A 114,851-nucleotide genomic window follows, 5' to 3' on the forward strand; every position below is an offset into this window, starting at 1 on the left:
GCCACGGGAGAGGAAGTGCCCGGCCGGTATTTTTCCCGGACATGTTCGGCTTTTTGGCAATTCCCTCCGGACGGGGGTTTGATTGCCGAAAAGCCGGACATGTCTGGGAAAAAACCGGATGTATGGTAACCCTACCAATGCACAGCTGTGTCCTGAAGCACTGAAAGAGAGGATGTCATACAGAAACAGCTTGCCTACATGAGCAGATAGTTCTGTCCAAATTATCTATCTGTTCCTGCATCCACACATCAGAGAATATTCTGCAGCACAATGGCCATAGGTTATTTTAAAAAATCAATCATCTTATAACCTTACCATTTTAACTTTTAGCATTACTAAGAGTTCATTCTATCATAGACCTCAGAGATGGAAAAGAACTATTTGGGTCTCTCGTCGATCTCTTTCTGAGTGCATGATTGTATTCTACAGTCTATAAGACTTGCATGTCATCGTGTGGAAAAAAATAGGGCTAAATCCTGAGATCCTTGTTCAGTGTTTATTCATTCCTCAAGCCAATTGGAATTTAACTGAGTAAGGACTTCAAGATATGCTGCCTAGTTTGACCTTGTTTGAGAGCCAACGTTCTAAATAAAGAAAATGATAGTAAAAAGCCAATATGGAATAACTGTGTGGCAATTTGGGCTGGGATGTTGTGAGGGAATGGTCTAGATGGGCTAAGGCAGAGATTCTCACCTTTTTCATACAGTGACCACATATCCTAACAGAAGAAATTGTCAAGACTCCTATTCCATAGTTTAGGGATTTTCCTTTCAACTAGCCATAAAGAAAGAGGAAGTGATCATGACCTCCCTGAAACTGTTCATGATACCATAATAAATGAGCCTTTCACCTCTCATTCTACAGTTCAAAATGAGTTCACTTCAGGAGTGACTAGAAGTTGTTACTGTCTGAAGTCAGTTCAGTGTTCTGTGTAAAATGAGTTTGTGGTTTCAGTCCTGATCCTTCTGCAGAGCTGTCTGTATCTCAAAAACCACCACCACTGAACCTAAGGTTGGTACCTTTGTTGCCAGTCCCAGTATAAGGTAAATGATCATGGGAACTAAATTACTTTATCCCTGGAAGACTTTGCTTGTGAGGATCCTTGTATTAATGCTTCCCATCCTGCACCTGGTCTGTGAATGAAAATAGAGGACTGCAATTGCAGGGCTCTTAATCTGGTTTTCACAAGCATTAAATTCACATATAAAGCCTCATATTGTCATGTATTTTACTGGAGCAAAGCAAGAATGAGTAGAGAGAAATTGGCTTCATCCATTCAAATTTGCAGTCTCCTATAGTTGGAGTCAGCCATATAGGTTTAGGTAGGATATGTGTGTTTATTGCTGGAGGATTGGCTAGGTACATCATCCCAATGGGTATATTCCATCCTATTTGTCCCAATGGAATATGATGTTTGCACATAAAATGAAAAGGATTCATAAGGCATTAAGATAAGGAGTGAGGGGAAGCAGGAGAAGCTGCAAAGACTGCTTCTGTGATAGACCTGTGTGTTCTGGGAAATTTTCTTCTGAATATTTTTCGTGAAAATAACTTCTGGAAACCCAGGAAACTCTTTATTTTGATGTGACACTAGCTACATTTTCAATTGTATTCAGATTTGTGTTGCCTGGGGGAAAAATGGCATAACTGCCCTTTTCAGTGACTAGATAAATGAAACATTTCCTAAGTGGCAGAGAGACTATCTGAATTCCTGTAGTATGGAAAGGATTTGTTTTAGAACAGTTGGATTAGTTTGATATTTACAAAAACAGAATAAGAAGAACAAAGGCTTTCCCCAAAACATCTCAGTCCCAAAATATTTCCCCAAAGCTTCCTCAGTCTGTTGTACTTGAATCCATTTCTTTTTGGCAGAAATCTTGATGGTTTGAGCAAGTTTCCATTTGTCAGGGAAAAAAACAGAGGGAAAATAAAAAAGAACAACTAGGATAACTCTTAACTATTGACATCAAATAGTCACCAGCTCTTTTTAGTTATTTCCGTAATGGAAACAGTGTGTGTGTGTGTGTGGTTGGTTGCATGCTGAGCTCTTTGCATATATAGATGAAAGTTTCTGACAGTGCTAGCATTGCATGTGCTGGAGCAGAGCTCTGTGTGTGTGAGAATGTGAGAAGACAGGACGTGTAAAAGTATATTGGAGTTGAGCAGCATGTAGGCTGGGGATGCAAGGACCTTAGTTGGACTTGGTAGGACCTCTGAGTCCCTGACACACATACATGCTTAAAACCCAAGGTGATAGACCTTGCCTCAAAATGTACAATACACTAATATATTCTGTGGGGCGTGGAACTCCCCTTGGAAAATGTTCAACTTCCAATTTTAATGTCTGATCTATAAATGGGAGCATTTGAAGGGGTGGGTCTGTTTAAATTTTTATATGATCTGCAAAACCACAGCTAGACTGCCTGTAGGAATCCTAGGTCTGTTGCAAGGTTCTTTTTGAAGGGTATTGGACACCCTAATTGTCTTCATTCAGTTGATTTCTAATTTTTTCTGATGTTGTAGGTGGTCTTTGAAATGAAACAATTGCTCTGTTTTTATCTGTTATGCAAGCTGACTAAGACACAGTCCTAGGAAGTGAGAACTACCCCCATTCATCATCAATGGGGTGTTAACTTTATAACATTGTCTGCATAATCAACATCTTAATTACCTTTCAAAAACATTGTAGGTAAATAAACTTCATAATGCAAAGGCTGGAACATATCCAATGATTTCTAAGAGCAGACCGGTGTCTTCCCATCAAACAAACACCTATTTATTTGAGAACTTTACAGTTTGACACAGGATAACTTTAATCTCTGTGATTAGTGATCAAAAATCAGAATTTAAAATTTAGGATCCCTCATCTGTACATATACATATGCTCATGCCTAACTAAGACCCTGATCCTGAATACACAAATGGGACTATTCCCCATGTGTAAAGTTAATCATATGCATAAATCTTTGTAGGACTAGGGCCTTATTTTTTAAAATATTCAGTGAAAACCTGCTAATCAGGTATATGCAAATATACATCTCTGGTAAAAAAAAAGACTATCAAGCTATTTGCCTATAGCTAGTTTAGTGGGACAATGAGTTAACTATTAAGTCTGTGCTTTACTAGAGGTTCCTTTATTTACAGGTATCGTGAGCATGCTGCATGTGAAGGTAAGTTTGTTAACATTTGCAAGAAGAGAACATACATGCTATATCAGCATCAGCATATCAGGCGAGAGCCAGAGCTGCGGCTGGTCCTGTTGGCGTACGCTGACGACATGCTCCTTGTGGTCCCGGGGCGACTTGGTATGGGTGGAGGCTTGCCAAGCCATCTACTCGGCAGCCTCCTCCGCCTGGGTCAACTGGGTCAAGAGCTCTGGCCTGGTGGTCGGGGACGGGTGGCAGGCGAGCTCCCTCCCACCCGCACTTCAAGCCATTTGGTGGAGCGCGGGTCCGCTGCTCTATCTCAGTGTTTACCTTTCTGCCACACATCCATCTCCGCCAGAGAACTGGCAAGGGTTAGAGGGCAGGGTGGTAGAGCGGCTCTGGAAATGGACGGGACTACTCTGGTGCCTCTCCCTCCGAGGGAGGGCACTGGTGCTCAATCAGTTAGTCCTGTCCATGCTCTGGCACCGGCTCAACACCCTGGTCCCAGCCCCCAGGCTTCCTGGCCAACCTCCGGACTTCAATTCTGGAGTTCTTCTGGCCAGGACTGCACTGGGTATCTGCAGGGGTCCTCCACCTGCCTCTGGAGGAGGGAGGACAGGGCCTGAGGTGCCTGTACACTCAGGTCCACGTCTTCCACCTCCAGACCCTGCAGAGGCTCCTTTATGGTGCAGGTAGTCCGGCATGGAGCATACTGCCACACGCCTTACTGCGCCGCTTCCGAGGGCTCTGATACGACCTTTATCTCCATCTGAGAGATCTTCTAGGAGACCTCTCTGGGCTGCCAGCCTTCTACCAGGGCCTTCTCCGGACCTGGAAACTGCTCTTGGTGACCAGGTCCGTGGCAGCCACCGAGGGGGTGGCTCTCCTCGCAAAGCCCCTGCTACACAACCCCCAGCTCCGTGTGCAGGTGGCGGAGTCCCCCTCGATGCACCAGAGGTTGGGCCTGGTGGAAGTCACCAGTCGGAGACCTCCTGGACTACGACCGGGGAGACTGGCTGAATCCCCTGATGCTCACTTGGCGCATGGGGCTCTCCCGGCCTCGTACTCCCCGGCGCATATTTCAGGAGGTGAGGGCCACTTTACCGCCCACTGCTCAGGTTTTCCTCTACCTGGTCCTGCGAGAGGGCACGCCCCGCCCACCCTCCACCCCAGGCCCTTCGGACCTTTTCATCAGGCCCCTACCCTGTAGATCTTCCCAGTCATCCCGCCCCATTACCGTGAGCCGGCTGCACGAGTTGCAGCCAGTTCGATTCCGGACCATGCCACGAAAACATCTGTACACGCTCGTGCTCCACACCCTTCATGTCCTCACCCTCGTGTCCCACCCCAGCACGAAGTGGTGGGACCTCCTGCCACCTCTGGAGGGTGAGGAGCCCCAATGGACCAGTCTATATTCCACCCTGGTCCTGAGGCCCACCGGGGATGTCAGCTGGCGGCTCCTTCACGGAGCCGTGAGCACAGGCGTGTACTTGGCACGGTTCACTCTCCTCCCAGACACCTGCCCCTTTTGCAGCGTGAGGGAGACCCTGGTGCACGTATACCTGGAGTGTGTGAGGTTGCAGCCCCTATTCCGGCTCCTCTTGGATATACTATTGCATTTTTGGTTGCACTTTTCCCATCACCTGTCATCTACACACTCCCCATCCATGGCCCCACAAAGTCGCGGGACCTCTTTGTCAACCTCCTCCTAGCCCTGGCCAAAATGGCCATCTACAAAACCAGGGAGAGGAGGTTGGCCGACGGGGTTTCCTGCAACTGTGGGACCTATTTCCATTCCTTAGTCCGTTCACGTATCCTCTGGACGGCATCCGCTGGCTCCCTTGACACCTTCGAGGAGCAGTGGGCGCTGTCCAGGGTTCTCTGCTCGGTGTCCCCGTCAGGTTGTCTCCCACAATTATTTGGAATCCCGGACATGTGGATCCTCCCCTTAGGCTGGGGGGAGGTCCTTAAGCCTACCAACAAGATCAGCATGGGAAATCCAGCCTGAGTAAACTACACTGTCCCAGGAGCAGGGCAAGAACCAGAGCCGCATTGAGCCTCATGTGGATTATAAAAACGAAGGTATATGTTTTCTTTACCAAGTTGTCATGAATCATTTATGGTTGTTTCTTTATTTGTTGGGAAGTGGAAGAGATTTTTCAGCACTGACACTCCATGTCACCTTCTCACATCATTTATTTGAATGTCCTTTTCAAATGCACAGGGATGTGTATGTATGTGTACACACGCCCCTGCCCCTCTCTTCTATAGACATGATCATGCATATATCGATTTAATATTTTTAACATCTCACCAATTTTTTCCTCAACAGATTTTGAAAACTATGACAGTGAAGATTTTGCAAGTGTCTATATTCTCATGTTTCACTTACTTTTCTCTTCTTATGTGACAATCTACTCCTTATCCCATATACTGGTAGACACTATCAGTAAATCCAGCTGGTTTAATCTCCAAAATGTCTCTGAAATCTTTCCTTTTCCTTTTCATTCTCACCACAGAAATCCTTCCATCATCCTTGATTATTGCAATCTTATTCTCTTCAGAATCCAATTGACACATCATGCAATTTTTCCAGTTCTCTGTTGCAAAAATAGTCCACATCTCCCAGTATTAAGATCACATTCAGACATTCCTAAATCCCTGACTCCCTATTGCCTACTCAATCTGATCTGAGTTCCTCATATCATTTTCAGTTCCCTCGCAATCTCTACCTTCTGTTCTGCTTTTAGCATCTATCTCCCTTATGCTCTCTGCACATCCAATGCCATTCATCAGAAGTTACCATTCCAACCTATGGTCCAACCTTCTTTGATTCTAATCTCTATGCCTGGGTCCAAGGTAGGGTGATCAGATAGAAAGTGTGCAAAATCGGGACGGGAGTGAGGGGTATTAGGCGCCTATGCAAGAAAAAGCCCCGAATATCAGAACTGTCCCTATAAAATCGGGACATCTGGTCACCCTAGTCCAAGGTAGCTCAGCAATACTGTCTGAGCTGGGATGATGACAGTATCCAGGGCTGGCTTTAGGAAGTGCGGGGCCCGATTCGAAGAGTTTCGACGGGGCCCCGACAGGGATGACTAAAAAAAAACCATGTAAAAAAAACACGTGGGGCTTGTACTCACCGGGCCGCGCTCCTAGTCTTTGGTGGCGGGTCCTTCACTCGCTCCGGGTCTGAAGGACCTGCCACCAAAGTGTTGCCAAAACCCACAGCGCCGCCGGGTGAGTAAAAATTAAAAAGGTGTCTCTAGCCAGGGAAGGGATTCTCTGCCACTTGCCCCCCACTCTGGGCAGCCCTGCCACTGGGTGCGGGGCCCTCTTAGGCGCGGGGCCCGATTCGGGGGAATTGGTGGAATTGGCCTAAAGCCGGCCCTGACAGTATCCTAGCCTGCCTGGTGTATTTCCTGTGTTGGCCTGCCTTTTTTAACTAGAAGCTGGAGACAAGAGACCAGTGACCATTTCAGTACAAGATATCATGAATTTCCAGGGAGAAAAAGGATGCCTGCTGTATAATGATCTTCCTAGTTGGAATAATCCATCCTTCCTTGCATGCTTAGGCCTTGATTCAGCAAAGGATTTAAGCACATGTTTAATTTTAAGCACAGGCTTAAATCCTGTTGATTCACTCCCTTTGCTGACTAGGGATGGGATTATGACAATCAGCAGTAAACATGTGTCTAAGTGCTTTGCTGAATCAACCTTCCTGAATATGCCTTGCTGCATAACTTTCTGCTTCAGTCACATAAATCCTTAGAAATGCTGGCTCCTTCTACTCCTGACATTCCCAGCCATGTATTTGCCTTCCTGCCTCCTTCCTCCCTGTCTCCATGTCTTTGTTTTCCTCACAAAGCAGAGTTCAGTGGATTTCCTGTACTTTTTCTCAGGCTGTTACCCTTAAAGTGACAGAGCCTGGCAGCAATTAGGACCTCCCTCAAAATGAGGACAGCAATAGGGACAAGAACAACTACAGGCAGTGGGGGTCTTCTCTCAGAGATAGGTGTTAGGGCTCTGACAGGGAACAGCCAGGGGAGACATGCAGCAGCTTCTGAGCTGCTTATCAACCCCGTGCACCCCTCTGTCTGTCTGTTCCTCCCATCCTCTATGATTTGTCCAGTATTCCCCTGCTCCAATCTGCGCCACTGCCCGTCCCTCTCTACACTCTGCGACTGCTACCCTCCCAGTCCCTGGTCTGCTCCACCCCGCCCCCCTCCACTACCTAAACTGCCTCCACCCTCCCTGCCACTGATCTGTTCTGCATCTGGCCTGCCACCCTCCACCCTCACCATCTGTTGCACCACCGCCTCACAGTGACAATCTGCTTCTCCATCGCTCCACTGCCCTCTGAGCCCCTCAAACTACTCCTCTAGCCTACTCACCCGCTGATCTACTCCAACATCCCCTCCATACCTACCCCTGCTGCCTGCTTATTCCCCTGTGCTCTCTCATCTGCTCCTTATCTTCCCCTGCAGATCGGTTCCTCTCCTTCTCTACCCTCCCTCTCCAGCTCCTGAGTCACTACAAAGTTTTTTTTGGGGGGGGGGGGGGGGGAGAATGAGGCTGGGGTAAAGGGCAGGGTAAGGCCAGCAGCTTCACTGGGGTTTCACATTCCTAATGGGCGTGTGCAGACACCTCGCACATGCTCATACATTCTAAGGCAGGGCAGGTTCTTCTATTACACAGGGACTCAACACCAAGCACTGCATAGCAGCACCACCAATGAAACTACTCCCTCTCCTAGGTAGGTGATTTTGCTTCGCAAATAAGTGAGGGGCAGGTGGAAGAAGTGGTGGGGGTTGGAAAGATGAAACTGGGGGACAACTTTGCAGGGGCTAGGCATGGGATGGAGTCAGTGGCAGATGAGGGGAAAACTCATGGGTAACAGTGATTAAAAGTTTCCCAGAACTCTGGTTAGTGCTGCTGCTGCATTTGACTATCCCATCTCATCAGGGTAACCCCAACATCTTAAAGGCCATAAGTATTAACTCTCTGAATCCCTCAAGTGCTTGCATTTATTTCATTCTGTAATCTCCTCTGTAAAACCAATGCTATTGATTGTCTTGGTTAGGGATGTTCTTGGACTTCACTTCTCCTCTAGCTTTTTTGCTTCTAATATCTGAAAGATGCTCTGAACAGTAAAAATAAATGAGCAAGAAGATGAAACTTGGTAGGAAATGAATTGATTTGGTTTGTATATAGTTTTTAAACAAATGTAATTTTTAATTTTTTGAGTTTTTTCATGAAATTTTTATTTGTCCAGCAAAGCAAATTTTCACTGAACTCTTCAGGGGCAGCGAAAGCTGTAATTGTAACAGTAGGCTAGCAAGTATTCAGCATGATATTTTGGTAGAGAGAAGCAGAACTGCAGGGGAAGGGAGTACCAAGAAGGGACTTTATGTTTTGTAACTTTCCTTATGTCTTTCTAATGGTTTGCAAAGTACAAAGTCGGAAATGTTTTTTCCCTCCAGTGTTAGCTGCCTGGTTTTCTTAATTATATATATTTATGTGGGCATGTATAATTTTTTGTGAACTGTTAGTTTCCTCAAAGTCAGCCGTTCTTCTGTCTTTCTTTGTGTTGAAAACTATACAATGGGAAAGCAGCTTCTTAATTCAGGAATCATTTAGTGGGAGAAAATAGAAGGTAGCAGTTTTGGAACACAGACATGATATTAAAAAGACTTCCTTTAAAATAATTTTAAAATGATAATGCTACAAATGTTGTTCCAGGGGAGTTTAATCTTCTTTCAGATTGTGACTATGTTCTGTGTTAACTAGATATGGGTAGACATGGTTTAAAAATTTATCTGGGGAACTCTCACTGGTATTTTTCACCTGGTTATTGTTGGGTAGTTTGGATTACACTCCATGCATAATCCTGGATACAAAGGCAAGTATCTGCATCTTCAATAGGAAGGAGTAGAAAGTTTTGAAAATCTTTCAAAGATTTTTCCCACTCCACTATGTACCTTTTATGTTGATCATCATTTTAAGCTTGTTGAACACAGGTTCCAATCCTCCAAAGGTTTAAATGCATACTGAATTTTGAGCATGTAAGTAGTCTCCAGGCCTGCAAAACTTACTCCATAAGCTTCAATCCTTTGTACCACTTCAGTGATACCATACTCTTTAATGTTTACATAAAAACATAAGAATGGCCATATTGGGTTGGACCAATGCTCTATCTAGTCCCATGTCCTGTCTTCTGACAGTGGCTCGTGCAAAGTGCTTCAGAGGGAATGAACAGAACAGGGCAATTTATTGAGTGATACACACACTGTTTTCCATTTCCAGCTTCTGGTAGTCAGAAGTTTAGGAACATCCAGAGCATGGGATTGTGTCCCTGACCATCTTGAATAATAGCCATTGATGGACCTATCCTCCTTGGAATTACTTAATTCTTTTTTGAACCCAGTTATACTTTTGGCCTTCACAATATCCCCTGGCAATGAGTTCCACGGGTTGACTGTTCATTGAGAGAAGAAGTACTTCCTTATGTTTGTTTTAAACCTGCTGTCTATTAATTTCATTGGGTGATCCCTGGTTTTTGTGTTATATGAAGGGGTAAATAACACTTCCTTATTCACTTTCTCCATGCCACTCATGATTTTATAGAACTCTACCATACCTAAATCATCTCTTTTCTATGCTGAACAGGTCCTAGTCCTTTTAATCTCTCCTCTTATGGGAGCTGTTCAATACCCTAATCATTTTTTCCCTTCTCTGTACCTTTTCCATTTCTAATATATCTTTTTTGAGATGGGGCAACCAGAACTGCACATAGTATTCCAGGTGTGGGCATACCATGGATTTATATAGTGGCATTATGATTTTTTCTGTTTTTATTATCTATCCCTTTCCTAATGGTTCCTATCATTGTTAGCTTTTTTGACTGCTTCTTCACATTGAGCAGATGTTTTCAGAGAACGATCCACGATGACTCCAAGACCACTTTCTTGAATGGGAGCTGCAAATTTAGACCCCATCATTTTATATGTATAGTTGGGATTATGTTTTCCAATGTGCATTACTTTGCATTTATCAATACTGAATGTCAGCTGCTATTTTGTTACCCAGTCACCCAGTTTTGTACCATCCCTTTGTAACTCCTCACAGTCAGCTTTGAACTTAAATATCTTCAGTAATTTTGTATCATCTTCAAACTTAGCCACCTCACTGTTTACCCTGTTTTCCAGATTGTTTATGAATTTGTTGAACAGCAGTAGTCCCGGTATAGATTCTTTGGGGACCCTGCTATTTACCTCTCTTCAATGTGAAAGCTGACCATTTATTCCTACCCTTTGTTTCCTATCTTTTAACCAGTTACTGATCCATGAGAGGACCTTCCCTCTTATCCCATTACTGCCCATTTTGCTAAAGAGCCTTTGGTGAGGGACCTTGTCAAAGGCTTTCTGAAAGTCCAGAGTATGCTATATCCACTGGATTACCCTTGTCCACATGTTTGGGTTTAGAATTCTCAAATTCTAGTAGATTGGTGAGACATGATTTCCCTTTATAAAAGCTGTGCTGACTCTTCCCTAACATATTGTGTTCATCTATGTGTCTGATTGCTGGAACGCCCCCAGTTGGCTGGGTATGTCCTGCCCATATCTGATTTTAGAATTCAGTATGCATTTTAGAAACAAACAAACAAACATGGTTTACATTTGTTTCAGTGTTTGTGTCCAGTCTGCTGGACTATGGCTACACTTCTCCGAACTGCAACATGACGTGCCATAAAGATGCGGCGTGTGAAGTTAAGGGTGGAGTACAAGGTTGCTATTGCTTCCCAGGATTCACAGGAAATGGCATACTTTCCTGTCACGGTAAACCTATTTTACCTATGTACATTGCTACAGGGCATGAAAAATATACCCAGTACCTATTAGCTTGAGGACTAAATTTATAACCAGAATAATACCTATGTTGACATGCCACCAAGGCTAAAAAACTGAAGTACTATCCCTGGTAATTTAAAGTAATAGTGGGTACTGTATTTCATTGTAACTTGTCAATCAATTTTCTATCTAATATTTTAATGTAATTTACCATATTACCAAGTTGGACTTCATTCCACTTTGTCTGTCTTTTCTTTCCTATGATAATTACATATTTTCCCCCAAGTTACTTTCAGCTATTTTTTCCTTCTGTCCTCCTCTCCCCCCCACCCCCACCCCCGCTTTGGAAAGATTACAAGAATAGAAGTACACAATTTATGGAAAGAATGGTTATATAGATCACCTACATTGATTTTCTGCCTTTCCACTGCTGCCCACCTCAGTGCTACCAACTCTCATGATATCTGATGTTCTTTTCCTAAAGCCCCAGATCCTGGAGCCCCGTGATTATGTGAGAATCTCAAATTTAATTTAAAAAAATAACTTTCTATGGAGAAAAGCTTGAAAAAGTGAACTCTAAAGACTAATAAAACAGAAGACAAATATAAAGAGTCCCAAATACAATATTTTAAACCAATCTCATGGATTTTAAGCCCATGACATGACTTTGGAGGGGTCTGACTCAGTATTTTTGAAGCTTGGATAGGCAATACTGCCACTTCCACACTCCTTCACACCGATCCACTTGCACATAAGGCTTTTCAACTTTTCTAGACACTTAATATTAATAACTGATAAGCCAATGTTCCCCCTTTCGCCCCAGCTGCTGGAAAGGGAAGTATGCTGGGATTCCTAACAGGAATCTGTCCCTTGTGGACTCCATCTTTCATAGGTATCTGATTACTTTGAAGCTTCCCTCACCTCCGGCCATATCCCTCTGGCTGCTGGAAGGGCTAAGGAATTTCTCTTTCTCTCTCTGTTCCCCTCTCCCATCCCAATCTCTACTCAGCATTCTGGGCTGCTGCAACATATGTGGAGAGAAAGGGAGGTCCTGCTACTCTATCCCTCTCTCTGCTTTCAGGCTGCTGCAAGTGAGGTCTCTATACTCTTCCTCTCCCCCAGCCAGGGCCGGCTTTGGCTTTTTTGCCGCCCCAAGCAAAAAAAAACCAAAAAAACCTGCAGGGTGGCCGGAGCGGCAAAGCAAAAAACAAACAAACTGTGCAGGGCGGCTGGAGCGCGGGTGCAGGGAGACTCCCAGTGCTGCAGATGTGCCCCGGGCAGTGGAGTGCACACCCCGGCTAGCGGGGGGGGGCGGAGGATGGGGAGAGAGAAGGGGGGTGGCCAGGGCTTCCTTCAGCGGGGCGCTCGCCGCGCAGCCCCTCCTACCACACCACCTGCCAGGAGGGCTCAGTGCCGCTCCGGTCGGCGGGCAGGGAAGGACATGGGCTTCCCTGCGGGGCTTGCTACAGACCTGGCACCGTCTGGGGCAGACGGAGTGCGCAGCCTGCTCCCAGCAGGGCGCTCCCCTCCTCCATGCCGGCGCCCCCTACAAGGCGGACGGAACAGCAAACCAAGAAAAAAAAAATTGGAGGGAAGCCGCCCCTTAGAATCTGCCGCCCCAAGCATGAGCTTGCTCGGCTGGTGCCTGGAGCCGGCCCTGCCCCCAGCCTTCATTTGTGAGTTGCCCTTTGCAATGAAGAGCTGTAGTGCCTGCCTCTGCTGCTCGTCAAGCTATGCCCAGCTGCAGCACTGTGACCTGATTCTTCTCAGTTTTCACTGCTGCTCACTACGTCTTTAATAGCAGTCATGAACAGTAACCAGACTCTGGTCAGAGCTTCCCCTAGTGCACCTTGGCAAAGCTCTGAGCAGAAACAAAGGCACTGGCACTAGCTGTGAGCAGAGTAAAGAACACATCTCTGCACTTGGGAGCCCTTGATTCAGGTTCATAAGCCTAAAGGTTAGAAATTTACTTTCTTTTTATGAAAGCACAGAACTTGAAGGTGCTTGCCTGGGAAAGCTGCCTTCCCTGCATGTGTCTAGGGAACATTTGGGTGTAAATATAACTGATCAATTAATGAAAAATTGTAGTGACAAAAAACCCAGGTCACCTGAATCCCAGTCCAATGATCTATCCACTAGATCAGTTAATCTAATTGATTGCAATGCTCAATACATGTTTGCAGAATCAAGACCTCTATTTGTGAATCATTATTCAATGAAAAAAATCCAAGAATTTCAATTAATATTATTTGCAGCTCACATTTCCTTCTGCCCCCTTATCGTGTCACTTCGGTATTTTTTCAGTGAGGAGCAATTATGAGTCAGCAATTAAATTCACAGCAAAGATCCCTATTTCCTCTTTCACTATCCTTCCTCCCCAAGGTCTGAGGTATTTTGAATGTTTATATTTTGTTTATTTTAAAAAAAATCCCTCCTCCAAAGACATAGAGATACTTTTGTCTTAAACTGCAGCTGGTGTAAATGGTAACCAATAAGTATCAGTCATTCTCAAAGCCTTGGGGTTGATTAGCTGTATAGAGTTATGCTAAAGGCTTGTCTACGCTACTGCGCGGGGTCGATCTAAGATACGCAACTTCAGCTACGTGAATAGCATAGCTGAAGTCGACATACTTAGATCTACTTACCGCTGTGTCTTCACTGCGGTAAGTCGACAGCGGATGCTCTCCTGTTGACTCCGCTGGCGCTCCTTGTTCTGGTGGAGCACCGGAGTTGATGGGAGAGTGCTCAGCATAGGCGCGATAAAGCAAACCCCACTGGATCGATCGCTGCCCGCCAATCCGGCGGGTAGTGTAGATAAGCCCTAAGTGTCAGGAGGCTGAATCCTTCAAAACAAATTCCTACAAGCATTCAATTAAGGCAGCTTCCAGGCAGATTCATGGTGCATCACAGTGAAATCAAGACTGTTTGGGTATGTCTACACAGCAAAGAAAAGCCCGCGACTGGCCTGTGCCAGCCAACTCAGGCTTGTGGGCCTCAAGTGGCAGGGCTGCTTCATTCCTATGGAGACTTTCAGTCTCTTGCTGGAGCCTGAGCTCTGGGATCCTCCCATTTCATGGACCTACAGCCCAGGACACGGCTATGAAACAGCCCCACAGACTGAGCCTGAGTAGGCTGTCATGGGCCAGCCATGGGTTTTTCTTTGCTGTGTAGACATCCCTTAGAAGCCTCAGTTAGGTGAGACCAACAGTTTCTATAACAAACTACCTCTAAAACCACCAAAGTCACTTACCCTCCAGCTTAATAGGGCAGTTCATATATGGGGTGCTCTTCCTGAAAGAGAGGCTGTGTTATGCATAACATTGTTAACAATGTATGTATTCTTATAATAGCATAAACAAGTTCACTCCATTTTAATTGGATAGGCTCTAAAAAGGATTAAAAATATAGTCAAGCTACACCTCATCATAATTAGGTTAAAGCTAAAAAATGTAGAGCAAAGCTGCAGTTGGTTAATGATGTATTAGATCTTATTGTTCTAGATAAAGCATGCAGCACAAGTTTCTACTATTCCAGAGAAAGCTACACATTTCTCTTCAATTAATAAGTTTAGGCTTTTATGATGATAATTCAGTCACCTTCAAAGCAGACCATCAATCATGCATTAACATAAGCATTTTTTCTAAATAGTGCATATAATGCCATTTTGTAAGAATTTTAGCCCTTTTTGTTATTTAGAAAGGTTGTAACAGTCATAATTACTGTCATTAACATGAATAATGTTGCACTGCGTAAGCCTATCTTCTCTTCTGTATTGCATCTTTCCGTTGATAACCAACCAAACCACAGTAGCTGTTTCTTTTGAAAAAGAAGTTCAAGCTCCATTTTTGTCTTCATGATATGATTTTTCTCTCTGTAAAATGCTTTTAACATCAAAACACACCCGTTGTCAGTTTAATTCCAAGTCAGTTTATATAAAACTGTCCCTCTTTATTTAAAGGGACATGCTCAATTATTTCTAAGTGGTTTTAATTTGTCTCTTTACACTCAGTTGCTTGTAACACCTTTTAAGTACTTGTAAAAATTATTTTCCTGCCAAGTCTGTCTTTTCAATGTGATACACTTAGACATTTCCCTCTGAGTTTATTGTGGAGCACAAGGCAATATAGTCCTGTTACTTATTTCCTAGCACTATCATTGATCAATCATGAATCACTGATGTCAGCATACCTTAGGGAATGGGGTTTGTTAGTTAATTTGTCCTCTCTTTGCCAGCTGGCTAAGTGACTGCAGAGCACACAAAATTATTGGACTCACTGTGTCTAGATAAAGATACACATATATATGAATTTAATTTCCTGGTGTCAAAATCATGGATTTTAAAGTAATTATCCATTTAGAACCGTGTGGATTTTTTCCCACCAGATATCAGGCGTTTTCAATTAGGTCATGTTTTGGATCTTCAGGAAGCACGGTTTCATCCAATCCTGCAAACAGTTACTTCCATGGCTAGTCCCATTGTCTTCAGTGGGAATATGTGTAGGAGTGAGCATAGCTATGGGAATGACTGTTTGCTGAATCTGGCATCTTCTATATATTAGCATTATAATTTACACAGTGATAAATTCTGTCTGAATATAATCCTCCAGAAAGCTACAGATGAGTCACTTTTTCAAACTTTACACTACATTGCTGCAAATGCACCTTATATTTCTCTTATTTCTTGTAAAAGATCTGTGTCTCTAACTCCCAATTTATAATATGATGCAGAGAGAATGACTTTACAAAATGTAATAGTTTTCCTTCTAGGGCTCGCTTTAGGAGCATATATAGTAGTATATTTTGAATATAATGCATGTGGCTTTAGCTACATATTTCCTTCCATCTGTAATTGAACTTGCACAGCTAACATTAAGGTAAAGCATGAAGCTAGCATTACAGTAAAAATATAACCAAATAGGACTGATTTAGCAGAGAATTAACTTCCTTTCATGCAAGATTTCTGTGGATTTTGTACAAATAAATAGAATATATCTGCCACTTTCATAAATCCTTTTCTTTATATAAAAAGGGTGACCTTTTTCTTTTGTACACAAAACATCCTTACAAGCTAAAGAGAACAGAATTGGCCATGTAAATTACATGTTGCTTGTAATCCTGACTTCCTCCATTCCAAAAAACTTTCAGACCTTTAGAGAAAAGCAGGGTGCAGAAGTGAAGCTTAATGGAAGTCAATCTTTTATTTTTAAAACAGAGAGAAAAATGGGCTGGCACCGTTTAAGCTTTCTCAAGCAGCTCTATCATTTCAACACTGGCTGCCTCTTGCATGCTGACTGCCAATTTGCGGCTTTGTTGGCACACTGCAGAAAATTTAAGTAAACAGTGTGATCACCGTGTTTACTTTAACTTTCTAAAATATGGCAGGAAAATGAAGCAGTGCTGTTTGTTCCAAGCAGGCAGGCAGGAAAAATAGGAACACAGTATCCCCCCCAGATTTCCTTTTAAATGTCCATTGAAAATTAGCCTTCTAAAAGATGAATCAATCTTATTTGTAAAGTAGATGCAATTTTTTCAGACATAGCGAGAAGGGAATGATGCCATCAAGACAACTTTAAACTTTAGTAGGACACAGGGCTCTGAAAAGCAATCATGTCTCTGTCCAATATGCAATAGAGTAATATTTATCAGTTTTCTAGAATCACAGCCTGTGTAAAGTAATATTTTATACCAAAATACAGAAACCCTGTTAGATTGTTGGTAATTTACCTAAATTCAGCTAAATCAAATCAAAAGCCTACTGGAAATCCAAATTTAGATATATTATTAATGTGTCTTGTTTTATTGAGAAGCACGGTGCTGGCTTTATGGCTTTAGCCAACTCTGAAGATGATCTCTCCTGCAAGACACCAGGTTATCACCCTAATGTGATGTTGTCATATTCCGCCATCCAGCCTTCATGACAGTCACTGAATTCGTTTTGATTCATCAGTGTCCCTATGGTCAATAAATGGTATACTATAGGTGTGTGGTTTCCAGAGAGATTATTTCCTTATAAAGTAACATGGCCCTATAAAACCATTGTCTCTAGTCATTTTATTCTACAAAAAGATGGTCTTTAGCAGCAAACAGTCTAGTCTAAATGCTGCCCCAGCAAAGGATAATTTTTGTTGTTAGCAGCAGATACGCATCATTAAATGTCACAAAGCTTTTACTTCTATGTTTACCAAAAAGTCTGAAACCACTAACATAAAGGATCCAGTCCACCCACTTCTAAATCCATGTCACTGGTATCAGTAACCAGAAACCATAAAAGCCAAATTACAGCAGTTTTAGCATAGTGCAGAGTTGTTGGGAGATGATATGCGTTAGTCAGACACATGTTATTAGGCTCAATATAGGGGTAATGGGGCAAAATTATTTTGCCTGTGTTATGCATAAGATCAGACTAGATCATCTAATGGTCTCTCCTGGCCTTGAAATCTATTAAACCCTTTTGCTCCATCATCCCGCAATGCACCTGCTCAGGATACAGCCATGTGATTGATCATGTCCTAGTAGTGCAAAGGTAGGAGGCACCATTGCTGACATCCATGCACGCAACTCAGAGTATTCTACACTTCCTGTGCACTGGCCAGAGGCTGTGGGTCTGTGAAGAAGGAAATTGTACAAATGTAATAGGGGCTGTCACTGAGTGTACTCACCCTGGGTCCCCAGCAGTATTGTGTGTACTCCTGCCCTCTGTAAGCCCATGTGCTGCCCGCTGTAGGCCACCATTTGGGTACTGCACCTCCTCATCATTGTTACAGCAGCTCAGGCTTTCTGTAAATAAGATGAAAGTGAATGAAGTTCCAAGCCTGCAAACTGTTCCTCACATGAATAGTTATGCTGAGGTCAATGGGCAAGGACTGCTCACTTGACTAGGAGTTTGCAGTATCAAGTCCTCAGTCCGTTGTTCATGAAGATCTGAAGCCATGAAAAGCTTGGTACCGACACATTGTACTCCAACCCTAGCGTCTATTGAAAGCAATTTTATTTTTTTCTTTGCATTAATATTGGCTGACTTTGACATTCATATTATTAGGTAGGGTCCTCCTGGGAGACTGACCATCATTCTGGGAGAAGGGGCTCGCTGAGTGAAGTGTGTGCATAGTCTTGTGAATAAGATGCCTGGCTTTGGTATACAGCACACGGATGTGGTTCAAGTTTTCTTTGTGCTTCTATTAAAATTCTGTACTTTATGTAGTAAAGAATGTAAGGGATCTTCTGGAATTTGCTGACCTAGGAAGGTCAATCCTTCTTGCAGATCAGGAGGCTAGAAAGGCTGACCTGAAGCACAGCTCTGCAACATGGAGTTGTGAAGGAGTCCCAAGGGGTGATGTGTCCAGTCCTCTCCTCCACATGGGCTAACATTAGTTTAATTAGCAAACTTGAGGCATACTGAGCATGTGTAATGCTGACTGTCCCTAGTTGTCAGCGGCCAGGTTTGAACGGGGGCTCTCTGGAGCTTAGTGCATGAGCCTTTACCGCATGAGCTAAAAGCCAGATGGCTCTTAGCTAAGGCTGTAGAGCAGACTCATTAATCTCTCTCTCTAAACATGGTCTTGGTGCCACTAGATGGGACAAAACACCACACCCAGGAGGTGTGTGGGTTACATACTTCCCTTAGCTGAGGAAGCGCGTCCTGAGTTTCAGACACTTCCCAGTTGAAATCCCAGATGAGCCCCCACTTGTAATGCTGACAGACCCCGGTCGTCAGCGGGCGGGATCAAACCGGGGATCTCTGGAGTTTAGTGCATGAGCCTCCACCGCATGAGCTAAAAGCCAACTGGCTCTTAGCTAAGGCTGTAGAGCAGACTCATTAATCTCTCTCTCTAAATGGTCTCGGTGCCACTAGATGGGACAGAACAACACACCCAGCAGGTGCGTGGGTTACACATGCTCAGAGCATTTTCAAAGCATGCCAGGATGCCTGGGCCGAGTCTATTTCTGCCCCCCAGAAAAAGTGCAGACGTAGACATGGTGCTGATTTAGGTAGCCACAACTTCTCCTGAAGAGTTCTGTACATGAGCCGTCACAGAGGCTTCCGTTTTGCTCAGGAGCGGGTCCTATATTATTGGCTCCTCTCTAAAGAAAATATGTGATTCCGGATGAACAATATAAAATCTGAAGAAGAAAATCCAGGATAGAAAAGAATATATTTGTTGAAATGTTTCGTGCCTCTGATCTTGGGCGTGTTATCCAACATTGTTTCATTTTCCCAGCTGTGACATGTGAATAATCATATTTCCTTTCCCAAGGTGCTATGTGAGGCTTTGTTTATTAATAATTGTAACATGAGATCCTTTGATGGAGGATGCTATATTTACCTATCTAAAAGGCCAACACTTTAAAAGACAAATTATCTAGTTGTGTCTTATTTAAAGTGATGCTGTCAGGGCTGAGATGTCCAAAGTATGACCTTCTGCATAAACCTGATTTTTCAAATGTATTTATTTATTTGCATTTCTGCCTACACAAAAAACAAAAACAACAAACACTGCACTCACGTTATCAACTCTCCCAAGCAGCCAACCCAATCTGAACATCTTCGGTGGCTGACTGGAGACATCAGAAGAAAACCCAGGATATGCTATGTTCATTGTGGATATGGATGTGCATGTGGTGTGAGCGAGCCCACTACATCGTACCTCCACATCTTTGCTGGCCCTGTTCTTGGGCGCCAACAGGATGAGGTAACTAAGAATTCATGTTAGCACAGATAGCACAGATTAAAACTATCACGAACAGAGCTGGCAGTGAAGCAAAGGGACGTTGGAATGCAAGACCCTCGTGTGGGATTCCAACAAAGATGCCGGCCTGGATCTTAAAATTTTGTTCAGTGTATGTCATCCAACTCATTGGATGAGGTTTTTTTAAAATATGATTATGGTTCATTCTTTCAGGATAAGCCACATATCTGCAAGGATCCCGATGATAGATTATCTGAAAAAGAACCAAGTGCATATATCTGTCCTCATACCAAAAGGCAGAGTGGTATAGTGGATAGGGCATGGAGTCAGTCACTGGACCTGGTTCTATTCTTGGTTCTGCCACTGACTTGCAGGTTAACCTTTGACAAATCACTTCACCTCTCTGTGACGTTCTGCTGAGGACACCCAGAACTGTCAGCCACTGTGTTATCCCCCTGTGTCAGCAAAAGTGAGCTTTGCTGGAGATTAGACTGTGTCAGCTCCCTGCCACACTGGCCTGTCTGCTTTACCAGCATACTCCTCAAGACTCTGCCAGTCAAACCTTGCCTTCGTGGCAACGATCAATGAACCCCAGGCCCCAGAGACATCTCTGTGCAGTGCCCAGTCCCCTCTCACTAGATACTCCGAAATTATTAAGTTCACTGACTCCAAAGAGCAGAGTGCACACCAGCCTGTTAGCTTAGCTGAGAACTCATACGGTAATTCAATATAACAGCACTGAGATAGTTTATGGTCAAAGTAAGAATACATTTATTAACAAAGAACAGAGATATAAATGATATGAAGCAAGAGAAAAAAGAGATAGTCATGGTTACAAACAAAACAAAACACATTTTCTAGAGACTAAAACTTAAGTTTAGCAAGTTACAATCTTTGTCTAAGCAATCTTCTTACCTAAATCAATTTACCAGCAGCCCTAGCCCTGCTGGCCAGGAGATCCAGCTTTCACAGGTTCAGAGGATGCTGTTCCCCATGTTCGCTAAGTGATGGATTCCTAAAACGTCTTTTTGCTAATATTACCCAAAGTCCATTGTCTCTGACTCAAGGGCTAGCAGGGCTTCCTGGGATGCAGATTCTGTCCCCTGGCATGATCGTTAAACTGTTCTCCCTGCTTGTTAGCTTGATGGGGTTGTTTACCTTGTATGTAAATGTACTTTGTCCTCTGCCTGTTATCAGGCCAGTCAGAAAGGGGAAACCATATTCCTTGTCTAGGATAGGCTTAATGAATGCACTGCCTCTCAACCACATTTGGAGGACATATTTCTAGCACACATATATAACTCCCTGTATAAATAAATGGAGATATCCTATCTCCTAGAACTGGAAGGGACCTTGAAAGGTCATCAAGTCCAGCCCCCTGCCTTCACTAGCAGGACCAAGTACTGATTTTGCCCTAAATCCCTAAGTGACCTCCTCAAGGATTGAACTCACAACGTTGGGTTTAGCAGGCCAATGCTCAAACCACTGATCTATCCTTTCCCCCCCAGTGTATGCAACCCCTACATACATTGCACAGTGATTTTCGGGACTAGCATGTCACCAGTTTAGGTATGATTGCTAACAAGACATCTTTCTGATACATATTATGACAACAGTGTGCTGGGGACAGTGTCAGGCCTGATATGAGTTACAGTATGTTGGGTACTCTGCCAGTTGGCATTAAGGAGCTCCCAAGGTCACAATTACTTACCCACTTTTGAAAAAGCACTTTGAGATCTATGGATGAAAAGCACTATACACGCACTAAGTATTTATTATCACATACATAATTATTGGGGCCTAAACAGTTGTATTTGTCATTATTTCATCTTCACATAAAACAACAGTAGACAGATGGATTTGAACAAATTGAAAATAATTTGGCATGTTGTTTCTTGGCTAGGGTGCATATTTAAAATGTGAATGGGTCCTATGAAACAGGCTACTGTGAAGAAATGGTGAGATTTTACATGTTCTACAAGTTATGTATCTCTCAGATGACAGAAAAAAAATCCTTTTTTGTTTGTTTTGTTTGTATTTTATTTCATTTGAAATCATGCTTTGAACATGAGTAAAGTTCAGTAAATAAATTTTCTGAATGGGCCAGAAGGAGCAAAACTTCCTCTGTTCACATCTTTAATCATATCCCTACACTCTTCTAAATTGCTTCTGATAGCCTCTGAATAGAGCTAAAAAAAAGGTGGGTAGCTGATGTGATAGAAAAGCGTTAGTTTCCCCTTCTCAGAAATGTTCGTAAACCTTCAAGTTGATTATCCAAATATGGATGAATACTTGTTTATTTAATTAAAAATGTGCTTTAACATTCGCCAAGTGTTGCTGACTTCCTTTCTCTAAGAAAGATCCTTTTCATCCTGCTTTGTGGCTCTAAAATCAATCAGCGTATTACATGCGTAGAGGATGTGGGAAAATTCATTTAAGAAGCTGTAAATGTATTATCTTAGAGTCTGCTCTACTTTGTGTCTACCAAAGATATGATTTTATATCGGTATCTCTAGTATCAAAAGTAAAGCGGTCCCAAGGTCCAGAAGTAACAAATACATATAACTAGCTTGTTTGTCTGTAATAAAGTGAAGGTATGTATTTCCAGCATGTGTGTATGTATTAATGTGTGTATATTTGAGTATACACCTATGTGTGTGTGTACAGCTATGTATGAAATTGAATTTACATGCAATATATTCCCTAGAAAAATATTTGGAACAAAAATATGAAGTTATCTTTCTAACAAGAAAATGTAAAGAAATATAAAATTGCTATTGTTTTACTTGTGTTGTAAGACTTAACACTTTCTTAAAAGATCAAATGTATACTGGGGTTTAATGGGAAGGAATTGCTTGCATAATTTCCATTACCTTTAGATGTTTAGATCCAGTACCTAGACTTAGACAGTAGTAAAGTTTGCCAACTGTTAGTCACCGCAGTTGTATTTGTGGCTAAGCAGAGAGCTTAGAAAAAATGTGTTAGCTAAAGTAGGATCCCAAAGAATTATACATGTGAAAGAGAATATCATTTCTGTGCAGGTACCTTACTGTTTTCTATAAAGTACCGGTATGTAAATTATTTCTCTATGTGTGGCTGGTCTGGTCTGTTCAATTTATTGTGTCCCCATTGCATAACTTATCTAGCTTAACATTAGAGGACTTGCTCTTAGTTTTCCCCTGGTATGAACTGGGCAGAGGTGGTGGTGGTGTGCATACAACCTCATTTGAAATGTGTAATTTATCCAGGATGATATGCCGGTGCACAATTTTTCTGTGTATGACTGTGAAAAATTGCCAACTGAGCTACTGGCAGACAGGACGTCTAACCCTGTATAAATCTTGTATGGATAAAAGACTTTAAGAAGGAAATTGACACTTCGGGCCTCTATTTGCCGTCGAAAGAGATAATGACATTCTCCAAGAAGATCAGAATCTAACCAAACATTGTATTCTAAATACAGAGCACAAAGCCAGGTGCCATTTGTGAAAATGCTATTGAGTGGGTGAGGGAACCCAAGAACCAGTTTTTTGCCCTGTATATTTTTTTAGGTACACAGATTTAATTTGGAGATTATGCTTTGAAAATAAAATTTATAGTATGTGTGTTTTTGGCTGATAAGAAATTGATTTTGTGACCTTGGTAGACTCTAATTGAAATATCTGGCACTGGGTTTTGTGGCGGTTAGAGGAAGCCATATATGCTTGGAACCATATTATTTTTTCACCTTGAACTCTGCAGTTAATCACAACTGTAATCACTGGGTGGAAGGAAGCTGCTATTTTGATGTGGTACAAGGAAACTGAATAATCTCTGTTCATTGTCTAATGGGTAGAGTCTTATGTGATTACTTTGGGATTTAGAGCTAAGGTTAAGAGATTCATGATCATTTTAAAAATGGAGATTTGTGGGTGAATTAACATTGAATAAACATGGAGGGACAGAACCACAGCTACAGTTGTGCTGGACACAGTGCAAAGGAAGGAAAAGGAAGTTTAAGGCTCAGTTGAGCAACATCATGATCCTGCTGCCTTTGTATACAGAACTGGACACCTTTGGCTGAGGCTCTTCTAATTTACACTCTCTGCTAGCCTCCCGCCCTCCCAACACCAGAAAACTGATGTAGTGAAAGGGCATCCTGACCACTCACATTCTTCTATACCGTGCCAGCAATAGGGAGGTGGATTGGCACTGGCATAAGAACTTCTGTGTCAGTGGATTGCCTTGTGAAGAGAAGATCTCTGCAGCCCAGCATAGGGGCAAAGTGCACCACTTGTATGGCATGTAGCAGCAACCTTACATGGCAGAAACCTGCCCAAAGTATTTTTCTGGTGGCTTTTCAATGTTATGTTTGTTTGATGTTGGGAGTGAATTTTTGGCCCAGTTTAGGTTCAGGCAAGTGTGACAGTCTGAAGTTGTTGGTAAACCAATGTTGTTTACACAGTTGTAGTGGCCATGTTAGTCCCAGGATATTAGAGAGAGAAGGTGAGTGAGGTAATATCTTTTATTGGACCAATTTCTGATGGTGAGAGAGACAAGCTTTCGAGCTTACACAGAGCTCTTCGTAAGCTCAAGAACTTGTCTGTTTCACCAATAGAAGTTGGTCCAATAAAAGATATTACCTCACCCACCTTGTCCCTGTAAACCAATGTGGCAGATAGTCTCATTATTTTAGTTATGATTTAATGTAACTCATTTGTTACCTTGGCACAAGGATCTTGTTTCTTCAAACTAGAAAATTAAACTGGCTGAAAATCCTCCATAATAAATGGTTATTTGTTCAAAAACAGTCAAATCCAATCTTTATTTATGTTAGAGGTGTTCAATATAGAAAAATAGATCTTGCGGATATGCATTGCCTTTTATGCTTTATTCATAATGAAAGCTATTCACATACACAGCTATCTAAATAAGTTACCTTGAGGGAGGGCATAAGTATAGATGGTGACTAGCATGTTTATATAGTTAATATTTATTTGTTGCAAACAGTGTCTGGAAAGGATTTGGGGCTAGTTTGTAGTATTTTGAAAGTGTAACAGATTGTTTCTCATCCCTAAGAAGCTGCTCTGCAAAGGCCAATGAATAGCCAAATTGCAAGAGGCCAAAAAAGGATGAATTCTGAAAATTCATTCCTGTCCCATCTGAACAGAGAAACACCATTCCGCTGCCTCCATTCCACTCCTTTACACCACAGCATAAAGGGGGCAGAAACCACCAGCATCTCCCCAGTTGAGGAGTCCATAGCATGGGAGAGAGTCCCCAAACAGTTGCAGAGCTAGCATAGCTGGTGGCTGTGCCCTTCTTCCCACAGCCCACCTTTGTATGGAGAGGTCACATTACAACAGAAGCTTCCCTTCACTTAAATAAATCATCATGGAGAGGAATACGGGAAGGAGTGCAGAGCCTGTGGAGGGGTGACTGGATCTGTACTTATGCAGCTCCACTGGCCCCAAATTAGCATGTAGTGTAGAGGGGAAGTGAGTGGAAGTTGAGACTGCTCAATAACCAACAGGATCAGGCCCCTTGTGTCCAGCCAAAAAGCACAGTAAAGTATTTAATCATTTATATCCATGGTGGTGCAAGCATCTGTCTCGAAATGGTGAGTGATGCAAAAATGTCAGTTTCACTGTCCTATTGTATAAAGGATACATCATGCATACAGAGAGAATTTTATCTCCATAACAACCACAGAGAAAATAGGAAAGGCAAATAGCTTCAAATGAATATTGACTTAAAAGCAGATTTGGAGAAAGTTTCTATAACTTAACACAGCTTCTCATGTAGGTTAATCTGAATAGAAATGAACTTTGGGTTGCAGCTGTAAATGGTGTGCGGCCCTGGCTCAGCCCCTTTTCATCTACCACAGTATAATAAGTGGGTGTCATGCAAATCTTGGTGCAGTAATTGTAAATATGATTAAGATTTTATTAGACCTAGTTCCATGATTAGGATCCTGGAACATTTTAGTAAAGCCGTCTTTAGACAAATGAGATCATAGTCTGCTTTTAAAGATGCATCACGTGGCATCGTTGTTTTCACAGGCAGGGCTAAGAGCTCAAACGTGTTATCGCCTAGGTGTGTCAGGATACGACGGTGGGCTACAAAAATGCTAAGTTCACTTGTATCACTATACACACAATGTCTAAGAGTGAGAGGGATGTGGCAGGAGATATTGAGGTAATATTTACACAGCTGTGTGCTGCAAAGAAAACATTCATTAGCTGAACTTTTTGTACATCCTCTTGGTTTGCATGCACTGCCAAATGCTGCTTGCTGTGGGGGTGCTCCAACTGGCCTCTGGGCTGGATTCTTTGTTCTCACACACTGGGCTCTCGAGTGTTGTCCCTAGCCTGCCTTTCATCCTTCCACAAAAACCTCTAGCTCGAGTGTGGTGGTGTTTTATACCCAAGCTAGCTGGCCTGTCAGCAGGTACAGGCTGAAACTCGAGTGCTGTTGACAGCTAGTAACAGAGCCACTCTGCTGTGTGGATACATGCTATGGCTTGTCCGGACAGGATTTTAGGGTTCCCCCTTCATTTTGTTTAGAAACAACTAAGTCCCCCTTTTGCATTTTCTGGCTAGCAGAGCAGACACCTGACCTCAGTGAGGGAACTCAGATAGTAGCTCTTGGGTCAGCTTTTAGCTGTATTCTGTGGCACTATGATAAGAAAAATCCCCTTTGATTTACTTGGTTTCCACGTAAATTATACTCTCCCTTTAGTGATAGGAACTACTGAATCAATAACAGTGATGATCACTATGATGACACTGTATGCCAAACTTCCATCATTAGTCCATTGAGGGGGTGCTGATGCTGACTATAATGTAATGGGGCAGTGACTTGTAGATGACTTTTACAAGCCACAACAGCCATAGAACATGTACCTATAGGTTGGGGCAGAGTTTCCAAAAAGTTGAGAGTGGAGCACTGTTGAAATCTAGCTCTTATTTAGGTGCCCAAATGGGAGTTGAGCTGTTTTGAAAATATGGTCCTGGTTGTGGGTGCTGAGCAATTGAAAATAAGAACATAAGAATGGCCATACTGGGTCAGACTAAAGGTCCATCCAGCCCAGTATCCTGTCTACCGACAGTGACCAATGTCAGGTGTCCCAGAGGGAGTGAACCTAACAGGTAATGATCAAGTGATCTCTCTCCTGCCATCCATCTCCACCCTCTTACAAACAGAGGCTAGGGACACCATTCCTTACCCATCCTGGCTAATAGCCATTAATGGACTTAACCTCCAGGAATTTATCTAGTTCTCTTTTAAACCCTGTTATAGTCCTAGCCTTCACAACCTCCTCAGGCAAGGAGTTCCACAGGTTGACTGTGCGCTGTGTGAAGAAGAACTTCCTTTTATTTGTTTTAAACCTGCTGCCCATTAATTTCATTTGGTGGCCCCTAGTTCTCATATTATGGGAACAAGTAAATAACTTTTCCTTATTCACTTTCTCCACACCACTCATGATTTTATATACCTCTATCATATCCCCCCTTAGTCCCCCCCTTTTCTAAGCTGAAAAGTCCTAGCCTCTTTAATCTTTCCTCATATGGGACCCGTTCCAAACCCCTAATCCTTTTAGTTGCCCTTCTCTGAACCTTTTCTAATTCCAGTATATCTTTTCTGAGATGAGAAGACCATATCTGTACACGGTATTCAAGATGTGGACGTACCATGGATTTATATAAGGGCAATAAGATATTCTCCATTGTATTCTCTATCCCTTTTTTAATGATTCCTAACATCCTGTTTGCTTTTTTGACTGCCGCTGCACACTGCATGGACGTCTTCAGAGAACTATCCACGATGACTCCAAGATCTCTTTCCTGATTAGTTGTAGCTAAATTAGCCCCCATCATATTGTATGTATAGTTGGGGTTATTTTTTCCAATGTGCATTACTTTACATTTATCCACATTACATTTCATTTGCCATTTTGTTGCCCAGTCACTTAGTTTTGTGAGATCTTTTTGAAGTTCTTCACAGTCTGCTCTGGTCTTAACTATCTTGAGCAGTTTAGTATCATCTGCAAACTTTGCCACCTCACTGTTGACCCCTTTCTCCAGATCATTTATGAATAAGTTGAATAGGATTGGTCCTAGGACTGACCCTTAGGGAACACCACTATTTACCCCTCTCCATTCTGAAAATTTACCATTTATTCCTACCCTTTGTTCCCTGTCTTTTAACCAGTTCTCAATCCATGAAAGGATCTTCCCTCTTATCCCGTGACAAATCTGGCCCTTCATTTTATGCCCTTGTGTGCTAGCAGTTTTTACTTTTGATTTACTTATTTTGAAATTGCAAAGACCCTTTAATTAGGGAGGGAACTATATGGATGAGTTAGATCTGCTAGTGGTAATGGCTCCTCTGCCACAAGAGATTCAATAATTAGATAAGCAGATAATCTCCTCCTTATTGATGAGATTTAGAAAATCATAAGGACATTATACTATTACAGTACAATGTTTAACATCAGTAAATGGAGAAAAAGCATTCTGGCAATTTTTATCAGCTGCAATGCACGTAGAGGGACATTTTTCTTCCTTTTGAACAGCACAACACCGAACATTTCCTACATCCCTCCTTGTTACATATGTTTACTTTTTTGGTGGTTAAACCCCCCATAAACCTGAAATTGAAGGCTTGCTATTAGAATACTTGCTGACAGCTCCATCAATAACATCCTTTCCATTAGTACCATCACATCGTGATTCATCTGTTCTGCTCGATATAGTCAATTTAACCAGATGTATCTTCCTCACTTAATTTGGATCCACTTCCCCTCATTGGTGATTTTTTTCTTTAGACACTTTATCAGCTCCCCACTGTAAACCTGTGTTTATCTTTGGTACCCTTTTAGTTGTGGAATTCAGGTAGCCTGCAGAAAAACAGAGTAATTGGCTTGCTGCGGGCGAAGAGTGGGAGTGGCTGAAAGGAACGGCAAACTCCAATGCACAAGATAACAGTACTGCTCTTTTGCCTCCAATGGCTGCTATCCCAGGCTGTGGACTGGAATTCCAGCTTCAATCCCTCGGCACCACTTGCATGGAATGTTAGGGCACTGGATCTGCGTAATCACCTCAGCCAGTCTGCTTCCAGCAAGAGCCTTCCATTCCAGGCTGTTCATAGCCAGCACAGAGACCCATCCTCAGTGTGCAAGATAATGTGGGGCCACTCTGTGCAGAACTCCACTGGAAGCTCTCCTCACACAGGATCCTCAGCACCATGTACAATAACATCACTTTATTGAGTTCAATGGCGCTATGGCTATTTACACCAGCTGAGGATCTGGTCCAATGATCTTCCCACGCTTCAGTGTAAGAAACAAAAACAAAAAAAAAACAAAAAGTGAGAAAGAATTAATTGAAATTTAACATTTGTTTTCAGCATTAAACATTCAAGCAACAGCTTTATCTGGTGAAACCGATAATATTGCTTGAAAACAAAACCTATGTTTCCTCAGATGCTGATACAGTTAAACGTCTTCTGCAAATATTTTTGGCCCCTAAGTAATCTCTGCAAGTAATACTGGACACTAGCAATGATGCAGATCTGAAAGACTGAAAAATTAAATCTCTTTTAAAGTCATTGATTTAGTCCTACACCCTGGTAGGTGTTCTGATCAAGATCCTCAGGTATGCAGGAGCAGTGCTCAAGGCACCTAAAAGAGGGGGGCAATGGTGGCTTTTCACCCTCTTTCTGTCCCCGATCCATGGTGTAACTTAGAGACTCCTTAAAGCTACTCTAAATTTGCACTGGCTTGCAGGGCCCCACTAGGGATACTATTTGTCTTATACATTTTTTTTCATAATTAATCTGTATTTTGTTAATGGCCAGGTTAGACACTGTTTCTGAGAAGGCAATTGCAATCCTTAAAAGGTTGCTTTATTTTTCTTTCCATGCTATACTAATACTGAATAATGAACATATGTAGGAGTGTTTATACATGCAGTATACATCACTGTTTTGCTTTGCTACAATTTGATAAATGTGATAAACATGATGATTATCCTAACATGCAGAGTTTCATACAAACCCAGGGGGTCTAATTCAGCCCATAATCTGTTTTGGTTTTGCATGCTGTGTGGGCTACAAAGTAGAGGTGAGAGAGATTCCTATATTTTCTCTTGGTAAATACATCTTATCTCTTTCTATATGCATGTGCAAATAGAATACAAATTATAAATGATAGCTACATTTCTTGAAATCTGCTGAAAAGCATCAGAGATCAAAACCTTCTGGTAGAAAATTTGGATCAGTATTTGATTTATGAGGTACTTGACTTCCATAAATATATTAAAAAAATCAGATTCCCTGTGGCTGAAATATCCTCTGCCCTGCACAAAGCTGACTAAAATGGCTTTGGACAGGGATATAAGCAAGAGATGCTGGAGAAGAAATTCACACATCCCAACCTACAGACAGGCTACTGGGACACAACAGAACCCCTCTGTAGGCACAACCCCTATACTGCAATTCCTGGCCATTGCAATAATCTAATCCAGACCCCATGAAAATCAAAGGATAATCTCTCAGATGCTATGTTCTGCTCCATTGGCCCCTCTCCTGGCCAGCTATATCAACCCATTTGGAACTTCCCCTCTCTGACACACTTCCCCTCCCCTCCCTGGTGCATATGGGATGTGGTGGCTGGTCTTCCATATAGCTGAAATGGCACCAAGTTTTTTGTATAAACTCTCCTCAATTGAGTGTATTTCACCCTATAACAAGATGTTCCATTCACGTTCTTATTCTGGAAATTGATCAGCAAGGATCAGGAATCCGTATAAATGGACAAATTGCAAAGCATAGCGACTTGCCTTTTACGGAAACCTCATTCATTCAAGATGAAAGCCGCAGTACAGAAAACACAGAAAATGATAGTGAAATCTCAAAAATAACAATTAAATGTGAAGTACCCAACTCCAGTACTACCTATTTCCAACTAAAATTTGACAAACTTCAAATGAGAACCCACTAATGAGCTAAACTTACTATTATAGATGGAGTCACCAGACGGCACTATTACATACAGTCTAACAAGTTTTTTTTCTTCTCATATAAGCAGTCTTTGAAGAATGGTACATTGTTACTTTTGTGAGTCAGATTGTGTTTGGAGAAGCTCTTGCAAATAGCAAGGGAGGTTGCTCTCTGCCGTAATCTGTGTAACCAATCAATTGTTGGGGTAGAGTTGCTTGCAGGGAACTGGGCATTGTGTTGGTGCTGAGATTCCTGAAAGAGCAGATTGCTTTTGTGCCTGTTGGACCACTTCTTTTCAAGGACTGGTGCATATAGTGCAAATAAAACGAGCAGATGCATAGATTCCAAGGCTGGAAGGCACCATTGTGATCACATTGTCTGACCTCCTGTAGCACAAGGCCATAGAACCTCCCCAAAATAATTTCTAGAGCAGATCTTTTAGAAAAAATCCAATCTTGATTTAAAAATGGTCAGGGATCCATCATGACCCTAGGTAAATTGTTCCAAGAGTTAATTACTCTTGCTGTTAAAAACTTACCACCTATTTCCAGTCTAACTATGTCTAGCTTCAACTTCCAACCATTGGATCATATTATACCCTTCTGTGCTAGACTGATGAGCCCATTATTAATATTTGTTCCCCGTGTAGATATTTATAGACTGTAGTCAAGTCACCCTTAATCTTCTCATGAGTAACACTAAGGAAACATCAACACTCTGTGTCACTGATTTCTTTTTCAACAGGAAATCAACATGCAAGGCTCTGACATCTGCTCCCAAGAGGCTTCATTGCAATAGCTTTCTAAACTGATTCTAGACAGTACTACCAAAAAAAATCCAGGCACCTCCAAGTATAAAAACTGTTGGGACTATAGAAATGAAATCCCTAGATTGAGATTTTGTACAGAGGACTTTGTGTCTCGGTATGGCTGTCACAGCTGCCCCAGTTGTTGATTAAGCATGGACAAATTGTCAATGGGCCTCCTTAATTGTGCCCAAATATTCCCATAGGACATACAGATGCTCATATTTAGTACATATAAATATTGTCATTGACTCTTGCAGATCCTAATCTTTTTGCCTGCCTTTGTATTATTTCTCTGGCCTGACTGGTCTTAACAACACCTCCTGAGTTAGTATCATCTGTGAATTTAATTCACAGGCTGTTCATCTCTTCTTCCAGAATATTAATAAATATGTAAAATAAAACTGGATTTACCACCGATCCCTGTGGCAACCCAACTGGCCACCTCTTCACAACTCAGTACAGTGCCATTTGTCACGACTCATCCTTATCTTTTGTTTACCTTCGACCACTTTTCAATCCACATAACAGCACTCCTACCCAAGAATATGAATCTAGTAAGATTTTGAGAGCCTCCTTATCAAATGCTGTACTAAAATCCAGATACGTTCCAGCAACTGTGTTCCCTCCATCCACTAACTGGTAATGGTCAAAAAAGCAATTACATTTTCCTAGCATGATCCAAGCTGCTTATTGGTCATAATTCTATTACCCTCTTCCCAATGCTTTCACCCTTTAATAATTATTCCGTTATTTTACATGGGACTGAATGTAGCCTTGCTAGAGATAACTGCCAGACTTGTTCTTCCTTTCCTTCTCCTTTCACTTTGGAGATTGCTAACACATTTTGAGGCTCAAAGATTCATAAATTTTAAAGCCAAAGGGGTCCATTAGATCATCTAGTCTGATCTCTTGTATGTCATAGGCCATTAATTTTTACCATTACCTTTGTGTTGAGTCCAATAATGTGTGCTTAACTAAAACACATCTTCCAGGAAGGCATCCAGTCTTGAAAACATCAAGAGATGGAGATGGATGTCTCTACTTTGTAGCCCACGCAGCATGCAAAACCAAAATAGATTATGGGCTGGATCAGGCTCTCTGTGTTGGTATGAAACTCTGTCCAGATATATGGACAATCCACCACTTCCCTTGACAGTTTCCTCCAATGGTTAATTACCCTCGCTGTTAAAAATCTGTGCCTTATTGCTAACTTGAATATATCTGGCTTCAGCTTACAGCTATTGGTTCACATTGTGCCTTTCTCTGCTAGATGAAAGAGCCCTTTAGTACCCCAGTATTTTTTTCCCTGTGAAGATACTTATACACTGTAATCAAGTCACCGCTCAGTCTTCTTTTTCATAAACTAAACAGACTTAGCTCTTTAAGTCTCTCACTGTAAGGTATTTTCTACAGCCATCAAATCATTTTGTGGCTGTTTTCTGTATCCACTCCATTTTTTCAACATCCTTTTAAATTGTGCACACCAGAATTGTATTCAGTATTCTCGGATAACTGGTGGAGATGAGAACTACAGTGGAGGGCCCATAATTTTTCATTCATTTCAGTAGTTCCTAAAGTTGCTATTTTTTATGAAGGGGTCTTGGCTTTTCATTTTTCTGGTAATGGTCATGTTACTGCTTTATTCAGGGCATTGCACTGGTGATTTTAGAAGCTGATCATAAGGCTAATGTCCAGTTTCTGTTTGTGAAATGTGATGCATTTGTTTCTAGTATATACCTTTAATCTGTGATTCTTTTCTTGTGCCATCTGTGCCTTTTGCTGTGTTGAGGAGGATAACCTTTGTACCTGTGATCCCACTTTGGGGGCCAATCCTGTGGTTTAAGCCTGCAGTACACAGGCATAACTCTCACTGCCTTCAGTGGGAGTTGTACTTGCCTGAGGACTGCTGGGTCATACCCTCGGTGGAATTATTTTTGTATGGGAATTATACATTCTACCACTGTCTGGCAGCAAATCAGTGACATGGTTCAGTTGTAAGAACCTATGGGGGGGGGGGAGCGAGAAGCGGGAAGAAAATCAAATAGAGAAAATTGGCTATGACAGGATAGAAACTCTAATAGTGGCTCAGCATCAACAGGGATCATGGGAAAGCGCTCTCTCAGGCTCTGATCTAGCAAACAACTCTGTGTGGACTTAGTGGGACTCTGCATGAGTGTAGGACTCTACCCACCCCAGATTAACTTTCAAATTGGTGCCTAATTGAGCTGTAGTGCAAACTAATGTATCCCACTGTGCCAAATTAGGAAAATGCTAACTTATTGCTGCTGATGCTAATTTGCCACCAACTCTGGTGGGTTCCCTAATCTTTTGTATCAAGGGGTCCCAACATGCTTGTTTATTTTCAAACATTATTTTCCTTTGCTGGCATCTCTTGTCATCTTTCTCCAACTCTCTTCTCTTTTTTCTCTGTATCTCATTCCCCAGTCTTTATTCTCTCTCTCGCCAAACCACGTTCCTCAAAAGGATAATGAGTTTCATTTTGAACAGCATCAAGGATTTCCTTGTGAAAACAATGGTGTTGAAAACATGTAAGGTCTGACTTGAAAGGACAGCGTGGACACTTTGTCCACGCTACAAAAATCTTGATCTAGCTCCTGGAAGAAAACAACATTAGCTCACACAGCAGATTTTTGTTTCTTGCAGACCTGCAAGCCATATGGTTGATAGAGCAGCAGAAAGGCATACTTCCTCTGTTGACAAGCAGAAAGGCAGATGTTGTCACTTCCACCCACTGGAATTTGGCTGCCAATTTAGTTAATATCCTCTGCCTAGTCAAACAACTCAGTAGGAAGCTGGTGGTAATAGTGTAACTTTGAGGGTTTCGCTCTGTTATCTGGTTAGAGTTGTCAGGCGCCCAGTTTTCGACCCGAACACCTGGTCAAAAAGGGACCTTGGCTGCTCCAGTCAGCTGTTGGGTTTCAATGAGAGTGGCAGGTGCTCAGCAGCTCGGAATTTCATCTCCAAAGTATTTAAGTGCCTAGATACATTCCAATCCATTCACTACTATTGCAAAACCCATGGGAGAGAGTTGGGAGGATCCCCTCATGAGGACCCACCCCCCATGGAGAAAGATGCAGGGCCAGCACACAAACAGTTTGTGTGGCAGATCTTGGTTCGTGTGGGCAGAGCTTTCACACTTGCTACCTACCCTGATAGGACCCACCGCAGCACCTCTCCAATAGAGCTGTGGAACCAAGGACTCCACTTGGTTGTAGGAAGCAACAGAGAGTCTTCACCCACATATTCACCCACGAAAGCTTATGCTCCAGTACATCTGTTAGTCTTAAAGGTGCCACAAGACTCTCTGTTGCTTTTTACAGATCCAGACTAACACGGCTACCCCTCTGATACTTGACACTTGGTTGTAGTCACCCCCAGTATCCTTGGTGGGGAGGGATGCTCTGTGAAAAAGATAATGTAGCACTGAGCAGTCCCCTGCCCCCAACCCACACAGTTGCTACCTACTACCTCAGCGAGGACCCCACAGTTGCAGAGAATTGGGGACCATGCCAGTGAGCCAGCTAAAGCGCCTTTCCAAACAGTAGATGAAAATCTGGTGATGATCTGGTGGCAGATCAAAGGCCTATGAATTTAGATACCTGCATTTGTACACCCAAGTAGGACATTTTGCCCCCAAACTATAGTTTTATTCTGATATGAGGAAGGTTGTGTATTTTATTCCTATTCCAAATTTTGCTGATTAGTTCTAAGAGAAAACAATAAATACGATAAGGAGACAGACTGTGGGGCTGGTTCTGTCATCATTTTCATCAGTAGCCTTACACTAGTGACTGTGAGTGGAGAATCAGGCCCTCCTTTTTATGTAAATAATCTATTGTAGGTACTCATATGGACCACATTATATGAGCAGCTCACAGTCTTTAATCATTTACCCTCACAACACCTTTGGAGATAGGAAAGTACAATTATCCCCATTTCTCTGATGATGAACTGAAACAAGAGAGACCAAATGCCTTGCCCAAGGTCACACAGGAAGCCCCAGCCTACTGAGTCCTAGGCTAGCACTCCAATCCTGCCCCTTTATAGCTGTGACAGTTTGGGGGAATCAGTCTCTGTACAGGTTAGGAATTCCAGTTTGATTTTATGAACTGTGTGTATGCTTATATCTTATGCCTGTCATTTACTGTGTTGCTAAATTATACTCCTTGTGTCCAGGATGAGGGAAGCACATCAGGTGTGTATTGCCTTGAATAGGCTAATCATAAAAGATTACCACCACCTGAATTGATCTAGCCCATAATAGAATAATGGGGTTGTTGAAACCTGACTGAAACCAGTTCTGCCCAGAGTGTTTGGAGAGAGCCTGGGATTGGAGTAGTGGAATTTCTCCAGGACAGGACAGAGAACCAAGGTTTTGGTTCTTGTTTTTAAAGCCTCAGAGACTGGGTTGGACTGAGAGTGAGACAAAGGAAGCATGAACAAGAGAGAGGGGAAAGCTTTCATAGCAAAGGGGACCTATTTAATTGCAGGACTAGGTGAAGAAGCAGGAAACTGGCCCCAGAGGAGACAAAGAGACTCTGAGATTCAGAGGAGAAGCTGTGTGCAGTAGTGGGGATCATGGACTACTACAGAACTCTGACCTGAGCACAAAGAATGCTCAAAAGTGGTGAGGAAACTGAGGCAGGGAAATGCACATAGGTATTTATTATTTTGTCTAGATCTTCATATTTCTTGGGCCAGCTAAAGTGAAGAGTGATTGGTGTTTTGGGAGGCTTACAAAGCCTGTCAGTTGTGTCAGTTTGCTTTCACCATCAGGTGTCCCTGAAGAACTGAACTGTAAACCCAAAGCGGCCACAAGACTGGTGCTCTGGGAAAGGGTATGCTTAAGCTTATGGGGAATCAGCACTGGTCCTGGGGTCTAGGGCAGCTGGGCTGCAGACCCTCATTTCCATGAAGGGGTAACAAACAGACAGCTAGTGCCTAGGAATTATCCTAGAGCAGCCAAGGAAACAGTGTTATTGCCTACTCTGGCCTAAGGACGCACATGGTTTTTGTATGGTAGGACCCAAACACAGCTGCCTAGTGAGTGTCCAGCTGGAGGAGCTCAACCAGGGCTGTGTGACAATATACAAAGACTCTTTCTATGATGTATTTCGATAAATGGTGTATAACTATTGTCACTTGTAAAATGAGATATTGGACCTGCCTGGTATTTTGGCCTACATTTTAAGGAGTAGCTAACTTACTGGTTTCATCATTTTAATATTCATTGGTGCAAGTTTTTATGGTAGTAGATGCTGCTATCATTTTTCGTTTCTCCTCTGATTTCGTGGGCATGGTGTCTGTGCTGTCTTTAGTCTGGCTATTGAAGGCTACTCTAAGGAACATTTCTTTGGGTAATCCATATACAGTATGTTAAAAGAAAACACTGGTATGTATTTTCAAGGGTGCCCAAAGCATATGGCTATGCACCCATTTGTAAGGTGTCAAGATCTAACTACATGAATAACACTTTCTATGTTAATATGCAGAAAACCAATGGGCCAGTTCCCAGATGGTGTAAATTGGCAAAGCTCCAATTAGTTCAATATCTTCCTGCTGCAATTTTTGGGTGGGAGTGGGTAGGAATTTTCTTACTAAGAACATTGAAATATATATTTTGCATTTCAAAGATGAAATACAGAAACCAATATGTCATTAAACCATTTAATTTTCTTCCAAGTTTGAGACTGAATTGACAAGAGATCAGCAATTGGCAGGAGAACAAATGGAACATACTAAAGCAACCAATTTGCCAGTATGGAGGGAGGCAGATGTGTCTGTTTTGCATCTGTTGTTGTAAAATCCTGGTGGTTGATTTTCTTTTCACGTACAGTACATTGTCTAAAGGGTTGATTATTAGATAATTGAATAATCCTTTACTATACCATGTGTACAAATGCTAGGCCTCCTCTCCATCTAAGGATCCTTTCCACCCCTGCATTGTGGTGCTGTGTTACAATTCATTATGGAGGTTTATGATTTACACAGAACCCTTCGTACCTGCCACACATCTGTTCCCAATGCCAATTAAATTTGCTTGTTGTACCCTTATGCTCCAGATACCAACTCGCGTCCTTTTTCTAGTAAGTGCAGAGATAGGAAGAGGAGTGGGATTGTCACTGCTACCCTGCTTGAAGCCAGGTGCCGAGCAGCAGACAGAAACAAGACAAAGAAAATCTTTTCCATATTTTAAATAAAGCCAGGCAAGTGGTAACCATAGATACTTAATTTATTTGTAAAACAAGTAGACAAGTGTGAGCTAGGGTTGCCAACTTTCTAATTCCAGAAAACCAAACTCCCTTGCCCTGCCCACTGTCCTGCCCCTGCCCTGAGGCCCTGCCCCACCCCTTCTTGAGGCCCTGCCCCCCACTCATTCCATCCCTCCTCCTCTGTCACTTGCTCTCCCCCACCCTCTCTCCCATGCTCATTTTCACTGAAAGGCCCAAACAGGCATATTTATTGTTTTGACAGATGTATTATGCTAAGTTCAGGTTTTACTTATTACAGGACCCTAGAGCTGGCAGCAAAGTTGTCAAAAAGGGTAATTTAAAAAAAAAATGAAATTTCACAAAGATTTTAATGATTCTTTCCCTCCCGTCTTCCCATTTTTCATAATCAGCTCCATGTTTTTTGTTCACTAAAGTTATTGTAACTTTATGTGTGGAATTAGGACCACACATTATCACAGCTGCAATGGGTCTATTAAAGGCCCACCCCTGAAGCCCAAATAAAAAACCATACAGCACAACCACAGAAATGCACACCTGTCCAGATACCTATATAAATAAATCTGTAGAAACTGACTCCCACACCGACATGCAGATACACACATGTATTCATGTGTATAGCACACATAATATTGCAATTGTTGTTTAGTGCCTAGAGACCCCAACTAAGATCAGGGCTCCAGGGTGGTAGGTGCTGGACGTACACACAAAAAGAGAGCGTCTGCAACAAAGAGTTTATAATGTAGCTAGACAAAGGGGAGGAGAAATGTATGATCCATTGGCTCTTTTGCAATTACTAGTCAACAACATTCACTTTTTAAGAAATAATAAAAGGAATAAAAGTCAAAGAGTTAGGCTGCACATTTTATTCACACAGGTATACACACATGCGGCAATACCCACACTTCCCTACACAAAGACACAGTCTCTTTTACACACACACACACACACACACACACAATGAATGCATGCACACATTTGTCTACACAGAGATACTTTTTCATACTCTTTTCCAGGGGCTGCCTAAATCACCCAGCTGAGAAGGGAGGAGGCTGGGCTAGAGGAGAAAAGATTGGGGGGACGGGCGGTGGAGAAGAGAGGACGGGGAGGGAAAGAGGCCAAGGATGAGATCAGGGTGGGGGTGAGAGGGGGCAGTGAAGAAGAGAGGAGGGGGAGTGGGGGGCATGTGGGGTGGATCAGGATGCAGGGGGAGGCAGAAGGCTACAGGTGCATGAGGATGTGGGGGGCACAGGGATGTATAAGGACATAATGGAAGTGCAGCAGTGTATGGAGGTGAATGGGGTGCAAGGGTGTGGGGGGTGAGGGACATGGGGGTGGCAGCTCTGGGAGGTGGAGAGGATGGGTGGGAGAGCGCTGTAAGGGATACAGGGTAGGTGTGAGGAGCAGGACACGATGGGATGGGGCGGGATGCAGAGAGGAGGATGGGGGGGTGGGACGGGGGATGGGGGTGCAGCCCCATTCCCAGCACTCGGAGATGGGGATACAGATACCTCGAACTCCTGGGTGCCAGCGATGGGGTGACAGACAGACACCATGGATTGCCGCAGGGCACACGCTGCAGCTCAAGCCCTGCCCCACAAGGAGCGTGAGAAGAAGAGGGCTGGGCAGCAGTGGGAGAGGCGCACGCCAAGTGACCCCTCACCAGCTGAGTACTCGTGAGTCACACTAGTTCCTTCCCTGCCCTGACCCAGCCAATGGGAGCTGTGCCAGGGGGCGGGGCGCAGCACGCGCACTCCCCTGGCCTCCCCTAAGGCTAGGAGCCAGACATGCTGGCTGCTTGCTGACCTGGGAGCTGTGTGGCACGGCGGCTAGCAGGGAGCCTGCCAGCCCCGCTGCACAGCGTGGTGGTGCGCCAACCGGACAGTTAACGGCCCAGTCAGTGGTGTGGACCAGAGCCGCCATGATCCCTTTTTTGACCAGGTATTCCAGTCCAAAACTTGGTCATCCTAGCTAGGTGGTCAGTCAATAGGCATTAGTTAGTCTGGCCTGATCAAGAATGCTGCAGTGGTTATTGTTTGAAGGGCTGGTTAGAGATGATAAAGTAAATAATTCTCTGCCCATAACTTTGCCAGACGTTAGTTCTTGAGGCCTTAATAGAATGAGAGAGAGAGAATAATGGCATACTTCTCTTTTATTAATTTTAAAGAATTACAGGATATCCTGGATGGTATTGAGAATTTCACACTGGAAGTAGCAACAACTCTTGATCAAGCATTCAAAAAATCATGAGTCAGGTACCAAAAAGTCATGAGGTTGGCATAATTTGTTTTTTTTTAATTTGGGTTTTGAGCCTTTTCGCTGCAGCCAAGGGGGTTAGAATGTATTTGGAGGGCGGGGGGGGAGATGTTTTTCACTCCTCATGTAAACTAAAATTGTCACATGATTCCAGGAGCTAAGGTTTTAGAAAAATACTAAATATCATGAGACTATTAATCTTGTGCAATCTAAACATTTCTAAAGCAACTGATCCTCATAGCATCTTGGTGTTGTTCACAGTAAAATAGCACCGGGAATTCTGCCCAAAATTATGTTCAGCATCTGCTTTTTTTTCTTGCTACAAATTTATCTCTCAAATCCACCACTGCCTGAAGTTCTGTGTTTCATTATGGAGGGAATGTCTTAGTGGAGACATCCTGATCAGTGTTCTATAGGTTAAGGTCATGCCTCAGGATTGTGCATCATCCACTCATAAATAAATCCTTCTAACAAATTAATAAAACCCAAAGGAGCAGGCACTGGCTGTGGAAACCTTGTTTCAGCTCCAGTGGAACTGCACCACTGGGAGCTGGGACAGCAACAAGGAGCTCCGAAGCCAATGCAGAGGCAGAGGGCTATAAATTCTCTTGGGCCTCAAAGGATGTTCCAAGTTCTGCACAGATTTCAGGGGTTCCAGAGGTTTGGGAGTTCCACCATTAGTTTTTAATGTGAGTGGACTCCAAGCTAGCCTGTTTTAAAGTCACACCCTACTCTTTTACTATCCTTCACCCAACAACATAGGAATTTGAAGGGAGACTTTGCAATATTTTGTTACTATAGTTATTACTAATTACTTGTTTTACAATAGCAGCAAGAAGTCCCAAATGAGATCAAGGCCCCATTGTGCTAGATGCTATATATACACATAGTAAGAGACAGTACTTGCCTGAAAGGGATTATAAATAAATAGACAAGGTCGAAGACAGAATTTTGCTGATGGGGGATTGAGGCACAGACCGATTAAGTGATTTGCCCAACATCACACTAAAAGTCTGTGGCAAAGACAGGAACAGAGCACGGATCTCCTGAGTCTCAGTCTGGTGCTTAACCACAAGATCATTTTTCCTTTCTTCCACCCTGGACAACCTCCTTTGTCTGACTGTTGCCAGTGGAGAAGATGATGAGGCCCAGTGTATTGTGTTGAACATCATTCCAAACTATCCAATTGGTATCCACAAGAATATCACACCTTCCACATTACCGTAGTCACCCTTCAAAAGTCAGCATTTCCCAGCAGTTATCACACAGTGCTATTGGAGGTGCTGCAGTTCTCACTCTATACTTAGAGTAGAAGGTATCAGGGTGACTGTTGGTAGAGTTGGCAAATGCTGAATTTTAAAATTGTGTCTACAGCACTTCATATAATTATTGCCAAGGTTATAGTGTAGTGAGATAAGCATAGCTTTGACAAGCAGACTTATCCACCTTCAGAGTTTAGTTAACAGGCTGGCTGTTTTGGAATTCAAGAGAAGTCCACTCTGTCAGGAAGGATTTCAATAGAAAATTAAATGGCTTTGCATATTGCTCTGCATGACAGATTTTTCTGTTAGCCTTCAAGTCTGCATGATCTAATCAAGCATGTAGAAGTAAGATACATGTTTCTGAGTGCTGTAATGTTTGTATTTTATTGTGGAGAACTATGAAATATAAGCAATGGTTCCCTTTATCCTGTTTTCCAAAATTGTTGTTTTAATCTATTAAATATTTTATGGGTTTATAATATTGAGTGGCTTACTTTTTTGGGGTGTATTGCCCAATTAGCTTTCCTCTCAGAATGAATTTTCTCTCAGGCTATCTTCTTCCCTCAGGGGAATGATTGTAGACAAGAAAGATGGCTCTGCAATTATGTCTTGACTGGAAGTAACTGCAGCAGAAATTGTTTAGTTTTTCTTTTCTCTTATGAAGTACAATTAGTACATTGCTTACCTCTTTTCACGAGATGTTTCCGTACAACATTATTGTTAAGCAACATATGCTGCCACTGAACCCATCCTTTAAATATGCAGTTGAAACAGTCAGCTCTGTTCCGCTGACAGAAAACATCAGAGCGGAAAAGCACCGCATTTTATCTAGTGAGGGTAACAGTATCTCAGCTAATAAAATGGCTGTCATTCTGCCCACTGTATAGATAAGGAAACCAAGGACCTGTGGATGCCCTTTGTTGGCATGCCAGTTTGCAATTATCCTACGATGGAGCACTTCTATGCTTTGATTGATTAAGCATTTTGGAAGAAAGGACTTAAATAAGGGAATTTCACTGGATTTCACAATGACATAGTTAACGCCACAGTAGTCAGAAACAAAAACATTTAAAGTACAATTGGAAAAAAATGGCCTCATTTAATCTCCCTTGGATGTCCTTGCCACATTCCCTTATTCACTTCATATGTAGGATGTAAACAACTTAAATTCTAAGGTTCTTGTATTGACCTTTTTTACCACTTGGATCAAAGTAGTGTCTGAAATAAAGATGAGACACTTTCGAGACTTCGGTGGCTTGTCACAACAGGCTGTGTTTAAACATAAAACAACACAATGATACAGCCTTTGGCTAAAACAGGCACGAAAGAAATGTGCAGCTCCTCAAGAGAATCATGATTATCTTGCACCTTGAAGATGACCTAAAACTGGGCTAATTTTGAACTGTTTTTCTTTGTTCTTTCCTGTGTCTTAACATAGGAAATAACAATAAGATTCTGTGCCTTGTCTCTTAGGCACAGCATAGAACTCGCAGGCTGGGAGGAGGGGTGACTTTAAGCTACCCGTGCAACTGCTTGATCCTGAGCTGCTTTGGGGACTGGAGAGGCCCCCTGTATAACGTACACAGCCCTTGGGGCCTTTCTAAATTACAGCAACTTCCCTGAGTCATAGTGCTGCCTGGAATTTCAACAGTGTGATATGCTGTGGTCTCATCCCTAATGTTCCCCTCCTGACCCCAGCTCTGGCTCAGTCTCTACGCCAGGGCTTGCAGCAGGGTCTTTGGAAGGCAGTTTCCCTGACCTTCCAGAGCCCCTTTATGCCATTCTGGATCTTTTATGAGGCACAAAGGAGTTGGAACGTAGCTAAGAATCTTGCTCTAGAATTTTAGCATGACATACCAGGCCACTGGTTCATTTAATTTGGTGTTCTAACTCTGGCAATGACCAATACATCAGAGAGGAAACTGACCAACACACCCAGGTGTTCGTGCAGTGCTGGGAATGGTGCTGTGGAAATCCCACAAAAGATCACAAAGCATGAGATTTGGTTATTCTTTTTATTTTAGCTGGTAGAGATAAAATGGTATGATTATGATAGTTTACTGTAATAACCATGTCCTGTAATAACAGAATGAGGCCTGGTTCTACTAGGCACTGAGGTAGACAGTCCCTGCCCTGAAGTGCTTACGTTCTAAAGGGTAGTGGAAAGGGTAGGGCTGCCAACCCTCCAGGATTGCCCTGGAGTCTCCAGGAATTAAAGATTAATCTTTAATTAAAGATTATGTCATGTGATAAAACCCCCAGGAATACGTCCAGCCAAACTTGGCAACCTTAGGAAAGGGACATAACATCTGAGCAGAGAAATCAATGTGATGACAACAAACATGCAGTTCCAAGACACTTTGAGTGGTTGGCAGGAGGGCTAGGGGTTGAATTAGGCAGAGATGAGCTAAATAAAAAGACAAGGGGAGGGAGAGTGGAAAGAAGGACAGAGCAGGTGAGGAGGGGGAGGGGAGGAGGAGCAGGTGTGGAGTGAGGCTGAGGTGAGGAGACTGAGGGAAGGAATAGGAGAGGGTTGGAGCAAGTAGCCAATCAACATGGGAGAGAATGCTGTACAACTACTTGATGGCCTCTTGTGGAAGTGAGTTCCCTATATTAACTATATTCTGTGTATTTTTCTTTTATTTCTTCTGAATGTATAGCCACTTAAATTCGTTGTTCCCCCTTTGCTTTCAGATTATGGGAGAGATGTTGTTATTCGTTTTGGCTATAATCTTCATAATTTTGAATCCCTTCATTCACTACTTTCCAATCTACATGATAGTAATTTTTGCAACATTTTTTCATACGTGTCTTCCTGTACTGCTTACCCATTTTATTGTTTCGCACCTTTTTAATCTCTGTCTTTCCTAAGGTGAAGTCACCCAAACTGGATGAAACGTAATCAAATTCCATTTTTAATTTTGGTGAAGTTAAGTCCTAAATTAAGATTGAACTATATTTTCAGGAGCTATAAACCTATTCAGTGCTGTGACTGAAATAACAGTGTTTGTCAAACCCCAGTTAAGTTAATGACCTGCAGTGTCTTGGCTTTTTAAAGGAGCAACAAACTAAATAACTTCTGTAAGTATTCAGTAAGAATGGGGCTGGATGCTTCAGGGAGACATCTCTGGGAACTCAGTAGTTGCAGTGTGCTGTTTGTTACCTGCCAGGCAACACTGGCAGAGTCCTGAAGAGTTTGCAGGCAAGCTAGTATGGCAGGGAGCTGCCACTCATCTTAGCACTAGCAAAACTCTTACTTGCTGAGGCTGAGAAGGGTAACCCAGTAACTCACAGTTCTCTGAACCTCAGCAGATTGTTACACTGGCAAACAGTTTGGGGACAATTCAGGCCTGGGAGGGTATTGCGGTCACTCTGCAAAAAGTAACTGGGTGGTGGAAGCCAGGGTGAGTCCTGCATGCTTGTAGACTGGCTGTTGGCATCAGGGCTGTGAGCCACAGCAGCGTAGCACTGAAGGCACTCAGTGTTGCAGGGCAGGCAGTGACACACCCCTGAAGTGTCACTACGAGTTTCAGCAGTATTAACTTGTATACATATAACAGGGATCTCTCAAGCCAGTAGAATCTGTCAAAATCATTTGAATGTAGGACTGGAAGGGACCTCGATACATCATCTAGTCCAGTCCCCTGAACTGAGGCAGGATGGTAAGTATTATCTCAACCAGGGATACTCAGACTGAGTTTCGGGAGCTGCAACTGGCTCTTCAGTGTGTCTCCTGCGGCTCTTGGCAGCACATGACATTAAAACACTGTGTGATTTAATTATTAACCAGTCTACGTTATTAACCAATCAGGATACTTTTACTATGTTAATAACAAATTTTAGAATACTTGGTTAGTCATTTTGCTGTGAGAATTATATATAGAGAGAGTAAATGAAACAATGAATTCACACTACTGCGGCTCTTGTGGGTAATGTTGATCACTAATTTGACTCCTGAACCACTGAGGTCTAATCTAGGCCATCCCTAACAGGTGTTTGTCTATCCTAGTCTCAAAAATTTCCAACAATGGAGATTCCACAAGCCCATTACTTTTTGTCCTGTCCTTAGTGGTTAAAGAGAACAATGTATGACCTTCCTCAAACAAACCAGTCTTTCCTCGTAGGTCATTTTTTTTCTAAATCTATAATCGTTTTTTTGAAAATGGAAACATTTCAAGTTTGCCCACTGTATAAACTGGGAGTGTCACATCTCAGTGCCAAGCATTTGTGTGTGTGTGCGCGCGCATGCACAAACATTCTCAGTAATAACTAAGAAGGTTATTTACATAAGTTGTTCAGGTACATTAGTGGTATTTGAAATCACTGTGCAATAACTATTGACAAATACCTTAATGGTTTGCCATTAGGGGACACTGATATAACCATCAAAGGCAAAGCTCCCCATGGAAAGAGTTAAGATGCCATAAACTATGTTTGCAGTCACCCACCTTGTCTCTCTCATACGCTAACTACACACACAGGAGTCGATGAGTGGGTTAACTCACTCTCTCCTTGGAGTTCAAGCTTTAAGAATCCTCTGTATTGTAAACAGGCACAAAAGGAGAGCTGAAACCCAGCTCACCAAACCATGTGGTCTGAAGGCAGCTTGGGGCTGCCAGCGTTACACAACTGTAAAGCTCATAAGGTGAGTTTGTAAGAGGAAAACTGTTCTGTGAAGTCATCAGTTTTGGCAAAGACTGTGGATATGTCCACACGGGGGGAAAAGTGTGTTCTTAACTTGGGTTAAAATAGCAGTGAAGTCACAGCTTTTAACTCACTTTAGCAGCTCATGTTGAACTCCAAGCTGCTAACCCAAGTTAATAGCTGAGTTGCCATGTCTTGGCTGTTATTTTAACTTGGCTCAGCTAACCTGCTTAACAGTGTAGATATACTGTGAGTCCTGAGACAGAGGCAAGAGAGCTGTTTCTTGGGCAGGGCAGAGGTGTCCGGCCTGAGGTTTCTGCCAGAGAGGGTTGTCTATGTACTATTTGTTTCTTCTTCTGCTCCAGAAAACCAAGCAGGTGTTTATTTTGTAAATAAACAAATTGCACTAAGCAAATACCTGGCTCCAAATCACCAATTTCGGCTCCAAAGAGGAAACTGACTTATGAAAACCCAAAAATCTGCTACTCCTTGGCAGGGGGGCCTGATTCTCCCCGTCTTATTCTATGTGACTCCATTGATATCAGTGGATTTAGTTCTAATTCACAGCAAAGTAAGGGATAGGCAGGAGCGGCGCCAGGGTTTTTGGCGCCCTAGGCGGGGGTCCTTCCGCGCTCCCGGTCGTCGTCGGCAATTCTGCGGCGGGGGGTCCTTCCGCGCTCCCGGTCTTTGGGGCACTTCGGCGGCGGGTCCCGGAGCAAGTGAAGGACCCGCCGCCGAATTGCCGCCAAGGGCGGCAAAATGCCGTCCCCCCCAAATCCTGGCACCCTACGCAACTGCCTAGGTCGCCTAAATGGAAGAGCAGGCCCTGGGGATAGGACAATCTGGCCCTATCTTTTTGATGGTGACCCTTGTTACCAGAAATGTAATTTTAGGGTTCAGGTCTAAGAACATGACTGTCAGTAATTTACACACTCCTTATCTGAAGAGGATTTTCACCAAGGGATTGAATACTTATAGCATTTACAGTAGCTAGAAATACTTACAGTAGTTATTATAGTTGAAGTAATTAGTCTAGCTGCAGTATGGCTGGGATGTTTTCCCTCTGGGCGGAATACCTCAGTCTGGGTGTCTCCTCCTAGGTCTCAGCTTGCCAGACCGTACATGATATCTTCCGTTTTGGAGACTGGAACTTTTCCAAAAAGTAATGGCTTTTCTCAATTATAGATTGAAATGGTTTCCTTTTGTGAGTTAGTCTGTTGTTGAATAGTGAAGCTACTGAATTCCAGAGCATTTAACTGAATGACTTACAAATAATATAGAAGGCATTTTGTTTATGATCAAGTCACATTAATACTAGGGGAGTCATCGTGTAGCTATTTGGTGACATGGTAGCTTTATGGTTCACGTGTAGTCGTAAAAGAAGAATGAAGCAGAGGCAATTAAAGAAAAAAAATGTCCACTCCATGCTAACATCAAGTGGTTTATTTACTGGGCTTGTTTTTCCTTTAATAACTCAGCCTTAATAACAAAGGAGACACAGCGACATAGCTCAGTGTCTCTCATCAAGTCACAGATTAAGACCAGAATGGACCATTAGATCATCTACTCTGACCTCCATAGAATTTCATCCAGTTACCTCTGCAGTGAGCCCCATAAATTGTGTTTGACTAAAGCATATCATAGTCTCAATCTCTGATACCCGGACAGATCTCTGAAAAGGACTTTCTCCATGTAGAGGATAATTAGCTCCTGGTTTTAGAAATCAGTGAATGCTGCTCCACACAGTGCAAATATCTTCTTCAGAAGGCCCTTCTTTAAGGGTCTGTTGTATTTGAACCATTACTTCTGTCAAAGCAATTTTTACCACATCTTTTGGTCTATTTTATTATGACAGGGTGCGACAGATATGCAATTTCCTGCAATATCCAGGACAAACCTTATTGAATTAAGTTGAAGTATTTTAGGAGTTAATTATATTAAACTGCAAATGTTTGTGTTATTGTGGGTAACATCTCAAGGGGGGAGCCGTGACTAATGTAAACCCTGGGAAGTGCTGTTAGCTTCAAAGGACCATTTGAAACAACAGGCAAGACAAGAATGAACTTTTTAAGTTAAGTGTTTTCCCAGGAAATCTTTAAGGGGAGATGTACACAAAGGTATCCCCGCGGGTAATGCAAAAACTCAGCCTTTTGAAACTTCACCCTGAGGAGGGGACCTCTGTCTGCTGGTCACTGTTGCATGAGGACAAGATCAGAGGCACAACAAGTACACAGGAGTGACTCTGAGATTCATGGTGTGCTTGTTTTGAGCCAAGGCATTTATGAACTTGTATCCGAAAACCCCTTAGTGGGGTTTGAAGGATTGACTTCCGACCAGAGCCCTTGTGGGAGTTGGAGTGATCTCTGGTAAGCTTATTAGTATGTGTGTCGGTTCTTCCATTGTTTTGATATGTTTTCTCTGTAATGATTTCATCATAAGAATTAACGTGCTTGCATAGGGAAAGCTGGGTGATAACTTATAATTGAGGGGAATTGCGCTGTTTATAGCCTTTGAGGAGAAAAGAAAAGTAGGCCTGACTTGCTGGGGGCTTCACAATGTAGGCAGGCAATGTGCTATCTTAAATACACCTGGTCAGGGGGGAGTGAGATGTGAGTCTCCACCCAAGACAGAAACAGCTGGGAGGAGGAAGCCTGAAGGTGGGTACCCTCGGTAGACTATAGAGGGTGGAATATAGGTGCAGTTACCCTCTGTCACAGTTCAGGGCATTATTATAACAGACCTCAATCTAAGAGCAAGCAAGAAAATTAATAAATACTTTATTTTAGATACTTTAAAGCAAATTCTTTTTTAAAAAGCTTGGCATTTCTGAAGGGAAAGGTAACACACTATTACATATATATCATACATAGTGCCATAATGTGGCACCAGTTTTTACGTGGAAGACCCAGTGAAGTGAAACAGGAGTTCTGTTTCCACACTGATGGTACTAAATGGCTCATATTATATATGCCATTGTTTCTCGGAGCTGAGATTTCCTATAATGACTTTTAAATTAATCTGATATCATGACTTGGCAAATAAGTTTTCAGCAGAGATGGAATTTTTTTTCCTCCTCAAAATATTGTTAATTAGTTAAGCTGTGTAGCATTGGCATAGGCAATCTTGGAGTATCACCTTGGGTTACAGATGACACCCTGAAGCCTGCATAGGACTGTTTTACCCCTCCCCATTCATGCTGCCGGTAGATGGGGCATTGCTCGAGGAAAGGGGCTGTGGTCAATACTTATGTGTGCCTTTCTGGCCTCTGACTGCATTTGCAGGCCCTTTGTAGCTGCTAGCAATTGACATGAGTTAGAACAGCCTGAGAGATCCACTAACTTATGCTGAGGGTACACGTACACACAAACACACAGAGACAACGATATTACCTTTGCAGATGCACACAACTTGTGCTATACAGAAAATGGCACTTAGTAGTTAGATGTGAAACCATTTTCCTGAGGGTAGGTGGTTTAAAGATTCTGCTTTAAACATGCAAAAGAAAGTAAATTCAGATGTAGGCTGATGTTCCATCCTGAATTTGTGCTACTGGGCTTATGTATTTCAGAAGATCATATAAATCGTACTGGTTCTGCATCTGGAAGATTCAGAAGTGGGTGATCTATCTTGTGCAATAGCTACAGCAGAGTGAATTAAGGGCTGAATGGTAGCCTTAGCTCTGACTTGCCTGAATGCTTTTGTAGAGTGGATTCTGGTATTCATTTCTTAGGAGAAACTATTGTATTCCCAAATGCCAAAAAAGAGTTAATTTGAGATTGTGCACTTAGAATTGAGCATTACAAGTTCTGGTCCTTCTAATTCTGTAATGCTGGCGTAATATCTGCACCATGGCAAATTGAAAATACAATGGGACATCCACAAGAAATTACAGTGGAGATGTTGTCTGTTTTTAGTTTTAAAACAAATACTGTTCTAGTTACCCTGCTGAAATGAAGCATTCATTTGGACTGCATATTTAATGCTGCAGTGGGCATTGTTATCAACCAAAGAATCTTTCTCAATTCGAGACACTGCTTCACTTCTCACTTTCCTTTTAAAAGAAAACATTTTCTTAATGTACATATGCTTCTTTACTTCTTGGTTAGAAGATGTTATTTAATGAAAATAAGTCGGTTAGCAACAAAAAAACATAACACAAATTGAGAATGACTTAATGTAATAAGCGTGAAAATTTCCAAAACCCTTATTGGTAGTGTTCAGAAAAACATTCACACCTGTATATGGCTGGCAAGCTACATCTGATATACTCCAATTCAAGAATACATCACCTGGTTTTAATTCAGTTTTTTCAATGGAGGAAATCTAGGCATCCAATGGTGGTTTCTCTTGCCATAATGTCTCAAGCATGTTGTGTCCGATACCCAAGTGGGATGTTTGACACAGGGTGCATGCCAGATTGTATTTCCCTGAGGAAGGAACTTGGAAACTTGATCCATTTATGGTGAGAAGAGTATGGGCCATATGTTTTTCATTCTTCCTTCTGTTTCTGTGCCATTTTTGTCTCCACCAGCCTGACAAAAAATAACTGAAGTCAATGAGAGCCTTTCCATTAATTTCAGTGAGTTATAGATCTGGCCCCACTTCGGTACCAGACTCTTCCCACACTTAAAATATAATTATATATGAATAAATTGTGGATCCACTTGCTCCAGGTCAATGTGAAGGCTGTACTGCCATTTCACATCCTATCACTAGGGGGGAATGATAGTGCAGTTCATGCAAGAAAATGCTCTTTTTTCAGAGTTCAGTGGAGATGAGCCTGAGCCAAACCCTAAATCGAAACACCCATCTGCCATCCCCATCCTTTGAGGGAGTTCAGAATCCCCACCTGAATCTGGATCCAAATTTCATGTCTGGCCCCTAACTCTATAATGGACCAAACCAGAACAGAATGTGGTTTTCCCTTGCATCCAGTAGACCCCAGTTCAGCAGTGTATGTAAGCATGTGCCTAACTTTGTGCATGTGAGTAGTCCCATATAGATCATTATAGCCAGTGAGCACAGTCCATTTCATACTGTATGGTCAGAGTATAGTTAGGTCTCAGCCTAACTCCAGCCCCGCTCAAAACTCCCCTCCGTGCTCCTGAGGAGGGCTTCCTAGCAGGCAAGGAGTTGTGAAATTCTCCTCAGTGCTTCTCACCCCAGCACCCACCTGCAAATTGGAAATGGGCAGTTTCTGCTGTCATTTGGGCCTAAAGTCGACAGGCTGAGGACTCCAGGATTTGACCCTATATAAACAAAATGTGGGCATATACCTTAGTTTAATGTAGTGTTGTTTATCTCAAGCCCTTCGTTGTCTGTTTTATGTTATGAGTAGCTCGTTAGATAAAGCCCTAGGTGTGTCTGCCTAATTCAAGCTGTAGTCTTGTTTATCCACACTGCAATGACAGGGTTTGTAAGCCAGACTGTTGTGATGCATTTCCTGGCTGGTGGTGATCAGGGTCTGTTGTCTGGAAATTTGGGAGAGTGTTGCCCAGAACATAAACTTTTCTTCTTCTTTTTTTAATCAAACTGCTTGCTGATGTGTTCTTTTCTGTAATCTTTGGTGTGGGACCAAAATGTTTAATCACGCATGACGGTTTCTCGCCCACATCCTCTCCAAATAAGTTCGCTGTATTTGTAATTACTCAGGAATAGATGCTGCATGTGACTTCTCAATAGAAATTGGATAATTGTTTATGTCCTCTTGTCAAGTCTCCATCAGCCCATTTTCCAGAGAACTAATCCATTCCTCACAGTCACAGACTGAGAAGTCAGACAACTCACTCCTAACCTGGACTGCCAGCATTTCAATTTTGTTTGTGACTCATCATTTTCTGTTATAACTAGGCTATTACAAACAGGTCACTCACTTTTCTTCTTTCAGTCTGTGCCTTAACAATCTCACCAGACCAGATGCTCTGCTGGTGTAAATTGACATAATGCCATTTGAAGTCAAATTTCTACTTGCTTTGTGATGAATTCATAGAACAGCCAGTGCTATTCCTGATGGGTGTGGGGAGTGCCGCCTCCTATGGGAAAACTCACAGCGGAGGGAGGAAGTCTCTGTGACGTCAGCTTGTGAAGTTTTCCTCAAATTGTTCTAAACAGGGAGGGGGGTAGGAGTTAGCTAAGTGAAACAAGCAATTGACTGTTTCTTCACATGAATTCTGGAACCACCCATAAGCTTCCAAGCAGCACAGCTGTAAAGGAGATGGGCTACCGAGTCTTCTCCTGTCCACTGCTGCTCCTGAGATACCCCCGCCCTCAACAGTGCAGTGCTGCAGACCTACACACATTTTTGGTGAATCATACCAAGGTGGGGAGGGTGTGACACGTCTCCTCCCCCCACACACACATTCACGGGACTTTCTGAGGGAAGAGGAGTGACAGTGCCAAGGACGTTACTAAATAAACACATCCCTCTCCGTATGGGAACAGTGAGATTGTACGCAGTTGTTCCAGACTTCACACGGATCCTAAATGATTGAATTCCCTGCCCCCCACACCCATGCTCACTTTCCCTTCTCTAACCTGACTAATCTGAGTGCCTGCTTCTTCTTCTTGAGTCCCAGCTGATGCTTTGCAGGGTAAATGTTTTCTTTCCAGTCAAGGAGTAGCATTTTAATGATGTTTTTTCTTTTATTCTGTTCTCCACATACGAATGATCACAAATTATAGATTTTCTTTTCATGATACTCCACAAGCATTGGAGAAGTGCATTGTTCTGTGCAGCTAAGCAAATGACACTTCTCATCACTAGCATTTATCCCAACAATAAATGCATTTCACATTTAATTTGTAATGTCTGATTTTACAAACAATAATGAGGAAAGCTTTTTGGGTAACATAAGAACCTCTCCAAAGTTTGCCCAAGCTCTGAATAAACCCAATGCTGAATGCTTTTTTGGTTTCAAAAAAGTGTAACCCTTTTCCTCCCCACTGTCTTTCATTTTGGGGGGCTGCTTTGCACTTCAAGTTTCAAACCAGGACCTCAGAGTCTGTTTACATGGAATATGCAGCCCCATTGTTCAGCTAGAAGCACAAGAAATACTGGCCTCAATTTGCCCATGCATCAATGCAGAGCCTGGTGCAGGGATTGAGAGGGCAGACTTGCGCCTCACTGATTCCAGGGGTTCCCAGGGTTAGTTTGGAACTGGTGTGGAACCATTATACCCACATGCCTTAAAGACCTCAGCATGCTATTAGAATGCCCGGGGCATCTCCAGTGCCACAAACTCTTGCAAGGAGGTGCACAGCCATGAAAGCACAGCGGGAAAGAGGCATGGGTATTTCCCATGCAGCTGTGTGGCTGCTGTGTATTCCCTTCGTGCCAGCATAGCTGGCACAAAGGCACCGGAAGTCAAGGATGAATCAGGCCCATTATGAAAAAAATCAATCCTAATGAGATTTCCAGCCCAGTTTTGCAGTCTCAAATGGTTCATCTAAGCATCTGCTCTTTCCTGCTGATTTGGACCAAACCTAAATGCTGAATATTTTAAGAATCATAAATAAATTGTGCTAAATTAACATTAATGGTAACATATTGCAGAAAGGAAAGCCGGATTGTTAATGGCATTGCTATTCTCAGGTCAGTCTCTTATAACTGTAGAGATACTGTACTGCAGCATATGAGTAATGTATGTAAGATCACCCACTGTTCTGAGACCTCTAGACAGGCTAAGCACAGCAGGGTGAGTAGCACTGGAATTTGTTTTACAGGAAGCCTTCATTTCCTTGCTTTTGAGGGGTTAAGTGAGGCACTTCAACCACTGCTCTCTCTTGGGGGTTATGTTGGGGAAGGTCAGCTTTAAGTTTCCCCCAGAGGCTTTTCAGGAGCTCTAGCAGTAGAGGCTGCTGTCAAAGGAGAACAGCAGAATGCAATGAATCAGTGTATTCCCCAGCCACCTTGGCTACATTCCCTTCCCAGCCAGTGCTGTCCATTTTTCAGACTGTGATGGTTTTCACGCTAGTCCCCAGGCTTGTGCTGTCACAACCACCCTGACAGATTTTTGACCACCAGGGACCTGGTTTATGCTGGCCTGAATCAGGGCTCAATCTGATTCTTTGTTTTAATTGCTTCTTTTAGGGTAATATGGGGAGGGAGGAAAATCTGACAATAAAGCTGTGAACATACATTAGCATCAGTATGAGCTGAGGATCTTATTAACCATAATAATATCAAATGTGTAACTACCTTTATGGAAAGTAGCTACTGTGCTTGTTCAGTTGTTGCTTTTTAAAACTCAGTGCATCATTTTAGCAAGCCGCTTGCTATGTGTGGGTCCAAGAGGGCTGAATTTGTTGTAGAAATATTTTGTAGTTGAGGGAGAACAAAAGTGTTAAACTCTCTCTCTCTCTCTTTTTAAATGAAAGTGGTTGATTTCAAAATTTCTAATAAGAAAAATAATGCTATTGCTACCTGGCTAAGATCTAGTATGGCGGGTCTGAACCTGAGACTACTTGGCTAACAAACTGTTCTCACTGAAACAAAGTTTATCATGGAGATTCACTAATTTGTAATGGAAATCCTTTAAGGCAGTTGTTTTGCTCAGCTAACTGCCAGGAAAGTTTGTGCTTTCTCTCAAGAAAAAAATGAAAAGCGTATTTCAAATCAAACCATACGTTTAAACTACTGTTGGCACTTCAGGGACTTCTATTTAGCTACTGCCATAATACTGACCAGTGATATCGTTTTGTAACTGTAATAGTTCCAACACATCCATATTGGAGATTGTAATTTAGTTTCCATCTAGGGTGACCAGACAGCAAATGTGAAAAATCGGGACGGGGTAGGCAGTAATATAAGCCTATATAAGAAAAAGACCCCAAAATCGGGACTGTCCCTATAAAATCGGGACATCTGGTCACCCTATTTCCATCATGCATTAAAATTGGGTAATTGCCAGAGAAACTGAAATGTTGAGTGGGATGGGGATGGAGATTGTTAAAGTCGTGCTGAATAGCACAATGATGCATTTTTCAGTAACATGGTGGCATCAAGACACAAATGAATATTTTAAGCCAAAAGTTGTATTTCACCCACAATTTAGAGTTCATGCATAAGAAATGTTCCATATGTAAAACTTTCTTATAACTGCATTGAAAGAAATAGTTATAGATTTTCTTTACCAGTAGCTGTACAAGCTACAAGGTTGGGGGTGGGGAGGTCCAATACACAGCCTGCTGAAGTCAATGGAAAGACACATTTGGCATCAGTGGTTTTTGGATTAGCCCCTATAATTAATTCATGAACTAATGTCATGCACTGTTTATACAGAAATAACATCACCCCAATTCAGAATGCAGTGGGCAAGTAAAAGCACATCAGTCTCTCAGACCTATTCTTTTAGAACAACTTTATATGTAGCCTGGAAACTAGCAGAGAAATTGAGTTTGGCCAGTAACTGACTTGATTTTTGTTTGACTATAAATATGCCCGTGCATCAAAAAATTTAATGTGTTCTCTGAAAACAGATGTCCATTATCCTTATATTTTTGAGACCAGCATGAATAATCACTTTTATTTTACACTTATAACAAAAAAACACCCTACTCGTACACGCCCCCACGTACAGTCCTTTTTGATCTTTGGGCTACTTAAAACTAATTTCCTGTAACTAAGTCACAAATTATTCATGGTTTCCTCCCATTGTGATATTTAATTTATAACAATTTGAGTGCATTCCAAATATTATAGAACTCTGTGCTTAAAAAAAAATGAATTCAAGACTGATCAGCCATTCTGTGAACCTCTTGTATATCAAATAGATTGGAATGCCACATTTCCATTTAGGCACAAGAATTACCCTTGTCATTTGACCACTCTTGTTTCTAAAAGTCATTCATATTTTTCATCAGTTATTTTAAAAAAAAAATCTTTAAAAAATACCTGTTTCACTTGTGTCATTTCTTTCCCTTGATTTTCAGTTCGCATTCCTGAAATATTGCCTGCAATGCTTAATGGGTTTCTTTTGCCAGCAGTTGCTTTACTGTGCATGCACGTCATAATTAGATTATACAGCAACAAAGCAAATGGCTCATATGCCTGTTCGTCATTTAGGGTATCCTCCTTTCTGTCCATATTGCTAAACAAGTTTGTTTAAGAAGGGGTTAGAGATTTTCTAATCTATAAATCCTGATTTTGTCTGATTCCCTGTAAACCACAAATCTGATAGCATTATAAATTATGTAAAAATTGGAAAAACATCTTTAAACTCATAGGCTTCACACTGGAATTTTTTATACAGTAGCTCAATATCTTGACTATAAAAAGAATTGAAAAATATGTTTTGTTAATGGTTTTTAAATATTTTTTGTGAAGTCAAGCAGAATACTTAAATACGACAACGGCCACCCTTGCCACTGTTCATTGATATATGGGATGCAACCTTCCATCAACTGCATAGCAGAAATTCCATCTGGACAGTACTGCAAACTTTCCATTTATGTGAAATTTCTTTTTTCATGAAAACACATCCCCTTTCTGTCCCTTGCGGGAACTCAGTAATTTTTTTCCATAGTGAGCATCCCCTTTGTTCCACAGATGTCAATGATACTTTTGCCATTAATTTCAATGGGAGTAGGACCTGGTCCACTAAATTAGATCCCTGGCACGGTCTACTCAAAATGTCATATATATGAAATCTGAGCGTGTAGGGAAAGCTAAATGAAAGTTTACTGTCAAGTCTTCATTGATATCATATTAGCACTTCAGATGCTCACTTTGCTTGTGTTTGACATGTAAATTGCTAGGTTTCATCTCAGATGACTTTGAGGTTTCTTGCATTCCAATCTAGATTATGACAAGCCTTGTTGTTTCTGAAAGCAGAGTTGGTGGTCAAGTTAGAGATGGCAAGGTCATGTTTGGCCTAATTCTCTACTGCACTCCCTGTGTCACTGTTGACAGCTATGCAAAATGGTGTAAAATGCTGCCATTCTGAGTTTGGTAGCATTTTGCACCCACTCTGCACAAGTCTAAATGACCACCCCAGCTGCAGGGCATCTCTCCACCTCTCTGCTGATGCAGGCTCCTTCTCTAATGTGCATTTTCTAGTGCATTGTCCAATTATTTTAATTGTCTCAGGTGATGGAATATCCACCATTTCTCTTCAAAGGCTATTCCTCAGTCAAAACAGATCTCATAGTTTCTCCTATTACTCCTATTTCTAATGCCTTGTCCCACATCAGAAAAGTTTATCTTGCACAGTGCAAGCATGAGGGAAAGGTAATGACCATGACCGGGAACAATTGGTGAATTTTATCAGGCATTAATGAAAACAATGCAGTGTGACCACCAAGTTCCTCTGGTCTAGGAGCTCTATCCTGCAAGGAGCTCAGAACTCTGGCTCCAGTCCAGTAAACCACTTAACAGCATGTGCATAGTCCATTGTCTTCAAGGATGCTACGGCTCACACTTACTCCTATATGTCATTAGACACACACATTTTCTGTCTTGCTATGTCCTACCCTTTATTTTACCTGCACTGTTACTGCAGAGTAAAAGAGGAACCATACAAGAGACCTGAAACTTACTTCTCTGCACACTTGTACATAGTTATAGCCTGCATTTACAGATAGTGCTAGAAAGCAATAGCGATTTGCTTCCTGCTGTGCATCATGTCAGCACTTGTAGGTTCAATACTAAATAGTTTCTCTCTTTCCTTGGTACTGAGATACCTAAAATGTTTGTACACAGTTATTAGGACCCTCCTAAACATTGTGGAACCAAATTATACATAGATCAGGCCTGATTCTGCTGTCTGTGACACGGGAGCAAATCAGGATTAGAACCATTGATGTATATGGAGTTGCATCCATGTAAACCTGACGTTAAGTGATCTGGGAAGTTAGCTTTCATAATCTTCCTTGTAAGGAGTTCCTGCGATGCCTTTGTGTAAGCAGCCTAAAATTCTGTGCTCATTAGCTAATCAGGCCAGATGAATGAAAACAAGCCAGGCTTGTAGGGTAATTAAAAAAGAGACTTGTTTCCTCTGAGGAAAGTGGGGGGCAGCAGGAGCACTTATCTGAAAAGGTTCCCAGAACAGGAGATCCTTCTAATATACAATGCTTACCATTAAAATATTTATGAGCTCCCTAAATATATGGAATGCCGCCAATACCACAGGAAAGTTAATTAGGCAAAACTGTAAAGATTTTAATGGTGTCCACTGTATGAGTCAGTTTATACTGCTTGAGAGTGTTCTTTGGGCCACTTGAGAGCTATAATACAGCCAGGCTTTCAGGACTGGAGCTCTTATGTCCGAGACACTAGAAAATACAGGCAGGAGTTTTTGTTTTTTCCACTCACAAAATTCTATGACCTCTGTCTATTCAGCTTTATTTCCCCCTGGCCTTGAATAAATCTCCATATAGTCAGTTTTCTTACCCACTTCTGTTCTTCTAAGGCTTCCACCCCACATTTTCCAAAACCAGTGTGTCTTATTTTCTAGAAATCATGGCATTGCCTGCCACAACACCAATTTTTTCTATCTTAATAGTAGAAATTGTATGGCACACTCATAGCCACACTGATTTTTTTCAGCTGAAAGGCTAGGGTTCTAATGGATAGTATGCATCACAATAATGGGTCATTCTGACCAAGATAACCAAACACACACACAAAATGCAATTCCATCGTCACACTCCCTGTCCCCAAGAGGGTGAGTTCTAAAGGAAAACAGCCTGAAGGTTAAAGTTTTCTATGGCATGTACTCTAGCATGCTTGTCATTGGAGTGAGAAGCATGCCACTGATCATGAAGTATTCATAGCTTAAATTATTAGTTTCTGGCTCTGATTCTGATCTCATTTATACCACTTTTTCCCTGATGCAATTCCATTACTTCACTGAAGTTAATTCGGGGGTACACAAGTGTTCTGTAAGTGAGAGCCAAATCACACACCCTTCTCTATTGTTTTCTCAGAAGTACAGCTGCTAAAGCCATAAAATAAATATTAACATACATTAGCAAATTGCTTTTACACTTGAATTCCTTATTAAATTAAATTACAATATTAGTTATAATGAGTGTAATCCATTCATTAGCATTGACCCAAAGTCCTCTGGAGAATGTTGTAAATCCATTTGATGTTCCTGAGTTGGCATTTGCACTGTGAATTAACTGAAAGGTGTGTTAAATCACATGTAGTGAAAGGGCTTCCTATTAACTTTACATCTGAAAAGGTCCCTGTGCCTGGGCTATTCCACGGGTCCAGAATAAGTTACAAGGCAGAAATTTGTTCCTGCTATATCTTTACAAATGTTGCCATTCTCTCAACAAATTTGGCACACTGGTATTATCTTTATCTGCTGGCACAGTCTTGCTCCTGTGTCTGAAAACACCTTATTTGCGACACTTGCCATCATTTTTTCTCCCCTGCTACCATGCCTCTTAATATAAATATTCTTCTGCAATTAATAGTTATATCTTAGGGCTAGTCTACACTTACTCGGTAGTTCGACGGCTGGGGATCGAAGTTCCGGGTTCGATTTATCGCGTCTGGTCTGGACGCGATAAATCGAACCAGGAAGTGCTCGCCGTCGACTGCGGTACTCCAGCTCAACGAGAGGAGTACCGCGGAGTCGACGGGGAGCCTGCCTGCCGCGTGTGGACCGCGTCTGAACCGCGGTAAGTTCGAAGTAAGGTATGTCGAATTCAGCTACGTTATTCACGTAGCTGAATTTGCGTACCTTACTTCGACTTGGGGGGTAAGTGTAGACCAAGCCTTAGGGTTTTATACTGCTCCCCATCACTATAGACTCTGAGCATCTTCCATATAAAAGTAAGAGCAAAGTCCCTAGTGGACTTCATGGGAATAGCCAGAGCCTCCCTCTTTTAGGATTAAAAACTCTGCTTGGAGTATTTTTTGGTTCCGGGGAGCTCTTGGTAGGTTAATTTATTTCTTTTGCTTCAGGATTTTGGGGGGGGGGAACATTTGAGTGGGTGGAGGTATCGGTGTTGTCATTCTTGCTATAATGAATAGACTTTATTGAAGATTAAGGTTTTGCAGTGTTCCCTAAAGTTGGTCAGATGATTATTTAATTGGATAGAGCATCTAGAATGCAATGTGCATGGAAGAAAATAGAAGAAATAGTTGTATTGTGTGTATTGATTCACTTGACTAATGCGCTAGTCTATGGCTTCTTAGTATGTTTTGCCAAATCACTTGGATCATTCCTCTTCTCCTCCCTCTCCCCCATGATAAAACCCACAGGAAAGGTGTCTAGAGAAGTAATCTTCGGAAAGATACCCTTATGAAGTTATTTCCCTGTTGTTCCATTGAGAGCATGGGTTGGCCCCCTTCTGAAATATACCACTGGGCCTGCCTTTATAGTTGGTGAATCCCCCAAAATTTGTGGGAGATTAAGGTTATCTAGGTCAGAATTCTTGCCCCTGGCAGAAGCCCTCTTCTCTTTGGCATTAGCTGTCCCAGGGACCCTAAGGAGAGGAGGCTCCATAGCAAAAATAATGCATTCTTTTCCAAAAAATCTCTAGAAGGATGGAAGTGGAGAACAATATACTGTATATCTGTGCACCTGCCCATGGCCCATCCTCCATGTGTGGATCTCGGGACACCATCCACATGTTAAGGACTGGGACAAATGTCTGAAGGTCAGAGCAAAAGTCAGGTCTAGTGGGTACAGCAGGTGTCCAGGTCAGCAGATAAAGTCAAGGGTCAGCACCAGAGCCAACTGCCAATTACCAGAGCCCAGGGTCAGCGCTGGGACTGGTAACTGAAGTGAGGCAAAATGACAGGAACTGGAAGAGAGGCAAGGATCAGGCACAGAGCAGGAGCACAGTGGTGAGCAGGAACAAAGGCAGGGGGAAGCCAGGAGGAAAGAAGGAATCAGGAACAGGGTTGGGTGCAGAATGAAGGAAGCAGGCACAAGCAGGATCCAATGCAGCAGCAACAGGGAATTACCTAGTTGCTCAGACAACTTCCTATGCCTCCTTCTGGCTTACGTGGAGTTTGGCGATCCTCCAATCCAGGCTCCTGTGGGTGGTGCCTCGGCTGAGGCTGTAGTTATATTAGCTCCTCAACCCACCAGGCTTCAGCAGACATTGGGTGGAGATGAAAATGCGACAGTTGTCTGGGCACTCTCAGGCCTGGGTTTGAGGCCCATGACATCACACCAGGTCTCTATTTGGAGATCAGGCAAACATGAGCGTATCTGACCTGATATGTGATTTGGAAGTGGGGATTCCTGCTAGAACATCAGTTTAGTACATGCATTTCTGTTCTGCTCTAATACAGAGCTGGTTTTCCTTTGTAAAAAGTGACAAAGAGTCCTGTGGCACCTTATAGACTAACAGACGTATTGGAGCATAAGCTTTCGTGGGTGAATACCCACTTCGTCAGATGCATGTAGTGGAAAGTTTTACTTTGGATACCTATGTGGCTTTGAGCATGATTAAGTCTTTGGCATTGGTGAGGCCAGTGCTAAACAAATAATCAGCATGTTAATCTCAACATCTATAAATAAAAAATACTGGAGTCCAGATTAAACCATTATTTTGTTAAACTGGCAAATGAAAATTATTTTTATGTAATTTGTCTCTTGACAGATGATAACGAATGTGAAAATGCTACACAACCTTGTGGAGAGAACGCCAACTGTACCAATACTGTGGGGAGTTATTACTGCATGTGTGCAACTGGTTTCAGATCGAGCAGTGGTCAAGAGAAGTTTGTAACTAATGATGGAACCTTTTGTGTGGGTAAGTTACTATAATGTCATCCAGGTAGCTTTAATTTGTCACTTATTTCTTATGCCTCCTGTTAATTAGAGAAATCCAGTAAAAGAAATTCAGGTGCCCTGATCTGTGCAATTTGGATGAGAGCTTCCCACAATTCACAGACCTGGTATTCCAGTTCAAGCCCCTATGTCTCAATAATAAAATTCTGCTTCCTATAATCTTTACTCAACAAAAGTCCCATTGACCTCAACAGAACTTCAGGATTTAAACCGAATGCAGTAGCTTTATATAGGAATACAAATCTAAGGCCAAATGGTGGCCCGCATTCTTTCCATCTTACACCACCTTCTCCTGGTTCTGCCAACACAATGGGCCTGGCAGGGGTCAGATGGGATTTGGTCAGAATTCAAGGCAATCCACTGATCCTGGACCAGCAGAATGGCCTTTAGGGTTTGTCCCAGCCACGTTCAGTTTGCTTACACCTCAGCACCAGACTCTGGCCAATATTCCAAAATTCCCTTCATCCCTCACTAATTCTTCTTTTCAGTTCTGGTTTAAGGTAGTGAGTAGAATGAGTAGCTACCTACCCTCTGTGCAGTCCTTCAGTTTCTGCCTGTGTAGCAGTTTGATGGATCACGTTTAGGATTACAAGACAGAAATATTCTCTGTGAAAATATTATTTCTGAACAATTGTGCAGTCCTTAAGGATTGCCCTTCCTTGGAAGAATTGTAACTATTTCTCTTTTTTCAATCCTTTGGTAATTTTCTTTGTGTGCTGTGATACTCTTTGGGGAATGGAAAAACAAGCAATAAATCTGTTGCCTCTTTACACAGGTATATCCTCTTTGGGCTGATTATATCTAGTTCCAGATATCTCTCTCCAAAGCTTGGCAGTCCTGACAATCTCTGTCTTTTCTTATCATTCCAAATATAAGCAAAATAGTGGCATATTAGGCTAGAGAGTGATCTAGTCAAACTTTCATTGATGTTCCTCACATCCTGATACCATGTTTCCATTTAACTTGAGAACAGATTCACAGCAATTTAGTAATCTGGGATTCATGTTGTGAGCACAATTAGCTATAAAAATTACCTATTTCTAGAAGATGTCTTGATTTTTACTATAAGCTTCAGAAGTCTTGTCTTCAAAGTTTTCACTTGAATGTTCCTAGTTTTGCTTTACTTTTTTGCCAATTGAGAGAGATTACTTTTTATTATTACGTTTGTCTGTCTATATCCATCCCTTGTCTCTTTTCTTGTACTAAGATTATGTCTACACTGCAGCCATAGGTGTGACTGAAGCACGTGTAGACATACCTGAGCTAGCATTGGTCTAGCTAGCTATGTACTCAAGAGGCTAATCCGTGCTGCCACCTGTGCTGCTGCAGCTTCACTATTATTATTCGAGTTAGCTAGATCCAAGCTAGCTTGGATATGCCTACACGTGCTGAAGTCCCTGATTTCAAAGCAGACGTATCCTAGATTGTAAGTATCTAGATGGGGCAAGGACTATCTCTTTGTTCTGTGATTGTATACCACCTAACACAATGGGGTCCTGTTCCATGCCTAAGGTATTATAAATTAATAATAAACTTTTTTCCCTGCTGTTCAGGGTGCAGACATTCTACTGTCATCCTCTAGTGGTCCTTCATTGTCAGCTTTTCTCTTCTTTTGTGCAAATCAGTGTGGATGGAGCTGACATGTTCCAAAACAAAAAATAACCTCGTGGCATATTATCTCATTAAATACAGGTACAAAATAAATAAAGTCAGTTTTGCAGTTTATCAAGGAAGCCATAGAGGATTACGTTGTAACCCATGGATCATCTACATGTGGGAGAGGTCTCAGACATGTCTTCTACACACAGACAATAGCACCCTAGTGGTGTACCTAGGTGGCAGGCAGTGCCATATGTCTGGAGTGGGCATCAGTATTATAATAGGAGTGTTGTCTATGCTGTACAACTCAGAGCTGCTTAATTTGCACTAGGACAGTGCTGTCAGCCCACTTGATGATTTATGTGGCCCCAAGACACATTCTGAATTTGCACAATCTAAGCTTTCTTTAAACAAACAAACAAAAAGTTTCTATCCCTCTGAGATGTCATGTTAACCTTTCAAATGTGAAGCAAGCATAACCGATGCAATGTTGTCTTCCTGGGTCTAAAGACAGCCTAAAACACTGGTTCTGGGAGATGGCAGTTCCCCCCCATTAATCTAATTGGGCTGTTAACTCTCATATCTAATGATGACACTTTACATGTCAGTGATAAGTTTTTCATGGCTGATCATTATATCAGATAGATTAGGGAATGGGGTGATGATTACACCCACAGGGAGAAGAAAAACTGGAGGTTGCTGTAGAGAAGGAAAAACACAGGGAAGAAAGGAGGAGAGTCACAAAGACAGGGGACAGCGAAATTGAGAAAGGAGAATAGGGAATGGAAAAAAAACACAAAGTAGAAATAGTGGTGGTCCTGAAGGTGAGGATATTTTCCCGCTTCTGATGCTCAATATAAGTTAAATAATAATTATAAGCTTATTTACTACATAAAAGCCATTTTCCACCCTTGATCTTTGTATATTAGTTCTCCTGTGGGTCAAAGGGGAATGGACCCTAAATTGTAACCCCAGCCCAAGGGGTCAAAAATAGAATTTGTTTCTGTCCAGAATGAATTTGACATCTCTGCATCACGATTTCTGGAAGAAGCTGCACCATTCTTCCAAACATACGCTACTGCATTCGGGTCCTGACTTTTCCCCCAGCTGATTGGCCATTCACCCTTTCTCCCTCATAGAACTTCGGAGTGCCGTTTGTGTGGGGATATGTTATTATGCCGCATAGCTGTTATCTCTTTGCATATGCCCTTCTTAGGACAATTTGGAATCCACTTTGTGTACATTGCTTCCCTCCACAGTGCAAAACCAAAAGGAACATCTGGTCCTTTACCAGTGGACTTTTCAATACCCTGCAAGCTACTAATAAGCATCATTTATAATGTAGACATCAAGCTGTCTTGACTGGCTGATGAAGAATCAAAGAAATATAGCTATGATCCCATAATTGGCAAGACTGAACATAATAACCATTCTCACTACCTTTATATTAATTGGAATTATCTTGCCTGCTGTAGTAAATGAGCAGTGACAAAAAAGCAGAAATATAATAAAAAGTTATACATCTCTTTTCATACTAGTTAAATGGTGTTGGTGGTGTTATTTTGGGGGGTTTTGCTTTAATATTTCTTTCTGATCAGAGCTATTATAAAGGCTTCAAAGCTCACTTCCAGAGTTTATTTTGAATATTTTCTGAAAGGCAGGGTTCCTTGCTGAGCCATGGCAATTGGTCTTCTCATTAAAGGGCCCAGTCCTTCAACCATCACTCATGAATCTTCTCACTAAAGACTACTCATGTGAGTTAGAGTCATAAGACTGGGTTTTTGGGGCCCAAACTTGCTCCTGTTGTAGGTAATGGGAGAATGAATGGGCTCCTAGCTACAAACCTCAGGTGGAAATGGATCACTTTCTAAAAGCATTGACAAGCTGTTGTTTCCTGTTTGGTCTAAAGTTGCATATTCATCTAAAATAGAATGACCCCCCAAAAACCCCAAAACCCTGCAAAAAGTACAGAAGAAAATGTAAACTGACACTTTTAAACTATTTAAAAGCAACATGCAATCTACCTTGAAATGGTAGTAAAATTGTTGATGGCACCTGCAAATCATATTTGTTTAAAGAGAACAAGAAGGTGATCAGTACCTTTTAATTATCTATTCCAGTAAATATTTTCTCCAGCAAACACTGAATTAGCTAGGATTCATATAAATTAATTCTGTATAGACAACTCAGCTGCAGATAAACTATTTGTATATACTCCTCAGTCGGTTTGTATGTCCTTAGCATCTTTGTTGCCTGTCATGTCCATGAACTTCCATTTCTGTTTTGATAATCCTGCCTCCTCATTAAGGTCTCCATTACAATTAATATGTGACAACAGTATGAAAAGAAAGGTAATTTGTATAAATACCTGATAATGACAAATAAATGATTTGGGTTTATGAAAAACAAATTATCATATGTTCCAAGACAAGTATAATAACCTGGAAAAACTTTTGTAATGATAAGTGACATAGCAACCTGATACTTAGCAATGATGATCTGGAGTACGTTCAATTATTTATGCACATCTCTAGGAGGTATAATTTTTAGGAAAGGAAGGTTGCTATTAGTCATCTATTGATTTTAATACCAACTTTATAAGTGTTGTTATAAATCAAACTATTAATAGATTACTTTAGCACACATTCAAATCAGGCATTTCGGGTTGTTGTGAAGTTTGTCATTTATTGATATTTCACAATGAGCTGCATGCTGGAGATCTTGTTAGGACTTACACATCCTTCTCTACATAGCTGAGAAGGCCAAGAAAATCCCTGGAGATGAGGCTCATCTGTGGAGCCATTATGCAGACTGGCGTTGTCATTGTTTTCTCACCCTTGGCACTTCAATTTAATCCAAGTGCATCTATGTTACACTGAGTCACATAGCGGGACATTGAGTGACATTTACATGCTCCAGAAAAGAGCCATACAATTAATTGATGTGAGTGGATTATTTAAATGCCAGGACTAGTGTCTTTGGCCCCATGCCTTCAAATGACAGCATTTAATTATGATTTACCCTTTGTGTAGCAATATCTCACATGGTACTTCTCTTTTTGTTTTCCTCACTTTTATCAATCCACTGAGATTTGACATGGTTGCCACCTCAGCAGGCAGGTCATAAAAACCATTCAGATATAAATAATACAAAAGCCCATATGCTGAAATCAAATGACTCAATATTTGTTAATTAAGTATCAAAACGAATTATCAACATAATACAGATGTCAGCAACTTAGCCTCACCTTTGATCTTTCAAGATACCTCTTAGTGCCTTCCAGTGTGATTATGGCAAGCTGTAATTGTCTAGGAAGGCCTCAGTCTAAACCAGTAGAAGATAGGAGGTTGTGGGGGACTGCAGACAAAGCAATAAAAAAAAGTGGGGTGAGATGGTTCTTAGACTCCTCCATTAAATGTTCAAATGCCATGTACAATTCCGTGGACATAAGATTTTTTTAAAGCATTTATCTGACTTTTTTTTAACCAGACATGCTTGCCGTTGGCAAATGATGTTCTAACATCTACTTTCGACAAATGTATTCCCGCTCCTCCTAATCCGTACTCTCCCCTTTCTGTGCCAAATCTATTCATTCTTCTTTTTCTTACCCATTTTTGCCTCACAGAATCACTGTCACCAGAAATCCACTCTCTAATCTAAACAGTGCCAGCACTGAAAACCAATTATCAGTTCCTCAAAACTAAAAGACTGTTTTGTAGTCCCCGCATCCATTCTCAACTTGTTCTCCCCTGAGCCCCTCTTATCAGCATGAGCCCCTCCATCAATTCATAAGTGTTTGCACCCTCCCGCAAGCAGATCTCCAGTTGTTTTCCCCCAACCTCTACCCAATGTATTCAGTAATCCCCAAATCACCAACTTAATTTTGGCCTCTTTCCCAGATCATCAGTTCTGTTTTCCACCTCCACAATCCTTCAGTTCAATTCTCAGCCCCTCCTCTTCTAAATCTATACATGTATTGGCTTCTCTCTACAAATTAATCAATTCTTTTTTCGGTCCTTCCTCTTTCCAGCCTGTTTAGTTCTTCCCTCCTCCCCCAGTACATAATTTCTCAGACCCCTACCCCACTGCTCACAATTACTCAGTATAGTTTCAAGACTCAGTGTATCAGCTGAATTATTTGGTCGCTATCCCCAGTCAGTCGATATAATGCAAGACCCCCTTTCCCATCCATCAAATCAGTTTTTGCCCTGCCTTTCCAAATCCATCAATTCACAGATTTCCTTCCCACAATTCATCAGTTTAATTCTCAGACCCACTCTCACTCAGTCAATTGAATTACTGAACTTACCTACCCAAATTAATTAGGAAGGCATCATCAATTTTAGGGAAATCAAGTTTAAATGTGGATAAAATAGACAAGTCAAGCACTTTGAAGAGCCTTTGACTTAAATATCAGATTAACCAGACAGGCAAATTGATCCTTTAAATACTAAAATAATAAAGCATTGACTTTAAATCAAAAGGCTGTGTATACCAGTTTCCTCTCTCTTTTCTAACTGAATAATAAGGTAGTACAATCTATTTTAGTATAATATGTAGAAAAATTAGGTTTCAGATTATTTTCATCATACATAGTCTAGTATTTTGATATTGTTGAATTAAACTCACTTTTAAAACATGAAAAATATATGTACAAATAGAAGGCTTTTTCAGTGAACACAGAGTTGTTATAGCTGTGCAAAAAATCAGCAGTCTCTCATTGAATATTTTTAATATTAAAAAGATGCTTAATTGTGCTTTATTGTTCCAAACCCTAAGTGATATAATTAGTAGATGTGTTTGCCATTAAATTTGGCTTTGTTAGCTTTTTGCTATTTTTTTCTTTAATAGTATTTTGTGAAATGTTGATGTGAAATTGCTTTATGCATAACTTATCAACAAGGCAGCAAGGTGTTAGTCTTTAAATACTTAATAAAAAATTCAATTTCTCACGATATTTGCAGATATAGATGAGTGCAGTGAAGCAGTAACCATTGCCTGTGGAGATCATGCGAAATGTGAAAATGTGGATGGAGGATATAACTGCTCCTGTAAGGAAGGTTATCAACCATCCACAGGAAAATTACAGTTTAAGCCAAATGATGGCACTTCCTGCCAAGGTAAATGATATTATAAAGGTTTATGTGTTATTATAGAACTACATCTTCTGAGAAACCCACCAGTGTCTCTTTATCTTCAGTTAGATTAATCAGCCAGACATGAAAAAGAGGCAAGGCACTCACACCTATATTTTCTAAGAATATCATTGAGATGTACTCTTAGAAATGTATTTGTACTGAACAATGTGATGAAATCTGAAGACCCAACCTGACATTGTGCTGACATGTGTTCTAAGCTGTATAAGCCCGATTTTTTCTCTCACTCATACCAGTGTAAACAGTGGGTACGTCTTCACTACCCGCCGTATCGGCGGGTAGCAATCGATTTATCTGGGATCGATATATCGCGTCTCGTTAAGACGCGATATATCAATCCTTGAACGCGCTCACCGTCAACTCCGGAACTCCACCAGAGGGAGCGGTGGTAGCGCAGTCGATGGGGGAGCCGCGGCCATCGATCCCACGCCATGTGGACCCCAGGTAATTCAATCCAAGATACTTTGACTTCAGCTACGCTATTCGCGTAGCTGAAGTTGCGTATCTTGGATCGATTTCCCACCCCCCCCAGTGTAGACCAGCCCAGTGAGTCAATGGGTCAGATTTTCTGCTGGTGTAAACTAGCAAAACTCCACTGAAGTAAATGGAGCTGTTCCCATTTAAACCAGCAGAGAATGTGGCTTGGTGCCTTTATACCAGTGTAAACCCAGTAAGTGAGGTCAGAATCAGGTCTTAATAGCTTATGCTTGTGAATGATCCATATGTAGGCACAAGTGTCAAATACTGTATAGGTTTGGGTTTTCTTATGCAAGAACTGTTACTGTAATTGATTAGTCTTCTTTTTAATTTCTACAGAAAATCTAAAGGCAAAGTGCAAGTTACATAGTGACTGTATAACTGAAAATATTACTCAAACCTTAGCTGAAGTAAGTAGCAATGGTTTATAGATTAATTTGCAAATTCTTTTATTGTTTCTCTTTTAAAACTGTTATTTCTATTATAATATCTATTGAGGCACTTTTAACAAATGGTTGAAGATATAGTTGAATGTAAGCATATATATAGAAGTCTTTTTAATACTTCCAGCTTATTTGAAATGGTTATGTATTTGAATAGCAGTGTTAATTTGCCTGCAAGCTTTGTTTTGTTTGTATCTCCAGTGAACTAAATCATGTTGTGCATAGAATTCAGAAGTGTGGTAATCACTCAACAGTTTCTGAATGGCAAGTTCTTGAAATTACACCTTTCTACATTTAATTATGTGCAGCTATTTGTTTGTTCTGAAGGAAACCTAGAAAGATAATTTATAGAGGCAGTGAAGGCAAGTGACAAAATATAAAATAGAGCAATAATACACTTGGGTACCAATATTTTTCTCTCCTTCAAAACATCGTGTGTTAGGCTGCATGTGAAAGAATTGGGGAACCAGATTTTTTCCCCAGAAGCATAAATTTCAAACAGCAAATTAAATAAACTGGTGAGTCCACAAGACTATCGGTTTCTGATTTGACTAAGTGAATCACCACTGTGTGTGTTTGCTTTTTATCTCAAGCAGTTTGCCTCAATGATCAGATTTAAAAGAACCCAGTCTTTTAACATAAGAGGTTTGATTTCTTCAATTTTAAGGTATACATTACATTAACATGCTTACTGTAAATTAAGTAGAGAAGACAGGATAAGTACAACATCTGAACTTAAAACCGAATGACTGTCTGTTTTTAAACCTGTATTTAAACTAGGGTTGGGTCAAAACCTTGAATCTAAATTTGGAAGAAAAATTAATGCTTTAAATTTGAGCCCTTGGATCTGAACCTACCCCTGTAGTTTTGATTCTGAGTTAGATCAAAAACAGAAAGAGGCCCGTTTTCCAGTTCCATTAGAATGCAACCAAAGATAAAGTCTGGATCTCATGAGAGCACTATCTCATGGGATATTCACCTTTGAGATCACAGGAATCTCACCAAATTGGATGATTTCATTATGTTTCTACTATATAAGGATGAAATCTCATTGGATTTCAATGCCAGAAAATCTGAAACCCTTCTCTGATTCAGTCATGACACTGAATTCTGAACCCTAGCCTAAACCTAATACAGATCCAGATCTCAATCTTCTCAGCCGATTACTAATATAAACATTTTTGTACAAACATTTCCATCTAATTACTTTATATTAATATTTTCAGTAGGGAAGTTATTTAATAGTTTTCAACCCTTAGCAGTGAAGATTAAGATTGCAATAGAATTTTGGTAATCTGTGTGCTTTATAGTCCTCATTTTTAAAAAAACTGGCCATCTGTTTCCACCTCTCAGCAAAGATTTAACAGAAGAGGCTGTAGGTAAGTTGCCATACTACTAAGATTTAATTATTTTTACAAAATATGCAACAAAATGTTTACTAGTACATAATGGAGCATTATGCTAAATAAAACTGAGTTGTACTGGTCAAAATAAATTAAGACAGTATGCTGGATATGTATTATACTTTTATGATGTCTATTTGCCTGGTCAAATTCTGGCTTGCCTACTCAATTGGAGTAGCTCCATAAGTAGACCCACTGACCTGCTGTGCCCCTGTTTGTGTGTAGAAACCGGCCCTTATTCACTAATTCACAGAAATCATTAATTTATTTCCCCATCATTTGTGCAACTCTTTTATATTCCCAAAAGGTCATCAGTGGTTGCTTTGCTGGTTGAATTGCCAGTGGAATCTCCTAAGTATACTGATTTCCTGTTTCTTTCAGATTAGGACTATAAAAGAACCCTTGGCTTTCCTGCAAGAATTCAATAGGAACACTGTGGGACAACTTTCACCTGTAGATATGATTTCATATGTGGAAGCATTATCTGTATCTTACCCATCACTAAGTACTATGAATAACACAATTTCTGACAAGGAAGCACTTACTAATGTGACTATTAATGTAAGTGGCTTGAGCATTACTGTTGTATTTTTTTTCCTTTTATAAATAGCATAAGGCTTTTGTGCTTAAAAATATTTTTATACTGACAGGTTTTTGTTAACACCGTGAACAATTTTGTTCAAAAGGATAAAATTACAGTTTGGGAAGCACTCCCTACAGATAACAGGAGAACAAGTCTCACTAAGCTGATGCATGCTGCGGAACAGGCAATGCTGCTCATGTCACAGAACTTCAAAAAGACAACACAGCTAGATATTAATGCAAGTGAAATGGGTAAGAAAAAGAAAATGAATGTAAGTGATACTTTAGATGTGAATTACACTGTGAAATTTTTTCAGTATAAATTGTTGAGATTAAAGTAGTGTTATGTAAAACCCAGAGATTTGGGGTTTTAAGAGTTTGAAGGAGCAACCAAAAAACACCTACAGATTTTGGGCCAGACCCTGGGCTAATGTAAATCATCTAACTATATTGACTTCAATGAAGGTAAGACCGGGTGCACCAGCTGAGGATCTAGATTGGTTCTTAGAGGGATGATATAGAGGGTCATGCTTTCCGCTCTGAATGTTTTCCAGTTCAAACTTCACTCATGACCAAAGTGGCAGTCATCACACTGCTTTTAGCAAATCACTGTACATCTTGAACAGATGCATTAAAAATGCCAACAGAATGAAAATTAGAGTTGCTAGCAGAACTCTACAAGCCACGTTTTGTTTTATTTTTGATTCAGTAAAAGCAATGTAAACAAACGTTGAACTAGTCTGTGCCTTGAAGGCCCAGCCCTGTGTTGGTGATGGCACAGCTGTGTTTTGAATTTCAAGAAAGTTCAGATAAGGATATTGGGGAAGATCTCAACTTGACTTCCCACTATCTCCCTCCGTGTATAATTTGCTTGTCTTCTGTGTTATGGTCTTAGGAAGACACTAAGAGTAGCATTTTCAAAAGTGCTCAGCTTTGGCCTATCTCCTCTCACTGAAGGCAGTCATGCAGTGAAGATAACAGTGTTACTGTAGGCTTCAGTGGGAGCAGAGTAAGGCTCGTGCTGTGCCCTTTTTGAGACTCTATCCTAAGACTATATTCTTTCCCCTTTTTGGTTTTGACCAGCCATTCTGCTTTTCTTCTTCCAGAGTAACTCATATATCCTCTGATTGATCCAGTTTCCTGATCTGGTGTAGTAAAATCCAGTATTCCCTCCCCTGGTCACATAAATCTTGCCATTTACAGATCACTCCCCAAAATGCACCATGATACTGAGAAAAAACCTGCCTCCGTTTCTAAGGAAGAACAGATCCTTTTCCTTCTTTCACTTCAGTGAGATTTGCTGTTGTCAGATGAAATGAGGGAGACAACACAGAATGAACCAGTCTCATAAGCTCCAGGGAGCCTGTTACATTTGTAATTTGTAGCACAGATGGACCCAGTTGTATGGCCAACTGTGGGAGTAGTTTACTAGGCCATACCCTAAAGAGAGCAGATGCTAATACAGAGACCTAAAGGAGAGCTTTGAAAATTTCAGTCATTTTCTGGCAACGTTTTGTTTGAGAATCTGAATTTATAGGTGCTTATCCAAACTGAACCCAAACTCTAAACCTTTTGAAGTCTTCCCATTACTACTCAGCACTATGAATATCTTACCCACAATGCCGATGTGTTTCCCACACACTTATTTTTGAGACCAGGCCCACAAGAATGTCTCATTCTCCATTGCATTTCATGGTGCAGCTTCTTGAACTACAGACTATCCAAATCTTCAACCGCAAAGAACTATTTCTTACATCCGGACAAACATTTTCTGACAGCTGGTCTATTGAAGAGCTCATATTGTTTTTGTGTGCTGTGCTATAAGCAATGCAGATGGTTTAGTTTAGTGATTCTAGCCCATCAGTCAAGTTTTAGATTTTTCTTTTTTTTTTCTTTTTTTTTTCTTTTTTTTTCTTTAAGGCCTGATTGACTTTTTTTTTTCCCCACTGTGGATGATTGAAACTCTGCACTATAATGAACTGAGTAAAGAGCTCAGTGTCCTCTAATGTAGTTTTTGTCCTGAGGGGCGAAGATTGTTTGTTTGTTTTTTGTTTTGTTTGTTGACAGCACACATCATTATATCATGGTGCAATGTGCATTTTGTACCAGGGAATGATCACTGTGAGATATTCACTTTTCAAAACTTGGCTTTTTCGAATGTTACTATTCAATGGAGGATTTTATCCTTTGCTTTTTATAATTGTGATTTGTGATCCCTTTCAGAAATGAATTTTTAATAAAGCAATAGCTCTTCCTAAAGTAACCTATTATTCTTTCCAGTGCCTAATTTAATGCAAAGTAAATAAAAGACCATATTTTTCATGGAAAGAATAAAAGGTATGAGAGAAAAATGTATACATTAGAATAACGAAGTCTAGAGGTTTAAAGCAAACATGTACCTATTAATAGCATTTCTCCTTGAAATATTTGGCACAATGATGTATTTTTAAAATTCACAATTATGCAATCTGATGTCACATTTATTAACCTAACTGTAAATTATATTAGACTGTAATGGAAGTGATTTGCATAGTATTTTTCTTTTTACAGCTCTCAAGGTTTTTGCTTTTGATTCGCACCACATGAAACACATTCACCCTCATGCACACATGGGAGGAGATTATATAAAGATATCTCCAAAGAAAAAGGAATCACCTAATTCTAATGGTAAGAAAAAGCCATTAAACAATGGTTTAAGCAGCATTCCTGGTACCTACTTGCTGGCAAAAATCAGATGCATAATTCACTAACTGTGCAGTTGTGACATTGATAGCAATAGAGAAAGGCATTTGTAACACCTTGTTGTCTAGCCCTGGGTCCTATCTACAGCTTCCACTGGTGTAATGCACCGCAGAAATATTATGCCTCTTATTTTTGCCAGTTTTTATATGGAAACCGCCCTCCATTTTTGTATGTTTTATTACAATATGTTTTAAATGTACTAAAATACTAATGATCATACTGGCACATCTAAAGCACTTTACAAGGAAGCATATTTCTGTAGCTATCTTAAAGCTCGAGGTGCGTGTACATATATTAAAGATATGTAAAGTAAGATCCAAGTATAACTAGCCCATCCAGACTGACCCCAACTCCCAAGGAATGAATTGATCAGCAGCACAATAAAACTTCCCATTCCCAACTACCCCATGCATCTCAACCCACTCCTCAGCAAAGAGAAAGCCAAGAGAGTAGACAAGTCTTACAATCTGTCAGAGTTGGATTAAGTGGAAGGAATGACTTGCAGACTCAGTTACCCCTCCTGAAAAATACCCAGTCAAATGTCCTTTGAAACCAAGAAGCTGTTACCCTGATTGCAGTGGCGGGAGTACCACACAGAGATGTACAAAAGTGATGGTGGCTATATTGAGAACCTAGAGGGATAATATACCATTTATGTGAAATCCCCTCATACTATCCCCCTAAATTGAAACACAACAGCTGTGTAATAGCACATAGCACCACTGTATAACACTTTAGGACAGACAGTGAAGAAAAAATGTCTAGCTGAAACAAGGTGGAGAATTTTGGCAGGCCTAATGTACCTAAATGATCTGCGAGAGATAGTGTAGTGCTGCACTTCTCAAACTGTGGTTTGGGACCCCAAAGTAGGTTGCGACCCCATTTTAATGTGGTTGCCACGGCTGGGGTTAGACTCCCTGAAGCCCGGGTCTGAAGCCAAAGCCCAAGGGCTTCAGCCCTGGGTGGTGGGACTCAGGCTTCAGCTTAAGCCCTAGGAAGTGGAGCTCAGGTTACAGCCCCACCCCCACCCTGCCCTTAATTGTGTAGTAATTTTTGTTGTCAGAAGGGGGTCACAGTGTAAGGAAGTTTGAGAACCACTGGTGTAGTGTAATGCACAGGACACTGGCTTCTGGGATTTAGAAGATCTGGGCTCTATCTCTGGCTCAACCATAGATCTGCTGGGTGACCTTGGGCAAGTCACTTCACAACTCTCGGTAGCTCTGTGTATCTTGTCTATTTAGTTTGTAAGCTTATTGGGGCAGGGACTCTCTTACTATGTGTTTGGATAGCACTTAGGATATTGGGGCCCTGATCTTAGTTGGGGCCTTATGCTGTCACTGAAATATGGATAATAATAAGAAATTAGAATTTTGCCAGAACACCAGAACTAGTGCCCCAAATCTGGCAAAACCAACCTTGAGCTCTTTCTCTGTCTTTACCTGGGTTTTCAGCCAATCAAAACCTCACTCCCAAACACCACAGAAGGGCATGGTATCAATACTGACTCAGGAGGAAGCATCCTACGTATTACTGTAGGTTTCTGTGCCTTGCATGTCTCCTATTCAGTTACTGACCAGGCACGAAATCCTGGGTGCAGTAAAATCAATGGCCAAACTCCCATTAACTTAAAACTGGGGCCAGGATTTTATCCCCTATAATTAACATTGTCAGATCTTGTAAGATAAACACCTGACCTGCAGCCAGAGGTAGTATTGCTGCAAGTATATATTGCTCCAGAAAAAAATGTGCATCTATCCTATTAGAATATCCAATATAAACACACATTTTTAATTCCAGTGGACATTATGTTGTTTTAAATAAGGCTATATTTCATTGTCTCTAAAACATTTTTATAAGTATTCCACAAAGATTCCATCTGTTTTGCATATTTTATGCAATAGCAGTAATAATGTCTATTGTTTATTGTTTCCTTAATGTCTTCAATTTTGTTCTACTATAAAAAAAAAACCCCACAAACTACTAAACACAGTCTGTTTGATTGATAGGCACTGTTGCAGTTGTGTTTCTGAGGTATAGCAATATTGGTTCTTTGCTTTCATCATCTAAAAACTCCTCATCGAAAGATAGTTCAGAGCAGAGAGAGACAGTAAGCTCATCAGTTATTGCTGTTGCAATTAATTCAAATCCACCTACACTCTATGAGCTTGAGAAAATAACATTTACTTTAAAGTACATCAAGGTAAGATTTTTTTTTTAATCAACATCTGAAGAAAGGAAAACAGTACTGTAATTATTTGATGTGATATAACTGTACCTACAGGATATGTTGGCTACCATGGGAAAATGTTTCTAGAGTATGTCAGCAGTAATAACTACAGAGTCACTGGACTGTAATTATCAGAGGGGTAGCCGTGTTAGTCTGAATCTGTAAAAAGCAACAGAGGGTCCTGTGGCACCTTTAAGACTAACAGAAGTATTGGGAGCATAAGCTTTCGTGGGTAAGAACTGTAATTGTGAGCAAAAAGTTATGAGTGTGATCAGAGAATCTTCCGGCTTCTGACCTTTCTGTATTTCGGATAATCTCACCAACAGTTTGTCAGATGATTAGAGCTATATCCATAAAAGGGAAACACTTCAAATCAGATTGAAGCGGATTTGCACAGGATAAGTGACTGCAGAAGCTTTTTGTTCTGTGCACATTAGCGCGTGTAGCACATCAGGGCCCTGGCCCATGGCATGTCATGACTGGCACTCCGAGGTCCTACCACAATACAAATAATAATAATCGGGGTCTTGGCAGTTGCCAGTATCACATTTGATGTCAGTGTGTTGATGTTGAGCCAGAAATGGCCTTAAGTACCCCTGGCTCCCTCCTCCTCTCCCCACCCACCTGACCCTCTGGCTGGACTTATAAAATGTATAGGACAAATCTGTTTTCTCCATGTCCTGGGACTATTCCAACACAAGATCATTTATGAGCAGTGAGCTAAGCCTAAAGTCCTTTTCTAGTTCACATTACTTGTAGATTGAGGCACCCCAGGTTGCTTTACAAGTGCCCAAGGTATTCAGTGTGACAGAACAGAAAAGACCCATGCTGCCTTGGGGCTGCAAATGAAGAGGCAGGAAATGAGAAGGAAAGAATGGAACCAAGCTGTTCTATTGGGTAGGATAGGGGCAGCAATGTGGCTGTAATGTTGCAAGTTGTTCCATTCAATAGTGCATGTATGTATATATAGCTGTGTACCAGATATAAGATTCTGACACCTTTGTAAATGCCAGGAAGGTTGGGTAATTGGATCAGTCCAGCTTGTTTAGTCTGCTGTTAATGAGGTGAATCAGGTATTTCAATGTTGTGCTATTTTTAATTGCCTGGGATAGGTTTGTTTGTTTGTTTTATGTTCTGAAGGTTGGTTTGGAGTGGGGAGGCGGGTTGAGTCTTGTTTTGGTTTGGTTTTTTTTCCTGAACCTTCCTTCAGTAAAATACAATTTTTAATGAATTGTTCTGGCTAATGTAACAAGAGTCTCTTGATGGAAAATGTCTGCCTTTCACCATCAGTAAAACATCTTATCTCTCTTGCAGACTGCAGATAAGGATATTAAATGTGCATTTTGGAACTACTCAGCAGACACAATGAATGGCAACTGGTCTACCGAAGGCTGTGAGCTGACACATTCCAACACTACTCATACCTCATGCAAATGTAATCATCTGACTCATTTTGCTGTTTTGATGTCTTCAGGCGGCTCTGTTGTAAGTGCTATTTTTCACTTAGTGTTTTACCAAATACTTAGATCTCATTTAATGTGGTTTTTTTCATTGCCACTAATATAATTTATTGCCATCTCTCCCCCCCCCCCCGCCCCCCTTTTGGCTCCATCTCTTTTTCCTTATTCAGCAAACACACAATTTATTGTGAACAGTGAAAACACAATTCCTCCCATTTCTGTCTGAATTTCTTTGTGTCCATTTTGCAGTATGACAGGACAGTGATGCAGCAAAGAATCTTGTTCCAAACCTTTAGTCTGTTGTTCTTTAGTTCAAAACCCACTTCAAGGCTACATTGGGATTTAACTGGTATCTGAAGTGGTCAGCAACCATATGGCCTGGGATTTTGCTCACAATGCTTTTTTGTCATATATTTGTCTTAGTATCTAAAAATCTGGAATGTCTCCTTTAAATGTATCCCCTGAGTTGCAATAGCATTGTCAGAAAATTGCATAGGAATAGCAAGGCAGGACTGAGTTCATGAACATTAAAACAGGGATCCTCACAAAAATCACAGAATTGTGAAAATGCTCCCGCACTTTGTGCCCCATTTACATTAAAAGGCTCCTAAGGTTTTTGGAATCCATACAGGATATATATATAGATATATAGGAGCCTAGGTTTAGTCTCAGGAGGCAGCTTTTTAGGCATTAGAATTGGTGATAAGAAGAGCATTAGCATGAATACGTTGTGCTGAGACAATTCTTCCACACTGTGCACTTCATACTGATTGAGGGTGCTTCTTAGTTGCTAAATAGCATCTTAAGTCTTCCGTTCAAATTTAAGACTTTTGAGGGGTCCTGATATAGTTCATTTTAAAAAGAGGATAATCTCTGGGCCTGTATTTAGAATTCATACTTAGATATACTTTATGGCCAGCAACAGCCTGCCCTTATGCAGTCACGTATTTCAGAGGTTCTTTTTGCTGAATACCAAGTAGCCAATGTAACTGTCCTTCTGCACAGAAAATACGTGCACGTAATCATTAAAAATAGCCCATAATATTTTAGACCATTTCCATACTAAGTATCTTGAACTAGCATTTGATTTAAGCAGTTGTGATTTCCAAGTCTTTTATTGCTCATGTTTACATTGAAGAAAAGTGATGCCCTTATTCTATGTAGGCAAATATGAATGAGTCACTGATGGGGTAATATTTTAATGTCAGGTATTAATAAATTTTCTGTTGCCAATATGTTTGTCAATTAGTAATAGATTAGATTTTTTTAAAGTCATATTACCAGATATCAAGACTAAAATGATATTATGCAAGGAAATAACACATCACTGGTGTTAAGAACATTGAAATATATATTTTATTGTTGGTTTTACTGAGCATTATATCTGCCTCAAAAAAAAAATACTTTTGAGCTTATCAAAAGTGTGCATTTGCACTGCAACCCTACAAACAGTTTTGATGTATGTTTTGCAAAAAGGTAAAAGGGAGTATATTATAGAATGATGCTTTTTTGACAAGGTACACAGTTATTCTCTTAACTATTATAATATAATTTTCCCCCAGGGTGTTACAAATTATAACATTCTTACAAGAATCACTCAGCTAGGAATAATTATTTCGTTGATTTGCCTCTCCATGTGCATTTTTACCTTCTGGTTCTTCAGTGAAATTCAAAGCACTAGAACAACAATTCACAAAAATCTCTGCTGCAGTCTTTTCCTGGCAGAACTTATCTTTCTTGTTGGAATTAATATGAACAATAATAAGGTGCGTAGCCTTTGTCATTCCTTGATTTTTACATTTGCAAAGTAAATATACAGTATAAAGTACCATTTTCCATATAGCATGCAATATTTTCTGATGTTAATATGAACGTTCTAGTGCTATTAACATCCTAGTCTCCACAGTACTTATGGTGAATACAATGTGTTTTTATTGTGCATGTTTTAGTTCAAGAAATAGAGCCACATTAATTGATGTAGCTCCATTGAATTCAATAGTGCTTTGCCAGTTTACGCTATCTGAAAACTTGGCCTCGGTGTGGTTGGTATTTCAACTATTTCACAACCCTAATGTTTTGACCTTTAACAGTTCCACCAACTAAGCATTTAGGTGCTGTACAAAGCAATGCTGGTGAATCAATGTATGGCACTTTTCCCTCAGAGTCAGTCCTGAACCAGCCTCAGCCTTGTGTTAAAGACACTGTGCTGCTAGAAGTGCCATCTACCAGATAAGATCTAAAAGTGATTAGAATATATAGAGATATACCTATCTCATAGAGGTGGAAGGGACCTTGAAAGGTCATCAAGTCCAGTCCCCTGCCTTCACTAGCAGGACCAAGTACTCTCCCTGACAGTTAGTTATGTTTTTTTTTTCCTTCCCCAGATCCCTCAATGGCCCCCTCAAGTATTGAATTCACAGCCCTGGGTTTAGTAGGCCAGTGCTCAAACTACTGAGCTATCCCTCCCCCTCTTGACCATTCACTGTCACTGAAGACCTCATGACACTCTTCAGTGGAGTAAGGATGTTGAGCCCTGCTTCCTGGGAAGATTATAGTTCACCTAGATATATTCTGCCTACCTAAAATATCCTGTAGTTTCAAGTGAATATGGTATTCTTCAAATCCTGCCTTAAACTGCTGGTTAGCATTGCTGTGTACCACACACCAGAGGTGTCTGAGTCTCAGTGGAGGTGGGGGTTGTGAAGTAATCCCTGTGTAATCCACCTCAGTGATGTAAAAAGACTTCTTTAGCACCTTGAGATTCTCAGGTAAAAGTTGCTATGTACATGTCAGATATTAATAATTATGATTTTTGAATTAGCTTGACATCATTTTAATAATGGACAGTTGCTAAAAAAGCATCTTCTCTTTTCTCATGTATTGCAGAACAGTATTTTAAATTGATTGAAAAATATCATTTGAAATTCCTGAGACAGCTCTCCAGTATTGATTGACTGAGGAGTGTAATTTTACAAGCATTGTTTACTAAAAGCATGTCCATATGCTTTAAAATAAAACTTTAAATAATGATTTGCCAGGCAATTTAATTTTGGTATCTAAAGGAAAAATGCATCTTAATTAATTCAGCACAATATATAGACTAGTCAGCTCCAGTTGTGGGGTCAAGAGTGTCCATTTAGAGGGATTTGGGTAAGGGGACACAGACATATCCACCGCTTGATTTTAAAGGTTAAATATATTTTCTTTGCTTTACAGATTGCTACAGAAAAATAATAATGAAGAGGTTTAGGCCAAGTATCTCTAAGTCATGGTTAAATTTAGACTGTGATAATACCCTTTTGGCATAATTATTAATAAACAGAGCCCCCGGTCATGTATTGTAATAGTAATACATTCATTACTATTTATGACTTTGCTTTCTCTGGTTGACTTTCTAGCTCTTCTGTTCAATCACTGCTGGATTACTCCATTATTTCCTTTTAGCTGCCTTTGCATGGATGTGCATCGAAGGCATACACCTGTACCTTATAGTTGTGGGAGTCATCTACAACAAGGGATTCTTACACAAGAACTTCTATATCTTTGGTTACGTGAGTCCAGCAGTGGTGGTAGGAATTTCAGCAGCGCTAGGATATAAATATTACGGCACTAGCGAAGTGTAAGTTGCTGTTTTACATGTCTGTTTCAGTTAGTAACATGGTGTACGAATGCAGAGGAAGTATACGTAGGAGTTGGGCACATTTCAAGACATTCTGTGCTGTTTACTTTTCAGATGTTGGCTCAGCACAAAGAATAACTTTATATGGAGTTTTATAGGACCAGCATGTCTAATAATTCTTGTAAGTATAATTTCCCTTTTTTATTATCGTTTGTAAAACTGATAATAAAAGGTGTTTAATAATCACTAAACTATTGGCAGTCTATCTGTGAGTGCTAACTATAGGGCAGGATTGAAGGTTTAAGACTATTTTTATAGTGTCTCTAAATTATTTCTATGCTGTACATCTAAATGCTTTGCTAGCTTGGAAAACAAATGTTTGACTAATAAAACTCCGTGGCAGATCAGGGCTGTTTCTTCTTTTTTTTCCTTTTAACCTGATAGTTTGAGGAATTCTGTGCAGCATTTTTAGTCTGTAAGAAGCAACATCTTCACATGTCAGTGGTATCTCAGCAAGGCTCAGCAGGAGCTGTATACAGACACTATGCCAACAGACAGATAATCTAGTATTTGAAATGTTGCGTTACTTAATCTTTTATCAGTGATCGGTCATCTTAGAAGATTAGACTGTCATCTTTATGGTTTTATCTTTCCTATGTACCCTGTCATCATCAAAGCTATTTTAAACTAAATTGCGATGTCAAAGACAAGAACCCTCTATTTCACGTGGGCAGACAAGTCAAGTATTGATAGCCCTATTTCAGATGGGAAGAGGGCCTTTTTAATTCTGATTGGAAGTGGTTTCAAACCTGCAAATTTGGCAGGTATTATATGTTCCATTCTAAATAAGACATCTTTTTGGTACTTTACAGCACTTAGAAATGCTTTTGAAGTTTAACAAACCATTCCATCTGTAATCGGGCATCACTATATGTGAGAAGATTGACAGTGATCAGACAATAGCAGGAGCTCTAAGAAGGAGAAGGTATAGTGGAGGGGCTGGTCCACACTAACCCCCCAGTTCGAACTAAGATACGCAACTTCAGCTACGTGAATAACGTAGCTGAAGTCGAAGTACCTTAGTTCGAACTTAAAGGTACTTACCAAAGGTCCACACGCGGCAGGCAGGCTCCCCCGTCGACTCCGCCTACTCCTCTCGCGGAGCAAGAGTACCAGCGTCGACGGCGAGCACTTCCGGGATCGATCCGGGATCGATTTATCGCGTCTAGACAAGACGCAATAAATCGATCCCAGAAGATCAATTGCTTACCGCCGAACCCGGAGGTAAGTATAGATGTACCCGAGGCCTTATGGCCTCTATGGTCAGTTCAGTTACAATCCTTAGCTAATTTTTTATGTGTTTGGTGATAAATTTTGTGGATTTTTAAAAGGAGCAAGTGACAGTGCTCAACATGAATAGAGTGAAAGCAAAAGAGTTTAAGCAATGACTACGTACATGAAAATATTAACCTCTTTAATGCTGAATAATATACCAGATATATTTTGGCCCAATTCTACTTGCATTATGTGTGTACCCAAAATTCCCACTGAAGTTAGGGGACCAAATCTTGAGCTCTGTCATGCTAGCTGTGCATCGTTCCGACATCTCTACCAGATACAGGACAATCGCCCTCAGGACAATATAGCCCCCACTCACCCATCCCTTCCAAGCCTAGCACAGAAACCATAGGCAAATTTCAAGTCATTCTAACTTCTCCATGGGAAGCAGACCAGTGGAGAGTAACTCCAGGATCAGAGTAGTGCAAAAGTAGATTTTGCAGGAGGCAGATTGTCAGGGCTGAAAGGGTGCAAGAAGAGCAGTGAGGAGAGACAACTCCTCACTAAGACTCAGTTTTCTCCTGTCTTCTAGATCGTAGGGCTTCACAAGCTTAGGATGCCATTTCCCCTGCCTCCTTTATGGACTCTATCCACTTCTTCTGAGAGCATAACTTACAAGGTCCACATTTCTTTGTTCTTTCCATTCCCATACCTCATATCTCCAGGGGAGGGTATCAGTTTTTCCTTTCATCATTAATTTCTTGTCAGTGTTATGCCTTAGATTAATTCACTGTTAGTATCCAGAACTCCAGTCGATAAAACTATGGGATCCAAATATAAAAATCGTCATGGTATATACATACGAGTGTCAATTCTCAGGTCCAACTGAGCTGTGCTTGGTGCAGAGCCTAAGAGAAAAGATGCAAAGATAGCTTAACCCCATTTTTGTGGCTCCCCAGTTATGGAGCCCGCTCAGCCCTTGTCGTAAGTTAGAGTAACATCAGAACTACTCTCATGTACGTCTAGTCACCTGTGACCCCAGAAGCAGACCAATCATCCAGGAGTAGGTAGAATACGTGATATACAATGATAACCTGATTGCCATGCCCCCTACACCAAGAAGATCATGGGGCACAGATTGGAATGGGTTAGACCAGGGGTGGGCAAACTTTTTGGCCTGAGGGCAAGATCGGGGTTGTGCAACTGTATGGAGGGCCGGGTAGGGAAGGCTGTGCCTCCCCAAACAGCCTGGCCCCCACCCCCTATCTGCCTCCTCCCACTTCCCACCCCCTGACTGCCCCCCTCAGAATCCCCAACCCATCCAACCCCCCCCCCCGCTCCCTGTCCCCTGACAGCCCCCCAGGAACTCCCACCCCCTATCCAACTGCCCTCTGCTCCTCGTTCCCTGACCACCCCCTCCCAGGACCTCCCGCCCCTAACTGCCCCCCGGGATCCCACCCCCTTATCCAACCCCCCCGCTCCCTGTCCCCTGACTGCTCTTCCGACCCCTATCCACATCCCCGCCCCCTTAAAGGCACCCCCCCGACAGGCGCCCCGGGACTCTCACTCCCAACCCTCCCTGTTCCCCATCCCCTAACCTCCCGCCCAGAACCTCCGCCCCATCCAACCGCCCTCTCCTTCCTGACTGCCCCTCAGGACCCCCCGCTCCCCGCCCCCTTACCAGCTGCAGGAGCTTGCAGCTATGACACCTGGCCAGAGCCAGCTGCGCTCCCCACAGCGGGGGAGAGGCTGGGGACTAGGATCCCCGGCCGGGAGCTCAGGGGCCAGGCCGGACGGGCCCACGGGCCAGATGTGGCCCGCGGGCCGTAGTTTGCCCACATCTGAGTTAGACCCACTATGTCAGTTCTACACCACAAAGTAATTTCCCCTCTCCAGGAAGAGACCACTCTGACTAGTTTCCAAGCCCTTTCCATCCGTGGAGCAGCACAACATGGCTGTAGCAGGTCAGGAAATCAGATCAACAATTGTTTTGTTGTGGTTGCCTGTGCAATGAAAGTGCTTTCTGACACTTTATTTTAACAATATTCTTACACATTGCTTATTATCTGTTAATAACCATGTGTGCACACTACTAAATCCATGAGGGAATGTACTCCATTCACAGTGGACTCTGTTGCTGCTGTGTGACTTTTTGATAGTTTTGATTGGGTAGTAACGGAAATTAAGTGAAATACACAGGAATGTTTTCAAAGTACTTCAGGGGATTAGCTAATTTGCCTGCTCTACTTCGAAAACCTCAACCCACGTAACTCTCCAAGGAGAAAATAGAAAATATCTTATGAAATGCTTGATTTAGGAGACGAAGTCAGTACTAAGTTCTGTGGAATGGATACTGATGGCATTATTTCCATTCTTGTTGTTCCTCCTTCCCAAATAGTGTGCTAGGTGCAGGGAATGTAACAAATATATGCTCTTTCCAAGGCAATGAGTACTTGGAAATACCTTTTTAATTAGTAAGCCCTGTTTCTTACCATAAGGCTTTCCAAGATTGCTATTCCAGAGAAAGATTAATTAATTTAAAATCAGTAGAGAAATCTCTGAGAAAAAACACAAAACAATTAAGTACTTTGAAAAGGAAATGCTACTTTTGTTCTGAGATAAACAGATAGAGCAACAGAATCTTCAGATATAGAACTATATATACCGGCAGCTTTCAAACTTGCCTTTAATCCTGAGCCTAACTAACTGATGGCAGGGAATTCACAGGCTTTTCCAAGCAAGCCTAAAGGGATTTGTACACCAGAGTTCAAATCTCTAATGAACAGCTCACCGCAGCTCTAATTCTTACTCAGAAACATTACATTCTTAGTCAACAGGAAAACCCATGTACTGTAAATGGTGCTTTCTGCTTTTATAAATGGAGCCCTAGGAGATTTGTGGTTTGGGATTATAATGTAATATGCTTTTGAGACAACATGATTAAGAACAGAACTGGTTCTGTGCTGATGGATAATCTACCTCTGGGTGCATTGTTTCAAACAGATCTTTGGTCTTTAAATCTACTGTAATAATAGTTAAACGCAAGAAGCTCAGGTCTTTATCATCAAGAGTACAAGCTATGTTCCTCTCTGTTTGCTTAAATAGTAACACTATTGCCTAAGGTATTTGCTTATTAATATTAAGGTTCCATTAGAATTCTGAAGTATAACCAGTGGTATTATTGATCCTATCTAAGAATTAATTATTATTATTTATTATTTATTAGATTGATGACTGTACATGAAAAGGAGTGGGTCAGAAGTTTGCTAGATTGGGTTATGGAAGAAAGGGCATTTTAAACCTTTGTAAAGCAAGCTGAAAGCTGAAGATAATATCCCCAACTTCACATCTTCTTATTTCTTCTTCCTAATACTTGTAATCTTTTAGAACCACAACCATTTTAACTAAAACTGTGCCACAGATTAGATCAAAGCTTACAAGCTTGAAGAAATTATTTTTAAGAACAATTTAAACTTTTTAATATAAAAATGAATTTACTACAGACTTTAAGGGGAGAAAATATATACACACACCCACAACTGTATGCTTGAATGAGGCAAATACAAAAGTAAGCTCCAGCGATAAAAGGTATACAAATGAGAGAAAATGTTCTAGTTTTTTTTAATGCACTCTTATAGCTTTAATCTCTATGCAATAGAAAGAATGTAAAATGAAAACATGCTTTGCACACAGTGTGGTGTTAATACATAATGTTAGCATAGGATGAAGTCTACCTCTGTATGGAGATCTCATGCAGAGCCTCCCACACATTTGAAGCTGCCCATTAAGTACTGTGTAAGAGGGAGAAAGGCCCCTGACAAAGCCCCCCCTGATTTCAATGGGGCAGGATGAAGCCCTCTACTCCCACACACTGCAGAGAAGAGTTCTGCAGTAGCTCCCCAGTAAGCTGCTGAGGAGGGGTTTCCAGGGATGAGCCAGGAACAGAGCCATGAGAGCTATGCTTATGCAGATCCAGCATCTGGAAGCCACTGAGTAGATGATACAAAGAAGAATCAATTGCTTTTGGATGAGCAGCCATCAGAGGGCCCCTTTCAATATCCTACTCACCCATCCCTGTCATCTTTCCCACACAAAGCCTGTTTAGTTGGGCTTGGTGCAGCAAGGGTTGAATTAATTCAATCAAAATGTCCCCTAGTAACAGTACTTGCACCCCGACAAGACATGCAGAGATACACAGGTCTGATTTGACTCAACTGTCCCGTTACACCTATGTAACTCCATTGATATGAACCTGGCATACCAGAGCAGAGAACTGGGTTCTGAAAGTGTTATAAGCAATAGTATTAACATATTAGGTATGCATTTCAGTTTAACAATGGTATCTATCAGTGCAGTCATTACTATTTATAAGACTACCCTCTGTGATCACAGAATACATACATGATCCCTGACAATGGGGCCTTGAGACTAGAAGATATCCAAAACTGGACACTATAAAATGATCTCTCTGACATTTCATCCAGATATTGCAGTGCTGTGTTGTAAGGAGGACATCATTACTGTGTTCTTCCATTTTTACTCCTCTAATGTGTTTTCAGGGACACTGAAGGGATTTGGATCAGATTCAGGCTCTAATTTCTTGAAACAATTGGTAATTGTGGTGGTTGCAACTACAGAAATGGCTTATAAAATCATCCCTGCAATTTCTAGATTGTTCTTGTAAACTGGGCCTGGAAAGTACAGGCTGAAATTACTTCCTGGGAAAGGTATCTCATAAATGCAGAGTTCCTTTTCAGGTGCTCCTATGCAGGAATAGAATGCCAACTGTAAGAACATAGGAACGGTCCAACTGGGTCATACCAATGGTCCATTTATCCCAGTATCCTGTCTTCTGTCAGTTGCTGATGCCAGATGCTTCAGAGGGAATTAACAGAACAAGGCTATTATCTGATGATCCATGTCCTGTCATCAGGGGCGGCTCTATGTTTTTTGCCGCCCCAAGCCTGGCAATCAGGCGGCCGGTGGCGGCATGCCTGTGGGCGGTCCGCACTCACGCGGATTCGGCGGCGTTTCTGCGGGTGATCTTCCGGTCCTGCGGCTTCGGCGTACTCACCGCCGAATTGCCGCCAAAACCGCGGGACCGGTGGACCTCCCGCAGGCATGCCGCCGAAGGCTGCCTGACTGCTGCCCTCACATCGACCAGCAGGCGCCCCCCGCGGCTTGCCGCCCCAGGCACACGCTTGCTGCGCTGGTGCCTGGAGCCGCCCCTGCCTGTCGTGCAGTCCCAGATTCTGGTAGTCAGAGGCTTAGGGACACTCAGAGCATGCGGTTGCATCCCTGACCACCTTGGCTAACAGCCATTGATGGTCCTGCCCATTATGGAACTTATCTAATTCTTTTTTGAACCTAGTTATGCTTTTGCCCTTCCCTTCATCCCCTGGCAACTAGTTCCACTGGTAGACTGTGTGTTGTGTGAAGAGGTGCTTCCTTATGTTTGTTTTAAACTTGCTGACTATTAATTTCATTGGATGACTCCTGGATCTTGTGTTTATGTGATGGGGTAAATATAACACTTTCTTATTCACTTTCTTCACACCATTCATAATTTTATAGACTTCTATGCTGTCCCTCCTTAATGATCTCTTCTCTAAACTGAACAGTCCCAGTCTTTGTAATCTCTCATTGTGTGGAAGCTTTTCCATACTCCTAATAATTTTTGTTGCCCTTCTCTGTACTTTTTTTCCAATTCTAATATATAGGTCCACCAGAACTGCATACAGTATTCAAGGTGTGGGCATACAATGGATTTATATAGAGACATTATGATATTTTCTGTCTTGTTATCTATCCCTTTCCTAATGGTTCATGACATTCTGTTCGCTTTTTTGACTGCTGCTGCGCACTGAGCAGATGTTTTCAGGGAACTATCCACAATGATGCCACCATATCCTTTTTTGAGTAGTAACAGCTAATTTAGACCCCCTTATTTTGTATGTATACTTGGAATTATGTTTCCCAATGTGCATTATTTTGCACTTATCAATATTGAATTTCATCTGCCATTTTGTCACCCAGCCCTTTGTAACTCTCTGCAGTCAGCTTTGGACTATCTTGAGTGATTTTTGTATCATCTGCAGATTTTTGCACCATTTGCCCCCTTTTCCCAAATCATTTATGAATACATTGAACAGGATAGGTCCCAATACAGATCCTTGGGGGGACCCTCCCCATCCCTGTTTACCTCATTCCATTGTGAAAATTGACAATTTACTCCTACCCTTGGTTTCCTATCTTTTAACCAGTTACCAATCCATGAGAGGACCTTCCCTCTTATCCCATGACTCCTTACTTTCCTTTGGTGAGGGACCAGGTCAAAGGGTGTCTGACAGTGCAAGTGCACTATGTCTACGTGATCACTATTGTCCACATGTTTGTTGACCTCCCGCAAAGATTTCTAATGGATTGGTGAGGCACGATTTCCCTTTACAAAAGCTGTGGTGAACTCTTTCCCAACTTATCGTGTTTGTTTATGTGTCTTATAATTCTGTTCTTTACTATAGCTTCAACCAGTTTGCCTGGTACTGAAGTTAGGTTTACTGATCTGTAACTGCCAGGATCGCCTCTGGAGTCTTTTTTTCAAAAATCAGCATTACATTAGCTATCCGCCAGTTATCTGGTACTGAGGCTGAAAAGCAATAGGTTACATACCATAGTATGTGTGAATCATACATTGTACAATAGAAATAGTCTAATAATTGCAATGATTGATTAACCATAGGATTTTGAACGTCACGTGTATAAATGGATGGGTAAATGAATAAAATATACAGATTGCAGTTGCACAATTCAGAAGAGTGACATGTGAATGATGAAAGCAGGCTACCAGTAGATTAATGCTTTTCATTAAGGGACTGCCTGCATATTCATTAGAACTGGTCAATTACTTAAAAAAAAAATATGCATCAGATAATTTATTTGATGAATTTTGCCGTTATTTGTCAAACTATTTATTCAACAAAAATGGTCAAATGAACTGAATGGTGCATTCATCAAATAGTATTCAACAGTTCTCGTACTAGTTCTGTGCATTTGAGGCTGATTCAGGATTAGTAATATTGCTGTAATCAATGCAAAAGAGGTTCTAGACAAAACTATTACTGCACTGGTTCCCATGTACTAACAATTTTCCCACACTTAATGCTTTAATCTGGATTGTTCTGATTGATCACATCTTTCATGTTGAAAATAGGCTCAGCAGAAAAAATATTTCTCAGCCCTCAGATATCAGGCAGATATCACTCTGCCACTTCAGTTTTACCGTGTAACACCTCTGAAATCAGTGGAGTTCCACTGGTTTAAAAAGCAACAACAACAACTGGACTAATGGAATGGTGAATCAGGCCCATTGTCTCTTCAGATTTTGATATGGATGCTTATATTATTATTTCTGTTCTAACTGTGAAGTTCTTGGCCACTATTCTTGATAGCCTACAATATGTTATTTAAAAGGTTCCTTGACCTCCAGCATCTGCCATAACAAACTTTACCACCAGCTCACACTTTTCATCTAGTGTTTATGCTCCTTAGAGTTTTAGCTTTCCTGGAGGTTAATACATTGTGGTAGATACCTATTTACATTTCTTACACAGCTGTGTATTGTTTGGTCTCTAGTGTTTAGAGTGCATCTTCCATAAGCCATTTTAACCACTTGTTTTATATCAACTCTTCTTATTAAGTCTGCCTTTTAGTGGAAATTAATTTATTTCAAGGACTTTCTATGGGTTTATTATTCTTCACAAAAGTAAGTGTTAATAGTCACCTTTTCACCTTTCACTCCATTTCTTTGGATAAAGTGGAAAAAATTGTAACACAATCAGGGCCGGCTCCAGGGTTTTGGCTGCCCCAAGCAGCCAAAAAAAAAAAAAAAAAAAAAAGCCGCGATCGCGATCTGCAGCGGCAATTCGGTGGGAGGTCCTTCGCTCCGAGCCGGAGTGAGGGACCGTCTGCCGAATTACCGCCGAATAGCTGGACGTGCCGCCCCTCTCCAGAGTGGCCGCCCCAAGCACCTGCTTGACAAGCTGGTGCCTGGAGCCGGCCCTGAACACAATGGTAGTTGATTTAAAGATCAAGGCTGCAATCCTGATTGAAATATAGTAGTTCAGACTGCAGTGTTATTCAGCAATCCATAGACCCTGCTGTACTAAATAATCACAAAACCTGAGGACACCTACCTTGTGCCATGGACACCAGTCAGATGCAGCCTCCAGACTATAGTTCCCAATGTTACCAGTGTTGGAGGGGTAACTGTTTTCTCATGGAGGCCCTGGTACTTGTGCATGAGAAGAAGACCCAACCTTGCACCCATGTCTTCCCCCAAATCATCCTTAATACACCTGTTCCCAAGCACCTGCAAATAATTTGGAGAAAGAGGCTATGCCACCAATTTCCACCAGAATGGAATGCCCTCCTATTAAGTTGTTACATTGAGAACAAACATCAAACGCTGATAGCTGGATGCTCCAGGGGAAGGTGGTGCCACAGATAAAAAATATATATATATTTACCAACCCCAAATATGGTGACCAGCTTCACCCTGGATGGAGCATGTGAGGGACGATCAATCCAAATGAGCTCGGCCTTAGAAGCAATTGCCACACAAAGCCCAATCTTCAACTTCACTTATCAGAGTTTAAAAGTTCTTTCTCAGCTCTTTCTAGCATGGGTGCAGAGCACTTTCAGGTTGTTAGCAGTGGTATAAGAAAGGCCCCAACTCCCACTGGCAGCCCCTTTTTAGTTTCTGCCAGTAGGTGGAGGGCCCACTGCCACCTTCTCCAGGCTTATGCTCACTCATGGTAACTGGAGGAACATTCCACTGACCAAAGTAAAATTTCCTCCATCATGGAAAAACAACCAAGGAAAGAAAGAAGGAGAGGAATACAGGCCAGGTGCAAGCTACCCTTGCAGACTATGTGACACCATCCCACTAGGGTTGCCAGGTGTCTGGTTTTCTACTGGAACGCCCGGTTGAAAAGGGACGCTGGTGGTTCCGATCAGCACTGCCAACCAGGCCATTAAAAGTCTGGTTGGTGATGCAGCAGGTCTAAGACAGGCTAGTCCCTACCTGTCCTGGCACCACACTGCGCCCTGGAAACGTCCAGCAGGTCCAGCTCCTAGTTGGCAGGGCCCATGGGTCTCCACACACTGCCACCGCCCCAAACACTGACTCTGCACCCCCATTGGCTGGGAACCCTGGCCAATGGGAGCTGAAGGGGCGGTGCCTGTGGGCGAGAGCGGTGCACAGAGCCTCCTGCCCCCCACCCCCGCCCCGCCGAAGAGTCAGACCTGCTGGCCACTTCCGGGGTGCAGCATGGTGCCAGGACAGGCAGGGAGCCTGCCTTAGCCCCACTGCGCCACTGACCGGGAGCCACCTGAGGTAAGACCATGCCCCATCCCTGAGCCCCCCCAAACCTGGAGCCCCCTCCTGCACCCCAAGCCCCTCATCCATTGCCCCAGCACAGAGACCATACCCCCTCCTTCACCCCAACCCACTGCCTCAACCCACAGCCCCCTCCCACATTCCAAATCCCTCAGCCCCACCCCCCAGCCTGGAGCCCCCTCCTACACCCCAAAACCCACTCCCCCAGTTAGAGCCCTCACCCCCCCCCCCGCACCCCAATCCCCTACCCCAGCCCAGTGAAAGTGGGAGGGGGAGAGCGAGCCACCGAGGGAGGGGAAATGTAGTGAGTGGGGGTGGGGCCACAGGGAAGAGGCGGGGGCTCGGGGAAAGGGCAGGGCTAGGGTGTTCAGTTTTGTGCAATTAGAAAGTTGGCAACCCTATATCCCAAGCCAGCCCAATCCCCCACATTTTCACTCAGCACCCATTTCTTTTCTAGCTACGGAAACCATATCCACATGTATGGTCTACCTTCATGCTGCTCTTCACCGAAGCCACTGACATTTGGACGACTTCTTTTCTTACTTTTCTATCCCTTAAAATGCTATTGGAGCTACTTTACTTTGTCTCTCTTTAAAGTGCTCATTAAAAGGAATGCGTGGGTTTGCTTTAGACAATCTACAGAGAAGAGTGATGTCCTCTATACTTTTCCTAATGATGAGCTATGATTATCTCTATGACACCACCACCAATAGATGAATACTATGTAAAAATATTCATGAGCATAAGTTTTTATTCAAATGGGAATTTGCTTCCACTCTACTACTTCGATTCATCTTTCACAAACATTCACAGGAGGGAATTTTTATTCATAAAATGATTGCAGAAAAAATGTTACATCTCCCATGACCACAGATTCATAAGAGTATTCTCCTTGGCAGTGTCACATGGCCATCCCCTGAAAGCTCTTTGGATTTGAGTCATCCAACCTGGGATCGGAAACAATACCATGTGATTTAAGTGACCAGTCACACAGCTGAAATAGTGAATATTCAGGGGACAGGTCATAGCAAATAGTTTGTGAGCAATCTATACGTCAAAATGTGTTTGATAAATAATACATCAAATAATGAATGAATCCGGTTTTAAAAAAAAGCCAGTTTCACTGTGCATCACAGGGATGGAGGGGACTGTCTGCTATATATTCACACACACACACCCTATATTTGTAGGCTCCCAATGGTCTCGAGTATCCCCAGGTGTCATGCTGCTGATCACTCTGCCCCACACCTCCCAGCTGCCTGCACACCCCCAAATGCCCACCGCCTGGGGTCCTGGAGCAGGGCCAAACCCTGTGTAGCCAGCTCTACACCAGTTAAGGATGCCCTTATGCAAGGGAAATCTTCAGGCACTGCTTTAAGGCATCTTTAAATCCTCTTTGCACCTCTTTGAAGATGTGTGGGGACTTAAGAGGCGCCTAAGACTTGGCCCAAAGGGTACAGAGTCTTTGCAGAAAAAGGGGCAGATTCAATCTAGTAAATAGTTTATTCATATAGACCTATCAGAGCTATTAGTTTCTCTCATATACTGACCAGTATAGGCCACAATCCTACAACAGAATAAAAGCAGGCCACTTTTATGCCCAAATGGAGTCCCATGGATCTTGGTGGATCTCTGCATTGGCACAGAAGTCCGCCCTTGGCTGCAGGATTGACATTAAAGAAAGCTATTTCAGAATTACCTAGTAAATCAGGGCTAGAGCTGCAGAGAAATTTAGGAGCCTAACTGCCTCATTAGGCACCTATATCCAAAATTTAGATCCTCAAAACGCCACACCTGCCATCAAACCCTTTAGGTACCAAAATTCCCAATCTGTCTAAATTTCTGCCAGTGGCGTGTGCAAAGCTACCTAAATCCTGGTGCACCCCACACAGCTGAGAATCTAAGCCCCAGTGGGATTCTCAGACTGGGTGTTCCCTACCTATGTCACCCGTGGGACCACATCCAGTAGGTGCTTTCAGAGCCTGCTGGAATGGACCTTACTCAAAGCAGAAGGGGAGAAGGTGGTGGTAGTCCAGTGGTTAGGGCACCTGCATGGGAGACTCAGGTTCAAATCTCCATGCTGCCTGACTCGGAGCAGCGACTTCAGCACCACCACTATGTCAATATCCTCATTTCCCTTGTGGAAGGACTGACCTGGCATCGGCACTTAACTCCAGGAGCCGGTTCATAGCTGTGAATCCTGTGTGGAAAGACGTGCCTCACTCCCTTTGAAGGACAGGTGTTAGGCCACACTCCCCGCCTCAGCATTTCCTATTAGCTAGCTTAGGTGGTTCCCTGCTCAGCTTACTGGCTTTTGTGGATCCCATTCTTAGGTGTCTAACTCTTCCCAGGCATCATATAGGGAGCCTGGATGCCTAACTCAGCACTGCAGATTCCACTAGGCAGCAGGGCCCCTAAGCATTAGACAGGGCAATACTGAAGGTCCTTTTTGTGGATCTAGCCCCCTGCAATCCGTTGACAAACTGCATTGAATCTAGAGTGATTCAGAGAACAGAAGCTAGGCAGTCCCCCGAGAAATGCAGAAAACCACTTATTTATTTATTGAGGCCTCCCTAAAAGTGTTCTCAGAAATGTTGACAACTACTCACTTATCAAATTGCTAAATCCACAGCTTGAGGTGTTTAAAAAAGATTATGAAATATTCATAGCTACACAACTTTATGAGAAGATGTCATAATTATTGAGACAGGGTCTGAAATGAACTCAACCAGCACATATTCACACTTTTAAATAAGTGAAGTTACTTAAACAATTAGAGTCACAAAATCTAGCATGAACCACTGCAGACCTTTCCTTTATTCTAAACAAATTCTTAATTTTTTTCCTACATTTTCCACTGCTGCGTAAGGTTACTATTGTCTAAGTAAAGCATTTAAGAAGTTGTATTCATTTGGGAGATGATAATGAGAGAAATCAGACAGGAAACAAAACCCAGACTGTTTGACTGCCAGCTTGTGTGCAATTTTATGCAATTAATATGGCATACATTTTCAATTTGAAGCTTGAACTGTTATATTGTTAGCAGCTTAACTCTATTCTACCCTTTCAGAAATAATGTCCCACTAACTGTTGTCGTTTTACCCATCCATTAGTCAGGTAGCCAGACAGATCTCTCTCTTCATGGCAGAATTCAGACCATCACAGACTCGTTAATTCCACCACTGATAATAAGGGTCATTGAAGGAAATGATACAGATACAACTGTGCTGAACATCAGACATTGTTTGAAGGAGCCAAATTCAATCTGATGTATGTAAAAAATTCAAGTATATGCCTAAGAGAGCAGCAGGAGAAATTTTCTCATTCTTTTTTGTGAGATCTGACATCAGCATATAGATGGTTTCATCAATTATTGAGACAGACTGAGAAAGGAAAAAAGAATGATTTGGGGGCTTCATTTTTGAAGTTTGAATGTGGAGTGCTCAGACTGAATCAGAACTAGTACGTCTGAATCTTTAGAATTAGCTCCTTCTTTATTGTACTAGCTCTGCTTTGTAATGATGGAGAGCCTTAGAGTCTGGAACTAAAAGGACTTTAATATCTTGTGAAAAGCTAAACTGTGTCTTCAGTGTTCATAGACCAGAATAGCATTTATGAAAGTACACATTCCTTTCTCTTCGGTAAATACATTTGTACTTGAAATAGCTACAAAAAGCTTAGCTTCAGATTAAACTATTACTGCTCTGTTTGTTTATAAAGGGTTAAGGTTAGATAGTCCTGGGCAATTTCATTTTAACAGTTATTCTGATGCTCTTGCTTATAACAAAGCATCTGGCAGAAACCCACTGTATGTATTTGTGCAATCAGTTGCTCTTGCGCCACACATTCTGTACATTACAAAAAATAAGTATTCTCTTGGTTGCAAAATCTGAAAGCTGTAACACAAACTGATGGAGCAAAATGATGGCAAATCTCCTTGCTCAGTAAGCTCTGAGTTCTGTCACCCGTACTCACATTGAGTAGTACCCTTTCTCCTCAAGTAGTCAGAGTGATTTAATAAGGGCTACTTATGGAGTAAGCTGCTACTCAACATAAGTATGGATAGCAGAATCAAGCAGTTATTTTGCATGCTTTAATACATTTTATACATTGTAATATTCAGCACTCCACAAAAAATAATTAGTATTTGATGCTAAATAGAGAAGTGTTTCATATAATGCAAAGCAGAAACATAATATTTACTCCAGGATATAACATTGTTATTCTGCCATTATAAAATACTCCATTTTTAACATTTTAACAGTGGAATTAAAGATCATTTTTAAACTTAGTAGTTGCTAAGCAATATGCTGTTAGCAGGACTCCAACAGCTTGGAGCATTTAGCATTTTAAAACCTATGTTATCTTTATATGATTACACAATTTGCAAAATACAGTTAGAGATCAACAAGGAAATTTGTAATTTGCTTAGACAATAACATAGTGCTATTTTTCAGTACTTTTCTGGGTCCTTGCAGACCTAGGAGCACCACACACCACTGTTGTTGGACTGTCTCCCTATATCACCAGTTCCCAGAAAACTTCAGAGTCCAACTTCATGTTGTCAATGGAAGAGTAGGAGAGCAGAGGCAGGGAAGCAATGACACCCAGGCTTCTGAGGGAGCCATCCTAACTCAGGGCTGGGGTAGACAAGCAAGTAGAGTGAAACCACTTCAAATACACCTCTACCCTGATATAACATGACCTGATATAACATGAATTCGGATATAACACGGTAAAGCAGTTCTCCGGAGGGGCGGGGCTGCGCGCTCCGGCGGATCAAAGCACGTTCGATATAACGCGGTTTCACCTATAACGCGGTAAGATTTTTTGGCTCCCGAGGACAGTGTTATATCGGGGTAGAGGTGTAGATTTCTCCATGATCATGGAATAACTGTGGCTGGAGGGGCATACCTTTGCTGATCCCATTGGCAAACAAATCCCATCTCATGACAGGCTGATTAGTTGAGACCTCTGTGGGTTTCTTGGAATTTGCATATTTTTTAATCCTATGAGTTTTTCTCCAGCAGGGCATCATCCAGACCATTACATACATGTATGAGGGCCATATTTAAACTGTAGACTGAGTTATGTATCTGATGGGGCTCAGAGTAGTGTCTTTCTTACCTGCAAATCTTTTGATACTCCACCATTCCTCCAGAAAACACTTAGGTAAAATCCTGGCACCACTAAAGTCAATGGGAGTTTTTCCATGGACTTCACTAGAGGCAGGATTTTATCTCAGATTTCTGAATCCTCCTGTCCTGCATATGGAGGATCCTACAAAGAAAGGTGTGTTTGGACAAATCAAAATATAGCACTTCTATTACTGTATGACAACAAAATGCATTCAAAGCCAGCTGTCTAATGCCTGGAAGGTGCAAACAAAAGATGAAATAACTTATGCTCCTTGAGTTTCCTTAGCTGTGTACCCAATAAGGAGCTGTCTGATATTTTCAGATCCATCATGGATCCTAACATAAAAGCCAGCATTCCAGGATGTCATTTGGATTTCTGACTCTCGCTGGAGGAATCTGGGATTACATTAATAACAGGAGTACTTGTGGCACCTTAGAGACTAACAAATTTATTAGAGCATAAGCTTTCGTGGGCTACAACCCACTTCTTCGGATGCATATAGAGTGAAATATATTGAGGAGATATATATACACACATACAGAGAGCATGAACAGGTGGGAGTTGTCTTACCAACTCTGAGAGGCCAATTAAGTAAGAGAAAAAAAACTTTTGAAGTGATAATCAAGGTAGCCAAGTACAGACAGTTTGATAAGAAGCAAGTGTGAGAATACTTACAAGGGGAGATAGATTCAATGTTTGTAATGGCTCAGCCATTCCCAATCCCTATTTAGCCCTGAGTTGATTGTGTCTAGTTTGCATATCAATTCCAGCTCAGCAGTCTCTCGTTGGAGTCTTTTTTTGAAGTTTTTCTGTTTTAAGATAGCCACCCGCAGGTCTGTCAAAGAATGGCCAGACCGGTTAAAGTGTTCTCCCACTGGTTTTTGAGTATTATGATTCCTGATGTCAGATTTGTGTCCATTAATTCTTTTGCGTAGAGACTGTCCGGTTTGGCCAATGTACATGGCAGAGGGGCATTGCTGGCACATGATGGCATATATCACATTGGGATTACATTGGTTCATATACATAGTTGTCTCCCTCTATAACATACTGTGACAAAGTTCCTCCTCTATCTTGGTGGGTCCTGAGCTTATTGTCGGGTTTTCTTGCCGCAGAGATTCACCATGTGGGTTGGGGAACAGCCCAGAGACCTTCCCCTCTGGAAGAACCCACAGTCCAGGTCAATTGGGAGGTTTGGGGGGAACCCGGGCTCGCCCTCTACTCTGGGTTCCAGCCCAGGGCCCTGTGGACTGCAGCTGTCTATAGTGCCTCCTGTAACAGCTGCATGACAGCTACAACTCCCTGGGCTACTTCCCCATGGCCTCCTCCAAACACCTTCTTTATTCTCACCACAGGACCTTCCTCCTGGTGTCTGATAACGCTTGTGCTCCTCAGTCCTCCAGCAGCATACCCTCTCCCTCTCAGCTCCTTGCGCCTCTTGCTCCTCACACTCGCACCACAAACTGAAGTGAGCTCCTTTTAAAACCCAGGTGCCTTGATTAGCCTGCCTTAATCGATTCTAGCAGCTTCTTCTCAATTGGCTCCAGGTGTCCTAATTAGCCTGCCTGCCTGCCTGCCTTAACTGGTTCTAGCAGGTTCCTGATTACTCTATTGCAGCCTCTGCTCTGGTCACTCAGGGAACAGAAAACTACTCATCCAGTGACCAGTATATTTGCCCTCTACCAGACCCCTGTACCCCACTGGTCTGGGTCTGTCACAATACGTTATAGCTGATTTTCCTTTTGGAAGGCTTTTCATTTACACGTGCCTTCACTTTTTTTGTTGTTCACATACAAAGCTGTAGAATCACAAATATACCAATGTACATAAATGCTACTAGAAGGTAAGATAGGTCTGGCTAAATATGCTCTTGTAAATGCATTTAGAAACAGGTAATGTGCTGCAGATGATATGGTAGGGGCGGTTCCTCTATCTTCTTTGGCCAACCATTTATGTCATTGAACTTCATAGGACACTACTGAAAAGTCAGAGTAATTTCAAAAACTGTACTTGCAAAGCACCCAATCCTCCAAGTTGCTGAGTTCCCATTAAAATCATTGGGAGGGGCTGTTCAGCGCCTTGCAGGCTTGGGCTGTACGTCAGAAGCTTTTAATTTGTGTGCCTGATGTTAAGGGAGGAAAGTGGAATAATAAGAATTCAGTTTGCCACTTGCCCAACAGCACCTGGTTTTTATGAGTGTACATTGCAGTTTCCCCTGTTTTTTGCTGGAGAATGCAGTTTCCAGACCTCATATATCTCTAGGGGACATTACAGTTCCCCTTTCCCCCATTAGATAATATGGTGTTAGAACAGCAGACCAAAACCAAACACATACTTCACAGAACCCCCGTCAGGACATGCAACGATTTCTCAAGCCGTTCAGCCTTTGTTATATTGAAAACAAACTTTATAACAAGACATACTGTAAATTCCTTCCTTCCTTACTTGGGAAAAGTGTGGCTCCTTGGGGGCAATTGCAAATATTTTGTTATCACCTACTCTTGGGTCATCTAACAGGCAAAGCTGCAGTCCAAGAAGTTTCCTGCTAGGGTTTGAAAAATTTGCATACAAGTCACTGTTTTGAGTATTCTCACTTTATTATACACACTGCAAATGTATTTGGCTCATTATTTTTTATGTACAGAGTGCTTGGAAATGTTAGAACAAGGGGTAAAAACCTACTTAGGATTTTAATAACTCTTGCAAAATACCCTGTATTTCAGTAAAGTTCACTGTCATTACCCTGTAACACATCCTCCTATGAGGCTACTTGAGACAATAACTCCAGTGAAGCCAACGTTAATCTCACCCATCCCCTTGATACATACAGATTATTCCCGTTAGAATTAATTGATGAATCAAATGATTAGAATTAATGGTTATTACATTAATGCAGAGAGCCAAATCCTAGTACCTTGCTCAATAGACAGAGTAAATGGTCTGTGTAGGGGAATCCCATTGGGATCCAGAGAAATGGAATCTTCCCTCACCGGTACACCCCTTTCACAGTTACTCCCTGTGGGCTGCCCCATTCCTCACCTTTCAGGACATTTTTGTCCATGGGCAAAGAATAATAGGATTTGGCCCATAGGCCCTGCTACAAAGCCCACTGAAGTCAATGGAAAAGGCTCTCCTTTGGCATTGGTGGGTTTTGGAACAGGCCCATAGAATGGAAACTAGGCCACATGCTTTGTATCATGACTCAAAGGTTTCCAATCTTATGCCACTTTATAGAGAAATTATAGTGAGTATTCTCTCTGTGTACAGTATTTTGATCACATTTTACCTTACTTTCTAGACAGTATTTTAAGAAACACATTAGATTGGCTATGCAAACTACAGTGTATATACGAAGTTACTTGATCTATTATTCACCAGCAAATATATGATAAAAAGTAACTCTGCATATAATTATCACAACTACTGACTTACTTATAATTAACTTTGAAACATTGCTGGTTTAGGAGATATTATAGATTACAATTTTAAATGTAAGTAGCTTCAGAAAATCTCTCATGATCTATGCAAGTGCAAGGTATTCAATGAAGAATTAATTCCCTAAACTACTAATCAGCTCTCTCGCCTGTCTTATCAAATTGTAAATACATTATTACTGTATTAAAGCAGGCTAATTAAAGCAGAGCCTGCATTTAACAACATACCTAATACCGCCCCCCCAACATAATCAACAATGTTCTGAGACCATACACAGCAAATGTTAGAAAATTAAACCGATACTTTAATAGTGATGCTGCACTTTTATAATGTTTTTTTTTAAAGGAAGAGAAGGGGGAAAATAATACACAATCATTCTGGAGAAACAAGTGAGGGAGGTATTAATTCTATTCAGTCTACAGCTGTAATCCCACAAGCATCTACAAATAGAATCTGGAAGACATCCAGCTGAAACTTGCTTAATTTATTAACATTTTTAATAGATGCTGATGTTAAATGCTGCAAACCAAAATAAGAAATTTAAAAAAGGAAGACCGCAAACCCATACATCTTGTAAGAGGAATGTAGTAGAAACTTAAACATGAAAGCTCAGCGAAGTCTAGCCAAGCAAGCAAATTGAGCATCATTTGCAAAACCTCTTTTTTAGTTCTTTTTTCTGTTTCAACCACAAATAAAGCACCATAATCATAAAATGGGTCCAAAAAATCACTAAAACATTATTCCCCAGTCAAACACACATAAATATAACACATAATACCCAGCAAGAAACTCTTCAACCAAAGTTATTTTTGAAATTCTTTGTGTAAACCTCTGTTTTTTATTCCGCTTGAAAGTTTACACACCCTAAAGACCTCAGATTATCTGATGCCATTAATATTATTTGGCAACAAAAAGCAAGTTTTATCACTATAGAGTATAATGATAAATCTGTAGGATTTTATTTTTATATATATACACACCCACAGAGGAAAAAAATTTGAGCAGGAAAGCTAAGAGATTTCCCAATGAAATCAATAAAAACATTTGCAGGCTACCGTCAGTGATACTGTTTAGGTGAGATAGAGTTACAGACCTGTTTGATCATTGTTTATTACAGGGCTCATAATTTTGTTTTTAATATAAGTGGATCAGAGAGAGGGTTTTTTGCCCCCAACAACAGATTCTTTAGATTCCATGTACACAGAAATCTTTATCTGACTTGTTTTATTTAAACACACCACTGATATTTGCACATTAGTCTGAACTAAAAACAAAAGCATTTTTTCCCTCAGGTTAATTTGCTGGCTTTTGGGGTGATTATTTACAAAGTATTTCGACACACTGCAATGTTAAAGCCAGAAGTTAGCTGTTATGAAAATATAAGGTAAGTTTCCCTTGTAACACAAATTCTACTGTCCATAACTTTAAATACAATCAGAGATTAAAGTGATCATTCCAAAAATAATGAATTTGCCTACTCGAGAATTTTTTTAATGGTTTGTAGAAAGAAAACTCATTCTCTGTTATCACATTAAATTCATTTTGGGTTAGATTCTGCCATCTTTTGCTCACACGGAGCAATGCCTTATTCTTCAAATAGTCCCACTGACATGAATTGAGCAGCCTGCAAAGTAAACAAGATGAGTATGAGAATCTAGCCCTTTATAAAGAAGAGGTTAAAGACTGGTGGTAAGGGGTAAACAACTAATTTTCCATTCCTTTTGAAGCACTAGATCCTGCAGCCCCTACTCAGGCAAAAACTGATTTCAGGAATTGTGCCTGAATCAGAACTGAAAGATTTCTCCCTGGGTAAAGAGACATATAATAAATATATGAAGAAACCAAGTTCTCAGTGAGTCACTTTATCTGTGAAGAAATTGTACAATGAGGCTCAGTGTTTCTTTCTTTTCTTTTTCCTTCCCCGGGATTTTTACTTTGCATGCTGCTATGATTTTTCCATCAACTCTCTCTCTTTAAAACTGATTTATAGGGACCTTGAAAACCGTTTGTGCAGGAAAAGCTGAAGTGTACTACAGGGAACATTGAAAACAACTTACTGTTTGTGTTGCTTAGAAACACTCCTGCAGTTTCAATGCATTGCCCAAGATTTATAGTTAGGATTTAGAAATTGTTTGATTGATTACTTTCTCTTATCCCTCATTCTTCATAGCTTCATGTAGTGAGTTGGTTTTAATGAAGTTGAAAATTATTCATTTTCAGAGGAACAATGCTAAAAATGTCTTCTGCTCTAAGGAAGTCCTGCAATGACTGGGCTAAGAATGAATATGGAAGTAATGAGTGGTTTCATTTCCAAGACAACATATTGTAATTTGCTAGAGCGAGGGAGCTATACAATATGTTAGCAAAAATAAATCACAGCCAATCAATGTATAGAATATTAAGGCAGCAATATTCTGACCTGGAACTATGTGAAGCTATTTGTGTTGTAAAATCAAAATCTTTTTTTTTTTTTTTTTTAAAGAGAGTGCATTGTTTTACTGCCGGCCCCATTTTCTGATGAGGGAGCCATAAGATCCCTTTGATGCCATGCATATGTGCTGACCTAAGAGCATACTGTACATTTTTCCTGGTTTTGGGGGGAGAATACTTCATAACAGACATATGTTTTACCTTGGGGAATTACACTCACAGTAGATTTAAAATCAAATCATACAGCACTGCAGTACACCAGAGGAAACTTATATGAAGATTAAGAAAGCCAGTGTTTTAAATCCATCCAGTTTTACTCTTTTCCTATTATACAATGACTGTGAGCATATTCTTGCAATAGTACTGCAGCACAACCTAAAGTACACACCAAGTAACTGCAAAAAGCTAAATGTTCTCAGACCTTTGTGAAGCATTCATTTTTCAAAGGAGAGATTAGAGGAAGAAAATGACATAAGTCACCACCTTGATTGCAATGTTTTTATTTTTCCTAGGTCTTGTGCTCGGGGTGCTCTTGCTCTCCTGTTCCTTCTTGGGGCTACCTGGATCTTTGGGGTGCTCCATGTGGTCCAGGGATCAGTGGCCACTGCGTATCTTTTTACAATTTTCAATGCGTTTCAGGGGATGTTCATCTTCATATTTCTTTGTGTTTTATCTAGAAAAGTAAGTACCATCTTTCCTGTGGGAAATGCTTCATGTGAATATTCATATATAGCTACATAATCAGGAACCTAGTCCTGCAAACGTTTACGCACATGAGTAACTTTTTATGCATCTGAATTAGCTCTTTGAGGTCAATGGGGGGCATTCACATATATGAAGTTACTCATGTGTATAAGGGTTTACAGGATCATGCCCTCTGGCATAAAGTGTTATCCTGACCCCACTGAAGGCCATGGGTCTTTTGCCGTTGACTTCAGTGGGGCCAGAATTTCACCCCAAATTCTTATCTTCTCAGATATTTCTCCCAGGTTTAGGGTTTTAAAAACAATGCATTTCAATGTCAAAAATTATTACAATGCAACTACTCTATGAAATAATTTAAAAGGTTGAATAAATCTGGTCTTCATGCTTTTCAATTAGGATCTGAACTGGGGCTTACTGTTCACCTTCCAGTTCTGAGATTATGTAGTCTTTGGTGTCCTTTGCTAAAATCAGTCCTAATGCTAAAATCAGTACCTCAATATTGAACACCTTTAAAACCAAGTAAAATGGAACACTGGCTTTATTAATCTGTTAATAAATTTGTCATGTTTTAATCCCATCTTTTCATTTCAGATCCAGGAAGAATATTATAGGTTGTTCAAAAATGTTCCTTGCTGTTTCAGCTGCTTAAGGTAAATGGAAGAAAAATATGTATGAGCAGTACAATGGAATAAGGGAGGAACCCAGACATTATTATTGTTATTTCAGAAAATGTAGCATTGTGAAAATATGAAATGACCTAGTGAACAGTTCTCTCTCTTAACTCAATAACTGTCTCTCCAGTATAGGCATTGTACTTAAATGTGCACTCATGCACAGTATTTATACTACACTGTGTACAATTGGTATACATACACAAGAGAAGCTGAATTATTGTAAAACAAATATCATAAACAAGAAGAGAAAAGGAGTAGAATTCCTAAAGATGCTAGAGACTTTTCAGAGTTTAGGATTTATTTCTAATATTAGAAATATCTGCAGTTCATGAGAGAGAAAGAGGGAGAGAAAAAACCAACTGGCACAGCAGATTTTATTAATCACTTTGCTAGTGGAAACATGCCTGTTGCCTTTTTTGTGGTAATGAGATTCTTCGCATAAAGTTGTATATTGCCATCTACAGGGAACGGGTTCCATTAAAGTGTTCATAGATACAGGTCTGCTTCAGCCCAAGCTTTTGTTCAATTTAAAGTAGATTTTTAAAATGTTTTGTGGTTTCATATAATTCTGTTCTCCCTCCCAAATATATAGTTGTATCTTAATCTTTTTTTAACTTGTAAGGAATTCCTCTGAGGTCTGGTCTAATAAAATAACTTGGACTAGACATTTTGTAAGTCCAATTTCTTTTGTGAATATCTTCACAAGAATTTGGTGCTGATTTTATTTAACTATTGAAAGATTAATATCTACTACGTCCAGCATTGTGACTTGAGAAGGTTTTGAAAAAGAAATGTTTTTATGAGTTTGTCATCTGGTACACATTTTGAGGATCCTGACCTTATTTGCCAAATTAAAATGCAGGAGCATAAGTTACATGGGCAAATCAATGCAAGTGTAAATGCAAGGGTATGTGCGTTAGTTTCAGTGTAAAATATATTGTAAATATAGCAGATTCCTTTGCTTCCTTTATTACATGCAATAGTCTTCCATCCAGGCCCCAGATACTGCAAACACTTACACATGTGTTTAACTTTAAGCATGTGATAATTCTGTTGATGTCAACGGGCCTACTCATGTACATTTTGCACGATTGCAGCGTAAACATGTTGCTTCAGCATTTCCAATGTTGTCCTCTTATAAGGTCTGCTGTCATGTCATCCTTTTAAGTGCCTGATCCTGTGAGGTGCAGAGACCCTTCAGTTCCCACTGCCTTCTCAGGAAGTGCCCCGCACCTTAAAGAATCAGGCCCAGTCCCATTACTGGTAGAGGGCTGTGTAAATATGTAGCTGTTTATAAAATTCTACTACTGTCTTTTTTCTGTGGAAATAAAGAACACCTCTCAATAATTTTATTTATAACCAAGAAGGCTTTTTAGCAATGGTCAAATTTGCTTGGTTTTTATCTATTTTCCTTACATACAAGTCTTTACTTACAGTACATTTTTCACTGAACATATTGTATGTTTCTGTCAAAATCGTCTTTGGAAAATTCAAGTGGCAATCTTCTTTTCATTTTTTTTTTTTCAGAGAGAAGTAATTACTGTCGGTCACCTGTATGTAAAATATGTTAATAAACTGAACTGTTTTGTTTGATTCTTTCAACATGTTTCCTTTAGTTCGTTTAAAGAAATAAAGAAACAAGTTTTATAGCTAACATATTTCTTGGCCTGAATGTTTTGCTGCATCTGTTTTGCTAGCTGTATATTCTCCTAAAGCTGTGGGGATATACAGATGCATATCACTTACATATGTGTTTTCACAGGAATACCTATTAACGCATCATCTGTTATCTCATATAGAAATGTGTAACCTGTGCTAAGGTTGTCTGGGCAAAGAAACACCTCTACTAAATGCATAATGACTTCAGTATGCTCAGGGAGATTGAAAAAGTACCTTTGAAAGAAAATATCCCACAAAGTGTTTACATTACAATGGACTTTATAATTAAAGAACATATTTTAGAGCAAAACTCTGCTGTCCAATCCATGGGTCACATCTTTACTCTGATACTTTACTTTCCTCACAGATCCATGCTTGAAAGAGAAGATCTATCATGTGGTTCTTAGAGTTCTTAAATCTTAGGAGCTTAATATATTTGTCCTCACTAAATATTGAGGCTAAATATCATTGTACTGGGCACATCAATCACCTCATCAACACATGCCCCATCCCATACAGGTTTCTCATTTCCAGTACTATTTCCAGAATAAGCCTTTCCCTCACCTTTAGCCATCTACCACTGTGAACATTTGAAATTGGCCCTCAGCCACACATTGAGGCAGCCAGTTTCTCACTTCCTGACCAGCTTTGGTGGCCAGTCTGTTCTTCAGCTGCTCTGTGGTCTATACCAGCCTCTGTGGCGAGTACATACTGTTGCTTCTTGGGCTGAGAGTGGGAGAAAGGACTCAGCAACAGGTGGTAGATGGCTGTCATTGAATGAGCCAACAGGGTAGGGAAGAGAGGAGATGGTTCCTGGCTTGGTGGAACTGTGAGCAGACAGGAGTCCTGAACCTGATTCAGTTCTCATGGGATACTGGCATAGCACTTTCTAGTTGCTCCTCAAATCTCTTGGAAATTAGCTATTCCCTAGGTTAAGCTACCTGAGTACTGACCATTTTCCTCTGGCTTAATTTGTTTAATTATGTTTAGATTCATGTGTTTCACTTGAGTAGTTTCAGCATGCAGTGTAATTAGTGTTGAGTATTCAGGTAACCAATGAGTTTGTCACTGACAGACTGACTTGATTTTTATTGAGCTATTTGGAAGACTTTTCCATACTGGATAAAGATCTTGTATTTCTCATGGAGATCCCAATCCTGCAACCTTAAGGACATGCATAAGTCTTTGTAGAACTGGACCTTTAGCAAATGAAGAATACTGTATACTACAGTAGGTATAAAACCACACAGTCAAACGATGTTGCTTTATTCTTTGATGTGTACTAAATGGCAAAATAAAATCATGATAAAAAACCACATTTTTAATCAATAATGAAATAATAATGAAACTAGCAAAGGTCCTGTAAAATGGCAGGGTGTAATCAATAAATCGTGTACCACATATTCTGTATGTCAAATCATATTTCAGAGTCTGTGTGTTTTGTTGATGTACCTTTCCGCTTCTTCAGATGCAATTTAAGAAATGTTATTCTGGGTTCAGAGTAATTACAGTAAAATTCATTTCCGTGTGCTTCCACCAAAACCAAAGCATAGAATGTAACCAACAGAAATATCCAAATGGAAAACGCCACCTACACATTATCTATGGCTTTGCTAAGAAAGCTCATACTCCAGCGAGTTGTAGAACATGAACAAACTGCAGTGCCAATGAGAAATCTGCATGACCTATTTGTCAGGCCAGCTGATCACCAGTTGACTGATTTAAGCTCTTTTGAGATCTACAGATTAAGAGCTTTTGAAAGTGTGGCACATCAAAGTGGGTTCAGTGGGGGAGGGGGGGATTCAGTGAACGAGATAGATAAAAATAAAATGTTAAGATTCAACTCTGAAATTGTGCTGGCTGGAAGAGAGGGAGTGTTTCTACTAAACCAATGAAAGCTTATGTTCACTGTTATAGTTGGAGATGTGCTACAGAACATTATAAATAAGATCTAGGTTAAGAAAGACCTGTTCATTCTGTAAATAATTACTTCCCCTCCATTCCTCACTGAATTGAAAGTGAATTTCAAAGAAGCTGCAGCATTTAGGAGATAATTATCCTCACAGCCAGCCCAGCTTTGGAAGTTTCAGACTGCAAGAGAAGCGCTGCAGAATAGACCACCTGTAATCTTTGCCTGCTGTGAAGAAACAAGCATGTGCCACCACCACCGCAAATATTGTTCAAAATTACACTTAAAACTTTCCCAATTTTTTTTCAACTCTCTAATTTTTTTCATGAACGGCAGTATCCCAGTGTGGCCATTTATTCCGCTATTTAGTCCCACTTGGCAATCATGGGCATTTACAACACAACATTAATGTATAGTGATTATTATTACTATTTATAGGACATAATGTTACTTAGGTGGGCAAAGTAAGTATATACATATACCATATTCAGCCCTCCCATGTCTCAGTTCTGAGTGATTGTGTACTTTTTTACACATAGATATTCCCTACATGGGCCATGCGGCTACAAACTACTCTTCATAAGTATGAGGGTCTGCCCATACAAGGAAGTTTTCTTTTCTCACATAGGCCATTTTCTCATTTGTACATAGGATAAATTGCTAACTGCATAGGGAATTGAATTCAGTCTTTTCTGGTGTGGCTGCAAGGAAAGCAGGATGGATAACCTAGTGGTCTATTAAAGAAGAGGTGAGAGGCTTGAATAGCCCAACAGTGGTCCTCTGCCTCAAGGTGGTGTGGCCAGGTCAGATTATGTGCGTAGCACATAGTGCTGTTTTTGGACCAGCTGTTAGGAGCACTGCTGCATATGGTGGCAGCTGGCAGAATGAGTGCTGCCCCTATATAAGCAGAATGTTTCAGGCACCTCTTCCCAGGTGCCACAGCTTCAATACCACTCTAGCATCAAATACTGTTTATTATTTGTACTGTGGCAGCCCTCAAAGACTCCACTCAGGAGCAGTGTCCCCCTCCTGCTAGGTGCTATATGAAAACATAGGAAGACCCGGTCCCTTCCTGGGAAATCTTACAAGTGGGATCTAAAAGCCAAAATGTAGCCCATAAAAATACTGAAATTTTCCTCCATCCAGGGAAGGTGGGTGGGGGTGGCAGTTTCTCGTCACTGGCTGAGCTCCTCCTTTTCGGTTTGTATTCAGACGCACATAACTCCCTCACTGTGCCACTCGGCAGCTCTGGTGCACACAAATGAAGATGCTACCCCACCAAACCAGACTGGAAAAGCTATTTTTATATCAAATGACGTCGTTAGGGTAGATATAGGATTGAAACCGTACCCTCTTCAGTGTACTGACACTCTATTTCACGTAAAGAAAAATGTCAAACTTGCTAAAGCATTCCACAATACATGCAGCTCTCTACACCTCCCCATGTGTAAAGGATACAAACTGTGCTGACCTTATTTAGCACCCACTCTCCAACTTCAATGGAGATGGAAGCACTTAAATCTGCCCTGTACAGACAACTTCTCCATTGTGAAGCTTTACACATTATTTCCTTGTGAAACACAATCCTATCTCTTTAAAGAGATTCAAGCAAGCTGTTCCTTGGTTGCTACTCTTAGCAGTTTTTAATAGCTGTAAATGTTTTGTGAGACTTACAGTCCGACACAATTTTAGCAGACAGTAGGAATGTGTGACACAGAGTCTCATCCAAAAGCCTCTGATGCCTGTGGGAGTCTTTCCATTGCCTACAATGGGCTTTGGGTCAGGTCCGTAGGCTATTACACAGACACTGATTCATCTCTGAATGCCTGGAGATTACCACCAAATCTCCCAGTGTGTGATTGCACTTTTCTAGGACCTTTTTCCCAGAATACCTTTTGAGGAGCTGCTGGCCCTTTAAATGTGACAGATGCAAGCAACTGCTGCCCTAAAGCAGCCATTTTGCAACTGTCTGCTGTATCTCCTTTTCCTCCAGTAGGTAAGTATTCTTATCTCCTATTGTACTTACTCTTTAATATTTTGGAGGGTATGGTGGAGACTCACAAACTCAAGTACCATCTGTGAATTTCATTGAGGTGATGTTTACTCTCATCAATCCTTACAGCAACACCCTAGAAATCTCCTTCTGACTTAATCCTTTGTATGTATCGTAAGTAATTGTATAAACCCTTCAGTGCACATAAACCCAGGCCAATCTGAACAATTTGTGAGTAAGACTTGTCTGCCAAAATTTGTTCATTATAGATCCATGTTGCTAATATCCATAATTTAATTATACTCTAGATAGTGATCCTCTCCCCCATATGTGTTCCATTATTTTTCTGGGACTAGAAGTTTGACTTAAAGGCAATAGTTGTCTGAATCACTTCTCTCCCTTTTTTGGAATATTGCTTCTACAGTGTCCAGATTTCTGGTCCCTCCTTGGCTCCCCATGAGTTTCAGAAATAATTATCAGTGATACAATTTGTTTACTCTCCTTTAGCACCTAAATCCCAGTCCTGCATACACTTATGCATTTGCTCAGCTTTATGCATGAGTAGTTCCATTAACTTAAATGGAGCTACTCATGTGCATAAAGCTAAGCACATGTGTAAGTGTTTGCATGATCGGGGTCTTAGGATGCCTATTATCTGTACTAATGGATCTGCATATATTCATGATCTCCAAGTACAGTATTCCCTTATCTGCTCATTATCAGTAGTGATTTTTCATTAGTTATTCCTCATTTACTGATTATATACAGTTGGGGTTTTTTTAAGAGATTTTTTTTTTAAGTTTGGTATCTCAGCTACTTTTGAGCCATCATTAATTTCATCCCTTCCTTCATTTGTTAATTAATGCACATACTTTCCCTCTAATACTACTTTTCCCCTTGACACACTTATAAATGTTCATCTTAACCCCTCTAGTTTAGCATCAGCTCATTTATGTTAGTGGTGAAAGATCAGGTTACAACACATAATCTGCAAAATCCCCAAAAATATCATGCCCAAGAATGATCTAGAAATCATGCAGCCACTGTGACTCTTTCACAAGCCATGGTTCCTGTCACCCAGGAGTTAGGAGCTAAAAGAAATTAGAAGCATCTGCAGCACATTTGGCATGCATGGTAGTAAAGTAAAGGCAGGTTATATACATCTGCTTTCTAGCTCTTAGTGCTATGGAGGCAGTGGAAAGCTAGGGTTAATGCACCATGCTCTGCCCTTCACTGAATGGTGCATTAATGGTGCATGCTGTGACAGAGCACAGCCTTCCTTCTCACATTCTGTTGTGCTCTCTCACACACTGAATTCCCGAAGTTCTACAGGATAACTCCTATTGGCTTCAGGATTTGGCCCATAGTGTTCAGAAGCACAAGAAAACCTTACTCATTTTGCTCATCCCTGAAATTCCAAAGGAGGGATCCAAAGCAGTTTTCATAACACTAAACATTGATACAACCTTTTCTCACCTAGGACCCACAGTTTCTTTCCAGGCTCCAATCAAATTCTGCAATCCAAAGAGTGGCATCCCTAGGCTCGTAGTTTGAGGAACCAACATTTCATTTTGGTTGCTGGAGAGTATGGATGTTGCTTCATGGGAAGAGATGGAAATGGGGGATGGCTGGGTCACTTGTAGAGAAAATGTTATTCTTCAAGTAGAGTGCCTATGGGTGCTCCACTCTTGGTGCGCGTGTGCCCACAATTGGAGATTTTCATGAGCAGTGTCCGTTCAGCTTGTGTGTGCGCCATTCGTATCCTCGTGCCCGGCACCAAGGCTATATCAGGCTGCCCAGGCAAACCACCCAGGCAGCTCCTTCTCAACTGCTTTGGCCCGAGACAGAGCTAGCGTGTCCACTTCTTGTCTACCACAGAAATTAGAGGTTCTATTTAATTAAGTAGTTAGTTCATTAGTTTGTTAGGAGTATTTCATTTAGTATTTGTTTAAAAACATTTTTTAAAATCACATTTTTGATTATCGAAACTTGTTCTGTTCCCTCCGGGGAAATCCTCCCTCTGAGGGGCTTGCCTGATTTGCTGTGGTTTAAATGCTGCCTCTCATGTAAAGAGGCCATCCCAGTCAGTGACAGACACCCAAAGTGCATTTGCTGCTTAGACTAGCTGCACATTTCGCAGACGGGCAACTTCTCTCTAGCCATGAAATCTAGGCTTGGAAGAACCAAGAAGTCAAACTTTGACTGCTTATGATGGAGAGTTCCCTTCGCCCTGCTTCAGAACCAGTTTAGTACCCCCCTGGACATTGGTATCTGGGTGTTTCTAATGGCCCTTCCACCTTGGTGCAACATTCTCTAGGAAGGAGAAATCCTCACAGTCCTCCTCTAAATCTTCTCATAGGGACATACATTTTGAAGAACTACTGTTAATGCACAGGGTGAGTAACCTCTTCATTTCTAATGTGATGCAGAGTGCGTAGTGAAAACAATCTTGCTAAACCCACAATTTAAAGTTTCCAAAGGTAAAATAAACAATTATTGGATGAAGTGGATATACTGTAAAACCATCTCTTGAAGAACCACTTGGTTCCTTACCTGAAAATTGAACATGACAAGAGAAAAGGGAAATGATGAGGCGGTGGTTGTGTTTAAGAAGGGAAAAAAACAAATGTATGGATTATTGAGAAAATGAGAGACGCATGAAATGATCGCAGTTTGAAAAGGATGTCTCCTCTGGAGCTAAACAAAATTGAAAAGACATCCACCAAATCTTAAATCAGCTTTCAATGACATCCTATATTCTGCCTTTTTAATGAATGATTTGTATGCAACACTTCCAAGCAGGATGACAGTATTACAGGCTACTGAGTCCGACATAATAATTCTGCAGACACAGCAGGAAAAAGTTTACAATAACAAGGGAAGAGTAAAAGATCTTAGGTCCAGCTAGGTTTCTATGAAACCACCCAAGCTGCACCACCTATGACATTTGCTTATGGTACTATGTGGTCTGAACTATCACTTAGGTTGCACCCTTTTTTCTTTCAAACATATTGCTTTCTTTTAAAATAAATTATATATAGTAAATATGTACTGAACCAGAGACATATGGCTTGGGCATTTGCCTTCCTTCTGGATCTGCACCGCCCTCCAAGTGTATCAGTCAGAGGTGACCTCAATATGGTATAATGTGCAATGAGAAGGATGAACCAAAGCACACTCTGTACTTTCTCTCTGTGAATAATGTGCAAATCTGTCAAAAGCAACCTGAAGACTTTTAAAAAGTGAATTGGCCTTTCAAGAGGCCAGTGGTCTCTGAATTAGTAAGATCTCTGGAAGGCCAATGATCTAGATTCTGTAAACTGTATACATGAGCCACTGCAAAGTGATGCCTGTAATTAAGTCACATTCGAAGCCATTCGGGAACGAGTGCATATTGCAAATTTTAGACTCCTTTCTCCCCCTCGTAGTTCAAGCAATACTTATGGGAAGTATTACAAGTGACAGTTGTTCTATGTTTTTTGTACTGACATGACAGGTAAACAGCACCTGGCGAAGGGTTTTATACAGTGACAACAAAGGAATAGTATTGTTTCCTTTTTTGACCCAAGCTGCTAGTCAGAATTCAGGGCTCTAGAGATGTTCCATGTGGAAACTGAAATTGATGGAGTCTGGTATTTTTTTTTTTATTCAATCTTGTTTATTTAAAAGAAATGCACTACGTCCTGCTTCTTCGAATGCAGGAAGAACCAAGACCAAAAGGAGCAGTTTCTTAGCTTACAAACTCAAACCTCTTTAGCCAATACCGAACCCAAACAGCTGTCTCTCTAGCTTTTTTCCAAGGTCATAAATCATGCTCACAGGCTACTGCTTGGCTTTCTTGCTTTGTTGCCTATGCCTCTCTTACTGTTCGTGTCTGTCCTCAGTTTCCTTCCCTTACACACACATGCACAAAACAATACTCAGCAAAAAGCCCTTCTGCCCACATAATCCAGAACTCCTCGGCCAGTTCTATTCTTTTAGGTGTGGCCCTTTAACTTTCTCACAACTGTCTTAAGTGAAGAGTATGCTCACACAACATTTTCAATGAAGTTTTAACTCAGCCCATAACAAGGTTTAACCCAGCTCATAACAGTGTCTTCTCCAGCCCTTGTAGTGCCACTCCAGCAAGCTGACCTCTGATGCTTTACCTGTCAGTTCCTACAGTACTACTGGATGGTGGCCAAAGTAAACATCCTTTCCATGACACTGGTCACAGTTGAGATTTCCGCCTTCCCATAGAAAGAAGAGCTAAAGGGACTGTAAATCTGAAACACATTTTGACTCTGCTTCCAGAATTTGTTGTATCAGAGAGAGAGATCAGTCCACTCTCTTAACTGAAACTGCAACTTCCAGACCAGTGAGAGGGAGGAGTTAAGGTCAAGAACACTGAGTCGGATTCTGATTTTACTTACATTAGTATACAGTAAATCAGGGGCAATTCCACTGAAATAAAAGGATTTACACTGATGTAAAACTCACATAAGGGCCCAATTCCGCAAGATACTGAGCATCTCCTATGAATTGTTGAGTGACCTGCACTCCCAATGACTTGGAGATACTCAGCATCTTGCAGTACCCAGCCATCAGTGGGAGAGCAGAATCAGACTCATTAACTGTGTGTAAGCCTGTCACTTTACTTTAGTGGGCCTAAACACCAAATTATAGCTCCCACATCTGTCATTTATCAGGGCAGCAAAACTTTAGAGAATTCTGAAATCCATCTGGAACCACAGTGAGTATAGTCTCTGGAGGCTAGTGCAAGAGGAACATATTAACTCTATTAGTGCTGATGGAAAAGTGGAAATTCCAGGCAGTTGTTACTAAATAAAATGACAACAAGGAGTCTGGTGGCACCTTAAAGACTAACAGATTTATTTGG

The 114,851-nt window shown here is 41.3% G+C and overlaps 1 protein-coding gene across 1 annotated transcript; it reads left to right on the plus strand.

Moving 5' to 3' along the window:
- The first annotated feature begins 7,755 nt into the window (after positions 1-7,755).
- On the plus strand, positions 7,756-107,401 carry LOC112114242 (adhesion G protein-coupled receptor L4). The gene is made up of 16 exons (XM_024210850.3): positions 7,756-7,902; positions 10,835-10,984; positions 61,455-61,607; positions 68,209-68,364; positions 69,217-69,287; positions 71,105-71,284; positions 71,374-71,557; positions 73,856-73,972; positions 76,054-76,247; positions 77,589-77,759; positions 79,297-79,500; positions 81,133-81,353; positions 81,468-81,534; positions 101,895-101,986; positions 103,545-103,713; positions 104,329-107,401. Exons 1-16 carry the CDS (start codon positions 7,881-7,883, stop codon positions 104,389-104,391), a joined length of 2,214 nt encoding a protein of 737 aa, XP_024066618.2. The 5' UTR covers positions 7,756-7,880; the 3' UTR covers positions 104,392-107,401.
- Positions 107,402-114,851: the final 7,450 nt, after the last annotated feature.

The sequence above is a fragment of the Terrapene carolina genome, unplaced genomic scaffold (assembly GCF_002925995.2).
Source record: "Terrapene carolina triunguis isolate 2854851 unplaced genomic scaffold, T_m_triunguis-2.0 Scaffold211, whole genome shotgun sequence".
Lineage (NCBI taxonomy): Eukaryota > Metazoa > Chordata > Testudines > Emydidae > Terrapene > Terrapene triunguis.

What these genes read in the sequence shown, in the direction of transcription:
- LOC112114242 (XM_024210850.3), top strand. Translation starts at nt 7,881, where the DNA reads ATGAAACTACTCCCTCTCCTAG. An exon ending in GAAACTACTCCCTCTCCTAG is followed by an intron (nt 7,903 to 10,834) that starts GTAGGTGATTTT and finishes CATTTGTTTCAG; the next exon opens with TGTTTGTGTCCAGTCTGCTG. An exon ending in TTACTAATGTGACTATTAAT is followed by an intron (nt 71,285 to 71,373) that starts GTAAGTGGCTTG and finishes TTATACTGACAG; the next exon opens with GTTTTTGTTAACACCGTGAA.